This window comes from Cibotium barometz, chromosome 57, assembly GCF_041138505.1.
Source record: "Cibotium barometz isolate CiBa-2024 chromosome 57, ASM4113850v1, whole genome shotgun sequence".
NCBI lineage: Eukaryota > Viridiplantae > Streptophyta > Polypodiopsida > Cyatheales > Cibotiaceae > Cibotium > Cibotium barometz.
The window spans coordinates 21656071-21800249 of NC_141102.1; the positions used below are offsets into that span (position 1 = coordinate 21656071).

General features: G+C 42.7%; 1 protein-coding gene across 19 annotated transcripts; it reads right to left on the reverse strand.

The window, feature by feature from the left end:
• Positions 1–24407: 24407 nt before the first annotated feature.
• On the reverse strand, positions 24408–101246 carry LOC147606550 (transcription factor EMB1444-like). 19 transcript variants are annotated; one of them, XM_086792138.1, is made up of 13 exons: positions 100866–101207; positions 99976–100657; positions 99656–99844; positions 99418–99532; positions 64589–64630; positions 64405–64461; positions 43427–43634; positions 41661–43342; positions 41429–41530; positions 26172–26273; positions 25947–26072; positions 25627–25783; positions 24408–25358 (listed from the first exon to the last, which is right to left on the reverse strand). In XM_086792138.1, the coding sequence occupies exons 2-12, from the start codon at positions 100071–100073 to the stop codon at positions 25661–25663; spliced, it is 2844 nt and encodes a 947-aa protein (XP_086648264.1). In that variant the 5' UTR covers positions 100074–100657; positions 100866–101207; the 3' UTR covers positions 24408–25358; positions 25627–25660. The 19 variants fall into 19 exon arrangements, with proteins under 19 accessions (XP_086648264.1, XP_086648260.1, XP_086648261.1 ...); XM_086792134.1 differs by having other exon boundaries at positions 24408–25355; positions 99976–101231; XM_086792135.1 differs by having other exon boundaries at positions 99976–101231.
• Positions 101247–144179: the final 42933 nt, after the last annotated feature.

Sequence of the window (144179 nt, forward strand, 5' to 3'; positions counted from 1 at the left end):
GTCAATAGGGTATATGAATCCATTCGTCCAGAGGTCAATACATTTTCGCCCTTGTGATAGAAGAGTACCCAATGGGACATTGGTCACACCACTTGATTTTGTGCTGCGGCAGACGGTAGCATACTCAGCAGCCAAATCTACATGTAACCTGAACTTTGGTGCTCTGTTAGATATATCTTCAAGTGGCATTTTCTTTAGGGTTAGGCAATGCTGAAAAGAGCTTCTTGTAGAACACAATGCAAGAGTGAGGATAGGGTATTCTGAGGAGAGTGCAATGAAGTTTTGCTGTAAAAAATATTAGAAGATCATAGATCTTCTGATTAGGTAATAGGAGAAAGGACAAGGAAGATAGCAAGAGGCATAGAAAATGGTAGATTGAGGTTTTGCAACATAATACGACACACACACACAGAGAGAGAGAGAGAGAGAGAGAGAGAGAGAGAGAGAGAGAGAGAGAGAGAGAGAGAGAGAGAGAGAGAGATGTAGATTGCAGACGGAAGTAGGGGATATGTATGGTAAACAATGCAAGAATGGAAAGTGGTAAGCTCTGAAGTTATGGAGGTTGACAGAGGGATTTTTTGCACTTCAATGGGGGAAAGACATGAGAGAGAGAGAGAGAGAGAGAGAGAGAGAGAGAGAGCAGAAAATGATAAAAAGATGAGGCATGGAGGATGAGAGAGTATGAGATATCTGCATTTGGAAGTGTAGAGGTTATGGAAGCTTACTAATCTCAGAGATGCAGAGCCATGGCACACCCAAATGTGAGAAAGGGGAAGAGAAAGAGAGTGGTAGAGAGACGAGGGCATCTTAGAGAGAGAATGTAGAGAGAGAAAGTGGGGGGGACCTAAAAGTGGAGGGAAGAGAGGAGGGAAGGCTTTTCAGCCATTTTGAATTTGGGAAAACCAAAAAGTTACCCCCATTTTAGCTCAAGCAAATATATATTTGAAAAAATAGAAATTCAAATAATGATTGCATAAAGATCCCCTTGTCAGGCCTAGTCAAAGTATGCTTAGAGTCCTTAAGCAAAAGTACTTAAAAACATAATATGATAGCTTAAAGGGCCCCCATAGACCTCAACCTTCCCCTAATGGTTGTGCAGACACTATGTGTGCTGCAAGGAGGTCAATAGTTGCCATTGGGTGTATGTATGCACATTGAGATCACTTGGTTGTAACATTTGAGTGTACTACAGTACCGCTGTAGAAAATACAGCAGTTTGTATAGGACAAACCAGAGTGCTGTTTCTGGTAAATTTGTGTGTCTGGCAAGATGTCAAATAATGGCATAAACCAGATTGTTGCTGAGAAGCTTGATAAGAACAACTTCCATGCTTGGAGGTTCAGGCTGACACCTGATGGGAAAGGGCTACTGGGACTATATAGAAGGTGAGCAAGAAGAGGCACCGGAGATACTAGACATCAATCCGTCTGCTGCAGATGTGAAAGAGTTCAAGGATTGGAACCAAGGAGCCAGAAAAGTTATGTATTGGCTCTCTATCAGTATACAAGATACCACCATGATTGGGCACATACAGGATGCCAAGTCTCCCAAGGAGGTGTGGGACACCTTGGTAAAACTCTATGAAACAAATACCAAGGCACGCAAGATACAGTTGAAGAATGAACTTCATACTGTGGAGAAAAAGAGTATGTCTGTGAATGACTATGCATTGAAGATAAAGGGTATTGTGGAATCCCTTGCATCTATTGGTGTTTCAGTAGATGATGATGACAAGGTGGAAGTCTATCTACGTGGTCTCGGGCCACAATACAAGGCATTCAAGACGTCTATTCACACTCGAGAAAACATTCCTAATTTTACGGATTTGGCACGGCTATGTTAATTATAGAAGAGAAGAGCTTGGGTGAAGACCAATAGTCTTCACAAAACAAAAACAGTTCAGAGCAATAGGCCTTCTACATAAGTTCAGGAAGAGGACGAGGTAGAGGAGGCCGTGGACGCAGTCAAGGAGGTGGCCAAACAGGTAATCAGAATTATGGCCTAGCAGCAGCAACAATAATAGTCCCAGAATTCATAACAACAACAACACGCAAGTGTGGAAGAGGCCAATTCAGAGGCATGGGGAGTCAAAGAGGTCGTGAAAATTAGCAAAGGCAGTATAATGATACAATGGATGCTTTTACTGCAGTAAGCCTGGACATGTGTAGGCAGATTGTTATAAGAAGCAGGCTGACATGCAAAATTGACAAGTCATGGGGGAGTGGTTCAAGGAGATGAAAAATCTTGAAAGACCAGGTTTTGTGGAAACAGGGGATGACATTGCTCATCCAATTGCCCATGTTGGAGATGTGCCATTGTCTATGCAGGATGGCAAAGTGAAGTACCTTGCAGATGTACTTCATGTTCCGAACATAACAAAGAATCTGGTTTCAGTTGGCCAGATGATTGAGCAGGGTTTGCAGGTTCGGTTTAATCCTGATGGTTGTTATGTTGAAGACTTTAAAGACAAGTGCAAGTTGGTTGCAAAAGGCAACATAGTGGGCAGAATGTTTACGTTGAATGTAAACATGCTTGAAGTGAGTGCTACGATGTTTGCAAATGGTTTAGGAATTGTTGCATACACAGACATTTGGCATAAAAGAATTGGACATGTGAATGTACAGAGAATGAAGTCTATGCAGACGAAAGGAATTGCGACCGGGCTGCGAAAGTTTAAAGTTGAAGGTATGCAGAAAATATGTGAAGCATGCCAATTCGGAAAGCAAACAAAGCATGTATTTCCATGTAACAGATATGTGAGCAGAAATGCACTAGGTCATGTGCATTGAGATGTATGGGGTCCTATGAAGACCATGTCTATGGGAGGCTGCAGGTACTATGTGACATTTATTGATGACCACACAAGGAAAGTGTGGGTATACTTCATGAAGGAGAAGAGTGAGGTGTTCACTCACTTTCAGAATTTCAGAGTTATGGTTGAAAAGCAAACAGGGAAATATGTAAAGTGCCTAAGGTTAGATGGAGGGGGAGAGTACTTCTCCAATGAGTTCTCTGAATTTTTGAAGAAAAATGGTATTCGAAGACCGTTTACATGTAGATACACTCCACAGCAAAATGGAGTTGCTGAGCTAAAAAACAGGCACATTGCTGAGATTGCGCGAGCATTGATGGAAGAGAAGAATATGCCGCATAGCTATTGGGTTGAGGCTGTTTCTACAGCAGTTTACATCATGAACAGGACTCCAACTGCAGCCATACATGATGTAACTCCAGAGGAGAGGTTTACTGGTAGAAAACCTGATTTGTCTCATCTAAAAGTTTTTGGATGCATTGCATATGTGCATGTGCCAGATGAGCTAAGAACTAAGCTGGATCCAAAAGCTGAAAAATGTGTGTTTATTGGATATTCCATTGAGCAAAAGGGATACAGGTGTTATAACCCTACTACACGTGAATTGAGGGTAAGCAAGGATGTTGTTTTTTATGATAGATGAGCAGCTAGTATGCTGCTGAAAAAGAAGCTGTTGGGGCTGATGTGAGTGGAAATGTGGTAGCACAAAATGCAAGTCAGCAATCATAGTCTTTGAGAGTGCACCAGGAGAGTCCTCATCTAGTGATTCAGTTGATAGACCATGGAGTGGCAGGCTACGTCATAATACCAGTCCTGCAAATGTGATTAGTACATCACGTAAAGGAAAAGAGAAAGTGGTTGAGTCCCTTAGTATGCCTGACATTTCTGCAGGACATTCTCATGTTGATTGTAAAGCTTTTATAGCTTTATTAACATGATTAAGACTTAATTAACAAACATAAGACAAATGCTGATAGAAAGATTGAGATTGTTTGTATTGAGACAGGGGCCTTTCTTAAATAGAGGCCGAAAGGTTACAAGTGAAGAGACACATCCCTGGGAAGGGGTGTGGCTCTTGAGTCAACGGTTATGTCCTTTGGACTTAGGGGTGTGCCTTTTAATGAATAGACATGTCCTTTGATAGTGACCCATGTGTAAGGGTGTGACCCTTCACAGGTGTCCTTTCAGTTAATAAGGGATTAATGAATAATTAAGGAGAGATTAAGAGAGTTAGTCACAATCGTGACATTCCCTCCCACTTAAAATAAGACTCCGGCTGAGAAGAGATGGTTGTCTTTGAAAGAATTCCCGAAGAAGTTCTGGATATTCTTGTAAGTCTTCATCACTTTGCCAAGTAGAGTCAGAATCATCAAGATCTCTCCATTTAACCAAAAATTCTGTAGTGAGTTTATGTCGTTTCTTTCTGTCTGACATCAAGAATTATCTCTGGAATTAAGAGTATGTGTTCATCTTCGATTTTTGGAACATAATCCAAATGATCTAAAACTGGAGAATCACCGTCCACAAACTTCTTAAGCCAAGAAATGTGGAAAGTTGGATGAATTCTACCCCAAGAAGGTGGTAACTCCAACTTATAACTGAGAGATGAGTTCTTCTTAATAATACGAAAGGGTCCATAATATCTTGGATGAAGCTTTGGGAAAACTGATTTCACTGTCTCGTATCGATGAGGGGCAATATATAATAATACCAAGTCTCCTTCTTGAAATTCAATGTGTCGACGACGCTTATTAGCTGTGCGTTGATATTGCTCTTGGACGCTGATCATCTTATCCTTAATCTGTAATAGAATATCTTGCATTTCCTGAATGAGGTGATCTGCTAAAGCCACTTTATGTTGAAGAACAAAGTTGGCAAGAATAAGGGGAGTATGGCCATAAGCTGCTTGAAAAGGTGTCATTCCAATAGCTGAATGATAAGAATTGTTATAAGCAAATTCTACCTACGGTAAATATTCTTCCCATGAAGCTAATCGAGACTGAACATAATGTCGCAGCATTTCTTCCAGAATCTGATTAACTCGTTCCGTTTGGCCATCTGTCTGAGGATGATAAGCAGAGCTAAAGAGTAAATTTGTACCAAGAGACTTGAATATCGAAGTCCAGAAATGTTCTGTAAACTTTGGATCTCGATCTGAAACTATAGATTTTGGCAATCCGTGAAGTTTGAAGATATACTGTATAAACAATACTGCAATATCTGAAGCTTGAGCTTCTTTCTTGCACGGGATGAAATGTGCCATTTTAGAAAATCTATCAACTACCACAAGAATCTGTGTATTGCCTTTAGAAGAATGTGGCAATGAAGTGATAAAATCCATACTAACACTTTCCCAGCGTTCATTTGGAACTGGAAGTGGTTGAAGAAGACCAGCTGGAACTTGTCTGCTAGCTTTCATACGTTGGCACGAGAGACACGCTGTAACAAACTTAATAACATCTTGCTTCATTTTGAGGCCAATAATATGTAGCTGTCAAAAGACGATAAGTCTTGCTGATGCCTGGGTGTGCAGCATAAGTAACCTCGTGATGTTCTTTCACCAATACTCTTCGAACATGAGTATCATGAGGTACACAAATACGGTCCTGATAATATAATAAATCATCCACTATTGTGTATGTGCCATAAATCTTTAAGTCGGAAGGAGTTGCATTCTGAGAATTGAGAATTCGAAATGCATTTCCAAAATCACGATCTGTTGAATAACGGTCCTTGAAACTTTGAGGTATATCCATTTCAACTGTAGAAATAGCCAAGACCGAAGCTGACAGCATACGACTGAGGGCATCCGCAACCACATTGGTAAGACCAGGAACATACTCAATTGTCATATGAAAATTGGCTAAGAATTCGACCCAACGTGCTTGCCTAGCATTCATAACTGGCTGCGTGAAGATATATTTCAAAGAATGATGATCTGTTTTCACCACTGAATCTGCACCAAGGAGATAATGTTTCCATGCTCGATAGGCATGAACAATAGCTAAAAATTCCTTGTCATATACCGGGTATCTTCCTTGAATTGCAGAGTGCTTATGACTGTCAAACGCAATAGCACGTCCTTGTTGCATTAAGACGGCACCAGTGGCAATATCAGAAGCATCCGTGTAAACATCAAAGGGGAGAGTAGGGTCTGGAATAGCCATGACAGGAGTTGTTGTCAAAGCTGTCTTTAAATTTTCAAAAGCTTCTGTTGCGGCTTCAGTCCATTGGAATGCAGGGGCGGACTTTAAAAGTTCAGTGAGAGGAGCAGCTATTTCGGAAAATCGATGAACCTTTGTGTGATAGAAGTTGGCAAGTCCCAAAAAAGAACGAACATCATGGATGTTTGTGGGAGTTGGCCAATTGACAATAACCTGTATTTTCTTTGGATCCACGGAAATTCCGTTTGCTGAAACAACATGTCCAAGGTATTCCAAGGATGTCTTGAAAAATTCACTTTTGCCTGGATTAATATAAAGAGCATTGTCTCGAAGCACCTGGAAAACGATCTTAAGATGTGCCTTGTGGTCTTCCATATTGCGACTGAACACCAGGATGTCGTCAAGATAAATAATGACGAACTTGTCCAAAAAAGGACGAAAAAGATCATTCATCAGACTCATAAATGTTGCGCGGGCATTGGTTAACCCGAATGGCATGACCAGGTACTCGTAATGACCATATTTTGTGCGAAAAGCTGTCTTATATTCATCACCTTCGCGAATGCGAATTTGATGATATCCAGACTTAAGATCAACTTTGGAGAAGACCTTTGCATGGAGCAATTGATCAAACAATTCATCAATGCGTGGAAGAGGATACTTATTCTTGATAGTTAACTTATTAAGGGCACGATAGTCGATGCAAAGGCGCATAGACTTATCCTTCTTTTTCACCAAAAGCACTGGAGCTCCAAAAGGGCTTTTACTTGGTCGAATGTGTCCTTTCTCCAAAAGCTCAGTAAGTTGTCGCTGTATCTCCTGAGATTCCGTAAAAGAAACTCGATATGGAGCACGAGTAGGTGGAGCACTACCTGGAAGAATATCAATAGCATGGTCGACTGGTCGACGAGGTGGGAGGACCGCAGGAAGCTCCTGAGGAAAAAGATCCAAGTATGGAGCAAAGAAAGGTTGCCTGAGATACATCACCTTTGTATCTATATCCTTGGGAGGGTCGTTTGCTGAATAGACCATTAAAAGTGCTGAGGAACAACCACTCTTGCGGACCCACCGTTTCACTTGAAGAGCTGAAAGGGTTGGTGTAGAAGGTTGGTCTCTGATTCCTTCGAGAGCCACAAGCATATCATTTTGAGCAAATTGTATAGAATGGTTCCGGAAACTGATCAGGGGATCATATTGATACAACCATTCTTGACCAAGGATCATATCATAATGTGCCAAATTCATGACTTGGAAGTCCAATTTGTCACGATAGTGCTGAATTCGAAAGGAGAGGTGTTTGACAATGGTGTTACACGAGGTTGTAGAACCATCGGCAAGCTCTACTTCATAAACAACACTACTTAGAGAAGTCCGAATCTTCAATCTCTGAGTCAAGGTGGTTCCCACAAAATTATGAGAACACCCACTGTCAATGAGCACCTGAATAGGGTGACTGGAAATAGAACCTTGAAGAACCAAAACTTGAGTAGACCGCTGAGGCAACGGTGAAGAGGCAGGTTGTGCTGTAGCAGTAGCGGTGATTACTGAAGCATGTGCAATAGCATGGTGATTAACTGCACGCTTTCCTTTGTCAGCAACTAGTGGTTTCTCCGCAGAAATGGGGGGTTCAGCATTAGAATTCTGTCGATGAGTTGGTCTTTTGGGGCACTCAAACCAACGATGAGGTCCATTACAAATTGTGCATAATCCTGTCTTTTGTTGATCCCGTCCAGAAGGAACAGTAGAAGGACGAGGATTGCGAGATTGGTCACGTCTTTGGTCCTGTCCACGATCCGAACTGCGTGGTTGGAAGGAGTTAGGACGTCGGAACCGAAAAGAGGACGATCCTTCTGATCGGCGAGGTTGTTGAGAATTATTCCATTGAGGATTAGGTCGGGAGTTAGAAGAGCCAGATGACTCTCTGCGATTGTCTCGGCTCATACGAGATCCACTGGCTTTCTGAAAGTCATTAGTTCGACCGGAAGAGGTCGAATTTCGAGAATTGATGTCTGCAACACGCTCGGCATATCGTATGGCATCGGCAAGATCGACAGGGTTATATTTCTGGACATCGGCACGCAGTGTGGGGTTAAGCCCTTCAACAAAGGCATGAAGTTCGTCCGCTGGGGACAAAGAATCAATCTCCAGTATCAAGTTGGTGAACTGGGAGATATAAGAGGCCAAGGAACCAGTTTGGTCCAAATGGCGTAAGCGAGTACGGGCTTGGAAATCCGCATTGGCAGGTATGAACTGCTTACGGAGGACCCGCTCGAATTTTTCCCACGTTGTAACCGTTTTTCCAGAGTGTTGTCGTCATTGCCACCATAATAAAGCAGTGTCTTTGAGGAGGGATACCGCAAAAGTCACCTTTTTGGAATCAGAAAGGGTCATGGATTCAAAGTATAACTGCAGTTTGTAGAGCCATTGGTCTAAGATGCGCTTATTGCGCTGACCACCATAAGAGTCAGGGGGTTTAATTTCCAATTTCTTTGTTTTACTGGCTTGCAAAAGACGATAAAGAGTTTTAAGATCGTCACCTTCTACCTCGGAAGGAATGACGTCGTCGTCTGCTGGTACTGTTGCTGAAACATCTGCTGCTGGCACAGAACTTGTGTTGGATTGGCGATCCGTGTGAAGCTGCTGGATCTGAGAGGCCAAGGATGCCATAGACTCCTGGAGTTGCTGTTGGAACTGTTGTTGGAGATGCTGTAACGCTGACTACCATTCCGGGGGCTGGTATATCAACCGGTTCTGCCATGAGAGGAGATGTTGATGTAGAGGCTTCCAGATGATGAGGCTCAGGGGGTTTTTGTTGCTGATCACGCCGCTGGGCTCTAGTAAGAACCATCGGCTGGAGGGTGCGGCATCTGTAAATCCCGAGAAGGAAGGCTACGTACTGGTGAAGCGGCTATAGACCATCCAGTATAGTAAGGACGATCCTCTGGTACTGGGCTCTCACGTGAGTCTGCAGCTGGAGAAGAAGGTACAGGAGTAGGGACAGCTACAGGTGTCAAGGGTGTATACTCCGGTGTAGAGGGGCGCACCGTGAATGGAGATGGATAAATGTCTTCAGAATAAGTGCAATATTCATGAAAGATGATGCTACACTCGGGTAGAATCGCACCCAGATAAGGATGACGCCTGAGCATAAAACAATAGTGATCCAGATCTTGTGCAGAAGTACGAACACGTATCACCCACACGTCGAATTCTCGGAGGTGAGAAGTCGGTGTGGCTATCTGTATTCGGTAATGAGTGGGCTGGACATAAGGGGGCACACTCACTGGAACAGGGGTTGGGGCTGGTGGAGAAACACGGGTAGGAGAGGGCACTATGGACTGAGAGGGTGTATCCTGTAAATAACTGAAGTCATAGGTTTCCTCTGCCATAAGCCGTCGGAGAAGAGGGTAGTGTGTGTCCACGTGATCCCTTTTAAAAAAAAGGTATTGGCCCCGGAAGAGTGGAGAGCCCAAAAAAGAATAAATGGCAGGTTGCTGATATGTTAATACTCCACTTGAGGTGAAATATGTATACCCAAGAAGATGGAAAGATCACACCTGAAGTAGGTTGCCATAGTATTGATGGAGGAGAAGCACCAAGGTAGCCGTCACACCGCGGAGAACATCATCATAGACCGCAGGTGGATTTTTTTTTTTGAAAATGTGCTGATTGCTGGCCGTGGGGTGCTCCTTTCATTTATTTTTTTTTTTTAATAATCGCTGGCCGGCGGCTTCACGTCGGGCTCTCCCATTCGTTTTTTTTTTTGTGTGCGCTACTATTCCTTGCTGGCGGGTTTCCTTGCGTGCGCTGGCGCTGGCCGTTAGGTGCTGGCTGCCGGTTGCTTCACGTGGCTGGTGAAACCACGTGTCATAAAGCTTAATATAAGCCTTAAGTTATAAGGCTAGTGGTTTTTTTTTTATTTTTTGTGAGGTGAACCATCACGTTTTAAAAGAAAACGTGAAGAGGCAAGATCGAAGGGTGGCGACCCTGCGTGGAGAGGTATGCAGCCAGAATAAAATGCGATGAGGGCCTCCAGTAGAACACAGGCATACTACAAGCACTTTGATGTGAGTTTCTGCTTCTCTGCTTCTCTGCTTCCCATCGTTTTTTTTTTTATAGAAAATTGGGAAAATGCTTAATCAGGCAAAATTGGCAAAATTGGGTAGAATTAAATGGGGCATTCTCTCCTGCTCTTCCATTCAACACTTGCTACACCCAATTTTAGGGTTTGGGCAGTCTGATTTTAGGGTTAAGGTTTGGACTGATTTTAGGGTTAATGTTTGGGCATCTCTGATACCACTGTAAAGCTTTTATAGCTTTATTAACATGATTAAGACTTAATTAACAAACATAAGACAAATGCTGATAGAAAGATTGAGATTGTTTGTATTGAGACAGGGGCCTTTCTTAAATAGAGGCCGAAAGGTTACAAGTGAAGAGACACATCCCTGGGAAGGGGTGTGGCTCTTGAGTCAACGGTTATGTCCTTTGGACTTAGGGGTGTACCTTTTAATGAATAGACATGTCCTTTGATAGTGACCCATGTGTAAGGGTGTGACCCTTCACAGGTGTCCTTTCAGTTAATAAGAGATTAATGAATAATTAAGGAGAGATTAAGAGAGTTAGTCACAATCGTGACATTGATGGAGAGTCTAGTGGCTCAGAGATGAGCCTTGATGAGGAGCTTGGGATCCCAGTTATGAGAACACCTGGTGTAAAGAAGGCTATGGAAGCCATGAATGAAAAGCTGCGAAGATCTGGGAGAGTGAAGAACCCTATGCTGTTACAGAGGTTTACCTATGATGGTTATGTGGCACATCACTATGCATACATGGCAAAGGTTGTGCGGGTTGTAGAGCCCACATGCATTGATGAGGCTGTTGGAAATGTGTGTTGGGAGAAAGCTATGCATGAGGAGATGGATGCACTATATGGAAATGAGACTTGGGATTTAGTACAATTGCTTGAAGGCAAGAAAGCCATTGGATGCAAGTGGGTGTACAAAGTAAAACATAACAATGATGGAAGCATAAGCAGGTACAAGGCTAGATTTGTAGCCAAAGGATATACGCAGACATATGGCATTGATTATGAGGAAACTTTCAGCCCAGTTGCCAAGATGGCGACAGTGAGAGTTGTGATAGCAATGGCTGCATCAAAGAAATGGTCTTTACATCAGATGGATGTAAAGAATGCATTCTTGCATGGGGATTTGCAAGAAGAGGTGTATATGTTACAGCCACCTGGTTATGAGGATGTGAGTCACCCCGAGCATGTTTGGAGGTTGAAGAAAGCCTTATATGGCTTAAAACAAGCATCAAGAGCATGGTCTAACAAGATTTCTGAATATCTTGTCACTATTGGCTTTCATGTAGCCAATGTAGATTTCTCGCTGTATGTGAGACACAGTCATAGAGGGGTTGTGCTTGTTGTCATCTATGTAGATGACTTGATCATTACAGGGGACCATGATGCAGAGATCTTTGATGTAAAGATCTTGCTTAGACAAAAGTTTGAGATGAAGGATCTGGGGGAGCTCAGATATTTCTTGGGCATTGAGGTGATTAGGTCACCACATGGTATTGGATTACTGCAGAGACAGTATGACTTGGACATGTTGTCCAAGTATGGTATGACAGGCTGTAAGCCTATCTCAGTGCCATTGGATCAAAATGGCAAGTTGAGTGCAGATTCAAGAGAGATTTTGGAGGATCCTACGATGTATAGGCACATAGTAGGAAGCTTGATCTACATGACGATCACCAGGACAGATTTGAGCTATGCTGTTGGGTTGGTGAGTCAGTTTATGCGGGTTCCTCGGAAGCCGCACTTGGATGCATTGAGACGCATACTGAGGTATGTGAGGTCTACTTTGCATTGTGGACTGTTTTATGAAACTGGGACAGAGATATGTGTACATAGGTACAGAGATGCTGATTGGGCTAGTAGTATCTCAGATAGAAGATCTACTAGTGGCTTCATGTTTTCCTTGGGGAGTGCTACTGTGACTTGGAGCAGTAAGAAGCAGCCTACAGTTGCTCTATCCAGTACAGAGGAGCTGCTATGGTAGCATGTGAGGTAGCTTTGTTGAGAAAGCTACTTGCAGATTTGGGTCTATCAGGATAGACAAGTTGTCATTTTCTGTGACAACATTAGCAGTATACAGTTGGTCAGGAACCTGTTGTTTATGCTCGTAGTATGAAGCATATAGAGGTCCACTACCATTTTGTCAGAGAGAAGGTCTTGGCAGGAGATGTTGACCTTGTTTATGTCAGCACACAAGATCAGGTATCTGACATCTTCACCAAAGCATTGGGTACAGAGAAGCTCCGCAGATTCAGGGCTTCACTTGGTGTACATGAGATGGAGTTGAGCTCGAGGGGGAGTGTTGAGATATCGAGCTCATCTAGTGAGGTAGTGGACACTGATGACCCGCCTGGGGGATAGACCCCACACTTACACCACTGGCATGGTTGGTGAGATCATGGGTGATATGTGGCCAATGGGATGACAGGCTATGTGAGAGCCATTCTAGAGACTGGCATAGTTATAGCGCCAACTCATTTTAGTTGGGTTCACACTATAGAGAACCCTATTATGTATTTGGTTGAGTACCTTTCATATGTATGTACTCTTATCTTTGTATATGGTGTGTTGAGTGTTGAGTGAAGAAGAAGAAGATTTTCAGCCTCTCACCTTGTGTGTTCTCTATTAGGGTTTTGTGAGTGTGTGTGTGTGCTTGCAAGAGATCAAGCTCTCTTCTCCCCTGCATCTTTTCATAATAGAATGTGGTTCAATGTTAACTGTCAAAACCTCAACTAGTTTGAGCATGTTCTCTTAAGTGTGTTGTTTTCTAAGGATCTTTTTTTTATCTTGGAGTGGTGGGTCGAGTCTTAGTGCTTTGGTATGACTTTTAACTACAGTAGATGAGGTGTTAGACCCTATGTTCTCATCTAGTATTTCATGGATCACTAGCACGTTCTCATTATTCCTTCCCATGATGTGGACGAGATAGAATTTTCTTTGGATCACAAGCACGTCCTCATTATTCCTTCCCATATATTATGGGAGGGAATTTTCTTTTGAGCACTTGTAGCAACTGTTGCATACATTAAGTCCTTAGGTAACTGGGTGTGCCTCCCACTTGGGATCTCGATGGTTCTCTTATCCACACCTAAGGGGGTATAACAAAATTAGGATCAAATTAAAACTTTTTATTGAGCAATGGAATATAGCATCTAAGTTCTAAAGCCTATTCCTTATGTCAAAGATTCGTAGGAGGAGACTTGAGTTTAGATCTAGCCTTGGTCTCAAAACCCCCATGATCCGACCACTCATTGCTCCTTAGGGGATGTATTTGATATAATTCCTCTAAGCTCATTATTGAACACAAGATGACAAAAAAATTGCAAACATATTATTTCAAATCAGATTCTTCATGATGCAACTCCTGCACTTGAGGTAATCTTCTCAGTGATGTGTAGGTTTATTGGATGCCCATTCTAGATTTATCTCTTGATACCTTTATAATTGAACCTTGGTACGTCCATGGGTCTAATACCTAAATGATCCCTTAGATATTTTATTCACCTCTAATAGAATCTTCTAGAAGTCATGGGTCCTAGCCTATCTAAGTTCTACATCACAAGGCCTCATCCTAGTCACTTAGTGGTGGGGACCCAAGGAGGGGGTTGGGTCAAAAACTCTCACTTCTCATCTCTCACTCATTGAGCACTTCAGTGGTTGGGTGGCAACAGAGGATCATCATCCGGCCTACAAGGACTGGCATCCTTCCCTCGGATGGGAGGCAAACCCACCTAGAATTTCTTTCAATTTTCATACAAAAAGATAAGGAATACAAGTCCTAACCTATTATTTCATTTCCACATCTCATATTTTTATTAGTGTCTCCATCCCTAGGACAAGAATCTCCAAGTATAGTTTTAATGGGGGCTCCTTAGATCCTTACTTCCTTTTTAAATCTTATGAGATTCCTTTTTGTGATATCCCCTAGGAGAATGATTTGGATTTAGAACAGGTTATGTGCTAAGGACCTAGTGGTATTTCACATGCCTAAATCTTATTTGTTTAAGGAAATCTAGTTCACAAAGATTTTACTTAAATTTGATGAACTCAAACACCACATTAATTTTCCTTCACTAATCTCTTTAATAGATTCCCACAAATTATTAAAACACCATATTAGGGAATTTGGGAAAATCCATATATTTTGGAAATCACGAAATTGTGGACATGAAATTGGAGACATTCCACATTGTGTCTCTAGCCTTGACGTTCATCACATCCTTCTGATCGTCGCTCGCTGCAAACTCCCTTGACCTTTTGCACATACATTTGGTGGAATCTTGACCCTCTGCAAAATTTTTTGATTCCTTGTGACCCATGAAAATACTACTGAGTCCACAAGTTCCCAACGAGCAGGATCTTTCTTGTTGCACATCCAATATTTATTCCAACAATCGGTGTAAACTTTGACATCACTTGCATTTTGCCTTTTACACAATGGTGCCCAATACTGTATTAAGACTTTCTTGTAGTTCTTAGATGACTTATTCACATCAATATTGCTTTGAGCTACACCTAGCCAAATTGGAAAGATTGGCTCTGCGAGCTGGACAAGGACAAAGTCCCCCTTTTTAACATCAATCATAGGTTGAAATGCTTCCTTATGTCTCTTGCTTAGAGGACCACAGTAGTGACCATCAAATTCTTCTAGACCTAAGAAGTTCATCATCATTTTCATTGACAACAGTTATGTCCTCTCTACGTGTTTGTGGCCAGAATCTTTCATATTGACCACCATCCTGGACATTTGGTTTGCCTAGCTTCTCAATCATGTTTTTCCAGCACTCAATCATCGAATTGATATACTTACTGAAAGGTGCATCTGGTCCCTGCACTTCTGTCCACCTTTGCCAATATTTTGTGTAATTTTTGATGCCCTTTATCACTTGCAAGTGATCTTTGATGTACAAAAACATTGAAACCATGCATGGATCTCCAATTGGCAATATTGGGTTCCCCTGATTATCCTTCTTCCATAGTTCAATGCCACCTTTTTTTGGCAACCATTCAATGGATTTTGGATGTACCTTCACTGGTACTTTATCTTGCATATAGAATCTAAATTGAAGTGGCCTTGAGTGTCCCACTAATCCATCCTGGCCATCCAATAAGTATCTATCAATGTATCCTTTGAAGTCTGGAACTTGTGTCATTAGGAATGGTGTTGGAGATGAGATTTGGCATTGCTTAAAAATATTCATCAAATGTGGGAATGTGAATGTTTTGCTAGGACTCAACTTCTCAAAAAACCTACTGAACATTGCATCAATATCTTCATGTGTATGGCCGACCATTAAAAAGCCCAATTGGACCATCTTGAATACCCCTCTAGCAACCAACAATGAAAGATATGCAAACAAATACCGATTCTTGTTCTCTGATGCACAATTATCTAACTGTAACATCAAGTTTTCTGGAAACCTCCTAAAATCATTTCCTGGTTCAGCAAACCACCATTGTGATGCAGAAACCACTTCCGAATCATGTAGAGACACCACATTGATGGAGGCTTCATGGTGATCGTGCCTCACCTACGGTGCATGCATCCAATGTAGGAAATGGTAGTCTAATGCCACAATTGATGCAATTTTCTATAGAGACTAACATATTACCATCCCCCAACACCTCACCATGACATACATCGTTTACATCAACTACATGCACCCTTCCAGTAGCCACCATGTCACCATTGACAATAATCTTTACCCACTCGCCCCCCACGATAAAATTGAAGGGCCATGTCTCCTGTCAACAAACATGCAAATATATGTTAACATACTTGTGGATTGGAGTCCCTTTTCTCATTTAAATGATGATTCAAACATATGAGGCCAACATATGTCATAAAACCAATAATGCCAAAAACTTGGAGATTCTGAAATTTTGAGGGACAAACACATCACTCCTCCTTCCAAGCAACTTTACTTTTAGTTCATGACCTATACTTGTACGCGTCACTTTGTCATCATAGTAGGCACACTTTTAGTGAAGATCTCCTCTAGCCAAAGTTTAGAAATACTAGTAAGATTTGGTCACATGACCAAATCATAGAGAGGATATGGCATCAGTCTAATTCCACTAATGCTTCTAAATAACGATAAGTTTTGGTCACAAAACCAAATATCCAAGACCACATTGAAATGGTGACTTCATAAGATGTTTGCACGAGTATTTTTTACTCTCTAAGTAAACACATACACTCTATATCATCCCATATTAACCTCCTCTTTAAAGCAATGTAATCTAACCAAAATTTGGAAATACTAGTAAGATTTGGTCACATGACCAAATCATAGAGGATATGGCATCAGTCTCATTACACTAATGCTAGTAAATAACGATAAGTTTTGGTCACAAAACCAAATATCCAAGACCACAGTGAAATGGTGACTTCATAAGATGTTTGCACGAGTATTTTTTACTCTCTAAGTAAACACATACACTCTATATCATCCCCTATTAACCTCCTCTTTAAAGCAGTGTAATCTAACCAAAGTTTGGAAATATTAGTAAGATTTGGTGACATGACCAAATCATAGAGAGGATATGGCATCAGTCTCATTCCACTAATGCTTGTAAATAACAATAAGTTTTGGTCACAAAACCAAATATCCAAGACCACAGTGAAATGGTTACTTCATAAGATGTTTGCACGAGTATTTTTTACTCCCTAAGTAAACACATACAGTCTATATCATACCATATTAAGGTCTTGAGTTTTGTACTAAGGCATTATGGTGTTGGGTTCTAAAGTCCTCGATCCTAAGATAGGAGTCTTCATCTCTATGGTAATGGGTTCACTAATGGGTATCTGGTTAACTTTAGTTGGCATTAATTAATTAATGTCAAAAACTCCAATGTATGGTAAATTAACATCAATTTGGGACCGTATGACATTAATTATAACATCAATTAATTGATGTTCAATAGACTCCAATGCATGGTTAATTAACATCAATTGAGACCATTTGGCACTAATTATGACATCAATCAATGAAGATGTGTGCGCACGTGCGTGCGCGCGCGCGTGTGTGTGTGTGTGTGTGTGTGTGTGTGTGTGAGAGAGAGAGAGAGAGAGAGAGAGAGAGAGAGAGAGAGAGAGTCGAGGGAGTACAAAGTATTCACTCCAAATTGTGTGGTAGAATGACAAATGCAAAGTACTCTCTTGGAAGCACAATGATAAACTACACTATCATCACCCTTGGATGAATGAATTATTAACATCTTGTGAGAGCTAAGAAATGAAAGTTTCTTGTAAAAATAAATGTTTCATACACTAGTAGTTTCAAATAATTTTCATTGTGCTTTTTGAAGGGCATGTCAATTTATGAACTCAACAACAATTCCATTTGAAGAGAATACACAAATAAGTAGTCCAATTTACCAAGATTGTTTATAACTCTATAAACGAGAAGAAAAGGGCATTATGACTATATTGTTGATGGTTGTACATCTCTTGCACCAATCCTTGCAAAGCTCTTCTATGAAGCCACATGGAAGCGTATCTTTCTACATTATCGTCAAAGGATAGCTTAACACCTACCCACAAGGAAGAGGAGTCTATGAATCCATGAATCCACATTAATATATATTTATGTGAGGATGAGGTTATTTAGACACTAGATTGAGAGGTGGAGGGGATGCTGTTATTTGGGCCATTGGCACTATGTGTAATGGGCCAAGTAAGGATTTGGAACTAAGGTGCATAGCATGCTTGGAGTGAAATAAGGGTGCCCCCACTTTCTTCATCACTTTTTGGAGTGTATGTGAATGAGCTAAGTGCATAGCATGCTTCGAGTGAAACAAGGGTGTCCCCACTTTCTTCATCACTTTTTGGAGTGTACATAAATGAGCTCAAAAACTTCCTTCGAAAACTTATGGGAAAGTGATGTACTATATAGTCTACACTAGCTGGAGGGGAGGGATCTACACTCAAAAATGTAATAGTCTTCATATTTTAAAGTCAATAAAGGAATTGAAGAAGTGTCTTGATGCACTACAAGTATTTTGCAATAGAAAGGACTTAAATGGAATAGTCTTCATATTATAAAGTCAATAAAGGAATTGAAGAAGTGTCTTGATGCACTACAAGTATTTTGCAATAGAAAGGACTTAAAGGTTAATTTTGGTAAAACCAAGGTTATGATATTAAATACAAGGTATCCCTCATTGCAAAATTACAGAGGTACCTTTGAGCACAACATTATGTAAATGAAAGCTTATACTTACTAGGGATGGGCTTTTAAAATTTTGCTATGACACCTATAGCATTAACCTTCTTAGATTGAGGTTATGCATTAATAGCACAAGTAGATAGAAAATGCACTCAATCACACTTTGAGAAAGTGCAGACTAAATTCTTCCTCTTTGACTTACATTGATTCACTAGTGGACTAGAATCAATGTATGGGATACACTTTTCTCTCTCTCTCTCTCTCTCTCTCTCTCTCTCTCTCTCTCTCTCTCTTAATCTTGACAAGTCATCTATATCACTTTAGTCTACTATGCTTAGTATAGTCTAATGAAGAGAGACTATTCTCGTTTGTTTCTACCCCTTCAACCATCGTGGCGATACTTACCTTGCTTCCGAGCAGAGAATCTCCAATGACCTCCAAGGTCCACTACTAGTGGTAGCCAGCTCCAACCTTCCAAGCCTCCCTCTTACTGTCAATAAGAGGTTTGCTACACCTCTTTGCAAGGACACACCTCTCTGACTCTCTACACTCTCTCTCCAATCTTCCAAGCCTCCCTCTTACTGTCAATAAGAGGTTTGGTATATCTCCTTGCTAGGACACCTCTCTCTCAAAAAGCATAAAAAGGCACATGTACTAGGAGCAAGTAAGCATCTCTCTCTCTCTCTCTCTCTCTCTCTCTCTCTCTCACACACACACACACACATAAGAGAAAGAGCAAGAAGATGGCAAGAACTAACTTCGCATAAAGGGGGATTGTGTCTTTACATTAAAATCAACAAATTTGTGTCTTTATAAATTACTAGATTTGACTTGATTCATGATAGATTGATGCAACCATTAAAATTATAAATTAGCCTAAGGACCCCATTACTCTGCCAATCCCCTATAACCCTAGCATTTTAAGAATTATAAATTTACATTGTTTTATTATAATTTTAACCTTTAAAAATCAATTAAAATTTATTGAATAAAACAAGTTAAGCTCTTGGCTTGCATGCTTACAAAGTGGCAAGTACATATGACTTAAAATGAGAAAATTATTAATGATTCAAGGTCATGGTATCTTCTTGACCAAATCCATGACCAACCTTGTACAATGAATTTTTGTGCAACACAACTACTAGGTGAGATGAGCCATTCAATGTGCCAAATTAGGGGTTCTTCCCCTAAAAAGTTTGGGCAGTCATTACCTTGCAACCACCACATTCTATTTTGTGGGAATATGTGTGAGTTAATCATTTAGTAAGATCAAGGCTACAATGATGCTAAATTTTTGTAAATTTTGGGATTGTGTGTGTAAGAGAGAGAGAGAGAGAGAGAGAGAGAGAGAGAGAGGGAAAAGAAAGAAAGAAAGAAAGAAAGAAAGCTATATTAACGTCTACTAGAGGCCGAACTCGACCTATGAGACAAATCAATGTACAACTGTCAATGTCTTCTGGATGTCCAAAAAAAAAGGAGGACAAAATGAACATGAAGTAAACTATGAAAGGACTGAGCTAGTGGGGGGGTGTGATGGATGGAGCACTACTACTAGAGGCTCACCTATATGCGCAGGGTATACAAGAATGCAATGCAGATCTCTCTAACTCCAACCAGTACCATAATGGGGGTGTAATATGTGATACATAGGCGATGGCGAGGCAAAAATACCTTGGAGCATGATCTGCGGGTGTGAGTGTAAGTGAGCTAGCCGCTCCTGGATATGGTGCTGATGTCGAGCCCGTATCTCTGTGATCTCCCTCTAATGTAGTCTGGGAGTCTGGTAGCCTAGTGTTCTCGGTCTCCGTCTAGCTCAGAGGTCCGTAGCGCACTGAAGTGTACCCCCCTCCTGTGTCAGAATAGGCACTGGGATAGATCTCTGGAAGAAATCAGTGAGCTGGAGCTGGAGCTGTCGCCCACCTCTCCCTGTGGTATGAGTCCATAGCAGTGTCTCTCTGTGGCGCTATGTCTCTAGCAAGAACTGGCCAAATCTGCGTTGGTCTGCAGACTCCATGATCTGGCAGAGTGATGGATGTCCACTGAAGATGGTGGTGTATCTCTCTCTAATGACACTATATGCTCTGCATCTGCATACATAATGTTCCTCACTCTCAACCTCCTCCTGGCATAGTCTGCATATCCTCTCTGCTCTGGGGATCCGTGCTACCCTACCTGCCTCAATCTCAAGCTGGTGTGATGACACTATGAGCTGACCAATCACCACTCGAGCACTGTGAGGCATGTACACATCCATGTATCCAGGTCTCTGTATGAATCCATCCGCTGAGATACGAATAAACTGATCTCTGTAGTATAGCATCTTCGGTGGTAGAGGCTGACTAGGTGTAATCCAAGTCTCTTGAGTGTATCGCTGCCATAACTCCTGCCGAAGGACTCTGTTCCTCTCACTGTGAGAGAGCTGGATGTGTGGTGCATGTATATCATAATGGAAAGGTGGCAGGTGATCTATGTCAAGACCATGCTGAGTGAGCCACTGTATCATCTGTGAATACCATGATCTCCTATCTCCACTCTCTGCGAGCTGCCTGGACGCCTCAAAAGCTCTATGTGAGAGTCGATCTGATGGCATATCTCTGATCCTCTGTATGAAACAGATCGTCTGGAAGAGGGCCTCTACTAGCATAGGAGGTGCAGCAAACTCCGTCCGGACAATGTCATGTGGGACGGAGGGTTTGCTGCGGATCATCCATGAGAGCATGAGAATCTGAGGCCTCTCTATCTGAGACCATGTGGAGGTGGCAAGCCCAGGTGCCCATACTGCTGCAGCATACATCAAAGCAAGGGTGACTAGTGTGTCAAACAACCACCCCTTCGTGCGGGGCTCCTGGAAGTGTGCCTAGTGACACTGTCTCTCTAGCATGGCCAGATCTGCATACCCTCGTGTGGGTCTATCCCTGGCTGCCTGTGCCATAGTAAATCTTCCTGGCGAAGTCGTAAATGTAATCTCCAAGTACACATATGAGTCTACCACCTCTACCTGTCCTACTGCTAGTGTGAAGATGGCCTGTCGTCGAACCGGCCCCGAGGTGTGGAAAATCATGGCCTTGGTTTTCCCAAGGTTCACTGTAAGCCCCCTCTGTGTGCAGAAGTCATCGAGTGCATGGAGATGGTGCTGTAGTCCCATCTGCGACTCAGAGACCATAATAATATCATCTGCATATAGCATAATGTGGACTGTGGTACCTGAGATGTCTACCCTATCCCCACCACCGTGACCAATGAAGTCAACCACCTCATCGATGTATAGCCCAAATAGTGTAGGAGAGAGTGGGCATCCTTGCTTCACACCTATGGTGCTAGCAATAACATCAGATAGCCCCCCGGGGCATCGTATGCGCCCGAAGACCTCCTCATATAAAGCATAGATGCCCCAAACCATCTCTGATGGGATCCCCAACGACTGTAGGCGCTGGAAGAGTCTCTCGTGGCACCATGTCAAATGCTTTGCGGAAATCCACAAAGCCGCAGTATAATCTCTTCTCCCGCGCCCTAGCCTGGTCAATCAGACATCTCAAAGTGAATATATGGTCAATAGTGGAGAAAGCTCGTCGAAATCCAGCCTGCCCTGGTGCTCGCAGTCCCTCCTCAGCATATGAGCTCAACTCTGCCTCAAGCACTGCGCCATAAAGTTTGGCCAATGTATGACCAATCATGATAGACCTGTAGTTGCTGGGGTCTAGCATGTCTCCCGCTTTGTGGAGAGGCACGATGGTGTGCATAGTCCACTCAGCTGGTAGACCCTCCACTAGTGCCCTATTAAAGAGGTGAGCAACAAAGTGTCCCAATGTGTCAGCTGCATAAATAAGATGCTCACTCTGTATACCTGTGTGGTCAGCCGATCTCCCATGTTAACCGACGGATAGCTCTCTACAATCAAGGCGGTAAAGAAAGTAGAGGTGGTAGGGCAGGATTCCTATGGCTGTGGTATGGGCGGCTGCTGAGGGAAATGGTAGAGGCTCTTTGCATATGTGCGCCATGTGTGTGGATCCTCAATCGGGGTACGAGGGCGAGGCTCTCTCATCATGCGCCATGCAACGGCTGCATCTCTACTTATGAGAAGATGGTATATATCCCAGTAATGTGCCTCCTCATATGCATGCCTCTTACGGCGTGAGGATCCTCATCTGTCAGCTCGCCTGTCTCTGTGTAATGGTCCCTAGTGCTCTCTGGGCCCGGAGGTGTCTATATAGCTCTCTGTACTCATCATCATACCACCGATTCTAGGGCATGCTCCCAAATCTATCTGTGTGCAATGTGTGTATGATGGGGGAAGCTGCGGGTGGCGACCGTATGTAGTAGAGATGACAGCTGGGTGGTGAGTGTGTCTAGAGGTGACAGGGGATCCATCTGGAATAGCCCGTCATATACATGATGCTCATATATGTCTGCCGAGTCATGGGTGAAGTAGAAGGTTGTATGCGATGCCTGTGTGGGTTGTGTGGGTGCTGGTGTGGAGCTCGCCAGTGACAATAAGAGGTACGTGTGATCCGCACCAATAGCACAAGGGGGGATGGTGAAAGATGTCACTGCCTGTGTGGTCTCCATGGACCCCATGATGTAGTCCACTGTGCTACCCCCCTGATCGTGGAAAGCATGTCAGTGCTCCTGAATCCTACCATTGTCTCATCTCGTTATCAATACGAGATGGTGTCGCGCTCCCAGCTCAAGTAAGTGATGACCATATCAGGTGTTATCCGGCCCCATGTCCTCTGACACCCTGCAGGCTCCCGTGTCCTCCACCTCTAGTGTGTGCATCACCTCGAGGTGCTCGAAATCATAAATGTCGCACTATCGGCTCTGTGTCCGTGCATTGAAGTCCCCCATAAGGAGGACTTCCCCCAAGTTGGAGTAGTGCATGATCTCATCTGAAAGGGCTGCATATGGTGACTCTCCCAATGGCCATGTGTCCTCCTCCTCGCCTCTGCTGTCATGGCATATCTCAATCCTCTAGGAGAGAAGTAGCATAGAGCAATGTATAACACCCTGTCTGCTGAGAGCTGCAGTCTAATCCACATGTATCTAGCCTCCTGGTCACGTGCTACCACCTGTAGGCGCTCCTGTAGCTCTCGCTTGAAGAGTACCGCTATACCTCCAGATCCTCTCGATGTGCTCTGTCGTGTGGTCCCCCTTATGTAAACTCCCACTGATAGCCCTCTACTTTTGGTAGCCCCCTCTCTGGGCTCTGGTGCGTCTCTGTAAGTAGTATGATGTCCCGTCCCTCCATGACCTCCTCCATCCTCCCAGGATGTGTCCAAAGTGCTCCATTGCAGTTCCAAACTGCTATGTGTATCTGTGAATCTGGATCCTCCATAGCTGATGTCCCATAGGCCGCCTTGTTCTCCTTGATTAGTGCCTTCATTGTCGTCTCGAGGGCCTCGAGCTTCTCTTGACTCGGAGCCATTCCTCGAGCTTACTCTGCAGCACTTCCCACAGGCAAGGCAGAGAGAGAGAGAGAGAGAGAGAGAGAGAGAGAGAGAGAGAGAGTTATGTTGCTGCCTTGGGGGCCTGAGGAAGGGTGGGCGGGAAGAGGGAGGCAAAGGAACGGGCCAGCATAGCGAGCCAGCCCAGGCGAGAGAGAGGGCGGCGAACAGTGAGGCGAGCAGTGAAGCGAACAAAGGCGGGAAAGAGGGCGGCGAAACAGCGAAGCGAACAGTGAGAGAGGTGGGAGCGAGGGCGGCGAACAACGAAGCAAACAGAGACAAGAGAGGTGGGAAAGAGGGCAGCAAACAGCGAAGCGAACAGAGGCGGGAGAGGGGGCAGCGAACAGCAAAAAAATGGCCTATGAGAGCCTTCAGGGAGGAAGAGAGAGGGTGTGTGAGAGAGAGGGGGAGAGAGTGTGCGAGTGTGTTTGTGTTGGGTATGGGGGAAGAAGCCTGCACGCAGACACACACACACACACACACACACACACAACGCTGCAAGAGAGAGAAAACGTATGAAGCTCAAGAGTGTTGGAAAAGATGTACTCAATAATAATAATGAAAGAGAGAGAGAAAGAGAGAGAGAGAGAGAGAGAGAGAGAGAGAGAGCTGCATTAATGTCTTCTAGAGACCAGAATGACCTAAGAGACATTAAGACCATTAAGCTCTGAGACAAAGAAACATTGAAAAAAAAGGAAACATAGCCTACTAGTCAACTTGTGAAGCTTCATGGTCAAAAAATAAGTTAAATAATAAGGGTCTACTGGCTTATGTTTGTATAAAAAAAGGGGTCCATCTATCATGAGAAACTTCTCAACTGTCTAACTCGGGAGTTTCTGAAACTTTCACACCCTTTCACTTGTGCTCGAGCAATCTCCTATATTGTACACAACCTTGTACCCTTTTTAGTTTTTGATTGCTCGAGAATTTCAACCCTTTAGCATTTGTGTTATAAATATGAAGTACATGGCTTCAATTTTGATGATAGTCTTTATCCCAGAGTGTGGCTTCAAAAACCTTCTCCTACATTACATACGTACAGTTCTTGGAGGAGGAAATATCTATCCCTGCGTCCCAACTACGAATAAGAATCAATCGAATTCATCTTTTATATTTCACCCTTTAGATAATCCGTCTATTCAAATTTGAAGGGCCCCTTTACTCCCTCCATCTTTAATCCATTTTTTTGAGATTGAATTCTATCTTGATGTGCCCACAAATCTCTTTGCTCAAATTCTCTTGGGGGACTACAAGAGAAGAGCTAGGCAGGTGTGAACTGATGCACCATAGCGTTAAAACTTTTGTACAAGGTAAACCCCAACCAAAAAGTTGATATCCAAGGTGGTCCTAAGTATATTGATGCATCCACCAGATTTCAAGCCTTACATCTATTATGCCCTCAGCTCTGTGCAACTAGGGAAGCTGTTCAAAAGAGACGCCGGTGCAAACCCGTTGAAAAGCCTCCCAATAGACATGCAGAGTGATATCATCTAGTCTGTGGCATGGGCATCATGACAAACTCCAGCCTCCGTCACCTTTAGCTAAAGCAAGGAAGCAGAGTGCAATCTTGGCAATCCACTCACATAACCTCATACAGAACAGCAACCTCATTGAAGACATGCTCACTGCAGTATTCACATCTTTGTACAAATAAGCTCGTCTGCATCTTCTGGTTGACCTGCTATAAACAAACAGGCCAAAATTAGGCCCCTAACGCATGGACCCTGCCCATCCCTGCTGTCAAGCGATCTGAAAACTGGTGGGAAGTGGCTGCTCATGAACGGGCAATCAAGCCCATCCATAGGCCACCTGTTCGAGTTTCATGGGCTGCTGTGTAAAGGGACTTAGGCTCAGATGCCAAACAAAGACTCACTTCCAGCAAGGATGTGACCTGGACCTGTCACAATCTTTAATAGAAGATTAGGTAGAATAATATGATTGTTTAATACCACAAATTGTTTGAGAGCTGCTACTGTCAACCAATCATTGAGATCTTATTGGAGCAGACTGGCTGGCCATAGTCATTGCTGAGCTGCTGCTGTTGTTATCAAGGTGCAATCGTATCAGCGACTCCAAAACGTCAACTCGCTGAACATCCCTATTAGCCTGCATTTAAGCAACGTTGATGTTGAAAAGCAAAGAGTAGGCCCAGCAACAGGACAACACCAAGCTCTACGAACAAAGGGCAACAGGACAACACCAAGCTCTACAAACAAAGGGCATTTGTGTATAGCTACCACCTGCAAAGATGAGAACCGGAGCCACCCACCTCAACAAAAAATTTTGCCCAAATCTTGTCATTCTGAGACTCCATGACACCTTTCAGGATTGTGAGTCCTAAGTTTCGAATGATGTCTGCTATCTCTAAGAATAGGCCCCTCTCCTCGAACATTATCTGTATCCATGCTTAGCAAATCAATATTGAGCTAGTCTCAAAGCAGGATTTATGAACATCATTCCTTTACAAAAAGTTCAGAGACTTTGTTATGCTCACCTCCACAAGCATCTGACGTGGCTGATTAAGGTCCTTCACAATTATGGGGCACTCCTGACCACCTAGATCTAAAGCCCAGCTTGCACCACTTTCTAGATCCTCCTGCGGAAAACAACATTGTATCATTGTTCAATGAGCAATGATAGGCAACACAACTTAGTAGCACTGTCAAAATTATCAGCATAGTTCAAGTACTGTAACATAGCCTGCTTTCTGAATTCCCAAATAGATTTAAAGCCTCAGGCTGTGCCAGTGAGACCCTGATGACCCTAATAATTAAGAAGCTCATCAGAATCTGAATCCGAAACTCCCTTCATGGATATGACGCTCTCATTGTCAAGATTACCGCTTGCAACTTGAGCCAAAAGGCACAAGTTGGCTGCCACATACACCAAATCATTTGTTCTAGTTGTTAACAAGCGGTTCCTCTCCTTTGAGGCAACATGGCTAAAGACATTCCATAGTTGCTCAATAGGAGAGGAACTTGCATTCTGATTAAGAATGCGGATGGCAAGACGTTGAAGATTTGGAGTTGTTCCTCCATAATTCTCCCACCAAAGAGGACCTCCCACATGTGTCATGTCCGCTTGCGCATCTGCAGAACCAAACTTTCTAGCTTTGCTCCTATACAAGGAAAGCTGGCTTCTAATTCCTCTACGTACCACAACATCTGGAACCAATCTCGCAAGAATAAGATCCCAACCTTCAGAGGCTTCATTATCCCTCTCTTGTCCATTGCCCTAGAACTTCCGATCTAGCACAAATGCAGCCGCATGCATATTTTAATGATATTGATCCCACATGTCCTAACATAGTTTTCACAATTACTCTCGCTTGTGTTCATCTACTTCCAGCTCCTTGATACGCTCCACCATCTTGTCAATGCCTTTGTACACCTTGCCAATGCATGGCTTTCTGCTATCCACAATTCGGAGCATGTGGATGATAGGCTTGGTGATGTCGACAACATGCTTCACTTCACCCCATAAGCTGTCATCCATGATATGGCTGTAGCATGCTCTTCCTTGTGCTTTGTGAGAGGTTGGCAAATTGTTCCACTCATCGCTCACCACTATCTGCTTGAGAACATTGTGCACCTCGATCAACCTCTCCACCATGAGAAAATTGTAGGTGAAGCGGATTTCAGAATATTTGAGCAGGTCCTTGTTTGAAGACCTCTTGAATTCGGATAGAATGAATTGGTGCCATGTAATGAAGCTAAAAATCTCTTTACCCTGTGCTATGCACGGAGCAACCCAAGGAAGGGCATCAATGTCCTTCAAGAGATTATTCAATCCATGTGCAATGCATGAAGTGAATGTGATGTGTAAGTACCTTGTCAAAAGCTTTTCACGTGCTACTTGATTTGAGTTCTCTCCATCGCCGATGACTTGGAGGACGCCTGTAGCACCAACTTGCTCGATTGTTTCTGCCCACTCCTCCACAATGACATCTAAAGATTTGCATGTTGGAGAAGCATCATGGGAAGACAAAAAGAATGCATTGCCCCGAGAGTAGGCCATAATGCCATAGATAGAACAAGAGTGGCTATCGCTTCATCCATCACTGATGACGGAGACACCATTCTTTTGCTAACCTTCTTTGACATTTTGCATGGCAAGATCAATGGCTTCTTTCTCCTGTAGCATAAGGGTGGTCCAAAGCCACTCCGAGGAGGGGAGAGTATAGGTAGGCCCAACTCAGCAATGAGGCAAACCATTTCTTGGAAGTTGGGAGACCTTGCTACATTGAAAGTAATATGGTCATGGTAAAAAAACCTCGCAACAGCTACATCCACTGCTTACCTTTTGCGTGGATCCTAAGAGGTAGCAAGAGTGCGTTGGGTGCCTCTTGTCTACGGAAGACCCCAAGGGCCTATGAGACCAAAAGTAATACAATGGTACCATGGATATACTAAGCCATGGAAAACTAAAAGAAAAAGTAAAATGACAACATGTACATGTAATCAACAGATGATCATGTGTAGTGTGAGATATGATGTGATCAGTTAATGACGATATCAGCCTCGGCTAGAACCGATCTGATGGTGGAGTGAATGTCCAGCCTCTGTAATGGAAGCGTGTCATGTCGGCAGAGAACCTCACAAAACCGTCTCTGTGTGGTGAAGGGTCCTAATGCTTTGGGTCGGGGACGTCTGGCTCACAGAATGGATCAAGCTCTCTCACTAAGAACTCTTCTGGGACATGGAACTATTGCGTGGGTATGGGTGGGTTGGAATGTCATAGTAGAGGAACTGTTGTGGGCAGTGGATTCCAATGTGGATGTGTGTACCACAAAGAAATATGTGATGGCTCTCTGTGAGGTGTGTTGTCGGAGGCGGGGCTGCCTCTCAGCATGCTGCCTCAACACTGCATCCCTGTGTCGTCTGAGCTCCATCAAGTACATGCCCAAGCACCTCTGATCCTCAAACTGTATTGGTCTCAATCCCTCTCGAAAGAGGCAGTGGAATCTCCCCCGCATCTCATAGAAAGTCGGGCAACTGAACATATAATGGGCCTCATCCTCTACTGCTCCTGTGATGCATACTGTGCATGTCCTCTCCTCATGTGGGATATCCTCAGCTCTGCCAATCTATACTCTAAGGCGGTGGGAGGATACCCTAAGTTGGCCGATAGTGATACACACACCATGTGACATGTGTATCCTAATGTATCCCGGGATCTCAAAGAATCCATCCTTGGAGAGTCTCAAGAAGTGATCTCTGTAGTAATTGTTTGGTTTTATGCTGTGTATGCACCCAGGGGAGTGCTAGTGATCATCAGTAGGTTACTGGGACACTTTTTTACTTCAGTTAGTGGAGGTTTTTTCCCCCAGTTTTAGCTTAGTTTCACTTATAAAGGTTTATAAGTGATTTGGTCCACCTAGCACTATTTATGGCCGGACCATGTGAACACACTATTAGGTCACATCCTTTTATGTGGCTATTGTACTTCATTTTATCAACAATCAATACACGAGAGCAGTCGTGTTCCTCTCTCACACTCTCACGCCTCCTGCTGAAGTGCCTTCCAAACCCTAACCCTAACAGCTGAAACCCTACATTTGGTATCAGAGCAGGTTAGCCTAGCTGTCCGTACAAGCCATAGCCATCAGTTCGCCTGTCTTCAGTTCAGCTGCAGCCACTCAGTCAGTCGCCATCAACTGCCCGTACAGTTAGTTGCCTTCAGCTGCAGCCACGTACAGACAGTCGCCTTCAGCCGTACACTCCGTACAGGCGTTTGTCCTGTTCCGTACTCTGCTCCGTACATTGGTCGACCAGCCCTGCTCAGTTCGTCGCCTAGCCATTTGCCATCAGCTGCACGCCCAAAACCTCAAGCTCCGTACAGTACCTGCAAGCGACCTGTTCTGTTCCGTACCCTGCACTGCTCCGTACACAGTCACCCGTACAACCAGTTCGCCACAAGCGTGTCAATACTGATTCGTATTCTCTGTCCGTACTGGTTCACCAGTCGCCCAGTACCTGCAGCTCCGTACAGTACCTGCAAGCGACCAGCAGCACCTGCTGCGCATACCTGCAACAAACCTGGCGACAGCTGTTTCCCGTACAGTACCTGCTGCGTGTACTTGCAGCTCCGTACAGACGCCGTACAGTCGACATGTTTCCGTACTGCTGTTCCGTACAACCTGCAGTCGACCTGTACCTGCGCTGTCCCGTACACTTGTACTGTACAGCCTACAGCCGCCTGTACATGCAAAATCACATTTTTGGTAAGCCTTACATGTTTTGAAATTAGGGCATTTTCTCTGTGAAAATTTTCTGGCAGATACAAGGAGATTTCTTGCAAAGAAATCTCTACAGGCTTTTGCAAGGTTTTGGGTGCAGTAATTTTGGGCATTTTTTGGCATTTTGGCACTGTGTGAGCCATTTTTGTTGCTCTACGCACAGTCAGTGGTGCATTGTGTTGCACATTCAGAGGATTGAGAGTGCAAGCATATCTGGGTAAGCTGTATTCAGTGGAGTACAGTTGCTTTCAGGGTTGTTGCTTTTGGGTTTTTTGATACACAGGTACAAAATTGTGCATTGGCATAATGGCAAATCAACAGCAGAGTGATGTGTTCACGTACTTGTCTAAGGAAGACAAGTTGGATGGCATGAACTAGCTAAGAAATGTGCTCGTGGCAAAAGGTCTTTGGGATTTTGTTAGTGGTGATGAACCACGTCCAGGTCCATTGGCTCCAGAGACTCCTCCCCAAGGGGGTGCTCGTGGAAGAGAACAACAGGTACAGGCACTAGGTAGGCCACTGCCTATTCAAAGAACAAATGCTCAGAAGACATGGGATGCCAAAGATGCACAAGCCTTATCACTTATTGCATTGTCAGTACAAAGGTCTATTATACCTCATATTCGTTCAGCTGGCTCTTCACGGAATGCATGGGTGACTTTGGAGCAGATGTATGCTGCTCGTAATGAGGCACAGATCTCATTTTTGAAAAGAGAGCTGGAAAATCAGAAGATGCATGAAGGAGATGATATGTCTAGCCACTTGAACAAGCTGCAGGATTTGAGAGACCAACTCATCAATGTGGATGAGATTATTCCTGAGACACAGCTTGTGTCCACCATCTTAAACTCTTTGCCAAGATCCTACTTGGCTTTTCATACCTCTTTGAACCTTAGCATGAGGAATGCTGTTGAGCCCCTTAAGTATCAGGAACTTGTTGCTCTCTTGTTACAGGAAGAGCAAATCAGGAAGAATATGAACATGAACACAAGTGCTGAACAAGCATTTACGACAGGTCAAAAAGAGAAAGGCAAATCTCAGCCAAAGAGTTCAAATCAGAATTCAGGTGATGGTGGTTCATCTCAAGACACCAAGAAAGGTGATGGACAGCCCAAGAAGAAGGGCAAATGCCATTACTGTAAGAAGCCAGGTCACTACATCACAGAGTGTAGGAAGAGGATTGTCAAAGAGAAGGCAAAGGAATCTGGGATGTCTGTAAATGAAGCCTCTAAAGCTCCTCCAGAGACTGCTTCTTTTGCTGAAGACAGGGATTACTGTTTCTACACATGCAGTTATGATGCCTCTTGGTCTTCACAGGCACTCAGTGTGACTGAGCATGCATGTACTTGGTATTTGTCACGTGCACACCAGTCAGGTGTACAGTGACATGGCATCATTATGGCATCATTAGCATCACAGATTCATCAGGTATTTTTACCAGCATTTATCAGGCATTTTTATGCATTTTTGGGGCAGCCAACTACCATTTATGGTATTATGGTATTTTATGGGAGTTATGCATCTGGCCGACTACAGCATCTGGCCGACCAGCAGCCTTTCACCCATATAAATAGCACAGCCTCTCCATTCAGTATGGCAGCCTCATCCATTCAGTCATCAGGGGCTCAGCAGTGAAGCGCATCCTCCTCAGGAACAGTTGGCGTTTCAGCATACCAGCATCAGCCCTCATCATCAGTTAACGCATCCCATCAGCATCTTCATCAGTAACGCATCTTCATCAGCATTCATCTGCAGCAAACGCAGCCCCATTCAGTTCAGTCCAGCCCATCAGTGCTGCGTTTCATTATCAGGTTAGCATTCAGCTTCTGTTCCAAAGCCTCCCTTCAGTGTTTCCTTCCCAGGAGACAAGGGAAAGAGTGGACAGCAGTTCAGCCCGCATTCCCAGCACATAGTTACAGATCCATTTGGATCTCATTGTAACCGCATTCATTCATTTAATATAGCTGCACTGCATTGACACATAATTGTCTATCTCTTTGTATATCTGTTTGCCTCTTAAACATCATTAAGTGCAGTTAAGTGTAGACTAAGGTTGTGATTACTACGGTCTTCATCCTTCACATGTCACATTGGTATCAGAGCGTTACAGGGTAACCAACCTTAGAGCATGTTCATTCCAGCAGTCATTCAGTCAGTCATCATTTTTATCGCTTCCGCACAGTTAAACCCAGTTCTGAAAATTTTGCAAGCCACCCTTAGGGATTTTCCCTTAGGTCTGCATCAGTAACCCATCCATCTGCATTCTTGCACAGCATATAGGGTTGCACATGGCTTGCATAGTCATCATCATAGCAGTCATCTTAGCAGTCTGTCCTGCATACATGTTACCCATGAACTCTCAGGGAAGAAGGACATCCATCATCAAAGGAGCACATAAGTTTTGGCTTCAACTGGCAGCAGGGAGTTTCTCTTCCACAGAAGACGGAAGTTTGCTCCAACATCGCCTCAGGAGGTTCAGAGCTTCAGGTGCGACGGAGATGGTAGGTGAAAGGTTTCCACAGGCAGGTCAGGGGTGACTCAGGTATTTGCCATTCAGTTCCCGCAGTACATAGAGTCTTGGCTCAAGGATCTCACTCCTGCAGACGGCCTCAGTCCCAGCAGAAAACAGAAGGGGGCAGTGGTTCGGAGGAGAAGGATCGCAGAAGAGTCGAAGGTTGCCAGGTATCCACCCAGCAACAGTTTAGCAGCGGGGAATGTCACGTGCACACCAGTCAGGTGTACAGTGACATGGCATCATTATGGCATCATTAGCATCACAGATTCATCAGGTATTTTTACCAGCATTTATCAGGCATTTTTATGCATTTTTGGGGCAGCCGACTACCATTTATGGTATTATGGTATTTTATGGGAGTTATGCATCTGGCCGACTACAGCATCTGGCCGACCAGCAGCCTTTCACCCATATAAATAGCACAGCCTCTCCATTCAGTATGGCAGCCTCATCCATTCAGTCATCAGGGGCTCAGCAGTGAAGCGCATCCTCCTCAGGAACAGTTGGCGTTTCAGCATACCAGCATCAGCCCTCATCATCAGTTAACGCATCCCATCAGCATCTTCATCAGTAACGCATCTTCATCAGCATTCAGCTGCAGCAAACGCAGCCCCATTCAGTTCAGTCCAGCCCATCAGTGCTGCGTTTCATTATCAGGTTAGCATTCAGCTTCTGTTCCAAAGCCTCCCTTCAGTGTTTCCTTCCCAAGAGACAAGGGAAAGAGTGGACAGCAGTTCAGCCCGCATTCCCAGCACATAGTCAGCATATTCAGCAGTACAGATCCATTTGGATCTCATTGTAACCGCATTCATTCATTTAATATAGCTGCACTGCATTGACACATACTTGTCTATCTCTTTGTATATCTGTTTGCCTCTTAAACATCATTAAGTGCAGTTAAGTGTAGACTAAGGTTGTGATTACTACGGTCTTCATCCTTCACATGTCACAGTACTTTGATAGTGGTGCTTCAAAGCATATTACATCTCGCAGGGATCTGTTTTGTAATGTATGCCCTGCCCCTGTTGGCAAGACCGTTCAGTGTGCCAATAATGCTTCATATCCAGTTCGTGGCATTGGGGAGATTCAGCTCACAGCCATTGATGGCTCTATTCTTCGCCTTACAGATGCCTTATATGTACCAGGGATAAAGAAGAATCTATTGTCCATTTCTTCTTTAGCACAGTGTGGTATGCAAGTCAACTTTGATGATGACAAATGCATGGTCAGAGACAAAACTAATGCTTTGACCTTGATGCTTACCATAGTATAAATTTGAGATTTTCATAAAATTACCATTGGTAACATATTTCAAATTTTGAGTTACAATTTGATAATTTTCTAGATCTTAAAGTTTCCAAAGATCTCTTCATTTCTTTCCTACATGCTAGATGTTGTATGAGTTTCAAAAAATTAAAGCTATTTCTATCAGTTTATTGAGAGAACTTGGAAAAAATAGCAAGATATTATAGTGATTTCTACTTGGTGAGCCTCAAGTTATCAATTTGAGCCTTGTTAAGCATGCATCATATAGGCTTATAGAAAAACCCTAATGGTAATTTTTCTTAAAAGGTGAGTTATCATTTGGTAATTTTTTACTAGTGCAAAGTTACCAAATGGTAATCATCAATCTAAATTAGATTACAATTTGTAACTTTTTAGTCGTTTGGTTCCAAGGTGGTTACCAAATTTATACTGTGATGCTTACTGGTACATTATGTCATGGACTTTATCAGTTGGATGCATTTCAGCCAGTGGATCAGTCTGCTTATAATGCATTCACTCTTACTCCAGCTATGGTTGATGCGGAGTTATGGCATGCTCGCATGGGGCATGTAAACTTTGGTAGTCCTATGCTTATGCAACGACATAACATGTTGACAGACCTACCTCTTATGGAGAAGCCTCCAGATCACATATGTGAAGGATGTATTTTGGGAAAAATGCATCGGTTTTCCTTTCCACGTGATCAGGCTCTACGAGCAACTGCAAAGTTGCAGCTTATACACAGTGATCTTTGTGGTCCCATGCAGACGAAGTCATTAGGAGGTTGCTTCTATTTTGCTACATTTACTGATGACTTCTCTCGTATATGCTGGGTCTATCCGTTGACACAGAAATCACAGGTATATGATGCATTTTTGGCCTTTGTAGCACTTGCTGAAACAGAGTCAAGATGCAAGGTTAAGACTCTCCGTTCTGACCGAGGGGGGGAATATGTGTCACACATGTTGAATTCCTTTCTTGAGAGTAGAGGTATCAAACATCAGTATACTACTCCTTATACTCCACAGCAGAATGGGGTTGCAGAAGAATCGGTCACTCATGGAGATGGCCAGATGTATGTTAAAGGCAAAGAAGCTACCACATATCTTTTGGGTGGAAGCTGTTATGTGTGCTTGTCATATTTTGAATCGATGTCCCACAAAGGCATTGGTTTCCATTACTCCTTTTGAGGCTTGGCATGGCCGCAAGCCTTCGGTATCACATTTTCGTACTTTTGGGTCTTGCATATGCACACATACCCAAAGAGTTGAGGAGGAAGTTGGATGATAAAGCCACGAAATGTATTTTTGTTGGGTATAGCCGTGAGAGCAAGGGCTACCGGTTATATGACCCACTGTCCAAGAAGATATTCACTAGTCGGGATGTGATTTTTGATGAAAAATCAGAATTATCCATGGCTAGTTATGATGCAAATCAGGCTGAAAATGATGTGTTTGAAGGTCTACTACCTATTGAGTTTCATTCCATAGTTGGTGATCCAACCCATGAGGGTGCAGGACAGCCAGCTAATCATGAAGGTGGTGCAGAAATTCAGCAGGAAATTGAGCCAGAAGTTGAGCCAAATATGGGGCAACAGGCTCCACAACTCAGACATATACCTAGATGGTATTTGAGGACATTACAGAACAGCCATCTAGAGACTCCTCTTGTTGGCGGTACTCGTAGGGAGACACGGACCAATGAGCATGCACACATCATGGATTTAAATATGGTTATGGCAACCAGTTTACAGGATGATGATGAGCCTGATTCATTTATGGATGCACGAGACAATGTGCATTGGAACAAAGCCATGCACGATGAACTTGATTCTATTAAAAAGAATCAAACATGGGATTTGGTTGATCTGCCCAAAGGCAAGAAAGCCATTGGTACTAAGTGGGTCTATAAGTTGAAAAGACATGCAGATGGATCCATTGACAGGTACAAAGCCCGTCTAGTTGCAAAGGGCTATGAACAGAAGAAGGGCATTGATTATGAGGAGACATTTGCTCCTACATCCCGTATGTTGACACTTAGGTGTGTCATTGCATTGGCTGCACATCGTGGTTGGGTTGTTCATCAGGTGGACATCAAGACTGCTTTCCTACATGGGGACCTCGAGGAGGAAGCTTATGTACATCAGCCCATAGGTTTTGCAGAACATGGTCATGAAGGGAAAGTATGCAGGCTGAAAAAGGCCTTGTATGGTTTGAAACAAGCTCCACGAGCTTGGTATGCAAAGATAGAAGCTTTCCTGCTCACTCAAGGCTTTGTGAACAGTCCATCAGAAGCCACTTTGTATGTAAAGAAAGAAGAGAAAGATCTGCTGGTCACAGTCTTTATGTAGATGATCTTTTGCTCATGGGATCAAATGATGACAAAATTGCAGCTTTTCAAGAGATACTGCAACAGACATTTGCCATGTCTAATTTGGGGCTCGTACACTACTATTTGGGCATACAATTTGTGCAGGATAACAGAGGCATTGGGTTGTTGCAATCTCGGTATGTTGCTAAACTTCTGGAGAAGTTTGAATTTCAGGATTGCAAGCCTATTAGCACTCCTATGGAGCCTGGGATGAAACTATCACTACAGGATGACAGTATTTTATTTGATGCCACTACATATGCTCAGGATGTTGGGTGCCTTATTTACTTGTGTACTACACGGCTAGATATTCAGTATGCCGTATCTCAGTTGAGCAGATTCATGCACAGCCCGCGATTGTCACATTGGCAAGCTGTGAAGCGTGTATTTCGGTATTTGCAAGGTACCTTGTCTCTTGGATTGTCTTCTAAGTTCTCTTTGTCTCTCTACAGTAACCTACTGATGATCACTAGCACTCCCCTGGGTGCATACACAACATAAAACCCAACAAACCCCCCTGGAGTGATATGTGATCACTGTACATCATCCACCAAAATGAAACAAATTCAAAGCAGTGCGGAATGCTTCGAATTTCGGACGTGGTAATGCCTTGGTGAAGATGTCTGCCACATTCTGATCTGTAGGGAAGTAGATCAGACTGATATCACCTGCCTGGAGTCTCTCCCGAATAAAATGATAGTGAATCTCAATGTGTTTCGTGCGAGCATGAAACACAGGATTCCTCGCCACGGCAATGGCACTTTGACTATCAGTATAGATAGGTGTAGGCTCCTCCACTGAAATATCCATATCAGTCATGAGACGACGCAGCCAGACACACTCAACGGTAGTAGTGTAGGCTGCTTTGTACTCTGCCTCACAAGACGAAGTGGCCACTGTGGTCTGTTTCTTGCTTAGCCAAGAAATACATGAAAAGCCAAGAAAGAAACAATTTCAATTTTCCACTAGTGGAATGTCTGGTATCAAAATCACCAGCCCAATCTGAATCGCTGTAAGCATATAACTGCATGTCACCCTCCTCAGGAGAGAGAGAAAGAAATAAAGCTGTATTAACGCCTACTAGAGGCCGAACTCGACCTATGAGACAAATCAATGTACAACTGTCCATGTCTTCTGGATGTCCAGAAAAAAAAGGACAAAATGAACATGAAATAAACTATGAAAGTACTGAGCTAGTGGGGGGGTGTGATGGATGGAGCACTACTGCTAGAGGCTCAGTATGCAGCCTATATGCATAGGGTATACAAGAATGCAATGCAGATCCGTCTAGCTCCAACCAGTACCATAATGGGGGTGTAATATGTGATACATAGGCGATGGTGAGGCAAAAATACCTCGAAGAGAGGCTTGATAGTTGAGAGAGAGAGAGGCTTGATAGTTGAGACAAGAGAGAGAGAGAGAGAGAGAGAGAGAGAGAGAGAGATAGATATATTAAGCGTCTACTACGGATGTACCCACTCCTCCATCGATTATGCTATAGATTGATGACCTTACCATGGGTCCTGTGTTTTTTGAGTTGAAATGGGACACATTTGCACGTGCTTGTTTTACATGCAAAAAATTTGGACACATGGCCTCGGAATGCCCTCAAACCCTTCTGCAACCTCCAATTGTTGCAGCCATGCATCCTTCAAAAGTGGCTGAATTAACTCAAATGCAGTAACAGCAAAAGGCCAAACCGGTTGCTTCTGGGGATCGAATTCGCAATAAAGGAAAAGGCAAGATGCCTGCAGTCCCACAGGTTATTTCTACTCAGGCCAAAAGTGTAGAGAAAGATGATGCATAGCATGGCAAAGGCCTAAAAAGCCAATCCATGCAAAACCCTGTGTGGTCCCCACTCGTAATTGGACAGCTTCAATACCCTCTAATGGCCAATCTAGTCGCTATGCTGAAATTAGTGGTGTGGGAAGGCTATGGGCTACGGTCATTAAAGAGTTGCCAATAACATTTATGATGTAGGTAATGTTTCAATGGGCTTTGAGGTTCCTGTCCCCTCACATGGTGATGCATGGAGTCAGGCACCTACACAAATGGAATCATGAGTTTCTTCATCCTTCATCATTTCCATATGTATATACCATCGAAATGCATTAGCTTTAACATACAGGGCCTCTGCAACCCCAATAAATGGAGGCTCTTTTGGGCATATGTAAATAGTATGCAACTGCATGTACTGTGTGTGCAAGAACACAATCAACACCTGTTTGCTGGTAGAAATGGTGCTTTCTCGGGGTATCAGATTTTTTATGCTGGCAAAAGCGACTTTTTGGGTACTTTCATCATGGTTAAACACGATTTGCAGCCATGTGTCGCATACAATGATTCACATGAACGGTGGATGGTGGTGCAGTGTCTCATTGCTGGTGAGGTTTACAAGTTTGCTCGTGTATATGCTTCACAAACATCGCTTCGTAGAGCAGAACTTTGGCGCTCCATCCAGTGTTACCCATGGGTTACAAATGCGTTTCTCACAGGGGATTTCAATAACTCACCTACCCATGATGATAACTCCTCACATCATTCCCATATGTTGCAGGCTGAGCAAGCAAAATGGCATAGTATGATTGAGGGTTTGCATGCTTTGGATTTCTGGAGATGGCTCATGCCAGACACTCCTGGATTCACATTTGAGAATAATGCTCAGTCGCACTATTTTGCCCGTCTTGATCGATGGTATTTGTTAAATGCAAATCAGTATGATGCCATTAAATGCCGCATATGGATTGACCACACAATGTGTATGTCTGATCATGCCCTGTTGTGGTTAGCTCTATACTTTGGAATGGGGATTCATGACCCACCTCTGCCACAAACAATTACTTCTCATCAACAATAGTTACCTCACTCATGATGCATTTGCTGCTTTGGTACGCTCGGCTGTGCAACCCCTTTTGCTGTAGTTGAATGAGGATATTGACATTGCAAGGCGTTGTTTTGTTTCACGCATGCAAATGCTGATGATAAGGGACTATGGCAAGTGGTACATGGGTGCTTTACGAGAGAGGGTGGCAGAGGCCAAAAGGATTGTGCAGTCTTACACTAAACTTAGTCATACAAGACCACTGACTGTCGAGGAAAATGTCACACTCATGGATGCTGAATCTTGTATCAAGGACAATGATAAACGAAAGATTGCAAAGTGGCAAGTGCGTGCCCAGAAAAAATCAATGCTTGATAAGGGATGCTCTTCCTAGTCTTTTTTCAAAGGTCTCCATGCATCTAGACAAAAGCAAGGCATAGCACGTCTTATGTTGTCTGATGGCACGTGGACTTCTACTAAGCAACAGCTTGCAGAAATATGTCACTCTCATTTTAGGGATTGGTTTGATAGTTGAACTCTTTCACACATTTTGGCCAGAATTGAAGCTTCCATTGTTATGCATGATTAATCAATGTTGGCGTGACAACATGTTGCCTCATTCTTGGAAGGAAGGCTTGTTGAAATTGCTCCCAAAAAAGCAACTCTGTGAAATTAGGTGACTGGAGGCCCATCTCTCTTATGCCAGTTGTTTATAAACTGGTCACCAAAATGATAGCTAATCGCATTAAGGGCTACCTTCACTCACGATTGCACCCGGCACAATACGGCTTTGATCCCAGGCGGCAAATTATGGACAACATAGCAAATGCCTACATGGGTATTGAGTATGCAAAGTACACCGACTAGGATGTCCTGATCATGCAAGTAGATATTGCTTAGGCATTTGACATTGTCCACTGGGACTTCATAGCTAGGGTGATGGATCGGATGGGTTTTGGACCCAAAATGCGAAATGTGATTTATTGGCTATACCAGGGGGGTACTGCTCAATGCATTTTTGATTGGGAACTTTCTGCCGCTTGGACTTTGGGTAAATCGGTACGTCAGGGCTGCCCACTTAGTGAGCTGCTTTATGCCATTGCTACATACCCCTTGCTGTTATATATTGACAAGCTTACCCAGCAAGGCAACTTGCATGGTATTGCGATGCCGGATGGTTCTCACTTTGTGGCACAAGCCTATGATGATGACTCCTTCCCTAGAAATACCCCAACGGATTTGCAACGGATTATGTATGCCCTTTTGCTTTATGGGCTAGCAGCTAGGTTGCATGTCAATTTTCGAAAGTCGAAGCTGTTATCAGTCCGTCACTATCTTTGGCATTCTAATCTTTGGCCAGGTCAGATTGTTCCACCCGGTCAGTTGGTCAAGCATTTGGGATATCCGATTGGCTGGGATGTTTCTTTGAAAGATGAGATGGTATAGGTGCTGACTTGATTGGAGTGCAAAATTGATTACTAAAAGCTATCCACTTGGCCTTTGCATGTCCGCTTGCAAATTGTCCAATTGATCATCATGGCGTACATTCAATTTCACCTTCCTTTGTTACCCTGGACTAGTAAGCAGATTGATGCATTTATGTCTCATGCCATTGCCTGTCTCTGGCGTACACATTGATCGTCAGCAGCCGGGTTATGCCTCATTCCAATTCCATCTCCTCACTACTTCCAAGGCCTACCGTTTGCTTATTCCTCAGCCTTGGATAGTGGAACATGGGAATAGGCTATGGCACTTGGATAAGCCTTTGCCCTGGTGGAAATTGACTTTAAAAAAGGTGTGGAAGTCAAAGTTGCCACTTCAGCAGAGGGTCTTTTTTTGGCAATGCATTACAAGCACGCTACCGGTCGATACTCTATTGGCTCAAAGGCATATTGCTCTAGCTTTATGTCGGTGTTGCTGCCTTATATGCCCAAGACCGTACCTCATATATTGTGGAGTTGCTTGCATTCTCGCGATCTTCATCACTTGACAGCACTGCTATAGTATAGATTCCCTCGACAGCGCTTTGGACGACTTTTTTGGATTTTTGGCAGATTATCCCCGGCCTTACCAGGGTATGATGATTTCTTCGCATGGGTGCGATTCTGGGCTCTTTGGACCATCTATTCCACCAAAAATCATCTGCACTTTTCTGATGATGTTGTTCATCCCTTCCCCTATTTTCGTGCTGCTCTACTCCGGTCTCTTCGAGATTGCTATGATCTTGGCAAGCTTTCTCTCCAGCAATTTGAAGAACTTTCCCACTTTTTTTAGTTCGTTCTCATAGCTCCACCTGCTTCGGGTGACTATGACTGTACAGTTTCCTATTTAATATAAACAGTGTTTTCACAAAAAAAAAAAAACAAGGTCTACTCCGGTCTCTTCTGTGTATATATACATACATACATACATACATATGTATGTATGTATGTATGTATGTGTGTGTGTGTGTGTGAAGTGTGCACACGCACACACATATATATAACACCTATATGACCTTGATTTCATGATAGTACAAACATGCGCCTAAGCATTTCTTACCTTAAGTTCTCCATTCCTCTTTAATTGGTCGGCATGTAGAGTAACACTCTGTAGGAATAGCATATGTTTTATGGTTTTCTCCAACAAGGCATCTATACTACACTGCAAGGACACAAAAGAGCACAATTCATTACATCGAACACCACACTGCCGTAATGTACATTTTTTTATACCATTTATCCACTTAGGTATTCTATGGCAGGTTTTAGAAATCCAAAAACAGGTGGATTACCTTGGACCCGTTTGGTACAATGTCCCTCAACTCTCGAACACGATCTTGTATCTGTTGTCTATCTTTAGGTCGTGGTCTGGTACTCTCCCCAGACCTTGACCTCTTTTTACCTGCTTTGGAAAGTTCTAACTTCTTTGATTGAGAATCTGACTTCAGAATTTGCTCTTCATCTGCCCGACTATGAGGCACCACTTTTGCAGGTGAATCCTTGGACACACACAAGTTCTGGTGCCCTTGGGCATTTTTGACCACACATGTAGTGTGAACATCATTCACAGCTTCACAGTGAGGTGCAGCTTGCATATGCTTCCCAGAGAGAGACAAATTGCATGCTTCAATTTTAGACTGAAGCTCCTTGCTTAGGTTCAGTACAGGCATGCTACTTTTCTGGTTGGAGAAAACGGTTTTATCAGAAAAGCTTCCATCCACATTTGAGGAAACAGAATGATGATTATCGGAAGCATTGCCCACTACAGCATCCAGCAGAGGTTCTGATTTGCTTTCTGGACAATGTATGCCAAACACAGGTTCGTTGAGGTTGTCATTCAGAAAACATGAGCCCCATTTGTGAACCATATCATCCTGCTGGAAGTATGCTTTTCCCAGCATATTTTCCCCAATCGCCTCAATCTTCTGATGCCCATCTGAAGGTGGTACTTCTTCACGAGTATTATCAATGACCCCTTTTCTAAAAGTAGGACCTAATGCTTGAGAAAGCTCGTCTCCAATGGCAAAAGAACAATCCCGATTAACACTTTGCTCTGTAGAAAAAGAGGCTAAAAAATTGTCGAGTTCATCCAAGATACTAATATCGCTCTGGCTGCCAAAACTGCAGACATTAGGCTTTCCATCACTAACCATCCTTTCAGATCTGCCCAAGCACTCCCTGTCCCAAGCATTCAAGCACGCAATTGAACACACAGAATCCTTGATTGTTGCTGCAGATCCATCACTGGCATGAAAATTTGAAGTTGACTGTTTGGCAGGTAAACAACAAGAAGCAACCGCCGTCTGGGAAACATCATTGGAACATTCTTGGTTAGCTATCTTGTCTTTGACAGAAGATGAATTGCAATGTTTGTCTGCTATATCACGTTTTAAGAAGCTGCTGCTCGAAGATGAATGGTTAAAACTAGGAAAATCTTTCTTGAGCATATACGCAGCACAAACATTGTGTGCAGGCATATGTAAGGGTGTTTCTGTGCGCACTTGCTGCTGGTGGCCAGCTTTATAAGAGGAAGAAATACCTAAAACTCTCTCATCTTTTTTTGTATCAGACATCCTGTACATCGCAAACCTCTTACTGAGATATATGTCCTCTTGATTTGTATCTTCATCTACGTGACCCTGTAGGCATGACGACAGACCAGCATTCCCTTTAAATTCATTATGCAAACCTGTTGAGACACCCCCGGTCATCAAACCCATCAATAATGGCTCTTTACACTGTTCCCCCTCATTTTCTCTCAGTTGCTTCTCCTCCGAGTCTTTAAGATGACAGCTGCTCATTTCGTCACATGATAAGATTCTCTGATTGCAATTCAATGGCAAATCAAGGTGTGGGATCGTTGCACGTATCTGTGAACTCTGAGGACCTGGATGTGTTGACACATGTTTAGATCTTTGTGACTCTGCCAGCATCTTTACTACCTGCTGATGCTGCAATTCTTGTGGCATAGCTCCTGCAACAAATGCAGTTCCACCCATGGGCAGCAGTCCTTGAATGTTAGACAGGCCTTTGGGGCTTGCTTGCAGAACATACTTACGCCAATGGAGAACATCCTCAACATTCCTCAAAGAGCATTGACTTTGCGGCACAGTAATTGGCCTCCTCACTGCTGTCGATGTGTTTGCAGCAGACATAAAGGGCATGCTATATGCTAACCTTCCTCCTTGTCCGTCAGATCGGCATGAAGTTTGTAGGCCACCAAACACAGATTTGATATGATCAATCCATTTCAAATCCTCTGTTATCTGGAAACCAGATTTAAAAAAACGCAGTTTGAACATCCTCAAGTCACAAAAATGACAACAGTATGGTAGATTCTGATGGCAGAAAAAGGAATGTGATAAGAAACAAACACTCCATCCAGTCATGCACACATGCTTGGACGTTAAGATTTTCTTCAAAAAGCTTCCATTTTCAAATGCACAGCTATGGTTTTAAAAAAATACAGTATAGTTAGTGGCAGTTATGCACAAAAACATTGCGATCTTGGAAAAAAAAACATTAAGGAAATACAAAACACTGCAATTATGCAAAAGTAAGGACATGAAAACAGAAGAACTGCAGGCTGCATTGGAAGACATTGAAAAGCGATATGCACAATTTTAGAAAATGCATGCAGGATGCCTCTAATAACCATGCACTTAGGCAGCATATGGCTGAGGAAATTGCCAACCTTAAAACATCTACGAATGAGATCCATGAAACAAACACAAAGAATTCATGCAACTCCCACCATCGTAACATTGCCTTTCACACACAGGCCCATCAGAGTCCCAAAAGAGCACTACCAGATGTACAGGAATGCACAAAGCAGTCTATATGCACTGTATTGTACACATAAATTTTGAGGAGCTAAAGAGCCACTGTACACTGGGTTTCCATATAACCTGCAACTGTGTTTTTTTTTCAGGAAAGAGACTTCTGTTAAGTATGAAAAAAGGCATACAACAATCACGGCTATAAGCTGGAATAGAATAGAATCACCCCAATATGTAAGGTGATCTCAACCATTGAGGAGCATCATGGTGCCATGAAAGACCTGTGGGACTACAGGAAAAGAAAATGCCATGGCCCCATTCTTGCATAAATACAACGCGCTTTGCCGCGCGGAATGAGAGGACCCCTGAATACGAGCCTAAGTAGCCATGAGAGTATGGATGATATCACCCGATATAGTGCTAATGCACTAAGACTCAAAAATCTGGACACCCTCAATAGCCTCCATGCACCTAGCTCTCCAGATCTGCCATGCTGTAATACTAGCAACAATCTCCCAACTGGTGTCAATCCTCTGTCAGGGGGTGTATAATGTGCGTGAGGGACATCTTGCAACAAACCATACTGGGCAATACCTCTACGAATGAAAATAGTAATGTATGTATCACTGCCCTCGTAGAAAAGCTACAGACCAAACTGGGAAAGCAAGCATCTGCCCCCAAGTAACATACATGGCGCAACCACTCATTGCCCATAAGTTGGGCTATAGAACCCCAAATACGTTGTGCACTGCGGCATCTACATAAACAATGTTGTTCAATCTCAAAATTTGCCGCAAATCTCGGGCAGGTAGGTGCTACACTGAAAACCGATCTCCACTAATTGGTGGGGAGACCATGTAAAAATAACCAAAAAAAAAATGATAGATCTGGCTCCTTCTATATGAATGCCAAAGCCTATGCCAAAAGCGCAGCAATATCTGCGCTATATCACTGGAGACATGTCACATGTCATAACTCTCCCGATGAGGCCTGAGAGTAGGGATCCTATGCGTCTATCGAGTGATGAGAAGCTGTGATATGCAGCGGAAGTCTTTGTATTGGAAGATCCTGTCACACAAATGCTCACACCGTCTTCTATATCTTGAGTTTCGTGAGTTTAGCAATCCACTTTAATACTTCAAACTTTAAAGAAATATGAGAGAGAGATATGAGAACTATACACCAGATTGGGTCCCGAATTACCCACTGAAGGGCCCCCTATCCCGATAACGAGATAGTATTTGCTTTATTTCTTTAGCGAGAATGACAGTGGACTGTAGATAAGCCAAACGCAAGATCTCGGAGGATCGGAAGCTTGGCTGAACTGTACACGGCTGTAGAAACACCTCGATGAACTGATCTCGAGCCTATGCACTCTTCCCAAGGGCATGAGGAAGGGCTGCACACCTGAGGCTGAGAAAAGGAGATGGTGGACTGTTCTAAGCTATGTTAGAATGCTGTGAATGCTTATGAATGCTGTGTTACCTTCACTAGAGGGCTGGTGTATGACTGGATGATGCACGGAAGGCTGAATACTGATGTAAACTGCTGTAGGACTGAAAACGCATGGAAGGACTGTTGGAAATCTGCAAACGCAAGGCTGTAAAACTGTTTTCTCGCGTACGACTGATGTTGGACTGCAACGCAAGCTACAGGGGCTGCTACTGGACAGAAACGCAGATCTGCAGGGGCTGAAGATCTGTAAGCACAGGCTGCAATGGACTGAACTGCAGGTGGCTGTTCATATGCAGAAAACGCAGGTGCCTTATGCTGATTGGGGGCTGATCTGATGCGCTTATGGCTGTAGGGACTGCTGAATTGCATGCGTTGGAGAACCAAGGTTGGCTGAAGCAAACTCAAGCACTCCAAGGGCTGGGTGAGACTAGTCCAGTGCTGAAGGCAAGGGAACTCCTAGGGCTAAGGAGGAAAGCTCTTAGCACACTGAAGACTGAATGAGAAACTAAGCCCTATGCAAGCCTATTTATACTAACTAGAGGCTGGTCAAGTTGGCTGGTCATTTATTTAATAAAGTTTATATTTATAAATGACAATAAATGCTAAATAAATACCAGAAAATATGGAAAAAATACCAGATAAATCCTAGTAAATTCCCTAAGGCTTCTGGGATGTTCTAAATGATGCATAGGCATATGAATGCATATTATGCAGGATGCAGAGTGCTTTCTAATGCAAACCCTAAGGCTTCTACTGACTCTACATGCATGAATGATTCTCTCCAAGTGGGTTAAGGGACTTGACTGACTTACTGACCCGCTAAGGCAGAGGAATGACCTACGTAGCTCATGCATGACTTATCCAGGACTGAGGATGAACAATGGGGTCATGGCGTACGACAATTATCATCCTACTGGGTTCTAATAATGTACAAATGTTGCACTGCTGATGCTGAGCCAGTTTGTCACCATGCACTGAGTGCAGAGTGCATGTGACATTCCCTCCTGCTTAGCTTGGCGGCAGGTTCATGGCTTCCAAGTAGTCCGCCAACAACAAGGGGTACTCCTGGAAGAACTCCTCATCTAGCCATACGGCTTCGTGGGTGCCTCGATCTCGGAATTTCGTATAGAACTGACGTATCCGTCGACCGGATATTTTGGGTATAATGATTCAATTTTGACACCTTGGTAAGGAGAAGGGAGCTCTTCAAGGAGGCGCCTATTTCAGTTGTGTGGTGGAGTTTTAAACTAAAAAATATTGTGATATTTTTCTCTCTCCTCTCTCTCCTAGATCAAACCAAATCAAAAGGGAGCCAAACTAGGTCCAAATCTTGTCCAAATTGAGCCAAACTGAACCTGGAAAATTCTAGAAATTAGTTGGACTTGGCTAGAGGCCTCCCTCATCTATAAATAGATCCTTAGCCTTTGTAAAAAAATATGAGAACTATACCATGCCAAAATTATACTAAAATAATGATATTTTCTATTATCCTCTAAAAATCCTCTACAAATTGAAGAAATTGGAGCTTCTCTCTCTCTACACTTCTGGACCAACATATGGTTTTAGCCAAGAAACATGGAAAACATCATGCATCGTCCAACTGGTACGCAACTTTAACTTCATGGAGACATCACTTAACTTCTTAACTATTGGAAAAGGGCCAAAACTACGGAATGAAAGCTTGGGACAGCGTTTGCCCACTTGTTTCAATCTCTGTTTCATGATATGCAAAAAGACCCAATCCCCTTCCTTGAAGTGGATATCTCGTCTAGACTTATTTGCCTGTCTATTTTATGCTTCCTGAGCTTTCGTCAAGCGGTCCTTGACTGACTCAATGATCTCGGAAAATGCTTCCGTGGTTTTATTAGCCTCTAAAGATGGAGACACCATTCTCGTCAAAAGAGAAGAAAAACGGCGACCAAAGACTGCTTCATATGGAGTCCGTCCGACATTGGATGAATGAGTGTCGTTCAAGATAGCTTCTTGGACCAATGGAAGATAATGTTCCCATTTGGACGGCTGGTCATGACAGTATGACTTGAGAACATCAAAGGCCAATTGGTTATAAATTTCTGTTGGGACAAATAGGATAGGTGCAGCAAATGGGGAGGAAGAAGGCCGAATGAATCCAGCTCGGAGAAGCTCAGATAACTGCTTTTCTAACTCGCCCTCTAAAGTCTTGGAAAGACGATAGGGAAACCTGCTAGGAGGATCTGATCCAGGGACCAAATCAATGTGATGGTCCTCAGGGTGAGAGGGTGGAAGACTGGGCGGGAGATCGTCCCTAAGCATAATGTCCTGGTGTCTGGATAGAAGGTCTACTAACTGAGGGACTGAAGATGTAACGGATGCTACTAATGAGGGAGGGACTGTTTGAGCACGAACATAAAGGAGTGCTCCTTCTTCTCCCTTGCGGATAGCTCGTCTGGCCTGGAGATGCGAAATCGATGGGATGCCAAGAATGCTTCTATCCCCACGAATCATAATAGGCTCAGGAAAACCTTTACAAATAGTAAAAGTGTCCTACCCCCAATCGGGAATAGGCTCATACTGACGGAACCACTGAATTCCTAAGATCATGTCACACCCCAACAGAGGCGAGACAATGAAATCTCATTGAAATGAGGCCTTCTGAACTTCAAAGGTAAATTGCTGTGCCTTTTGAGAAATGTGGGTACGAAGACCAGGTGTAAACCCGTCCTGTGGCAACTGTGGCAGAAGGAGTTTTGGCGGCTTGTGCTGCTTGCCATTTGTGGCAATCCTTCTTACCATGACCTATAATATGACACAAAAAACATCTATTTTCTTACTGGTACTTCCTTTGCTGCTCTGGAGGAAGATAACCTCCAATAATGCCTGCTTTAGCCTTTTCATCAAGGGGTTTCTTAGATTCTTTATCTTTCTTACCCCCTGAACTGGAGCTATTACTGCTGTCCTTCTTAGCATCTTTAGAAGACGCGTTACCTTTCCCTATCTGTGCAGCTGATTGCTGCTGCTGGGGTTTGGTACTGGACTGAGATGACTGCTTGGGCTTGCCCCCGTTAAGCTTCATTTCTTCATTCTAAGCGAGAGTCAGAGCCCGATCATACGTACTTGGTTCAAAGTTACGAACTGTGAATCAAATGTTAGTCCAATCCACAAATGAATTGCTCCATCTTAGCCTACTCAGATAACCCTAACTGCTGTGCTAAAGTAATAACCTTACCGGAAAACTGAAGCACTGGGGATCCGTTCTGTCTAAGTCCAAAGAACTCGTCTTTCAGACCGGTCATGTACTGGGGCGGGAGAAATCTAGTCTTCAGGTCATGGACAAAGATGTCCCAGTCAAAGGCTGTGACACCTGTGCCCTAGTCTGTGTGAATACTAGACCAATGCTGCCACCAAGTGACTCCCTCACCAGTGAGATGGGGAGCCGCTAAGTGGACTTTGTCTTGAGGGTCTGTGATCCTAGCTAATGGAAAATGAGCATTAAACTGATGAATAAATTGATTAACTGATGAATGATCACACTTACCATCATACTTACTGAAGTTTGGTTGACTGCGAATGATGGTGGTTGATGTTGCTGCGGACTGCTGGCTGGTGACACCTATGACTGGGGAGACTGAGGAGAGCTGCTGATACCTCAAGTGTATGGCCTCCTTTTTCCGTTGGTGCTCGAGTAACATACGTTCTTGATCAAGCTCACGTTGGTCTTCCCGAGCAGCGAGTTCAGCCTGACGCCGGTCTTCGTCGATCCTGCGTTGGGCTTCCTCGTAGCCCCGTCTTTCTACTTTTTTTCTTTTCCTTCGGGCCTCATCCTCTCTCCTTTGTTGTTCCATCTGAAAGAAGAGGGAGATGTAGTCGGGTGCTACTGGAGGTGTAGAAGGACGTATTGCTGCTACCTCCAAGAGTTGGAGACGCTCCATGAGCAGCTGGTTTTGAGCTCTAAGAAGAGCTATGGTGTCTGCTGTAGGCGGAAGAACATGGTCTCCTTCAGGGGAGACGTCTTCCGGCTGATGAGTACTCTCTTCTGTAGACATGATGCTGAAGTCGGTGGTCGTGACGAAACACAATCTAACCATCCAAGGATGCCCCCACGCTAGGATATGGTATGTGTGGACAATCTGAATCTGATACCAATGTGATATGCGGCGGAAGTCTTTGTATTGGAAGATCCTGTCACACAAATGCTCACACCGTCTTCTGTATCCTGAGTTTCGTGAGTTTAGCAATCCACTTTAATACTTCAAACTTTAAAGAGATATGAGAGAGAGATATGAGAACTGTACACCAGATTGGGTCTTGAATTACCCACTGAAGGGCCCCCTATCCCGATAACGAGATAGTATTTGCTTTATTTCTTTAGAGAGAATGACTGTGGACTGTAGATAAGCCAAACGCAAGATCTCGGGAGATCGGAAGCTTGGCTGAACTGTACATGGCTGTAGAAACACCTCGATGAACTGATCTCAAGCCTATGCACTCTTCCCAAGGGCATGAGGAAGAGCTGCACACCTGAGGCTGAGAAAAGGAGATGGTGGACTGTTCTAAGCTATGTTAGAATGCTGTAAATGCTGTAAATGCTTATGAATGCTGTGTTACCTTCACCAGAGGGCTGGTGTATGACTAGATGATGCACGGAAGGCTGAATACTGATGTAAACTGCTGTAGGACTGAAAATGCATGGAAGGACTGCTGGAAATCTGCAAACGCACGGCTGTAGAACTGTTTTCTGGCGTAGGACTGATGCTGGACTGAAATGCAAGCTACAGGGGCTGCTATGGGACAGAAACGCAGATCTGTAGGGGCTGAAGATCTGTAAACGCAGGCTGCAACAAATGGACTGAACTGCAGGCGGCTGTTCATATGTAGAAAACGCAGGTGTCTTATGCTGATTTGGGGCTGATCTGATGCACTTATGGCTGTAGGGACTGCTGAATTGCATGCGTTGGAGAACCAAGGTTGGCTGAAGCAAACTCAAGCACTCCAAGGGCTGGGTGAGACTAGTCTAGTGCTGAAGGCAAGGGAACTCCTAGGGCTGAGGAGGAAAGCTCTTAGCAACAGTGAAGGCTGAATAAGAAACTAAGCCCTATGCAAGCCTATTTATACTAACTAGAGGCTGGTCAAGTTGGCTGGTCATTTATTTAATAAAGTTTATATTTATAAATGACAATAAATGCTAAATAAATACCAAAAAATATGGAAAAAATACCAGATAAATCCTGGTAAATTCCCTAAGGCTTCTGGGATGTTCTAAATGAAGCACAGGCATATGAATGCTTATTATGCAGGATGCAGAGTGCTTTCTAATGCAAACCGTAAGGCTTCTACTGACTCTCCATGCATGAATGATTCTCTCCAAGTGGGTTAAGGGACTTGACTGACTGACTGACCGACCCGCTAAGGCTGAGGAATGACCTACGTAGCTCGTGCCTAACTTATCCTGGACTGAGGATGTACAATGGGGTCACGCGGAAGACAATTATCATCCTACTGGGTTCTAATAATGTACAAATGTTGCACTGTTGATGATGAGCCAATTTGATGCACTGAGTGCAGAGTGCATGTGACAGAAGCCTAGCATTCCGGACCGTGAAACTGAAAAAGGGAAGGCTTGTCAATGGATCAGAGGCATCAATCCACTCCCACTCACCTCGATCCCACTGAAGATATCTGATAGGACTGCCACCATACAACCACAAACACCAAGAGCCATCAGTCGCTCACTATCTAAGGAGAAGGATCAATGAACCAGCGCTTCCCCGAACGACCAACAATTCTCACTGGACTAAGCTTGGAATCTGGGATGATCCCCTCCATGCTACATCTCCCCAATCTCCATGCAAACATGATAGAACAGATGATGCAATCTGTAGCCTCATACGGTATAGTTGCATCAATCTAATCAATACATATGCGAGAGCCCCTAAGATGCTAAATGGATGCAGCGCTAAGATCCACCGGAAGACTCTTCAAGGTCTTCCAAGCAAGAATTGTATATGCACAACTCTATATGCACACCTCCCCCATCCTAACCACTGCATGTAGCGAGATGCACCAAGTGGTTGACCGGCTTTATCCCTGATGAACTCATTCCACATAACAGGTTGTCAGTCAACCTCATCCAAAGACCTCGAAAGCCTCTGTCGCAAGAATGGTCTCATGCTTCTCCATCCTCTGACAATGGCTACAATAAGAGGGGAAGATGGTGCCTAATATTGCCACCGTGAACAAAAACCGTGTGCTGGGCTGGGCAGCCAATCTCTCCCAACAAGGGGTGTACAACCAGAAATCATCCTTCCAAGGTTCAGTGCTTGGTAGGAAACCTCTAGCCACAAGTTCGCAAAGCAACGCCCTCCACTGAAATAATATTCAGCCCCCCTCTTGTCTGGGTTGAATAACTATGAGACAAGCTACCCTGGCATGTGTGTCCATGGTGCCATCCAAACCCAACCAAAGAAAATTACAGATCAACCTCCGCAATTGACCAATGCACGCACAAGAGAAGCACCAACAAGAGGCAATAAACCAAGCCAAGGCAAGCAATACCTGGCTAGCCACCAATGCTCTAGAGGCTAAATCCAATCTCCTAGAGCTCCAATGAAGAAGCTTCTTCCGAATACTCATAAGTACCGGAGAAAACTGCTATGTAGGAGAAATATCAACCCCAACCTAAGTAAAACCAAGCTCTGCACCCCAAGCAACTCTTGGAGAGTCGCTAATCCAAAAACCAACAGATTTGTGCCAATTAATGAGGGCCCCTGCTGCCAAACAAAACTCTCGGAGAGTCGCTAATCCAAAAACAAACAGAATTGTGCCAATTAATGAGGGCCCCTGCTGCCAAACATAGACATATGTGTGAGGCCTCCAAGAACATGTCTGTGTCATTAACTCAGAGTCAGCCAGCTCCTCCTGCCTACGAAGAGGCAACCTCAATCCAAAAATACCAGCAGTGGATCGGACTAAGATGCTCATAGCCTCTAGGACTATGATATATAATAATGGGACTAAAGGACATCCCTGCCGTACTGAGCGAGAGATCTGAAACCACTCTCCTCTATCACTGCAAGCGAGCACACTATTGTGGGCATCACGATACATACATGAAACTCCCCTGATCCATCTCTAAGAGAATCCCATATGGCTAAGAGTACCCTCAAGGAACTCCCAATCCACTCTATCATAAGCCTTCTCAAAATCCAAAAGCAGAATGGCTAAAGGCCGATTACACGCTTTGGCCCATTCCACGACCTCCCAAAAAATTATCAAAGATTCTCCTTCCGTGTATCATGAATGACATCCTGCAAAATTGGCTACAATCTAATGCTTACTCCCTTAGAAAGAATCTTATATGTAGTCCCAAGTAAGGTGATAGGTCTCCACAGTCCAATCAAGGTCTTATCCCAACTCTTAGGAATAAGGAAGATAAGCCCCTCAGTGGGAAAAGAAGGCATAGAACATGTGTCCCACATCTCCTAGAGAGCCGATGTGATCTCTATCTAATAGAATGAGTGGAAGAAGGGAAAGTGGAAACACAGGAAAGAGAGTGAGAGAGAGAGATGGAGAGGAAACACAGGTGAGAACCTGCTCTCAATATCATCACCAAAAGGAATACACGTCCCAAGCAAGAGGGGAGAAAACCTCGTATGTGAGGGACTGCAACAAACAATGCTACGCAAGCAGTGAAGAATGAGGGAGGCAAGCCACCCACACGAAGGCAGCCGACTAGGGAAAAGATCCTCCACGACTAGGGAAAAAAGCCCAAGACTCCATAAAATGGGGAATAAAATAGGAGAAAAATATGTGAGGGGTGACCAACCCCTATAGCTAACATGGTCAGCCCTAGAGGCACCAAGTAGGAAGCCAACAACAAGGAGATGATGTCTAACACCCCCTCTCAGCACCCTGGATGCTGAGTGAACTCCAAGAGGCCAAAGACGCCGTCCTCAATCAAAGACGAAAGACTGCAAAAACAAGTACCAACAAAGCTCCACAAGAAATCTCCTCAGCAACTAACTCAGCTACAAAAGCAACAGAACAAGCCGCCAGGTACACTGCTCCTCTGGAAGAAAACAACCATGTAGGGCTGCGACGTGCTACTCCAAATAATGGTTCCAAACCCAAGTGTAAGAACACCCCCCAAAGTTGAATGTCGTGTTTCCAGCCTGGAGAAGGTATGAAAAACCTCAAAACCAACCAAGATCAAATCCTGTAGATAATCAATCCTGGGAGAAGCAAGTTGCTCCTCACTGGAACTCTCAAAAGAAATAGAGTCAATCTGCTCTAACTCTGTACCAAGTGTAGCCAAATGTTGTACAAAAGCATCCTCTGCAAAGGTTGGTATCGTAAGATGTAAAGACTCTGTAGAAAAGATGGGGTCCATCCACTCAAACTACCAGGAGTTGCCCAATGCTGTACATAAGTACACGCCACTGAGGTGGGCCGGTTAGCAACCACAGATCCAAAGCATCCCACTGGGTCCAAAAAACCATCCTCCAAAACAACAAACCTATAGAACTGGCGAGGGGCATCCTCAGAAGCATCACGAAGAGAGGTAGAGGTATACTCCTCACAATGAGGAAGGGAAGCAAGAATATAAACTGCAGTGGTAACAAAGTCCTCAAGAGCATCACTGATAGCAGAAGACTGTTCCATAAGTAGAATCAAATCCCAAGAATCAGCAAAAAACAAATGATCCATGTGAAAGGATCACACCTCCAAGGCAAAACACCCTCCTTTCTCTACAAACACTGCAAAGAACACAGGCTCGGACAAAATAAACTCAGCTCAGGATCTCTGAAAAGATCACTACTCTCCTCAAAAATCTGTAAACTCCTGTCATAGAAGAAAGTCTCCACAAAAACAAAATAGCTCCCGAAACTGATCCTCATGTGAAGTAGCTGGACATGGGGCCCCCTGAGTATAGAAAACTCCTGTGGGAAGCAAAACACTGCTATCCAGCAACAAACAGCACTCCACTGCCAACAGAAAGCAAGGAACATGAAGAAACCGGGTAACTGTGTAGGCCAAGAACAAAACACAAGTATAGATGCTCCAAAATCAGCAAAACGCTTACTGAAATCAGAAATTCAGTATCCTCCTCAAGTACCAAACTACCTCCAAAGCCACAATCCAAACAAGAAAACTCCTCTGCAAGTGATCCGTGTCCACTGGAGAAGAAAACGCAACCAAACAAGGGCTACAAACTTGAAAATTCACGCCAACCAATGTCCACACCTCCTATGAGGAAAAACGTTGAAGAGAAGGTACCTTCGGGTCCAACGGATGAAGCCTAAGTGAAGGTAGAGCTACCAGCAAGATCAGTTCAGAAAAACGCAGCGACCATGGCTGCAAATCTGAAAACGCAGAGGTATTCGGGACAGTAGAAAGGGCTGAATCTGGAAACGCAAAAGAAATAGGTACACCCAAGCCTCAAATCAGAAAATCGGCATCAGGAATCCTGTTAGAGAAAAAACGCAGCATGTAGGCTGCTGCTGTCCTGCACAGAATAGGCGGCCAGCACTACAGGGGGGGTAGATGCAGCTGAATACTGAAGACTTACTGCAAAATTGTTGTAGACAACACCTATAGAAAAATGCAGCACTCCAAGGTGTTGCTGCCCTGAAAACAGAGCAGCCAAGGGATATCAAGGGTCAAACTTGTAAAGGATGACCTCGGACTGCAATGGAGAAGCGCTTGGAAGAGGCAGGCGACCAGCAGCAATCCCGAGAAGAAAAAACACAGATCTGTCCATCTGCAGAAAAACGCAGAAATGCAGGAGGTAGAGGAGGGAGCATCCAACACTGTAGATCACCGGCGCTATGATACCATGATAGAATGTGCAACAGAAGAAGGGAAAGTGGAAACACAGGAGAGAGAGTGAGAGAGAGAGAGAGAGAGAGAGAGAGATGGAGAGGAAACATGGGTGAGAACCTGCTCTCAATATCATCACCAAAAGGAATACATGTCCCGAGCAAGAGGGGAGAAAACCTCGTATGTGAGGGACTGCAGCAAACAATGCTAAACAAGCAGTGAAGAATGAGGGAGGCAAGCCAGCTATATATATGCCCACATGAAGCCAGCCGGCTAGGGAAAAGATCCTCCACAACTAGGCAAAAAAGCCCAAGACTTCATAAAATGAGGAATAAAATAGGGAAAAAATATGTGAGGGGTGACCAGCCCCTATAGCTAACATGGTCAGCCCTAGAGGCTAAAATAGGACACCAAACAGGAAGTCAGCAACAAGGAGATGATGTCTAACAATCTCTACCCCAATCTCATCCCAAAAGGTAATGAAAAAACAGGAGAGAGATCATCCTCCCTTGGACCCTTACCATGAGGAAAGGCATGAAGAGCATGACTGAACTCCTGCATAGAAAAAGGGGCATCCAGAACGGCACACATCTCCTCAGTAATCAAATGTGGCATTACATTCCAAACCTTTCTCTGTGCCCTATGTCTCAAGTCACAATGAGGCTCAACTCTAAGAAGCTGGCAATAGAAATCAGTGGCAGTCTGTCTAACCACAAGAGAATCTGAATGAAGAGTGCCATGTGAATCCTACAGCTGCTTGACACTATCTCTAGCATGAGATGTTAAATGGACTCCTAAGGAGCAGGATGCCTTCTTGCAACTCAAGAATGCTATCATATGTGGACCCATATTGATTGTTCCCGACTTACAAAAGCCATTCACGGTGGAATGTGATGCATATGGGAATTGTATAGGGACTGTCCTAAATCAAGAAGGTCATGTAGTTGCATATGAGAGCCGTCGATTGCATGATGCCGAGCTTCATATGGATATCTCAAAATTTGAGCTGGGGAAGTGGAGTGGGACCTAACAGAGGGAGCATTCACCATAATGTCCTTTGCCCTGCGGCATACAAAACCCACCCTCATAAAATTTTGTTGCTTGGATGCAAGCACCATGAACCATACATGTTACAGTCATCACAAGATACCATGCTGCAACTCCATTCCTTTGAGGGAAATGCAGGCCAACGTGATGAAATCTTAATAACTCATCAAAGCTTGAGATATATTCTATCTCAAACAAAGCTTTTGAAGAAGCAGATGAGAATGGCAAGCTTTCTTTCCATGTTTCATTTTCAGATTATACATACTCCGGGAAAGAAAAATGTAGTGACAGATGTATTATCCAGGAGGCCCTATGTGGCTGCAATTTCAGTGGCCTCTCATGGGGACTTATCTACCATGCGAGATTTGTATCATTTGGATGCTGATTTTTGGCATATAAGGACTGATTTGATGGCTGGTCACTCACATGCCTCTTATGTGATCAAAGAGAGTTATCTTATGAAGGATAACTGCTTATGTGTGGTGAAAGCTATGCGTCCAAAGGTTATGGAGGAATGTCATGCTCCACCTTATGCTGGTCATAGAGGTATCATGCCTACTACACGCATGATTGAGAGATATTTCTTTTGGCCAAGCATGCGTAAATACATTGAGGCATATGTACATGCATGTCTTACTTGCCAAAAGGTGAAATTTGATAGACAAAAGTCTTCAGGTTTGCTTCAGCCATTGCCTATTCCCTCGCAGCCATGGGAAAGCATTACTATGGACTTCATTATGGATTTGCCTACATCCCAGCATGGGAATGATGCTATTTGGACCATTGTGGACAGGTTTAGCAAGCAAGCTCACTTCTTGCCCGTCAAAAAAACCATTAAAGTCGATCATATGGTGAAGCTTTTTCTTGCTAACATCTTCAAGCATCATGGTATGCCTAAGTCCATTGTTGGGGATAGAGATCCCAGAACTACGAGCCTCTTCTGGAGGGCTTTATTTGATAACAAGGGCACTAAACCTTGAGTTTTCATCAGCTTATCACCCCCAAACGGATGGCCAAAGTGAAGCTGCAAATTCAGACGTGTTGGATTTGTTGAAGTGTTATGTGGCATCAAAAGACTGCGTGGGAGAAGTATCTTCCACTTGTAGAGTTTGCCTACAACAACACAGTTCATGCCTCCATGGGGAAGGCCCCGTTTGAGATTATTTATGGCAGAGTGGTCTCGCCACCCATCCTTCATACAAAGGATGAGAATTTTTGTAGCTGATGAGTATGTACGTGACTTGGATGTAGCCTTTGCTCCTTTGCTCAGGTGCGGACAGCCATTGCAAGGTCACAAGACAAGCATAAAAGGACTGCTGACAAGCATAGAAGGGACATGCAAGTCAAGGAAGGTGATTGGGTATTGCTGAAATTTGAGAAAGCTAGGCTTCGGAAGAGGCCAGGACGAGAGGGATCGTATCCAAAGCTTTCTACTCGATATTATGGGCCCTTCAAAGTGATTGACAAGATCAATGAAGCGTCCTTCATGCTTGCTTTACCCAGCCATTGGAAGATTCACAATGCTTTTCATGTGAGTCTTTTGCGGAAGTATGTGGGCCAGATCCAGAGGAGCCTGTCACAGAAGATCCGCCAGAAGCTGATGAGCTTGAGGAGATCCTTCAGCCAGAGCAGATTGTATTTCACAAGGAGAGAAAGTTACCACATGGGAAGTTTTCCAAGAGATACCTTTTAAAATTTAAAAATTATTTGATGCAAAGTGGGTAGACGAGGATTATTTTGCTACCCTCAGCTTCTGCAAGCATATCTTGAGACTTTTCAGTTCAGGTCAACTGTTTAGAAGCCCGAGGGGATGTCCCCATTTGCTCCATCTCCATTTCTGGAGCCACTTCTATGGGACTGTCACTCCATAGAGCGGCCAGATTTGTGCCATGTTCACATGGGGCCAGGCCAGTGTCCCATATGAAAGGGCCAATTTTTTGGTGTCACATGGACGGGAGCCAGATTAGTGCCACCCGTGTGTGACTTGCTCTGTGCTGTATGGACGGGAGCCTGTTGGTGCCACCCGTGTATGGCCAGGATGTTGTCTTACCTATGGGACTGTCACTCCATAGGGAGACGAGGACATATCTTTTTACTTCTGTTGTGCCAGTTTTGTGCCCGACAAGAACTTCTTGTACAAGTTTCATGAAAGGGAGATTTCGTCCATTATATGTGCACATGCATTTATACCCGTGATGATGGAGGAGATATGTTGCAGTGGAAGGTGAAGGAAGTTGATCTTAAAGTTCTTAGGAAGTTGGAGCTTGGCCTTGAGCGAGAAGAGCAGATTGACATATCATTTATCTAGAGGCATACGGACAAGGACATGACCTATGATTTTCTTCGGGAGGATGAGGGACACTTTCGACGCGTCACTCGTGCACAATCAAGGGAAATTGCACGAGTATCCACTAGTGCACCCCTGAGTGCAAGGGTGGGGGAGGTGGCCATGGCCATGGCCAAGCTATGGAGACTCTTGCCACCAATGGTCATATTAGTGTTTCTTCCCAGAAGGTGGTGGCAAGGGTGGGGGAGATAGAGGACTCCTCCCATGATAGTGATTTAGATGCAAATAGTGATGGTGAGAGCTTATAGTAGCGACTCGCGAGTAGTTTAGGATTTTTGATTTTCCATGCATGATGCTAGCAACTGCCAACTACTCATTTTGAGATCTTGGGTTTTTGTATTTGACTATTGACATTGACATTTTGGTCAGTGAACTTTGAGACAATCATGTGATTTGACATCGTAGATGCACTTTTTGTCTTGAGTCTTGACTCTTACTTAAATGATGAATCTAGGCTCTTTGATTTCATGCTTCTAATAATGGCTTGAATTAAATTTTAGCTGAAGAAAGTGTTTTGAACCTGCTGCCTCTCTTTTATACTTAAGTTGATTTGGTATATGTATATATGAAGTGTTCAAGTTGATTTGGTATATATTATAAATTTAGTATATGTATATAAAAATTGTCATTTCGAAACCTTTGTGTTTCGTCCAAAACAAACGAAACGTTTCATGTTACTATACATAGATAAGGGAGGAAGAATCTGACGATGAAAATCTTACCTCTCGTTCTCAGTCCAGGGAAAACCAGGGCTGGTCCTCAAAACTGGAGAGCTACCATGACAATGCGACTGCGCAACATCATCCTCGAGGGTTTAATCATCATGTAACTGTAATGCTACATCCACCTGAGGGATCCAAATCCTGTGCCTACAGAGCCTCATCCTCCAAAGAAGAATCCACATCCTGTGAGGCAAGAGTTGGATAAGGATTGGGGTGCGGGTATAGGGGTAGGTACAGGAGTTCGAGGGCGCCTACCATCTCTAACCACAACCCAACACTATGTGGTCTACTTGGGCACAGGGGCGACTAGAGTCTAGGCAGCTACAAGAAGCATCTTCTTGGTAAGACCATGCCGCCTCCTAGCATGGCGTCTCGATCTAGGACAATCTCTAGCAATGTGGCCCCTGTAGACGACAAATCCAACACTGGTTAGGTCCACCTGCAATCTCCATCCTCTGGCGGAAATGAGTGTTGCATATGGAAGCTCTAGGAACCTTCTTTCAACCCTAAACACATCCTGGAACGTGCTGATGCAAAAACGCAAACAAAAGAGAGAGAGGAGAGAGAGATATAGCTCAGAATTCAGTATATCATATAGTATAAAAAGGTACATCAGATTTGCAACCCTTGGCTGCCTTCAATGAAAAGGTACAACACCTAGTCTAGGCCTAATCCTAAGACTCAGCCCATTGCTGGACTGAATGGTCTAAATTGTTGAGCAACTATGCCTTATATAGGCCAGAAATATAGTGATGGATTGGCCGACTGCTGGTCGGCCATGTCCAGGTCCAGACTCCATGTGATATGCAGCTGACAGGTTCCTTAGGTCTTTCTTATGCTGGCCGACAACAACACCACCTCCTCCATCATATTAATCTCCTGCCAAAACAGCAATACATGCTCCTAAACTCTGGTTCTAATTAGTCTTTATCTTGTTCCCTCTTCAGGACTAGCCTTGAGGTATGCCTGTGCATGTCTTGCACGTGACATCCCCCTCTGCTAAACTTGATGACGGGATTGAATCTTACATTCACTCCCACTTGAAAAACGCGAGATGTCCTCATCTCGCAAGTGGAGTATGATCTTTTTCATCTTCTTCTTCTTCTTCTTCAATCACTTCCAGCGTTACTGCCTTGGAAGTGGACGACCGATTTGGGAACAACTCTCGTTGACTTCCCCTATTCTGAGTTGGAGGTCTTGCATTACTTTGGGTTGAAACTGTAGGTTGGATAGAGGGTCTACCTCTAGGATTTCCCTGATTTTGGCGGATAGAACCGTGATTACTCTGGACGGAAGGGGCTGGAGTCTGGAATCTTGATCCCTGATTTTCCTGCCCTGAAAACCTTGATCCAAAAGGAGTTGGGCAATCCATACTGCGATGTCCAAATCCTTGGACAATTATAGCATTTCACTCTCTTGTTCAAGGGTGGAACTTCTGAAGTTGAAATCCAGGGAATTGAGTTTCGAGAAAAGGACATTTCTTCCATTCTGGAACTTCCCACATCCTGGGTTTGACCTTGATATCTTTTAGGCGGAGGAAGGTTAGAATCACCTTCTGGGAATAAAAACCTTTTGAATGGTGATGGTGCTGGCTTTGGCGAGACTTTGACATCAAAGGCTTTGGCGAAATCCTTCGCCATCCGAACTGCTTCGGCCAAGGAAATAGGTTTGGCATTGGATGACTGTCATCATCCCCTTCTATTCCCGGAATCCCCTCTGTCATCCTTCCTTCTCTGGCAACCTTTTCACTGAACACACGGCCCGGTCTCCAAATCCACTTAACTCTGAAGAAGATCTATGCATATGTTCCATCCAGTCCCCATTCTGTTCTTGCCCTGTCCCTGAACACTGTCTTTGGTCTTCTTTCCTGAGAAATGAATATGGCACTCTCACTTCACCCTATGGAGGATCAACCTCCCCTGGAACCGTTGCCTAAAAGCCTTTCCTGGGTACCCCAAGTGGCACCCGACTCACAGGACTTACCATTCCCTTGGGCTTTGTGGAACACCACCAACAAACCTCCTAGGAGTTCTTCTATGTCTTGTGTTCCTTGCCTTGGGCCTCGTATCGGTGCACTTTCCTATACCTTGGACCTGCGCACCTTCATCTGGGACTGAATCAGCGTTTAGCCTTGCTGAACTTGATGCTTTGATACCAATGTCACATGCGGAAGCTCTGGGAACCTCCTTTTAGCCCTAAACACATCCTGGAACATGCTGATGCAAAAACGTAAACAGAAGAGAGAGAGGAGAGAAAGAAAGAAAGAAAGAAAGATTTTATTAACGTCTTCCAAAAACGCAAACAGAAGAGAGAGAGAGAGAGAGAGAGACAGCTGAGAATTCAGTGTATCATATAGTACAAAAAGGTACATCAGATTTGCAGCCCTTAGCTGCCTTCAATGAAAAGGTATAACACCTAGTCTAGGACTAATCCTAAGACCCAGCCCGTTGCTGGACTGAATGGTCTAAATCGCTGAGCAACTATACCTTATATAGGCTGGAAATACACTCATGGACTGGCCAACTGCTGGTCGGCCAAGTCCAGGTCCAAACTCCATGTGATATGCAGCCGATAGGTTCCTTAGGTCTTTCTTATGCTGGCCGACAGCAACACCACCTCCTCCATCAGATTAATATCCTGCCAAAACAGCAATACATGCTCCTAAACTCTGGTTCTAATCAGTCTTTATCTTGTTGCCTCTTCAGGACTACCTTTGAGGTATGCCTGTGCATGTCTTGCACATGACAATGAGAGCTGTCAAGTCTTTGAAGCATCAGTAATCGATGCATCAGGAACAAGTACAAAAACCCGGGGTGCACCATCAGAAGTCGTGGTAACAACCGCGGAAGCTGAGCCGAGAGAGGCCGAAAGGGCCAGTACCTCTAAAACCTGGCCAAAGGATTTCCCTATGGAAGCTAAGAGTTTCCAATAAGACAAAGGAAGAGAAAGGAACCACAATGAGACCACGGTAAGGCGCTGATCCTCCACCACCACTGGATCAAAGCCCACCCTGGTACTGAAAGAAGAAGATCTTCCTAGGGCCAAGAGGAAAGGGGCTTCCAGCCAACACTTGAGAAGTAGCTTCCAGAGAAAGAAAGTCCACCTGGAAGAAGCCTCGACCAAGCAGACTTGTATCCTGGAAGTGCACACTCGGCTCCGAAGGGAGAGCTACTAGAAGCCATTCACATAAGGGTGGTCTGGACCTCAATGTCAATGTCGCGTTGGAGAGAGGTGAGCTCGTCGTGCGAAAATTGATGATTCGCCCAACTTGTGGGGGTGAAGATGGATCGGCTGTGGTGGAAGCCTGATACAAAGTCCAGTAAGAAAGAAGACTCTGAAACGAAAAGCCGTTACCACAGAACCGCAGACACGATAAGACAAAGACAGGCTCTACTGTTTATTCTGTTCCTGAAGAGCCGGATGGAAGTGGAGATAAGGATGAGACCCTAGGGATGACATGCACAATTCATGGGGATACGCATACAAACACAACCCTTCAAAGATGCATACATAGCTATATGTTATTTCCCCACCAGAGAATTGCCCATATTGCCAATATCTGGCCATACTCATGCTGGATTAAAGTATTAATTTAAGAACATGATTAGTAGAGAGAAAGAAAGAAAGTGATATTAATGCATACAAACATCCCCAAGGGGGTCTATGAGACCATGAGTGATACAGAGATACCAGTGATACCATGGGTCGAGAGAGAGAACACTAAGAGGAACACGCTAGGTGGAATAGATTATTCTTGAATCACACGATCAGTTACATATAAATAGAAGGTTTGGTTGTAACTATTCTTAACATTAAGATGCTCACAGGCGTGGTGCATGTAGCATGTGCTGCCATGCTCACATGCATGGTTCATGTAGCATGTGCTGCCAAATATTTCCCTCTCTTAAAGAGAGTAGGGATTTTTTTGAAATGATTAAATATGATTCCTAGAGAGTTAAGTCATCATCTGTTTTTCATGTGGTGTCGCACGTTGTGCTTGTGCATTCCTACTACTGGTATAGAGAGTATTCTCCCAATGGAGAGATAGTAGGTACTGCTATTGGTGGATTTCAATACATGCACATCATAGAGCAGACAGCATTGATACTCGTAGAGCTCCACTCAGAAGACACCTTTTACAATCAATAGATATGGGAGATGCCTAGAATTAGGGATAGCACATAGCCTTCTGGTTCTTTAAGGTATAATGAATTTGCCACATCCTTAGGTCCCACATGTCACCCACATGGAGGTGGGAAGAGTGTGATTGATTACCTCATTGGGTCACCTGCCTTCATCCTACAAGCACTCGAATTTCACATCCTCCCTGGGAGAGCTGAGCATTTTCCCATGTCGTTCAACTTACTCCTGGTCTCTACTGACACTATATGCATGTCTGTGACCATGTATAACACTTCATGCTCTAATTCACATAGTTTGCCATGCATTTTTTCCTACCTCCTCAAGAGTATGTAGTTGATTAGGTTTTTGTTTTTGCGCTACATGCCCTTTTTGGGTTACATGCCCCAATCATTTCTCATAGACCCTTGTGGTCTTCTCTGTGACGTTAATTTCAGATCTCTATCAATGGTGACATTTGTCAATAGTAGAGTTTGTCTATGGAACTGTAGCTACACCACCCACTATAGGTATAATATTTGATAAAGAATAGCAGGACCACTCCGCAGTAATTGGATGTTGAAAGCCTTTCCTGTGTTTAAGACCGATCAATTCATTCAGGAAAACATGATCAGCATGCTTATCCCTTACCACAATATAAGCACAAGTGGAAACAATGGGTGCTTTATAGAAGCTGCCCTAATCCAGCAAAGATAAAAGTATATAGAAATCAAAACATGAAAGAAAGTTAAAACATTGGCATTCTATGTACCAGATTTGTGGAACCAAGCTGCACAACACCTTGAGGGACGGCTATGACAGCAATTGTCTGTAAAAAGAAGCAGAAGCATCAATCATTTTAACACTCTGCAAGACAAGCCAATTGCACCCAAAAATGGCAATTTTCCCAGGAGAAATACCGATCTGCTAGAGTAACAAAAACTACTGATATTCACCTTGATTCCTGCTGCAAACTGATTCTGCCATCCATCTGGGTACTGTAACAGCACAAAAACACAGTCAGATGATACTCTGTTGCTTGGGTTCGCCTTTGAGGTTGGTCTCCAGCTTAAGTCCCCACTCTTCTAGCCCATTTTTTGGTTGCAACAAAAAGAAAAGAAAATTTTGAGAAGGTTTTATTCCCCACTTTACGTGTGACAGCATGAAAAGAATAAGGAAACTATGAGGTTAAATTTCAATTGTCTAAGCACAAATGTAAATTAGTCGTCATTTTCATGGCATGTGTGCGTGCCACATGTGTTAGCACATTCATCCCCGATTTCTGCCCATTTTTGGTGTCCTTTTGGTCCCATTTGTATGGCCCTTGATTGTGGGCTGGCCACCCCTTTTTTCCATATTTTTCTGGGATTCTTCCCAAAGCTCCAGTTGGCCAGCTCTCCTCACCTATAAATAGGTGGGGCTGGCCTCTTATCATTCATTCAGTCTTGTACATATTTTGCTCCCTCACTTATGAGACTTGTAGTGTCTCTTGCTTGGGACTGTTTTGCTTTAGTATATTCAGCATAGTTTTCTCCATATCTCTAGCTTTCCACATCGGCATGGTGCTAGTACAGTGGACTATGTCATGGCTCAGCCCAGTCTCATTCCCTCTTTTCAGGATTTTATGGTAGGCACTAGGCCGGTTGGAATTGCAGTCGATCATGCTATCTTGTCCTTCACTCTCACATTTCAGTTCAGCACCGCTCCATTGGGACAGGTCTCCACACACACTCGTTATACCTTTACGAGGGAGACTGACACCGTGTACACGGATGAGATATACAGACGCTTATGTGCCGAGGAGCCGGGACGGCCATTAGATGAGCTCACTCAGATATTGATAGAGACGCTTCATGCTGCAGCATCAGAGGCATATCCCCATAGTCAACCTACACGGAGACGATCTAGGAACATGCCCCAGAACAGCTGGTATGATGAGGAGTGGAGAGAGATGAGGATCAGATTACAGAGAGAGGTGCTCATGGGTGTTACCACTCACAGGCAGTCACGGATTACCTTCCGGCACCTAGTGCGACGGAAGAAGAGGGCTTATCTTGCTCAGTTAGAGAGGGATTTGTATCAGTTATTTATGAGTGTGGACTCAGGCGAGGCATGGAGACTATTCCATGAGCATTACTTATAAATATTGGCTAAGTCCTAAGGGCTATTTGAGCCTAGATTGGGTAATACTTACCACCTGTTCACATGCCACACAACCATGTCAGCAGACAGTTTCACACGCACGGTTCACGGGCGGGCGTCCCCTAGCCCGGAACTACACATAGGTCATGCAGGTATGAAAACAGCATGCAATATCATTTGCAGGCAAGCACATAAAGATGCTATGCAATGCAGCATTGGCATGAGCAATTTCCATTCATGAAACCATATAAGACCAGGCGTTTCCAGGCAAGTATATGCGATACTAGACCCAGTGGAAAGCCAATCCTCCACGCGTTTCCGGGCATGTACACAAAGGCACAAGTCCCAGCGGAAAGCCAAGTCCTCCAGATATTCCGGGCATGATAACATCAAGTCCCAGCGGAATATCATATCCAACTATAAGCATGACACGTGTCAATCACATGCATAGGCACATTCCATAAGCCATGGACACCAATCCAATATGTACATAGTGTGAAAGCAAGAGTGAACCATTCGGGTGGCCAAATGGTGACATCCCCCCCCGCTTCTAAATAATTGTCCACAACTGAAATGCATCCAAATATGTCTCAAGCACGTGCGGGCAATCTTTGAAGAACTCTTCATCTACCCATTTAGCATCAATGGGAAGATAGTTCTTAAACTTCACAAGGTAACGCCTCACAACTTTGCCTGCAGCAAGCTTGCGTTCCTTGTGATACACAATCTGCTCTGGCTGCAAGATCTCCTCAAGCTCATCCACTTTTGGTGGATCCTCAATGACCATTTCACTAGGCTCCGGCCCCACATACTTGCGAAGGAGACTCATATGAAAAGCATTGTGTATGTGCCAATGACTAGGTAATGCCAATCTGAAAGCCACTTCATTGATCTTCTCGATCACTCGAAAAGGCCCATAGTACCTGGTTGCAAGCTTAGGATATGCACCCTCTTTGCCATGCCTCTTTGCCAGGCCTCTTTGCAAGTCTTGTCTTCTATGCTTGTCGGCAGCCTTTTTATGCTTGTCTTGTGACCTTGCAATGGCTGTCCGCACCTGAGCAAAAGCAATATCTAAGTCTCTTACATACTCATCAGCTGTGCAAATATCTCATCCTTTGTGCGAAGGATGGGTGGCAAAACCACCTTACCATAAACAATCTCAAACAAGGCCTTTCCCGTAACATGTACTGTGTTGTTGTATGCAAATTCCACAAGCGGTATGTACTTCTCCCAAGAAGACTTCTGATCCGCCACATAACATTTCAAGAGATCCAACATGGCTGAATTTGCAGCCTCACTTTGCCCATCCATTTGAGGGTGATAAGCTGATGAGAAGTCCAATTTGGTGCCCATATTATCAAATAAGGCCCGCCAAAAGAGACTTGTAGTCCTGGGATCTCTATCCCCCACAATGGACTTCGGCATTCCATGATGTTTGAACACTTGTGCAAGATAACATGGGGAGATGCCCATTTATGAGTAAAAAGGGAGGATCAGGTCCTGGACATTGAGTCTTGTCCGCCTCGGGACTTCAATGAGCTTTTGGTATTTTACCAATCGGCCAGCTCCTCACCTATAAATAGGTGGGGCTGGCCTCTTATCATTCGTTCAGTCTTGTACATATTTTGCTCCCTCACTTATGAGACTTGTAGTGTCTCTTGCTTGGGACTGTTTTGCTTCAGTATATTCAGCATAGTTTTCTCCATATCTCTCTCTCTCTTGCACTCTCTGTTCAGCACATTCTAGTGCCACTCTGCTTCCGCTCTGTGCACTCTCTCAACATGGACATGGATCTTACTTGTGGCCACCTCTTTGGCACGATTAGGGGCAGAATATGGTCCAATTTGGGCAGTTTTGACAGCCTACTAGGCACCCAAGACATGGCCCAATGGTTAGGACACAAGCTGGACAAAATATGAACATGTTTTATGGTATTTTTGATGATGTTTCATGACCTGAAAGTGGATGGATGACCTGAAACATTAGGTCACTATATAAAGGAGGTCAAAGGTCATTGTATGGCATCTCTCATAGGCTCTCAGCATTAATTCAGAGGCACTGTTCTAAGGCGCATTCTTCATACATCTGGATCTAAGCATTATGGCAAGAGGTTTAGCAAAAAACTCAGACACTTTGCATTAGACTTGGGGCTCTAAATAGCCAAGGTACAATGAGTGACCCTTCAACTTCCACCTCCAAGAAACACTTCACCTTCTATAACTCCCAAGTAGCTCCATGAGTAACACCCATCTTGATATGACATTTTTTGACCTCTCTTTCACTAATAACCCCAGGCAAATCCAAGATCACCATAACCTTTGACAACCATACACATGCCCCCTTTAATCCCTAATGTCCACGACCACTACCATTACAGCAGCTGTTTCAGCAAGTGCAGATGCAAGAACAACAGGTACCCAACCCAGAGCCCTGAGGATCTCCACCACACAAAGACAGCTCCATGAGATTCTCTGACAACATGGCATGCCCTCACCATAGCCACATCTGCCACCAGAAGGCTTATAGAGTGTTTCTTTCTCCGATCCGTGTTGATGGAGGATGGCATCATTGTTGGGTAGGAGGGAAGCTAGCCTGCACACACACACACACACACACACACACACACACAACCTCAAGCACAGAGGAACGCGAGTGTTGGAAAAGATGTACTCAATAATGATATGAAATGAAAGTACAAGTGAGTACTAAAAGGCCTAGGGCAAAGTGCCCAACACACATAAGTGTGTTCACACGGGAAAAAAACTGTGTCCAGTCACAGGAAAAAGTGCCCGTGAGTAAGCTGGGTTCACACCAGAATGAGCCGGAAGTGGACATGACCAACAAACCCCCCTCAAGTGAATGGTGTGAACGGGTAGCAGCAAGGTGATAAAGTTGTGAATGCTGCCCTGCACTATGCTCCACTGTAAGAGTGAACTACAGTGCCATTGGAAAAAGCAAGCACTATATGACGGGGAAAAAGAGATTTCCTAATGTCATAGTGCTAATGCTAGAGCACAGTAGTACATAAAATGCATCACCAGAAATGCATGGCAAAGATCATGTGGACATCAACTGCATCAAATCAAGAGGCATCGCATAATACCCCCCTAAAGGCAAGTACCAAATGCCAAGCTGAACTGCATGTAATCCACATCAATGCTCTCTAACTGCACCAGTGATAAGCATAAGAAGAGGTAGCAGATATACGCATGTGTAAAGGCAACAGGATCCAGAAGTCATGCATGTGAGACATGCAGTGTAAGCTGCAGAAGTGATACTCATCAATGGAGGATCCGATGAGGAAAAAATCAGCAATGGTAGGGCTGATAAAAGTAAAATTTCAGCAATGGGAAAAGCTGAAAATGGGGAGAAAAAGTGGGGGCTCGAGGCGGGCATCAGCCAATGCTATGAAAGGATAGGTAAACTCTCAGCAATGCCATGATCAGTGGCATGTATGGCAAGTGTAAAGATGCATAATCCCACAATGAATAATATACATGTGACATGTCAAAACCATGAGAGCAAGCCAACACTGGCCAAGTGTGTAAAAGGCACTCCCAGTAAACATCACATGTGAGAAAGTGACAATGTCAACATTGTAGAAACAATCCCGCTGTAAGGGAAAACAACATAAAAGGCATCTCCAGTAGACATCACATAAGAGAAAGCGTCTAGCATAGACCAGTATAAGGGTCAACAAGCATAAGTGACCATGAGGCATCACCAACTGCATGTGGGTGTTGGGCATACAAGTCCTGCAATCTCTGCCACATTCCCCAAGCTGTCTTCTCTTCACGAATGCTGAAAAGTAATGAGTCTGACACAGACAACATGATAGTAGATCTTGCCAGCTCATCCATATCTTCCCACTCTTCAGCAGTAAGAGAAGCGGGCATCACACCCCTTTCTTTGATAGGCTTGTGCTGGTTTTTCTGGAGCAACACATTGTAGCACTGGGTTTGCCAAATATCATAATTATGCGAGCCTACAAGCTTCTTGATGTGAAGCAATGAAGAGCTCTCACCTGTGGTTGCCATAGCAATATGCAACCTGTCAATGCCTGACTCCCTGCAAAATATGTGCAAACACTGCACCAGAAGCACACAAAGTGCTCACAAATGTTCTCCCAAGCTTTATCTCCCACTGCAGAAGCAAGAATGCAACTTTTCTCCCACTTTATGTGATGAAATCACCAAAATCTGGTTGCTGCAGATTTTGGACAGCACCTTAAATGTGCTCTTTTGCCCTTCCAAAGTACTGTACAGCAGTACCAAGTGCTCATAAATGATGTACCAAACCTGTACCGGCAAATACAGCAGCTGAAATTGAACCTTTTCCTCGCTCAAATCAGTGTACAGCCATGCCAAAAACTTGCACAAAGCTGTGCCAAATCTGTACCAGTAGGTACAATAGCAATAAATGCTCTCTTGGCTGTCCAAATGAGTAAAAATCAGACTTTTACAGTCCCATACACTGCATAAAACAGTCCCGAACAGAAATTGGGCAAAAGCCCCTTGACTGCAAGCTGATTTTTGAAGATTCAAGGCATAAATGTCTTGCCTGCTGCTTTGCCAAGCTCAACAAGCATACAAACTTGAAAAAAGAAAAATTAGGGTTAGTTCATGTGGGAGACATACACAGAGAAACAACGGAGAGAGAGAGAGAGAGAGTTGTGGGGATAAGTCAACTCATAAGGCATGAGTGTGTGACTCCCCTATCACACATGTATATTGCACTAGTACACATAGTGCACTTAGTACATTAAAAGTACTAAGTGTACTATGTACCATAACTTATGGGCTTGTACACACTATAAGGGTGGGCATAACGCCTTTACCCCAACAACCTCCCACTTAAAGGCAAAGTGCCCTTAAGTAAAGGAAAAGAAAAAATCAGCATGTACATGATAATATACAAGGCCATATCAAGGCTGAAACTGGCCTCATCCAATGCCCATCAAGTGTCTGCAATGAGCAAACCGCTCCGGAGGCAAACTCTTCGTCAACAGATCAGCCGGGTTGTCATCCGTATGAATCTTAACAAGCTGAATTTGCTTGTTCTCTATCACCTCTCTGATGAAGTGATACTTCACATCCACATGCTTCGTCTTGCATGAAAGACAGGGTTCTTTGCCAACTGGATGGCACTCTGACTATCACAATGCAACAATGGAATATCCCCTGTATAGCCCAAATCAACCACTAACCGAGATAGCCATAATGCCTCCTTGCAAGCCTCTGTGGCTGCAATATACTCGGCCTCTGTAGTAGATAAGGCTGTGCACTTCTGCATCCTGGATATCCATGACACAGCACCTCCTGTGAATGTAAATACATAACCGGTAGTAGACTTCCGGTTATCTGGATGACCCGCATAATCCGAATCCGTGTAACCATGCACTAATGCATCCTGTTTGCCAAAGCAAATGCACAAATCCTGTGTGCCCTTCAGGTATCTCATGACACCTTTCACTGCTTCCCAATGCTTCTTGCCAGGGTTGGCCATGTATCTAGAAACCACTCCCACTGCAAATGCAATGTCCGGCCTAGTAGCAACCATGGCATACATGAGACTGCCACAAGCTGAAGCATACGGAATTTTGGCCATATCAGCCCTGTCTCTATCTGACTGTGGGCTGTCCATAGCACTGAGTTTCACATATGGAGGCTAAGGAGTACTAGTCTTCTTCCCCCCGTCCATATTGAACCTCTGCAAAACTTTGCCAATGTATTCCTTCTGAGACAAATACAACACATGCTGATTTCTGTCCCGAAGTATCCGCATACCCAAAATGTGATTTGCATCACCCAAATCCTTTATATCAAAGGTTTGATGTAGCCGCTGCTTCAAGGCATCCATCTCTTTACGAGATTTCCCGGCAATCAACATATCATCAACATACAAGATGAGGATCAATAGACTGCCATCCAAAGCTTTCTTGGTGTACAAGCAATGATCTATGTCACTTCTCCTGAATTTCTGAGATTTCATGAATGTATCAAATTTATGATACCATTCCCTTGGTGCCTGTTTGAGCCCATAAAGACTCTTTTTCAGCTTGCATACAAGCTTCTCCTTTCCACTTACTGCATAACCCTCTGGCTGCTGCATATATATCTCCTCATGGAGATCACCGTGAAGAAAAGCAGTCTTCACATCCATCTGAATCAAGTCCAGATCATCATGCGCAACCAAAGCTAACACAGCTCTAAGTGTGGTCATTTTGACCACTGGAGAGAAGATCTCATCAAAGTCCACACCATATTCCTGCTTGAAGCCCTTAGCCACTAACCTGGCTTTGTATCTTGGCTTTGCATCTGATGCAACTTTGAGCCTGTATACCCACTTGCATGGCAAAACCTTCTTGCCTGCAGGCAAATGCACCAACTTCCAAGTTCCATTTTTATGCAGAGAATCCATCTCTGACTTCATGGCACGCTCCCATAGAGCTTTGTCTGCCCTCTGTAAAGCCTCCTTATAACATGAGGGCTCCCCACAGTCAGTAAGCATCAAGTAGTCAACCCCTGGAACAAACCTGTCAGGGGCTCTGGAGGGTCTAGTGGACCTCCGTACCCAATGACCATCATTTGCAGGTTGCTGTCCAGCCTGCATATCACCCATTGGTGGCTCCTGTTCCATGCCATAAGGCTGAAATATCATGCCCGGTATCTCCTCTAACTGTGGTATATCCATAGGGATATCTTCTGCCATCTCTGGCTGTCCATTTGGACCATTCACCTCTGCCAAGAATCTTGCATGCATGGTTATCACCCAAATAAACCACTCCTTCATTGCCAGCAGTATACCTGACAAACAAGTCTCTGCAACCTGTGACATGAAAGGAGGCACCTGAATCAATGATCCATGAGTGCATACCATGACCACCTGTAAGAAGTGAATGGGCATCAAGTGAAGACGTAAATAGGACCTCATCCTCACTGCCACTTGCATGTGACACATTGATTTCTTCAATCTTGACTCCACTTTTGCCCTTCGGCTTTACATCTTTGGCTTCATCCTTGTCTTTGTCTTTGCCTTTTCCCTTTTCCTTTTGATCATTTTTCCATTTGTAGCATTGCTTTTTAATGTGTCCCTTCTTGCCACAATAATGGCATTCCAAATCCTTTTTAGAGCGGGACTTGCTCCTTCCCCTTTCTTGGCTTTTACCCCTTTGCTGGGATCTCCCACATGCATTCATTGCATTGGACTTTCCCACAGAGTTGTTTTTCCTGTTCATCTCTTCTTGAAGAAGAGCACCCTCAACATCTGCATATAACAGCATAGCATGCGAATTGCTAGTGGCTGTCCTGAATGTGTCCCAACTCTCTGGCAAAGTGCATAACAGAAAAGTGGCTTTGAACTCATCGTCCATTGCCAACTTTTGATTAATAACTTGGCTGACAATACCATTAAACTCATTGAGATGGGCTGTCATAGATGCCCCTTCCTTCATCTGAAGACCTATGAGTTTCTTCAACCAATACACTTTGCTTGAGGCACTTTGTTGGGCATACAAGTCCTGCAATCTCTGCCACATTCCCCAAGCTGTCTTCTCTTCACGAATGCTGAAAAGTAATGAGTCTGACACAGACAACATGATAGTAGATCTTGCCAGCTCATCCATATCTTCCCACTCTTCAGCAGTAAGAGAAGCGGGCATCACACCCCTTTCTTTGATAGGCTTGTGCTGCTTTTTCTGGAGCAACACATTGTAGCACTGGGTTTGCCAAATATCATAATTATGCGAGCCTTCAAGCTTCTTGATGTGAAGCAATGAAGAGCTCTCACCTGTGGTTGCCATAGCAATATGCAACCTGTCAATGCCTGACTCCCTGCAAAATATGTGCAAACACTGCACCAGAAGCACACAAAGTGCTCACAAATGTTCTCCCAAGCTTTATCTCCCACTGCAGAAGCAAGAATGCAACTTTTCTCCCACTTTATGTGATGAAATCACCAAAATCTGGTTGCTGCAGATTTTGGACAGCACCTTAAATGTGCTCTTTTGCCCTTCCAAAGTACTGTACAGCAGTACCAAGTGCTCATAAATGATGTACCAAACCTGTACCGGCAAATACAGCAGCTGAAATTGAACCTTTTCCTCGCTCAAATCAGTGTACAGCCATGCCAAAAACTTGCACAAAGCTGTGCCAAATCTGTACCAGTAGGTACAATAGCAATAAATGCTCTCTTGGCTGTCCAAATGAGTAAAAATCAGACTTTTACAGTCCCATACACTGCATAAAACAGTCCCGAACAGAAATTGGGCAAAAGCCCCTTGACTGCAAGCTGATTTTTGAAGATTCAAGGCATAAATGTCTTGCCTGCTGCTTTGCCAAGCTCAACAAGCATACAAACTTGAAAAGCCCCTTGATTTAAGATCAATTTCTGATCATACATGGTACATTGACGCACATGAAGGCATCCAGAGTGTTCACGATGCTTCCCCCTGGCCACATATACATCCAATACATGAAAGCCCCTTGATTTACAGGCACATTGAGTGCTTGTAAGGCATCAACACATTATCCACAGCATCAAATGCGATTGCCTGCATGCAAATCAACCAAATCGGCACAAAAGCCCCTTGATTTGCACTGCAATTTGCTGCAATTTTGCCCAAATGTGCGATTTTTCACATCATACAGCATGTATGAGTGCTTAATTGCACAATTACATCAAAAGCCCCAAATTTTGACATCCAATTTCCTGCAAATTGATCCTGATTGTGACCAATTTCCTGCAAATTGATCCTGATTGTGACCAATGTCACCCAATTTTGCCAATTTTTCTCAAAAATTGAGCAATTGGGCACCTGTACCTGCTCAATTGTTGATTGTACTTGCTCAATTGCAAATCCCAAAAAAAATTGAGGAAAATACCTTGTAATTTTCTGATTTTTCTCTGATTTGCAAGCGGGTTTGATGATTTTTGGTGCTGCTCTCCAGAAATTTGATGCTTTGGAATTGAGTAAAGAATGTATCAGCCTCTTCACCTCTTCAAGGCCTGCGTTTGCACTTCCCGGGGACTACCATCGTTTTGTGGAGCCAGGAGTGCCTGCAGACGTGACTGAAGGAACTCCGAGAGAACTGCTGCAAACCCTGCTTGTTAACAGGCGTGGAAAGTAGAACTTGCTGATACCAATTATGCGATGGCCACTAGGCGCACAGTTTGCGCCCAGCACACGAGAACTAGCCCGCTGATAACTGCCGCGTTTGCCTCACGGAAGGTGTACCAGCGCTCGATTCAGCAACGGCACGTGAGCCTGTGCAGAGGAGGCCGTGCCATGCGTCGAAGTCTACTGCAAGCCTCCACGCTGGAAGCTATTCGTGAGGAAGCCTGCTCCGCCTACGATGCGCTGAGCTACGCCATGAACTTCGACGAAGGTACCAGTTGTGTATGCTACGCTGCCTTCGTTTCGGCTCCAGTTGTGTGGCGCCGGTGACTAACACGCCTGCAGCTCGTTTTCGCTCGCCACTTATTACACCTTCGCCTTTTTGCTCACGCCCAGCAGCCAGCTTGTATGTTCGCCTTCATTGGACGCCTGGCTCTGGTTCGCAGCCTGCTTCTTCGATTGATTGGCTGCGACTGACTCCTTGTCCGCCTGGATGCTGTGACCCTGATGCAAGCTGCTCAGCGCTCTCTGCCACAGCTGTAGTATGACAGCAGCAAAGCAAGCAGCTCGTTCAGCTATCAAGGAGAAGAGGGAAGAGGGAGGGATCACTAAGCTCTGATACCAGTTGATGGGAGAAAGAAAAATTAGGGTTAGTTCATGTGGGAGACATACACAGAGAAACAAGGGAGAGAGAGAGAGAGAGTTGTGGGGATAAGTCAACTCATAAGGCATGAGTGTGTGACTCCCCTATCACACATGTATATTGCACTAGTACACATAGTGCACTTAGTACATTAAAAGTACTAAGTGTACTATGTACTATAACTTATGGGCTTGTACACACTATAAGGGTGGGCATAACGCCTTTACCCCAACAGTGGGCAAGTAGAATCCCCCCTGAAATGCATCTGCCAGACAATGCATACCATGGAGTACAGACTAAAAAGCATAGTCATCAAAAGCAATGGCATCAGAAGACATCTCTGCAAGCAATGAAGATGTAAGTGTCAAGGCTGACACGTGTGTAGCCAAATTGGCCTGATCTGCACCTGTGGAAGAAGATGCCAGCTTCTTCTTTTTTTCACTCTCAATGCGCTTCCTGCATTCCTCTATGGTGTGCCATGTTTTCCTGCAATAGTTACAACACTTTTTCTTTTCAGGCTTGTCCTCCGTCTTGGGAGGATTCGATGGGCTAGGTTTAGGCCAAGATCTATTCCCACGAAAAGGAGCAGCCATTGCTGACTCAACAGACATCATGTTGTTCCTATTGGAACGAGATTGCTCTCCACTGAGCAAGAGAGTCACAAGGTTGTCAAAAGTGACCGCACTAGGTGCATTGCCAGCCAACAACCGCAAAGTGGTGCCAAATGTCTGATAAGAGTCAGGCAAGTTGCGCAAAACTGTCTGAACAAGATAGCTATCTGTCAAAACCTCATCAATGTTAATGAGCTGCTCTCGTAGATCCTTCACATGCGTAAGGTACTGATCGATAGTCACCTTCAAGCATGCGGTCAGTCTCAAGCTTGCCCCGAAGGTAAGCTACACGAGCCTCATTGCAACCTGAATACAATGCCGCCAAGGTATCCCAAGCACCCTTTGTAGTGGTGCAAGATCGAATGTGCGGAATGATATGCCTGCGGCACGAGAGAGCAATCAATGCATGGGCCTGAGCATCCCTAGCATCCCAAGTACGGTGCTGCTGAGTAGGAGGTGGACCTACAGGAGGATGAGCGGGAATCACTTCACCTTCCACTAGAGCAGGTGCAAGAGGACGCTCCTCAGTGCCATCCACATACAACCATACATTTTTGGCAACCAAAACATGACGCATCATATAAGCCCACATAGGGTAGTTGTCCCCATTGAGCTTGTCCTCTTGAGATAGCATTCCAAAGAGGTCATTATTACTGTTGGCCATGATAGGACAGCAAATCTGTCACAAGTCACCACGAGTATGCAATGTCCAGCAAAATCGTAAGAATGCGAGAGATAAATAGCAGGATAACCAATGGACTGAAAGGAAACTCCTTCACTAGGAGAAATACATATGCATGTCCCAAATCTGCAAGTGTACTGCACGATGATGCAAATCTGTCAAAGTGTCCACAATGGCATACATATACTGCAGCAAACCACAAATGTATACATGTGCCGTGAAAAACACAATCAGCTGACACCTGTAAGAGCTGCAAGTGCTCAAATCCTAGCAAATCAAATGTCAATTGGTCGAATGCTCCAAAAATGGGCTCAATGTAGAAAAGCCCTAATTTTTAGGCAACCAATTAGACCACATCTAAACCGGATCTACACCTGTAAATCTGCTAATGCGATTGTCACCTGTACCAAGTACTGCAATGCCCAAAAATTGGGGGAAATGCCCCAATGCCAACCAGATGTGCCTATAATACCCAAAAATTTGGGGGAAATGCTCCAATGCCAACCAAATGTGCCTGTAATACCCAAAAATTTCGGGGAAATGCTCCAATGCCAACCAAATGTGCCTGGAATACCCAAAATTGCCTGCAAATAGTGCCAATTTCTGCAAAATAGTGTCAATTTTTGCAAAATAGTGCCAACTTTTGCAAAATCCCCAAATCTCTAGTGCAATTATGCACCAAATCTGCTGAAATCAATGCCAATGTGTGCGAATGTTGCAATTGCAGGCTCAATGGTGAAAAGCCCCAAATTTCAACAGGCAGAATGTGCAATTTCAAGTCAGCAATTTGCAGATCCCACTAACTTTATCTGAAGGTGAACCTTGCAGTTGAGCAGATCTGAAGGTGAAGGTGAAGTCGGCGTAGATCTGACAGGCGTCGTACAACGGCGGTACAGGGCGCAGGTACAGGGCGGCAAAGTGCAAGCGGCTGCAGATATGGGCTGGATCAGCACCGTGAAGGCAACGCCAGGCAGACGGTGGCAACAACGGCGGGCAGGCATCGGATGCGACGGCGGGCGACGACAGTGCACGATGAAAGGGCGATGGCAGATTTGACGGCAAACGACAGCGACGCACAGTGGCGGTGTGACTAAGGGTGACGGCAGTGGCGGCGCACGGCGGCTCTGGCAGGTAGCGCGCAGCTCAACTGGGCACGGGCACAACAGCAGCGCTAGCTACAGCAGGTCGTGAGCAGCGGACAACAAAAGTGCGCAAATGCAAACCTACAGCGTAGGTGACGTACGGTAGTGGGCACACCTGTACGGAGCAGAGAGTACATGTAGATCTAGAGAGAGAGTGTGTGGTGTCTAAAGTGTGCAATAGGCTGCAGCAAGGGGCAAACCCTAACCCTAAGTGCCCAACACACATAAGTGTGTTCACACGGGGAAAAAAACTATGTCCAGTCACAGGGAAAAAGTGCCCGTGAGTAAGCTGGGTTCACACCAGAACTAGCCGGGAGTGGACATGACCAACAATCATTGGCTGAGACTCATCCCATATGGTGACACATATTGTATCAGCCATCACGCTTCCCATGGCATTGTTAGCTGATTCCTTTTTTTTTTCCTGTTTTCCATGACTCGAGTAGTACTCTCATAGATTCATTGCAATACTTTTGGTCCCATGGCCCTTAGGGTCTTCTGTAGATGTTAATCTCTCTCTCTCAGCTTTAGCATTTTAGCTCTGTCATTTTCTCTCATTTTAGTACCCATGATGATGTATTCCATGGACATGATGTAATCCTTTTGGTCTCATAGGTCGTTTTGGCCTTTTGTGGCGATAACATAACCTTCTTTCTTTCCTTTTTCACAACAATGGAAATGAATATGTGTGTATTTATAATCACGCACATATACACACACCTAGCTTCAACAAGCCTGTAAGAGATGAAAAGACATAAAATTGGTTGGTTTTGAAAAAAATAATAGTCATATACCTATAAAATTTGGGATTCTAAAATGTTTTAGAGGCTAAAACATATATAATAATAGTTTATTTTATTTGAAATTTAATTTATAATTATTGGCATATATGCTATGTCGCGTGCACAAAGTGTATCTACCGTGTGCAGCACGCACACAAGACTAGCTTCGACGCTTGGGGTAGCTTGAACCTAGGCAGGCTGATTAGCGAGCTGGGCTAAGGATGGATTGACGGTCTAGCGCCCATGTGTGGACACCTGGTGACTAGCCAAGAGCCTATAAAAGGGTGTCCCGGGTCAGTCAGTTAGTCAGAGTCTCGCGAGGCTATGCAAGAGCTCTGCGGTTAGGAGCTTGGATCTAGTGCAGACGTGCACCTACTTCATGCTACCAAGGCCGGCAGCAGTCTCAAGGCTTGCAAGGGTAGCTCCGTGGTGGTATGGGATGTCATGGAGTAGAGACTGGTCGGTACGTCTAGCTAGTTAGCTCAGCTTGTGGCTCGCTGGGGACAGCCAGGTCTTGTGGGCTTTGCCCACGGCTGTCATGGTTGGGTGGTGAGTGCAGCTTGCACCCCCTTTACGGTTTATGGCTTTGTTTTGCAGGTTGTGGGTCTTGTTTCAGGATTGCTCTACGAGGGGACCCTTGGGGATTTGACAATGGTATCAGAGCGAGCCATGGAGAGCGAGCAAGTTGGTAGGTAGGAAAAGAAAGAGGTCAAAAAGAGGTATGAGTTCAGCTACACTGCTGTTTTTTAGGTTTATTGCTGTTTTTTCAGGTTTCAGCGTGTTTTCCTTGTATGCATCGTGGGAAAAAAAGAGAGAGAGAGAGAGAGAGGGAGAGAGGAGAGTGTGTTGTGGTCAAGAAGTGGGTAGTAAGGGACAGCCGAGTGGAAGAAGCTTCATTAGTTGTGCGTGAGAGAGAGAGAGAGAGAGAGAGAGAGAGAGAAACCAAGGTTTTTCTTCGTTTGCTGCTGTTTACAAGTGGCAGGCAGCCCGGGTGCAGACATGCACCTGCTTTATGTAGCCGACGCCGACAGCAGTCTCAAGGCCTGCGAGGGTAGCTCCATGGCGGTATGAGACGTCATGGAGTAGACTGGTCGGTACGTCTAACTAGTTAGCACGGCTCGTGGCTCGGTGGGGACAGCCAGGTCTTGTAGGCTTTGCCCACACACGGCTATCATGGTTGGGTGGTGAGTCAAGCCTACACCCCCTTCACGGTTTATGGCTTTGTTTTGCAAGTTTTGGGTCTTGTTTCAAGATTGCTCTACGAGGGGACCCTTGGGGATTTGACATGCTATGAGTAGTGACACGTGTGACCATGGGCTAACCAAGGGCACTTTTCTCCCTTTGGGTTTTTCCCCTTGGACATCTCATGTGAAAGGACACCACCATTATTATTGTATTTTGATATTATGGAGTCAACCCTCTAGCTTCACACAATTTCAAGAAATCCTTTTTGGGTGTGAACATTAATCACCATCTTCACTGTGTGCTTGCTCTGCTGCTATTTCTCTGTGTGTCTCTGTCTGTGGAACCCTAACCCTAACAGTGGTATAAGAGCAAGGTTGCCCCCCTTCTGCATGCGCAATTTCTATTCATGAAGTTCCGTCCGTTGGCACTATGTGCAATTCTGTCAACAGGCGTTTTCGTCCGTCGGGGTCTGCTTTTGTGCACCGCCGCCCAACCTAGCGCTCAACCTCCCTGCCACCCGTTTTAGCCTCCATTTCGGGCGGCGCTAGTGCCGAGGGCTCCACCACTGCCCAACCAGCCGCCGGCAGTCTCACCACAACAAGCGGCGTGCCAAGCTCCGCCACACTTGTGGCTTATGTGGCACTGGCCGAAAATTTGAAGATTTTTGAGTCCCTTAAGTCCGTCGGGATCGCCGCCCATTGCATTCGTCGTCGCCGTCCATCGATTTCGTCGGCGCCGCTGCCGTCTGCAGTTCATCGGCGCCGCTTCCAACCGGTCCAAATGCCGTCTATCGCCTATCTCTTGCTGCCTGCAACTCGTGCCGCCAACTTCTCTGCATTGTGGCGAGCGGCAGCTGTAGCTGTAGCTGCAGCCCGCCTTCGCCAAAGAGCCGCCATACCTACCTGTTTGTACCCACCATCGTCACTTCTCCAACATGTGAAGGTATTACAGGTTCTATTGATTTGGGTATTACCAGTGCACTGTGTTATTTGAAAGTGTAGTTCATGCAGAATTTGGGGGTTTTGTGAAATACTTGCTTCATTGCAAAAATCAGGCGCAATACAGGGCCACATTTGGGGGTTCAAAGAAATTTGGGGATTTTTCAAAAATTTGTGCTTAATTGCACAATTGCAATTACAAGACAGAGAGAAATTCGGGACACAATTAAAGCTCATTGGTACACAGATTTTTGGGGCTTTTGTGATTTATGTGCAATTGACACATAAAACAACCCATTGGTGCTTAGAAATTTGGGGTTTTTCATCATTGCAATTATCTACAGCCTTGTGTTTGGGGCAAAACATTTAAACAGGACCTTGTGGTTGCCTGGCATTGCACTCCGGTGCATTTGGGATTTTGCATGCAGGTGCTTTTTACATCATATTTGGTTGCACGTGTTTGTATATCTCTTGTTAAAGAGATTTCAACAAATGGCTGGAAATACGACCGATATATTCGGGGTTTTGTCCCAAGAGGACAAATTGGATGGCAGTAATTACTCCCTCTGGAGTTTCATGGTCCGAAATCTTCTTGTGGCCAAAGGATTATGGGGCTGTGTGTCAGGTGAAGATGTACGCCTTGTTGACATAGCACCTAACACACCTGGCCGTAGTACTCAACAACCCGCAGTACCTACTCCTCCCTCACAAGCGCAGAAGAGATGGGATACTTGCGATGCCCAAGCAATGGCTTTGATTGGTTTGTCAGTAAAGCAATCAATCATACCGCATATCCGGTCTTGCAAAACCTCACAGCGAGCTTGGGATGTACTTGAAACCATGTATCAGACAAAGAATGAGGCAAGGGTTGCATATCTCAAGAAAGAGCTTGAGAATTTGGACATGAATGATGGTGATAGTATGGCTGATCATCTTACGAAGATCCAGAATCTTCGGAAGCAGCTACTCAATATTGATGAGGTCATTTCTGAAAAGGAGCTGTCAGAAACTTACTTGACATCGCTCACTCTATCTATGCGGGGAAACCCGGAAGCAATCTTGGTTGAAGAGTTGGTTGGCTTGTTACTATAGGAGAAGCAGAATCGGAAGAACAAATCTTCCGTCACGCGTGGCAGTGATAGGGCTTTTATTGCCCAAGACAAGGGCAAGGGAAAAGCCAAAAGCAATTTTCAGCCAAAGGCTGATTCGGAACAGCCTTCACAAAAGGCTAAAAATGATGTGGGCAAGCCCAAGAAAAAGGACAAATGTCACTACTGCAAAAAGCAAGGTCACTACTTGAATGAGTGTAGAAAAAGGCTTGCAAAGGAGAAGAAAAAGGAAAGCGGCATGGCTATAGATTCTTCTTCTTCACTTGCAAGGAAAGATGATGCATCAGTAAATCTTGTGCAGGATGAGTGTACTTTCCTTACTTGCAGTTATGATGCATCATTAGAGCATGTCTCTCAGTGTCAATGAAAGACACAACACATGGTACTTTGACAGTATTGCTTCTAAACACATTACCTCAAAGAGAAAGTTGTTCAAGACACTTATGGCTTCCCCTGAAGGTAAACAGGTAACATGTGCAGACAATTCTTCTTATCCAATTCAGGGTGTTGTGAGGATCAAACACCAGATGGTGCAAACTTATGTCTTCCAAATGTACTATAGGTGCCAGGGATTAAGAAGAACTTGATGTCCGTCTCCTCTTTTGCTAAAAGAGGATATGCAGTGAACTTTGAGGATGACAGATGCACAGTGAAAGATCGTGAAGGTGACTATGCATTGGTCACTTCCGGCACATTGTACCATGGGTTACCATGATGCTCATGTAGTTACCATTCTTACACCTGCCATGCACGAGGCAGAATTGTGGCATGTCAGGTTTAGGCATGTAAATTATGGCAGCTTGATGCTATTGCATAAGCATAAAATGGTAAAGGATATGCCTCTTGTAGAATTGCCACCAAAACATGTATGTGAAGGGTGCATATTGGGTAAGATTCACAGAAATGCATTCCCAAAAGATGGATCAACAAGGGCTGTCCGAAAATTACAGCTTGTGCACAGTGATGTGTGTTGTCCTGTGCGGACACCATCTATTGGAAAGCATCTATACTTCGTAACCTTTATCGATGACTACTCCATATTTGCTTGGGTGTATCCCTTGAAAGCAAAATCTGATGTATTTGCATGTTTTCAGCATTTTGTGGCACAAGCTGAAAATCAAACAGGTCGCAAAGTGCAAACCCTGTTAGGAGTCATCTCTTGTCTATACATTTACACCAGGGCCTCTGTTGTGGGTGTGCCCGCCCAATTTTGGTGTTCCCCCATTTTTTCTCTCTCTCCGAGTATTTTTTCCCATTTTTTTGGGTGTGGGAGGGCTGTCGGCTGATTCAGTATGCTGGCCGACTGATGGTTTGCTACCCGACCTGATCTGTAGCACTGGCCGACTTTAGGTTAGCTGGCCGACCTGATTGTTTGCTGGTCGTGGGCCTTTGGTGCTGGTCGTGAGCATATGGCTGCTGTTGGCTTGTTCTGGACTGGTGGACCAACAGCCTGGGGCCATATAAAATGGCCCCTTTCCCCCCCCCACACACTCTCAATTGGGTATTGTACCGGATCTACTATATATAGTGCAAAGTTCAGACAGCCACTCTCTCTCTCTTCTGCGTTTTCTCTTCCACACACTTCAGCGTTTTTCCTGCTGGAGGTTCTCTTGCGTTTGCTCTTCTTCATGTTGGTGTCTTGCTACGTTGTGCTCTCAGCAGTTTGTCTCATATCCACTGCGTATTCCGACAAACCCTCCATACAGATCTAGGGGGGGAATACATGTCCATTGCTTTCAAAGCTTTTCAAGGCAAAAAAAAAGCATAAAGCATCAATGCCGATGCCATCTTCTCCTCAGCAAAATGGTGTTGCTGAGAGAAAGAACAAGTCTTTGATGGAAATGGCTAGATGCATGGTTAAAGGCAAAGGCTTGCCTCACAAATTCTGGATGGAGGCAATAATGTGTGCTACACACGTGTTGAATAGGTGCCCTACAAAAGCATTAAAAACCATAACGCCATATAAGGCCCGGCATGAAAGGAAACCTAAAGTTCATCACTTTAGAGTTTTTGGATGGATAGCTTATGCCATAGTCACAAGGGACGGGGGACGGCCATATGCAGGGAACGGGAACGGAGGTAGGAACGTCACTTAAAAATTACTTTGTCAGTACCACCCACTCGCCTATACGGGCAAAGCTTGCATGTCCATGGCTATGCACCACCTCCATGAGGGGATGGGGTGTGATTGACCTCATCCCACCATGTCCATCCCGTCGTCCTTCTACGGGTAGTTGGAACTTGAAGAGCCACTACCATGAGGAGGATGCCATGGATGATGGATGCCTCCTTGTCACTTGATAGCTTGAGAGAGAGAGAGAGAGAGAGAGAGAGTGAGTGAGGCTTGAGCCTTGAAAGTTGAGGGAGAACTTGGGAAGTTGAGTGTGAGGGTGGGTGGGGGGGGTGTGTGTGTGTTGAAAGAGTGCACAGAGCGGAAGCAAAGGGGCACTAGAATGTGCTGAACAGAGAGTGCAAGAGAGAGAGAGATATGGAGCAAACTATGCTGAATATACTGAAGCAAAACAATCCCAAGCAAGAGACACTACAAGTCTCATAAGTGAGGGAGCAAAGATGTACAAGATTGAATGAAAAGTGAGAGGCCAGCCCAACCTATTTATAGGTGAGGAGGGCTGGCCGACTGGAGCTCAATAAGCTGGCTGACTGGAGCAGAGGAGCTGGCCGACTGGTAAAATACCAAAAGGGCTGGGAAAAATCCTAGAAAAATATGGAAAAAAGGGGGTGGTTAGCCCACAATCAAGGGCCATGCAAAAGGGACCAAAAGGACACCAGAAATGGACAGAAACTCGGGATGAATGTGCTAACACCCCCTCTCGGCACCAGATGCTAAACATACTCCGAGAAACCAAAGAAGTCGTCCTCAATCAAAGACAAAAGAATGCAGCAACAACAGGTACCAGGAAAGCTCCACAAGCAATCTCCACAGCAACTCACCTACAAAAGCAACAAAACAAGCTACCAGGTACACCACTCTTCTAGAAGAAAACAACCATGAAGGTTGCCTCGTGCTGCTCCAAATATCGGTGCCAAACCCAAATGTAAACACAGTGTCACAGGAATTCCTAGAAGCCTGTAGCTCCAAGAAGATAATACCCTCAAAAGAAATAGAGTCCATCTGCTCCAACTCTATACCAAGAATAGCCAAATGCTGTACAATAGCACCCTCCTCGAAGGTCGGCATCGCCAGATGTAAGAACTCAACTGCCCCCTCTAAAAACTAATGTCGGGACTCCATAAGCCCAACCAAATCCAAATCCCAATCCTTCAAGCCCTGGAAGTACCACTGTGCCCCAAGCACGGTCACGGACACACCTGACCACAATCCAGAATCCTCACACAGAGTAAGGGAAATAGGAACATTCACAGTAGTGGTAACTGAAGTAGTAGTAGCCTCCTCAATAGCATCACATAGCGTAGAAGCAAGCTCCTCCATAGAAGGCAAAGGGACCAGCAACACATCTTGGTCACTGGGTGACAAAGAAAGAATCAGAGGCGAAGCAATAGGAGAAAAATCCCCCTCAGAAGCTGTGAGCAAAGATAGCCCACTGTCTTCCTCAAAAACATTACCAGATATATCATCCTGGCAAGAAGAAGTATGCACAGAAACTCAAGGCAAGGCAACAGGAGAAACAAACTCCTCAGATGCAATGAGCGAAACTGGCCCACTATCCTTCGTTGCAGGAACATCTCCAAAAGAAGTATCCACAAGATCACTGGCTGCATAGCACCCAGAAGTAGAAACCATTTGTCAATCACTGGCATCACCATACAAGTCACAAAGCAACTGCCACACATAGAAAGTAGAAGCATCATCAGGAGCATAGATGAAGTGTCGAAGAACCGAATCCTAACAATTCAAGAGGAGAAAGCCATAGATCTATCCGTCAGTCTTCCTCCACCGACACACATCCTCCGCACGAGAGAAACTCCATCAAACCATACTCCCTGAGAATAGAAGTAACCTGCAACTTCCATGACTGAAAGTTACCACCATCCTGTCATGTGCATGAAAATGCCATGGACATTCTCAGAGCTAATCCAGAAGGGGCAGCCAAGAAAAAGACCAATAGATCTAGGATTTGGAGCACAAGGTACAGTGTGGACTTGGAGGAGGGCATGGAAGGCATTGAAGGATATCCTGTCAGCTGCGTTAGATGAAAAGGAGGGACAGTCGACTGTCGACGGTACAAGATCTGTTGTCGACTGCTTACAGGCGTGGTCGGCTGAACCAGAGGACAAGGCGGGCTGCAGGTGCATCATGACACATCAAGAAGCCCAGTCGGATAGCGCTTAAAGGGATTTAATGTCCAATCAACTGCCCGACCGGCAGCCGGCTAGTTCTCCATGAAGTCAAAGAGACTATAAATAGCAAGTTTGCTCCTCATTGTATTCATTCAACTCTTTAGGAGTTGGGTCCCTAGTATAGGAATGTTTTGGTGATGTTCACCTTTTCAAGAAGGCAGCCAAGGGCTGTAGATGTAGGTACCTTTTTGTACCATCAGAAATATACTAAATTTCTAGCATCTCTCTCTCTCTCTCTCTACTGTCCCTTCTGTCTGCGTTTTGTATCAGCATGTTTCCAGTGGTGTTTAGGGCTGAAAGAAGACTCCTGGAGCTTCCGCGTGTTACATTGGTATCAGAGCATCAGGCTCAGTAAAGCTAAACACTGATTCAATCCTATATGATGGTGTACAAGTCCAAGGTACAAGAAAGTACACGGATACGAAGCCCAAGGCAAGGAACACAGAATCTGGAAGAGCTCCTAGGAGGTTTGTTGGTGGTGTTCCACAAAGCCAAAGGGGATGGCAGTCCTGTGAGCCAGATAGGTTCTCGGGCAACGGTCCCAAGGGAGGATTATCCTCCAAGGGGTGATGTGAGTGCCAGACTCATTTCTCAGGAATGAAGACCAAGACAGTGTTCAGAGTCAGGGCAGGAAGGAATTGAGGACTAGAGGGAATAGATGCATAGATTTTATTCAGAGTCATAGTGGTTTTGGAGACCGGGCCGGATTTTCAGTGAAAAGGGTTGCCAGAGTTGGATGGATGACAGAGGGACTCCTGGAAAAGAGTGGCATGATGACAGTCATCCAAGAACAGGTTGCAATCCCGTCATCAAGTTTAGCAGAGGGGGATGTCAGTGCATGAAAATGCCATGGACATTCTCAGAGCTAATCCAGAAGGGGCAACCAAGAAAAAGACCAATAGATCTAGGATTTGGAGCACGAAGTACAGTGTGGACTTGGAGGAGGGCATGAAAGGCATTGAAAGATGTCCTGTCAACTGCGTTAGATGAAAAGGAGGGATAGTCGACTGTTGGCGGTACAAGATCTGTTGTCGACTGCTTACAAGCGTGGTCGGCTGAACCAGAGGACAAAGGCGGACTGCAGGCACATCATGACACATCAAGAAGCCCAGTCGGACAGTGCTTAAAGGCATTTAATGTCCAGTCAATTGGCCGACCAGCAGTCGCCTAGTTCTCCATGAAGTCCAAGAGACTATAAATAGCAAGTTTGCTCCTCATTGTATTCATTCAACTCTTTAGGAGTTGGGTCCCTAGTATAGGAATGTTTTGGTGATATTCACCTTTTCAAGAAGGCAGCCAAGGGCTATAGATGTAGGTACCTTTTTGTACCATCAGAAATATACTGAATTTCCAGCATATCTCTCTCTCTCTCTCTACTCTCCCTGCAAGAGGGAAAGGCATCAACAAGGACAATAGCTTGGGTATCAGATGTCTGAAAAAGGAGTCGGAGACGAAGCAACAGGAGAATCCTCCTCAGAAGCCGTGACTACCACTGGTCCACTGTCCTCCACTCCAAGAATCTGAGCAAAAAGCTCAAGAATCACACAGTCTCCAAAACAATATCCAACCCGCTCAAGAATCTTGCAACCCTGCAAGGGCAAGAAAGATAACAAAGCTAATCCCACAGTAAAGTACTGCTGCAAGACCCCAAAACTTCCTCCTCCAAAAGCGAGAAAATCGGCTCGTCTTCAACAAAGTTCGGCGTCTGCCGGAATCAGGTGCTCAGGTTGCTGACTGAAAGTGAGCGCCAGTGCGCAAAGCGAATAAGACGGGAGCGTGCCCGATGCACGATGAAGTTGGGTGGGAGTGGCACTTGGTTCAACCATTTGTCCGGGGTGGGAATGCAAAACCAGAAATTAGGTTTCTGGACCCTATCAAGAAAACGCACAATCTCTGAAGAAAAACTGTCCTCCACAGGTACCAAGCGTGCCACCAGAGCCTGTAACACCAAAGACACCCTCTGCAAAGGAGCAAGCCCACTGGAGAGGAAAACGCAGCAAAGAAAGCTGCTGTCTTGAAAAAAACAGGACAGCTATGTCCCAAACTCCACGTGGAAAAGAAAACATTGGTCAACAAGTACCTGATGGCTGAGTTGATGAAGCCAAACTGAAAGGCGAAGTGACCAGCAAGTTCAGTCCAGAAAACACAGCATGAAAGGGCTGCAGATCTGTGAGAAAACGCAGAGGAGAAGCTGCTGAAAACAGTGCTGAATCTGGGGCAACAAAGAGGTTGCTAAACCGGGAGCTCTGATACCATGAAAGAGTGCATAGAGCAGAAGCAAAGGGGCACTAGAATGTGTTGAATAGAGAGTGCAAGAGAGAGAGAGATATGGAGCAAACTATGCTGAATATACTGAAGCAAAACAGTCCCAAGCAAGAGACACTACAAGTCTCGTAAGTGAGGGAGCAAATATGTACAAGACTGAATGAAAAGTGAGAGGCCAGCCCCACCTATTTATAGGTGAGGAGGGCTGGCTGACTGGAGCTCAATAAGCTGGCCGACTGGAGCAGAGGAGCTGGCCGACTGGTAAAATACCAAAAGGGCTAGGAAAAATCCCAGAAAAATATGGAAAAAGGGGGTGGCCAGCCCACAATCAAGGGCCATGCAAAAGGGACCAAAAGGACACTAGAAATGGGCAGAAATTGGGGATGAATGTGCTAACATGTGTGTGTGTGAAGCTTGAGAGAGTGTGTGTGAGGGAGAGAGAGTGTGTCTTGAGAGGCTACAGCTTGCTTGTGTGAGCTTGAAACTTGAGACCTTGGCCCTTGAGGCTTGCCGCTTGAGGGTGAGAGAGTGTGTGTGTGTGTGAAGCTAAAGCTTGAAGTGTGAGAGGGAGGTGTGTGTGTGTGTGTCTTCTTCTAGGGAGGGAGGCAAGAGAGAGGCCAAGGCCCAAAGCCTCAAAGGCTCAAGGCCTATGGGCCAAGGCTAAAGGCCCATGAAAAGCCCCTCCCAAACGGCCAAAAAAAAGGGTCAAAAGTGTGACCATTGCCCAAACAGTAACCTGCGGCATTCCCATGCACAGCCATCCCCCACAACCGTCCCCTCCTGGATCCGTCCCCGCAACGTCGTCCCTTGTGAGGAACGCCCAGCTGGGGACGTTTGTCCGTCCGTCCCCGTCCCACAGTGTTCCCGGGAAGGCGTCCCCCCGTTCCAAGGGTCCATCCCCTCCGTCCCATGTGACTATGGCTTATGCACATGTACCTAAGCAATTGCGAGGTAAGCTTGATGACAAAGCAGCTAAGTGCATAATTGTGGTTACAGCAGTGGCAGTAAAGGCTTCCATCTCTTTAATCCTTCCACACAAAGGATTTTGGACAGTAGAGATGTTGTGTTTGCTGAAAATTCAGACCAGCCATTGGCTGAATTTTTTGAACAGCCACCTTCAGGCCCACTTAACATGTTTGAAGGACTACTCCCATTGGGAATTGATGTCACAACAGATCAGCCATCAACTTTGCCTAATGGACAGCATTTGGGTGCTCAAAATCAGCCCATAAATGAGCTCAGTACACCTCAAAATGTCGAGGAAGCAGTGGAGCAAAAGCGGACAATAACGGAAGAGGCTAGAATTGTGCCTCGTTGGCTGCTCCGTACTTTACAGGAGAGCAAACTTTCAGCTCCCCTTGGTAGCAAGACACAAGCTAGTTCACGTAATGCAAGAGAACAAGTAGATGTTGCTTGCATGAGTACACTTTGTGATGCAAATGAGCCAGATTCATTTGAAGAGGCTCATGAGGATGAGCATTAGATAAAAGCCATGCAAAATGAGATGGATTCTATCCATTAAAACAACACATGGGATTTGGTAGACTTGCCTGCTGGCAAGAAGCCCATTGGCACAGAGTGGGTATACAAGTTGAAAAGAAAGTCTGATGGTACCATTGGCAGGTACAAGGCCAGGCTAGTGGCCAAAGAATATGCCCAGAAAAAGGGCATTGATTATGAGGAGACTTTCGCACCTACATCTCGTATGGCCACAGTTAGATGTGTTGTTGCATAGGCTAACCATCATGGATGGAAAGTCCACCAGTTGGACATAAAATCAGCTTTTCTCAATGGGGATTTGCAGGAAGAAGTGTATATAAATCAGCCCATTGGTTTTGTGATGCCCAGTCATGAAAACAAAGTATGCAAGCTTCGAAAAGCACTTTATGGTCTCAAACAAGCTTCCTAAGCTTGGTATGAGAAGATACATACACACAGGGTTTTCACAATAGTCCAACAGAGAGCACCCTCTATATGAAAGACGATCATGGCACTTTGATTATGCTCATTCTTTATGTGGATGACATGTTGCTAACTAGGAATGATATGGAAAAAATTTCAGCATTCAAAGCTGAATTGCAAACGTCATTTGAAATGACAGATTTAGGATTGTTGCATTATCATTTGGACATACAATTTGTGCAAACAGATGGTGGGATTTATGTACACCAATCAAAGTACATTCAAAAGTTGTTGCACAAATTTGGGTTTCAAGATTGTAAGCCCATCTCTACTCCAATGGAGCCAGGGCTGAAATTGAGCATGTATGATGTTGGAGAGCCTTTTGATATGAGTGTTTACAGCCAAGCAGTAGGCTGCCTCGTATACTTATGCAACACGCCCGGATATTTAGTTTGGGGTTTCCCAGTGTAGCAAATTTATGCACAACCCACATACAAAGCATTGGCAAGCAATGAAGCAGATCTTCCACTATCTTCAAAGCTCCCTGGATCCTGCATTGGTATATCCCCAGGGGAGTAGCTTGCTTACAGTGATCCCAACCGGGCTGGTGGCTATGATACATGGCAATCCACCAGTGGGAATTGTTTCTTTTTGGGGAATTCATGCATATCATGGTTAAGCAAAAACCAGCCCACTATTGCCACATCTACTTGTGAGGCTGAGTACAGGGCAACCTTTACAACCACAGTAGATCGTGTATGGCTGAGGAGATTGATGACTAATCTTTGTGAGTGTCAACAGACACCCACCACCATACTCACTGACCGTCAGAGTGCTATAGCCGTGGCACGAAACCCAATGTTTCATGCATATACTAAGCACATAGAGATTCATTAACATTATGTCAGGGAGAGGATTCATGCACGGGAGATCTCATTATCTTATTGCTCTACACAGAACAATGTTGCAGATCTGTTCACGAAGACGTTGCCTTGAGAGAAGTTTGAAGCTTTCCGCAAAGATTTAGGCTTACTCTCCTATAGAGAGTGATCTGCTACCGACCTTGTACATGTTCACATTGCCACTACAGCGGAGATTTATTGACATATATGCTATGAGTAGTGCCACATGTGAACATGGGCTAACCAAGGGCACTTTTCTCCCTTTGGGTTTTTCCCCTTGGACATCTTGTGTGAAAGGACACCACCATTATTATTGTATTTTGATATTATGGAGTCAATCCTCTAGCTTGGCATATATGCTTTGAGTACTACCACATGTGAACATGGGCTAACCAAGGGCACTTTTCTCCCTTTGGGGTTTTCCCCTTGGACATCTGGTGTGAAAGGACACCACCATTATTATTGTGTTTTGATATTATGGAGTCAAACCTCTAGCTCCACACAATTCCAATCAATCCTTTTTGGGTGTGAGCATCAATCACCATCTTCACTGTGTACTTGCTGTTGCTATGTCTCTGTCTCTGTCTCTGTCTGTGTGGAACCCTAACCCTAGCAATAATTGTTTATAGTTGTTTATATATAATAGCTTAGCTCTTATATTTTTATCAATAAATTATATAATTATTATACATACCTTTGCTAGAGGTTTTGATACAGATGCAAGCTTCCCTTTCTTTTCAATTATGGGATTTTTCTAACGGAACCACAAGCATGTTGCTTTTTGAGTGTATACTTTCTAGAATTGAGAAAAATTTGACTCAAACAATCCTCTCACAGCTCTTCGTTGAGCTTAGTGACTTGCTGTTTCCATTGATTCCTTCATACATTGCCTTAGTCATGTCTAGTGACAAAGTACAATCTTCACTTCATGAGAGACTACTCACAAACCATCATCCCTACTCACACTGGCAGGCCCCGCATCTATTGATGCGTTCCTATGAAAAAAAAAATCCGCACATCAACAGATTACGTATGCAAGATATCCTCTGGCCTATTTTGACTCCTAGATCTTAATCCTAGAATTATCTTTGAGCCTACCCGTTACATCTCTGGCATCAATTAGCTATAGGGCATGGATAGTACTCCATGGGTCATGCAAGGTGTAACATGGATTAGCACTTGGCTATTGGAGAGTTAGTTATTAATAAGCACATGAATGCAAGGTTATCATTAGCATTCAAGGTGTAACATGGATTAGCACTTGGCTATTGGAGTTAGTTATTAATAAGCACATGAATGCACGGTTATCAATAGCATTCAGGGCCTATGTAAGTGAGTGGTATGCAATCCGTGGCTTCGTAGTTGAGTTGGCAATCTTGAACTCTAAAGACGCACGCCGTGTGCGAGGGGGCCAGGGGGGTGGGAGGAGGAGGGGTCATGAGTTTGATTCCCATCAACTATGAAGCCAGTGGACATCCAGTCTTCATCGCCTATGGGTGTACTCCATCCTCTCCTAGCTCCCAGTAAGGTTCAGCACGGTGAGGAGCTCTATCATAGACTAATCAGCACGATTTCAACTTGGGGGACAAAAAAGTAAGTGGTATGCACATAACTAAGTGTTCGACAACAATGTGTGGGTTTGGATCTAGACTTGAAAAGATGCAGGGGAGAAGAGAGCTTGAGCTCTTGCAAGCACACACACACACACACACACACACACACAAAACCCTAAAAGAGAACACACAAGGTGAGAGGCTGAAAATCTTCTTCTTCTTCACACAACATTCAACACACCATATACAAAGATAAGAGTATACACGATATGAAAAGGTACTCAACCAAATACATACTAGGGTTCTCTATAGTGTGTACCCAACTAAATGAGCTGGCGCTATAACTATGCCAATCTCTAGAATGGCTGTCACACAGCCTGTTATCCCACTGGCCGCATATCACCCATGATCTCACCAACCATGCCAGTGGTGTAAGTGTGGAGCCTATCTCCTAAGCGGGTCATCAGTGTCCACCGCCTCACTAGATGAGCTCGATATCTCAACACTCCCCCTCAAGCTCAACTCCATCTCATGTACAACAAGCGAAGCCCTGAATCTGCGGAGCTTCTCTGTACCCAATGCTTTGGTGAAGATATCAGCGACCTGATCCTGTGTGCTGACATAAACAAGGTCAACGTCTCCTGCCAAAACTTTCTCTCTGACAAAATGGTAGTGGACCTCTATATGCTTCGTGCGAGCATGAAAAACTGGGTTCCTGGCCAACTTTATACTGCTAATGTTGTCACGGAAAATGACAACTTGTCTATCCACTGATAGCCCAAATCTGCAAGTAGCTTTCTCAACCAAGCTACCTCACATGCTGCCATAGCAGCACCTCTGTACTCAGCCTTTGTACTAGATAGAGCAACCGTAGGCTGCTTCTTGCTGCTCCAAGTCACAGCAGCACTCCCCAAAGAAAACATGAAGCCACTAGTAGATCTTCTATCTGAGATACTACCAGCCCAATCAGCATCTATGTACCCATGTACACATATCTCTGTCCCAGTTTCATAAAATAGTCCACAATGCAAAGTAGATCTCACATACCTCAGTATGCGTCTCAATGCATCCAAATGCGGCTTCCGAGGAACCTGCATAAACTAACTCACCAACCCAACAGCATAGCTCAAATCTGGCCTGGTGATCGTCATGTAGATCAAGCTTCCTACTATGCGCCTATACATAGTAGTATCCTCCAAAATCTCTCCTGAATCTGCACTCAACTTGCCATTCTGATCCAATGGCACTGAGATAAGCTTACAGCCTGTCATACCATACTTGGACAACATGTCCAAGCCATATTGTCTCTGCAGTAATCCAATACCATGTGGTGACCTAATCACCTCAATGCCCAAGAAATATTGAGCTCCCCCATATCCTTCTTCTCAAACTTTGTCTAAGCAAGATCTTTACATCAAAGATCTCTGCATCATGGTCCCCCGTAATGATCAGGTCATCTACATAGATGACAACAAGCACAACCCCTCTATCACTGTGTCTCACATACAGCGAGAAATCTGCATTGGCTAAATGAAAGCCAATAGTGACAAGATATTCAGAAATCTTGTCAGACCATGCTCTTGGTGCTTGTTGTAAGCCATACAAGGCTTTCTTCAACCTGCAAGCATGCTCGGGGTGACTCACATCCTCATAACAGGTGGCTGCAACATATACACCTCTTCCTACAAATCCCCATGCAAGAATGCATTCTTTACATCCATCTGATGTAAAGACCATTGCTTTGACACAGCCACTGCTATCACAACTCATTGTTGCCATCTTGGCAACTGGGCTGAAAGTTTCCTCATAATCAATGCTATATGTCTGCGCATATCCTTTGGCTACCAATCTAGCCTTGTACCTGCTTATGCTTCCATCACTGTTATGTTTTGCTTTGTACACCCACTTGCATCCAATGGCTTTCTTGCCTTCACGCAATTGCACTAAATCCCAAGTCTCATTTCCATATAGTGCATCCATCTCCTCATCCATAGCTTTCTCCCAACACACATTTCCAACAGCCTCATCAATGCATGTGGGCTCTACAACCTGCACAACTTTTGCAATGTATGCATAGTGATGTGCCACATAACCATCATAGGTAAACCTCTGCACAGGATTCTTCACTCTCCCAGATCTTCGCAGCTTTGCATTCATGGCTTCCATAGCCTTCTTTACACCAGGTGTTCTCATAGCTGGTATTCCAAGATCCTCATCAAGGCTCATCTCTGAGCCACTAGACTCTCCATCAACATGAGAATGCCCTGCAGAAATGTCAGGCATACTAAGGGGCTCAACCACTTTCTCTTTGCCTTTATGTGATGTACTAATCACATTTGCAGGACTGGTATTATAACGTAGCCTGCCACTCCATGGTCTATCAACTGAACCACCAGATGAGGACTCTCCTGGTCCACTCAAAGACTGCGATTGTTGACTTGTATTCTGTGCAACCACATTTCCACTCACATCAGCTCCAACAGCTTCTTTTTCAGCAACATACTAGCTGTTCATCTCATCAAAAACAACATCCCTACTTACCCTCAACTCACGTGTAGCAGGGTTATAACACATGTATCCCTTTTGCTCAAGGGAATACCCAATAAACACACATTTTTCAGCTTTTGGATCCAGCTGAGGTCTCAGCTCATCTGGCACATGCACATATGCAATGCATCCAAAGACTTTCAGATGAGACAAATCAGGTTTTCTACCTGTAAACCTCTCCTCTGGAGTTACATCATGTATGGCTGCAGTTGGAGTCATGTTCATGATGTAAACTACTGTAGAAACAGCCTCAGCCCAATAGCTATGCGGCATATTCTTCTCTCCCATTAATGCTCGCGCAATCTCAACAATGTGCCTGTTTTTCCGCTCAGTAACTCCATTTTGCTACGGAGTGTATCTGCATGTAAACTGTCTTTGAATACCATTCTTCTTCAAAAATTCAGAGAACTCATTGGAGAAGTACTCTCCCCCTCCATCTGACCTTAGGCACTTTACATGTTTCCCTATTTGCTTTTCAACCATAACTCTGAAATTCTGAAAATGAGTGAACACCTCACTCTTCTCCTTCATGAAGTATATACCCACACTTTCCTTGTGTGGTCATCAATAAATGTCACATAATACCTGCAACCTCCCATAGACATGGTCTTCGTAGGACCCCATACATCTGAATGCACAACATCTAGTGCATTTCTGCTCACATTTCTGTCACGTGGAAATACATACTTTGTTTGCTTTTCAAATTGACATGCTTCACATATTTTTTGCATACCTTCACCTTTAAACTTTGGCAGCCCTATCACAATTCCTTTAGTCTCCATAGACTTCATTCTCTGCACATTCACATGTCCAATTCTTTTATGCCAAATGTCTGTGTCTGCAACAATTCCTAAACCATTTGCAAATATTACAGCACTCACTTCAGGCATGTTTACATTCAATGTAAACATTCTGCGCACTCTGTTGCCTTTTGCAACCAACCTGCACTTATCTTTAAAGTCTTCAACATAACAACCATCAGGGTTAAACCGAACCTACAAACCCTGCTCAATCATCTGGCTAACTGAAACCAGATTCTTTGTTATGTTCGGAACATGACGTACATCTGCAAGGTACTTCACTTTGCCATCCTGCATAGACAATGGCACATCTCCAACATGGGCAATTGGATGAGCAATGTCATCTCCTGTTTCCAAAAAACCTGGTCTTTCAAGGTTTTTCATCTCCTTGAACCACTCCCCATGACTTGTCATGTGGTTCGAAGCACCTAAATCAACGTACCATACATCATCTTTATGTGCTGCTTCAAACATGGCATTAACGACATGCTGCATAACAAACAACCTTTCATTATCCTCATTATTTCCTCAATAAAAGCATCCACGTGTATCAGTATATTGCCTTTGCCAATTTCCACGACCTCTTTGACTCCCCCTGCCTCTGAATTGACCTCTTCTACCTGCGTGTTGTTGTTGTGAATTCTGGGACTGTTGTTGTTGCTGCTGCTGACCATAATTCTGATTACCTCTTCGGCCACCTCCTTGGCCGCGTCCACGGCCTCCTCTACCTCGTCCTCTTCCTGAACTTGTGTAGAAGGCCTGTTGCTCTGAACTGTTTTTGTTTTGTGAAGACTGTTGGTCTTCACCCAAGCTCTTCTCTTGTATAATCAACATAGACACCAAATCTGTGAGATTGGGAATGTTTTCTCGAGTCTGAATAGACGTCTTGAACGCCTTGTGTTGTGGTCCAAGACCACATAGACAGATTTCCACCTTATCATCATCATCTACTGAAACACCAATAGATGCAAGAGATTCCACAATACCCTTGATCTTCAATGCATAGTCATTCACAGACATACTCTTTTTCTCCACAGTCTGAAGTTCATTCTTCAACTGTATCTTTCGTGCCTTGGTATTCGTTTCATAGAGTTTTACCAAGGTGTCCCACACCTCCTTGGGGGACTTGGCATCCTGTCTGTGCCCAATCATGGTGTCATGTATACTGATAGAGAGCCAATACATAACTTTTCTGGCTCCTTGGTTCCAATCCTTGAACTCTTTCACATCTGCAGCAGTCTGATTAATCTCCGGTATCTCCGGTGCCTCTTCATGCTCACCTTCTATGTAGTCCTAGTAACCCTTTTCCATCAGAAAATTTGTCAACCTGAACCTCCAAGCATGAAAGTTGTTCTTGTCAAGCTTCTCAGCAACAATCTGGTTTATGCCATCATTTGGCATCTTGTCAGACACACAAATTTACCAGAAACAGCACTCTGGTTTGTCCTGCACAAAATGCTGTATTTTCTGCAACGGTAGTGTACTACACTCAAATGTCACAACCAGTGATCTCAATGTGCATACATACACCCAATGGCAACTGTTTGACCTCCTTGCAGCACACACAATGTCTGCACAACCAATCTGTCTTCCTACAGTTCTTAAAACAGAGTTCTGCATAGAATCCATAACTTACCCGCAGTGCTCAAAATCGCCTGCTTTCCGAGAAACGGAGGCCCTAACACGCTCGAAACGCGTTTTCGGACTGAAAATTTATTGTCCGGTCCGATAAGACAGTATAATTGCCCTATAGCTTTACTCCCGCGAAGAAAGCTCCTCAATCAGAGATCGTTTGCCAGTGCCTCCCGTAGAGCTCCCGACAAGGGTGTAGTCGCCAACACAAATAAGGAAGAGTAGATGAAGCTCTTACCCTCGTACCGCTTCCTGTACTTCTCTTGCTTGCAGCTCAGCCCTTAGCATGAACCAGGCTCTGATACCATAAAAAGATGCAGGGGAGAAGAGAGCTTGAGCTCTGGCAAGCGCGCGCACACACACATACAAAACCCTAAAAGAGAACACACAAGGTGAGAGACTGAAAATCTTCTTCTTCTTCACACAACATTCAACACACCATATACAAAGATAAGAGTGCACACAATATGAAAAGGTACTCAACCAAATACATACTAGGGTTCTCTATAGTGTGTACCCAACTAAATGAGCTGGCGCTATAACTATACCAGTCTCTAGAATGGCTGTCACACAGCCTGTCATCCCCCTGGCCGCATATCACCCATGATCTCACCAACCATGCCAGTGGTGTAAGTGTGGGGCCTATCCCCCAGGCGGGTCATCAATGTCCACCGCCTCACTAGATGAGCTCGATATCTCAACAAGACTAACCCTTGAGGCAGATAGCAAGGTTGCTGAAGGCCCTAGTGGTTACCGGGTGTGGTATAACAATGTGTGGGTTTGGATCTGGACTAACCCTTGAGGCAGATACCAAGGCTGCTGAAGGCCCTAGTGGTTACTGGCCTTCACACCCTAGTGGTTGCGGGTGTGAACCTAGTGGTTACCAGGTGTGGTATGGAATGTGCCCCACGGGCAAGATATTCTATGATCTCAAGACCCTGCACTCCTATCTTTTCACCCATCTACCTAACTTCAGGGGAGGTCCAGAGCACAAGGATTGTTGTTGACTTTTTTATGATTGGAGGGTGGAGGTAGGCTCAGAAGTCTGGGATAATGATCTAGGAATCAACAGGCTGTCACATCATCACTACGAATTTTGCAGGGTAATATGAAACTCTCTCATGTAGGCAATCGGGCTCAACTTGCATCCAGAGCACCACAAACACAGGCACACAAATGCATAGAGAACACAAAGAAGGCAGCTGACAGACATACCAGCCAAGCTATAGGCCCAAGTGGAATTCCTGAAACTCCTCATTGACTTCCCATATTTGTAACAGCCCTAGGAAGCGTGGCTGAACAAAGGGTGTTATCCCAACTTGGATTAACAGGGTGCCACCCAGAATATCACAAGGCCATACAACTATGGAACGTTTCCTTTTTAAACACAAAGGCTTCTTAAACATGCCTGCCAAAGCTTTTTCAACTTAATGAGGCACAAAGGCAAAAGACATCATGTTGAATGCTCTAGAAAGTATAAGTTTTATTCATATTACAACAAGCATTTGCAGCTACCTTCACATGCACAGACTGGTTATTCAGAATGCCTCCAGGTGCAGCTTCCATATGATTCTCTCCATCATGAAAAACCCACTGATGTTTGCCAGTAAAGGCCACTCTTCCAATGATGCTAGATCCAGATAGAAAATGAATTTTAGAAATGGCAACTTGGTGATAAACCATACAAAGCTGCAGGCCATATAGATGAAGCAGTAGCAAGTGACCCATTGAGAATTTAAAAGACGGAGCTCACCCTTCACCCATGGAATACACGTAATACGACATTCTAGCAACAGCAAGACTGATTTGCCCCTCCAGATCTCCAGACCCTCCTTGATCAAGAGGGTTTCCTCCAGTTTCAAAGGAGCCATTACCATGACTGTTGCAAGCATCAGCCAAAGATTTCGGATAATCATAATAACCATCTTCCCATGTCAGCATCCTGTGTATCATTCGAAATGTCAGTCAACTTCTAGCCCAAAGACTGCAAAGAAAGAACACACAAGGCAGAAAACGTAGCAAAGTACAAGTCTGGTGCCTGATTAACTTGAACAGAGAAGATGTAGAGCTTACATTCGGCTCCTGCGCTTCAATTTCCAGAAAACAGCATAGCACCAGCCTGTCTTCAGACAAAGGCTCTTCAAAGTCTGCCTCAAACGCATCGTTGCCATTATGGCAATTCAATTACGTACAATTCTTTTTAAAAGTCCACCTGCTTAAAAACTGTATCCTTCTTCACCTGCACCACTAACTGCCACAGCATGTATCCCTTCCAGCAAGCCTGCAATCTAAACCTGTTCTTCTTTCCCAAGTAAGCAAGGAAAGAGGGCATCCCATGCTCAGTCGTGCTGACATTCCTCACCATAGACTCATCAAAACTCTATCACGTATATGTATTAAACTCTGGCCATAATGGTACCCCAACTTGAGTGTGATGAAACCCTGGAGTGAATGAATTCCTAGCCGGTGTAAAACCCTGGCTTGAGTGTCATGAAAACTAGCCTAATGAGAGTGATGAAACCCTGGAGTGAATGAATTCCTGACCTGTGTAAAACCCTGGCTTGAGTGTCATGAAAACTAGCCTAATGAGAGTATGATGAAAACTTGCCTGAATGAAACCTTGGCCTGAGTGTAATAAGACCCTGGTTGAAACTATAGCCTGTGTATACTGAAACCCTGGTTGAAACCCTAGCCGGGGTGTGATAAAAACCCTAGCCATAAGGAAACCCTGGCCTGATTGTTTTGAAATTCTGACCTGAAAGCAACCATGAATTGAGTGAAATTTTGAAAACCCTAGCTTGATGAGCCTTTGCCTGAGTGAAAACGGTACACTGTACCCTAGCTCGCATGAAACCCTGGCCTGATTGAATTCCTAGCTCCAATGAAACCTAGCTTGAGAGAAACCTTGAAACGGCATCTATGAGGCCGTAGGACTTTGAATAAAACCCTAGAATGAGCATCACCTGTCTGTGTAGCAAAGCTTGCGAGAAGAACGGCCTAGCTGAATGAAGCCCTACGAAAGCCATCACCTGTTCCATCAGCAGCAGGAAAAGGCACTTCCAGAGCAGAGGAAAGGAAGGGTAAATGACACCTTAGAAGAGCAAATCGTCTGTGCGTGATTCTGCCATGGTGATGGCAGCTTCGATAGGGTCAAAAACGAATGGAGAGATGTCAGAGGATGTACACAGTGTAAAGATCAGCACACAGCACAGTATCTGCAAAGCCCTACACACACATACACACACACACAGATCAGCCGAGCACATAGCGCTGTCCCTTGTTGAGCTTACGTCCAAAGGTAACTCGGTTTGATAAGCTTTTCCTAGATTCGTGTTTTTATGTGCTTTTGTTGTTTTTATGTGCTCTTGTTCACTTTAGCCTTAGCTTTAAGTCAACGCTACTGTCCCCATAACATTTTGAAGGAAATGCAAGGCTTTTCGGTCAAGGTAATTGCCTTCAAATCATCACTTTACCATGCCAAGCACAAAAAAGTCTACCCTCCGACCCCAAGCGTGTTCACATATTCACCCTCACTCGACCCTGATACGCCCATCTCGATTGTGACCTGAGATCAAGTTGAAAGGCCGCACACATCCTTATTCTTGTTGCAAAACATGGACAAGCAATCTTACTCGTCCAACACGTAACCTTAGTAATGTCTCTCACCACTTTCATACATCAAGGAAGGATTGCCTGCATTTGATAGCCATCGAATCCTTTATTACAACAAGCCCATTAGAGACCTGGGATCGAGTCACTTATAGGTCTCGCGCTAAGGGCTTGTGGCAAGATTTAAATAAGCAATCTCACTCATCAAACACAACATAACCTTAATAATGTATGTGATCACTTTCATACATCACTAGGCCAGGCATTACATAGCCACCAGATCCTTTGTTGTAACAAGCCTATGTATATGAAAACATTGCTTATGCACAACAATTATTGAATCTTCTTCTCTTTTCACAACTGATTCCTTATAAACCTATCACCAACATGGTGCACTTCAAGTTGTTAAGCCCAGAATCATGCATGCCCAAGATAGTTCTCGGCAAAGGCATCCAAATTGCACTCAACAATGTAACAACCTCAATGCTTTCTCATATAATTTATTGTGCACAATTGCCTAGTGTGTGTAGACAAAGTTGTAAATGCCTTTGCATAATGTCTAGACATTCCGCCCATCTAACCTTAAGCTACTTGCTAACATATTAATCTTTATCTTTAATTAACAAAACAAGTGAGCATCAAAGCACTGGAATTCTTCACAAGTTGATGCAAAGAAAGATGAAGAATGCTAGTATCATGGGCAATCTTGGCACTTAATTTCCTTTTTTGAATATGTGGATAGACTTTCAAGGGGGGCTATATAGTTAACACCTCCCTTATCTCTTAGTATCAAATGGTTTGTTATTCCATATATAGTAAAGAAGATAAAAAAGTTACACAATTAATTTGAATGTGCATGGAGAGGGAAGGGCTACCAGATTGTCAATAATCACCTTTTGTAGTATCAAAAGGTTTTATGTCCATATGGTAAAGAAAATATAAAAGTTACACAATTAATTTGAATGTGCATGGAGAGGCAAGGGCTACCAAATTGTCAATAGTCACCCACTAATCACCTCCCTCAATCTATGTGAGGGGCTTGGTTAGCTAGCTATTATACTTCAAAAAAGAGCTTGGGTAGCTACCTAGGATGTAGCTTCAAGAAAGCATCTACAAATGGAACCCTTCTATGTCTCTTGGTAAGTATGATCATCCATTCATTTTAGTCCTAGTTGCTTAACTATACATGCTATAGTTCACACAATTACACTCATTGCTTATATGGAAATCAAGTGCTATTTTTTCCATACACTTTATTTCATTACGACTACAATATCATCCCTTAGTTTATGTTCATTAGAAAATAGTTTCTATTTCAACTTTTCTCACTTTGATTTAACCAGCATCATTAAACTTTTATGTGACCTCTCAAGTTATAAAGTTCAAAGACTCTTACCATGTGCATATAGATGTAATATCCATGCACATACTACTCGCTACCTAAAAGGCATTCCTACTGTATTCACACCCAATGTGAACTATTCTTTACATGATAATTGACTACTTAACAAGATTTGATTAATGGCCTAAGACTTGTCAAAGACTAAGAGCCAATATGACAATCTTCTTTACATGGACAACTAACCATGATGTCATTCCACATCCACTACCAACCATAGTATAAATAATTTGAGGCAAGAAAAGTTTACGCTTCTAGTTCGGTGATTATTTCTTAAGTATAAGTGTAAAGATTGGTGACTATAACAAATCTTGACAAGGAGATTGCTACAACATGGATCATGTTAATATATTGCCAATAGTGTAATCCCATATGTTGCTTGACTATGATCGGTGTAGAGATTAGTGACTATATCAAATCTTAACATGGAGATTGCTAAAGCATGGATGATGTAAATATATTTCCAATAATTTCATCCCATACGTCACTCGATTTCATCTATATATTTCCAATAATTTCATCCCATACGTCACTCGATTTCATCTATATATTTTCAATAATTCCATCCCACATGTCGCTTGACTGTGATTGTTCATTATGATCTTTCTCAAAAGCGACAAAGCATCCAATCCACCACCATGTCCCCTCGAAAGGTAATGACATTATAATAGGCCACCTTCTATATGTATAAATGTAAATGTTTTTAAAGATCCCTCTTTCCTTTTGTCACATAGTAAGGCAATAACCTCTTTGAATAACCTAAAGGGGCAACTCAAATTTGGTAAAGAAAACGCATAAAGAAGGTTGATTATGAGGTAGCCTTTCATTCGATATACAATGTTGCATTATTTAACTATAAGGAAAATAATAATGCAAAATCAAACAACTTAATTAAGTTTTCAAATCAAAATCATGAAATGGCTATTTGTGCTTGGTTAAATAAGGCACTATATTTTTATTATAAGCTTTGAAGAGGTAAAAGAGGTTATGGAAGCTCTTAATTACTATATATCTTATTTTACCAATGGTCTATAATGGTAAACTTTGAAAATATTTATTTAGTTTCGCCCAATGGCCCTCTACTTAGTTAGTTATTTTAACTTGTAAACACTTTCAACTCCTCACTAATTTGTGTAGTAATGGCCTTTCAAGTTTACTAAAATGTTCAACAAAAAGTGTAATGTGATTGAAATATAGATAAAAGGTAGGCTTAATTAATCTTGCCATTCCATAGCACGTGTAGCAATCTTAAACAAGTTTTTTGGTGGCCTTTAATTGTATAAAGCATGTGTGATTTTTGGTGAGCTTCCTTGGCAAGATTCTAAGTAGAAATGGTGATCTTTTCTATCTTTTATTTACTTAAAACCTTTAAGTGTTCTTATTTTACTATTTTGTATAAGAATTACAAAATTTAAACATTGGCATTTGCTACTCATGCAAACAACGTAAAAAACATACACCATAGATCTCAAGGACAAACAACAAGTGTCTCTATCTTTCACTTTTATTTGAGTATGCTTACAACCTCACCATAAAATCTCACTATTATTAGCTAGAATTTTAAGCATTTTGATTACACTATTATAAAAGTAATGTCAAGAGATATACACAAGAATTTTGAACATTTCGATTACACTATTATAAAAGTAATGTAAAGATATAAAAGCACAAATATCAAGCTTTTATATCTTTCACTTTTGTTGAAGTATGCTTGCAAGCTCACCAATTTTTTTTCTAAATTTAGCTAGAGCTTTAAATATTTAAAAATTTTAATTATGTACTCATAAAAGCATTATTGGGTCACTTAATGTCAAATAGGGAAAGTTTAAGGACTTCATGTACATACTTACTTAAGACTAGTAATAATGGGTGGTCCATTTTTAAGTTTGGTTGGCCTAGTGTGAAAGCTAGTCACTTATATATGTCATTTTTAACACTAAGCAATACACATTCATTCCCTTGTAAAGAATACTTGTGAGCTCTTCTATATTCTTTCTTGCATGTATGCTATTGGATTTTTGCATGCTAAATGGTTTCTCCCTCTCTAGATGTATGCAAAGAATACTTATGATCTTTTATCTTCTCTATTCTTTCTTGCATGGGGATTTTTGTATGCTAGATGGTTGCTCCCTCTCATTCGCTTCTTTTCCCCCCACCTTTTGTGAGAGAGAATTACCATGAATAACATTCTCTTTTTGTCTCCATGTAGCATTGAGAGCTCTACCTTCACCCCCATTAGCAAAGGATCATGCTAGGTGTGACAACGGAGTGAGGACATGATGGACGACCTAGCACACCCACATCGGAGTTGCAGTGCAGCTCAAAGGCAAGACCCAACAACACATGATTTGTTAAGGCTAAGATAAGCATTTTAAAAACATATTTATCATCGTTGATGGTCTAGGGATTGGCTTCATTCCTCAACTATTAGGATTACCCAATACTAATTAGTGTTGATTAGGAGGTGTTAACCTTATTTTAAGCTTAACGAAGGTCCTCCCTACTATAAATGGGAGTAGCCAAATGAGTGTCATGTAAACAACACTATAAACTTTGTATATTTTATGAGAAAAGCTAGAAAGTGACCAAGCTTAATAGAGTAGGGATAAGTTTGGGTGCTCAAGTGTGATTAAGGGCCAATTGTATATAAGTGACTTTCTCATAAATGAAAAAACACAATGCCCCTTTGTGCCAATTGAGTCTTGTTTGTCTACTTTCTCTTATCTTGTTTGAGAGAGAGAGAGAGAGAGAGAGAGAGAGAGAGAGAGAGTTGATAATAGAGTGCATGTGCCTGTTGCTCATTGTGTGAGATTGAGTGAGAGTGAGAGAGACAAGTGTAGGAAGGTGAAGCAACTTCTTGGTGGTGAACAACAAGAAGGAGAATTAGGAGCTTAAATCTTGTAACCACAAGTAATGCTTAGAGGTCAAGGATCTGGAGCCGAAAACGAGGTACCCCATGATGGTTATTGCTAATGAGCTATATCATTTTTGGCGTCATTGTTGGGAAGCCAACCTTGCTTCTTCTAACTCCTTTGAGTCATTTTCTCCTTCCTTGCATGTTTAATAACCCGTATTTTTAGTCGTAGAGTTAAGGGACAATGTCAACGAGACAAGACTTGATTGTTATTGGTGGATGGTGTCGATAGTGGCCGATCGACCGGCTTTGGTGAGGCATGGGGTGGGGGAATAGGGGAGTCGGTAGGTGAGATGAGGAGGGGGCATGAGGGGAAGGGTAGTCGAGGGTGAGGGTGTGTGGATGATTTCCTCTTGTTGGGGACACAAGAGGACAGTGGCGTTTTTGTCGTTGATTTCCATGGTGGCCGTTTCTTCACGCTGATTGATTTGGCAATGAGTGGCATCAATCCACTCTTTTCTAATAATAATTCGGCCTTGGAGCACCTCTGCATCAATGACATGAAATCTACACTCCAAATGGTTATTTCCGATAAATATTTTAGGAATGAAATACCCAACACTCATTAGACGCATTTCATGTGAGATTTGAATGTAAGTGTGGGTTGTCCAAGAGCTTTCCACGCTTCCAAAAATATGAGATTGTTGTGCGGACCATAGGATATATTGGGCTTGCCACCATTGTAGACCATTCGCACAGTCGGGAGTCCAATACATATTCTTGGTGGGTTGAGTTATGGTGGTAGTTTAGGGGCAGTGGAAGACTTACTAGTTATGGTGGTAGTTTAGGGGCAGTGGAAGACTTACCAGTTATTGTGGGGGGTGTGAGAATACCCTTTGTGGAAGTCGGTGGGGGTAGAGGATTAGATTTGAGGCACTCCCCGTCCTAGAGGATCATTGTTACCTTGCCCTAGGGAAGCTTGAGGGTAGCTGTGTTGTCAGCTGAGTTAATTGTACTTGTAGCATTCTGGACCCAGCTTCCACTAGGATGAGTGCTTCTTTTGTTTCACCTGTGGGAACCACATAAAACTTACACGCCAATGGGTTAGCTACAGTATGTACAATTTGTGTAAAGGACCCAAGGCTTTGTATGTGTTGTCTACTAGGCTATTGAACTTTGGCATGGACAGTTTTAAGAGATGGTTTTCCCTGAGAGACCCATGTTTCCCATGGCAAAAGATTGTGGCTAGCTATGGGTGACAACAAGGCACGTTTTTATTATATATTTCTACCAAAGGAAAAATCTATCCAGGCCCTAAGGGTGGTTGTTTCAGGTTGTGGATCTACACTTACACTCAGGGTGTTAAGCGAGGCAATGGCTTTGTAGGGTTCATAAATGGTATGGCTGTTGGGGAGCACGAATTGTGTGCTGAGTTTGTGATGGGGGATGGTATCAATTGCAGCAAGAAGTTTCAGGCAGTCATGGTTAACTTCGCCACTATTGACAAAAGCAACCGTGCACGGCACCCTCGCGTCATCGAGGGCTTGATGACAAGCATCGCAAACCAAGAGATCATTGCTCCTAGTGGTGGTCACAGATTCTTTAGCAAAGGGAGCTTTGGCCATGTATATAAACTGACCTTAAGCGTTTGAGACCCTTTGCAGAGGTAGACATGATGCATGTCCTAATCATGGATTAGTCGGGTTTGTCTCATGAAGGGTCTACCCAAGATGGCATCATAGGTGGCATTACGAAAGTCGATGACTACAAATGTGAGGTGGAATGTCATGTCATGACCTTGAGGTCATGCACTAGGCCTAGGGGTTTTGCAGAATTTCTGTCTGCAAGCTTGATCACCAATGTGGTGGGATCGGCCCTCGTTTTCCCAACATGTTTATGTTAGGATTCTTACACCAACACCTCCATCGAGGATGCCTTTCACCACATGTCCATTATAGGAAATGGGCAATGTTGCGTTTGTGTCATCACCCTCAAAGTATTGTCCCAGTGCATTGACGCGAATTGTTGGTGTTGTGCCTTTGGGTTGTGGGTGGTGGTGATGGAGTAAGTCTGGATGATGGGGCTCATATTCGTTCGAGAAACCTGAGGGAGCTTCCTCCCCCACAAAAGCCTATAGCTTGTGTTTCATCCAATCCCGAAGGTCGTTCCATAAATTTCGACTACCTTTTAACGAGGTTCCTATGGGCATTTGGATTTGGTAGGAAAGGAAGGCAGAGAGGCCGGCCAGGTTGCATTGATGTGAGTAGGAGCTTCTGGAGGGGCGGGGCCTCGATCATCATAGGGTGGACTAATAATAATATATGGAAGTTCGATTTGGTCCATATTTGACAGGTGTGGAGATCAAGAGTTGGTTTTTTTGGGGTTTGGTATGGCTGTATGCTTACAAGCGTACGCCCGTGGCTTTAGTATGGAATGGCCGTGGTGTGTGGAACGGTCGTGGGCAAGTGTGGAATGGTCGTGGTAATTTTTTTCTTCGAAAAAAAGGTTTTTTTTTTTGGGTTTGGTACGGCTGTACACTTACAAGTGTACGCTCGTGGCTTTAGTATGGAACGGTTATGGCAATTTTTTTAAATGAAAAAAAGTTTTTTTTGGGTTTGGTACGGTCATACGTTTACAAGCGTACGCCTATGGCTTTAGTATGGAACAGCGGGGGCAAGTGTGGAAACACCATGCAAATTTTTTAGCTTACAGGTGTACACTCATGGCTTTAGTATGGAACGGCCGTGGCAAATTTTTTTTATTTTTATTTTTGAAAATGTTTTTTGGGGGTTTGGTATGGTTGTATGCTTACAAGCGTACGCCCGTGGCTTTAGTATATGGAACGGCCGTGGTAAGTGTGGAACGGCTATGGCAAGTTGCGATTTGAATTTGAATTTGAATTTCAAATTGGAGGGACGTGAGTGCGAAACAACTAAGACTCTCTCATTAATGCAAGTATGTGGAAAAGGGCTAAAGTTAGAGGTTACCTCTAAATTAGTGTATTTCAACTAATTTAGAGGCACTCTAACTTAACAATGGTTAATTTTCTTAATCCCACTATTAATCACTCCTTAACCCTCTTCTTTGCCCTCTAATTACTCCTAATTAGTGAGGAGTTTAAGCATAGGGATTGGATAGGTGGATTAGCAATGTTTATGCTAATCCAAATATGTTATTATCCCTAAATAATTTTACTAATTATGTCTCTAATTAATCCACTCAAACGAGAAAAAATTAGACAAAAGAGACCAAATTAGTACTAATTCTTGTTAATGAAGGCCTAATTGGAGTGAACTAAACATAGATTTGGGTCAAGGCAAGTGTTTAGAACACTAATGCCACTCCAATTAGGCTAACTACAAGCAATTAGGCTTGAATTTTTGGTTTTTTGCTCTCTTTAAGTGCACTAATCAACATACTAGTAGATTAGTGTGATAATTAGGCTTGAATTTTTGGTTTTTTGCTCTCTTTAAGTTCACTAATCAACATACTAGTAGATTAGTGTGATAATTAGTAAAAATTAAGAGATAATTTATGGTTTTTTTTTTTGTGTTTTTTGAGAGATTAAGATTCTAACTATGCTAATCTACCAATGCAAAGGAATTAAGCAAAAAAATAATATTAAGCTAAAAATTAACAAAAAGAGTCTAGGTTTAAGCTAAAAATTAACAAAAAGAGTCTAGGTTTAAGCTAAAAATTAACAAAAAGAGTCTAGATTTAAGCAAAAACCTCTTCATTAGGTTCTCTAATAACCCAAATCTCAAGTTTTTTCACTTAAACACAAAGCTATACATGAATCACAATAAAAACATCAGCAAAAACCATGCAATGCCAAAGAGCTTACCACAGGCACCGGGCTATGGAGGCTCCGTCAGATTCGAATCAAAGATGGCATAGACAAGTAGCGGATTGGTTCTCCTCGGCAGCGGTGCCAAAGATGTTAAGGAAACCATACCCTAACGTATCATGGGAAGTTGCCTATCTGCCAAGCTCGAGCATGGCTCAAGAGCTCCATCGTAGTCTCTAGTCACCGTCGTCCTCCCGCACTCGTCACCACCGAGGCAGTTGCTCTAATCCAACATATTGGATCTCCGCATAAGAGGATTGCGTTGGTAGCCCTAATCACTCAAGAAAGAGAGAGAGAGAGAGAGGAAGCAAGAGGGAACAAGTGATTAGCACTCCCAAACCCTAACCATAAGCACACCACACATGCTAGATTAGTGTTGTAAGAAAGAGGGAGAGATAGAACACTCCACTTGTATTTCACAAATGGGAGAATGAGTTACAAACAAGAGAAATTAGCTTTTATAGTTCCAAGCCTTTTCCCACTAGGCCGCCTACACTAAGTGACCCGAGGCACCCAAAACATAGTTACAAGGCTTTTCTCTATGGTTTGGCCAACTAACCAAGATCCTCTTGTCTTTCCTTTGAAGCTCTATACTTGGGAGCATCTTTAGGGTGTTTCCCTCATCAAATGACGGGATTTACAATATAGCATGGGCGCCCATTACATAAGTGTGCAGACACAGTTGTCATAAGAATGTGTTAACCAATATGTGGTTAACAAAAGTGTAGAATGTGTGGTATATTATAAATTTTATTTTGTTTTTGGTGAAAGGAGTGGTCTAGTGAGCACTTTGGGAAACTTAGAGAAAGGTAGACTAATCACTTTTAATTTAATTTTTTGATTTTTCAACATACTGCTTTTTCATGTGAAAAACAGTGTGAGTTTTTTTTTAAATCATTGGAAAAAATATTGTTATTTGAGTCATTCTGATAAATTGGTTGCCTTAGCCATTGTTAGAATGCTCAAACTACACTCTTTGAGCAGGAAAAATTAAGAATTGGACCATCAAAATCAAAATCAAAATCAAAATCTTAGTCAATTTCTGGTTTTTCATGTCTATGAGTTTGTAGTCCCATTCGTGGACTTAGGAGACCCTATCTCTATTATAGTAAAGGGTACACAGGCAAAAGTCTCCTATATATGAATTTCTTGACAAATTTACGTCAACATATTTTAATCAATTGAGGATATTGAGATGTCCACATGAACTACATTGATCCTCTTAGTTCACCACAAGTGACTTTGATATAAAAGGATCAAAAGATTTTGGCACGAAAAACCAGTCTGGTTTTTCACGATCATAAATTTCTTGAGAAATTAAGACCAAAACTATCTCATTTATTTGGACTTTTAAGGTGACCAATTATTTATTTAGAGTTTTGGTTTTTCTAACGATCACGAAATTCAAGCCAAAACTATTTCGTGAGAAAGTCACATCAAAACTATATGAGATCATTGTAAATGGGACTTTATTAGTGGTGATTTTGCATCCAAATTTTGAAAAAAGTTGGTGCTAATTAGAAGAGTAACCTTGAGGTTGAGGGATAAGGGAAAAAGTTGGAAGTGAAAAGGTTGAATTATTCATGTCATGAATCACTCAACCGTTGGTTAACCAATAACCAAAGGTTCACAAACAGAAACTTCGGTCTAGAGATTAATACTTGGCTTGGAAACACCGTTTTGTGCACGTGAGATCTTCCTACCTAAAGAGTATTGGACCCAGTCCATTGGCTAGCACATATTAAAGTGTGTTTTTCTGGAGAGGTCTATGTTTAAGAGAGACTAGTAGTGGAAGATGCAGGGATGGTTGATAAGCGAGTGGAGGAAAGAGTTTTGAACTTCTCCAAACTATTCAGTGGCTTGTAGAGCTATTTGGGATGCAATGGGATGTGGAATAAGAGGCTGACTTTGTCAACGAGGGTCATCCAATGAGCAACATTTCAAGCTTTCTAATAGGAAGAGGAGGGATGCAATGGGATGTGGAATAAGAGGCTGACTTTGTCAACGAGGGTCATCCAATGAGCAACATTTCAAGCTTTCTAATAGGAAGAGGAGTGGCCTAAACAACACCTCCCATATAGGTTTTCGTGCCGAGGGAAACTTTTACCCATTCCCAAGAGCTAATCTCTTATTCTCTTAGGATAAAGAGGGATGCCAAAAGTATTTCGAGAATGGGAGGAACCTTTTTCCCTACGAGTAAGGAGATGGAAATAGAAATGAAATTCTGGGAGTCCCAAAAACACATTGGAAAACGATAGACTAGAGGCAGTGGCACAAGCCCAAGCCCTAACATAAGCATTGGTAGAGGAGATGCTCCCTCTAGAGTTAATCCAAGAGGAGCCAAAGGTTGAGTGGGTGATGGGAACCCATCTCAAAAAAACGGAACAACTATACACCAAAGAGGATATAAACCAAATAATAACAACTCCTCTTTTAGAAAAAGGAACAACATTACACCAAAGAGGACATTAACCAAAGAATAACAACTCTTGATTTCCTTGCTTACATGCAAGCAATGTTGCTTACAAGGACATGACAGATTTTCCCAAGGGGGAGAAGCACAGAATGCCAAAATACCACCCTTTCCCATGACATCGAGTAGGGAGGAGCATCATAGGGAGACCCATCTAGGGAGAAGAAGTGGAAATACACATTTCAGAGAACTAGCCTATGATCAAGCCTTAGTCTTAACTACAGCTACCCCAACTGATTTGTTATTAAGAATAGTAATTGAAATCGATAGGGGAGTGGCATGGGAGTTAGGGACAAGCTGATGCCCCAAGGCAAAATCCTATAAATCCATATCATATAATGCAAAGCTTCAATGGAGATGGCGACCCCATCTAACATATAGAAATCTTTGAGTCCATTTGTGAAACATGTGGATACATCGACGAGCTCAACAAGATCCATTCCTTTTCCCTAAAATTAGGTGGGAAGGCACATGAGTGGTATAGGATGCTTGAGCCAGAATATAAAGTCAATTTCACTCGGCTTAAGAATGTCTTTGTGCGCGAAGCTTTGCTACTAGAAGTGGGTGACAAGTCTACAACATTAAGCAATAAGAGCGTGAGTCGATAAGCCCAATGGCACAACTCTATAACATCAAACAGTAAGAGCATGAGTCGATGAGGGATTATGTCTCTCGTCTCTTAAGAATTTGGACTCTCGATAGTGCAAGCTTCAGTAGAGGCTCACTGATGATCACTTATTGCCATGCTTCCGAAAGGGATTATGAGACATTGAACCAGCCACACTGGATGCGTGCTATAAATTGGCCATTGAACTTGAGATTTGAGGATAACATGTTAGAATTACCCCAGCCTGAGGAAAACTAGACTCCATCTTTGGTTGTATCATTTAGAGTGTTAAGTTGTCACTCACGACTCAGCAAACATAGTAGGGAAAGATAAGTAATGAACATGACTATTAATGAGTTAACCATGGCCATCCTTGAAAAGGTCAAGCTAAATGAGGTAAAAGGAAACTCCCAAACAATGCACACCTTTACCTAAGGAGGAGAGAGTTAGCCTAGTGTTCAATGTGTAGACAAAATCATACAAGTAGTGAATGCTTGCATCTGTGACCTAGACCATTGCTCTATTACACACACTATAGATGCTTGGGAAATCATGAGACATACATGTGCATATATGGTGTTCAATCCACTAACATAAATCCCAGGAGAGCTAGACTAGCCCTAGCTTTATCACAGTGGCACCCACCCCCCATAATGGTAATACTGAACTTAAGTCAAGGTTATGCATGGGGAATATGGTGGCTAATGTGCCTTTATCACCACCTATCATGCCACTACATCCACCTCCACCAAAGGAGATTACTCTGATCAATCAAGTTTTTGTCAAAAGAACCACTAGAAGAAAGTTAATATCCACATGAGTTTGAACATAATCATGGATAATATGAGGAGCCACATGATATTTTGCTCGATTTCTATGTTATGCAAGGAGTGAGGGATATGAATGCAACAACTTAGAGGCCCTTGATATACAATGTCACCATTGACAAGGATCTCATCAAGTAGCAAAATGCCCACATAAACTGGTTGTTTCTACTTAGCAATAGCAAACTCCACAATAAGCACTATAATGACTCCCACATTCATATGTACAAAGTGTGGAGTGTACCATCTAATAAAGGACTTGTCCATACAAATCAAGCAAGGAAGCGACAAGTTCCACCAATCCTACAAGCCTCTGCTTGATAAATATACAGCTAGGATGTATTGTAACATCATTAAATGTGCTAACTCGTGTCCAAGCCCACAGATGAACAAAGACAAGGTGGATGTTCACTGGTTTCTACCTCTAAAAATGGTAGGAGGATACAACCAAAAAAGGGTAGGCAAGGATGAGTGAATGGTCATGATCCAAGATGGTTATGACTAAGGGACAATATAAATAGGGTCAATAGGGTTGAGTCAAGAGAGTGTCCCTAAACAAACGACCCTAGAAAGGGAAGCAACATTGAAAGGCATGGGAGAATATCCTAACGCAGAAAAAGAAATTAGAAAACTAGAAACGAGCAAGGGATTGATTTGAGAAGCCCAAGAAAAAATGAACAAATCTAAAAAGCAGTAAAACCCTTGAGATACCCCGAGAAGACATCATATGGAAAGAGAATCAGAGCCAATTCAAGAATAAAGGGAGGAGCAAGAGCTTAGCTCCATCAACCTCATGAATAGAATGTACAATGAATGAGATATATCCTTCTAGATTCGAAAATGGGATTAAATGTCAGGTTGGGGATAGTGAGGTACATAGTTGTGAGGTATGATACCGTATGAGAAAATATGGTATGATATAATTTTTTTTCTTATCGTACGATAAGAAAAAAAATTGTGAGGTATGATACCGTATGAGAAAATATGGTATGATATAATTTTTTTTCTTATCGTACGATAAAATACGGTGTTTCAAAAAAATATTTATAAACTTAGGTATTTCCAATTTTGAGATATGGAGTATTTTAAAAAGGAGGAAAGGATCATAATACAAAGGAAGCTCAAATAGCCATAGACAAGCAAAAACAAGACCATTACTCCCAAAAAAGGTTTTTTTTAATGGAAAAAACTTTATTTTTTCCCAAAAAATTCGTATGGTATCGTACGGATACAGTATTCTATATGATATGATGTCATACACCGTACGGAAATAACTATGGTGAGGTAGCATATGGACCATGGGATGTAGCTAGCATGATGGCATTCTTGTCATATTAAAGGTGCACATGCCTATTGGGGACCCTTGCTTCATAGCAAATACTACCCTATGGAGGGACGTAAAAGAATGGGTTAAGGGAATTTCGGAACCACATAAATCCTACCCTATGACGGGACATAAAAGAATGGGTTGAGGGAATTTCAGAACCACAGGTTAAACCAGAATGTGAGATAGAGGTTGAGACCTTTGGTTCACAACAATTAAGAGAGGGTAATATGCTCCTAATTGTTATTGAGACCTCACAAGAATTAAGAGGAGAGGATAATATGCTCCTAAATTCATACAAATCCTAGTCAACTAGTTGGGCCAATATTACAAAAATGATGACACACACGTAGCCAATTCCTATCTACCATAATGGGTATCATGCAGCTTACAATCCTAGATGGTAGAGTCAAAGTGAGAATTACCACAAAGAAATGTTGAGAAAAATGGGAAAAATGACCTTAGAACAACGGGATCTTATCGTAAAAACCGACCTTAGAACAAATGGACCTTATCGGTAAAAATGGACTATGGAACATCTACAAGGCCCATGAGAGTCTCGTAATGAAAACCTTTTTGTTTCATTATCATCACACATTTGTGGTGATGAATTTCTTATGCCAACTAGATTTAAATGATGAATTGCTAGTTAGTGCATGATTGTGCTACATGATTGGGCTTTAGAACAAATCTATTTGCGAAAAGATGCCCAAGTTCTAAAGGTGGAGTTACAAACTTGGAAGACTCACCCTATGTAGGGTAACCCCTTTGGAAATGAGTCTATCCACCACGAGTAATCGCACTACATCAGTGTAGGTATATGAACCAAAAATTGTCCTAACCAAGGTCGAGGAGGAGGACATGATGTATGCCTCACTCTCACCTCTAGATTTTAGTGAAAACTAGATGTATGTGTTGTCAACAATCGATGCATTCCCTAGTTGAGGAACCAAGTACTTGGATTTGGATGCAATGATGCACAGACTTTCAACTTTGATCTTAATGATAAGAATCACAATTGTTGTCGATGTGTCAAAAACAAAGCTATCAACAAGCTTTGTCAAAGAGAATCATCACCAAGAGGAAAGTGTATTAGAACATGGTTAAGGAAAAATTGCCATTAGGCTAGACATAACATGTTACAAAGTCAATAGATATATATACAGTGGTGGCTAAGATACAGTCAAGGCTACAAAAGCACACAAGGGGTTTTCTAAGTGGAAAGAACTAGAAAAGATTACTACCTTTGGTAAAGCATGAAAGGAACCCTAGATCCTAGAAAAAGTTGAATCATGACATTCTAGATTAAGAGACAAAGCCTTGGTAGAAACAGAGTGAGAAGCTAAGAGGATATTGGCCTAAACAAAGGCTAAGGAAGAAGATGCAATGGACCTAAGGCCACTTCATGAGCATTATAAGACATATACAGTGGGTGGGCAAACAAATGTCTAGCTTAGAGTCCACGCTCTAAGGAAGGACAAGAAGGAATCTCATATGACGGACCCATTGAAGTCACATAGGTGGACTTAGCTCAACCTGGGGAGGAGCCTAAACCAGTGTTCATTACTAAGGACCTAACTTCTAATGAGGAAACGAAATTGGTTGAGTTGTTAAAGGAATTCAAGGTTTGCTTTACCTAGAAGTACATGGATATGAAGGAAGTGCCACCACGAGGTGGTACAATATATGATGCCTATCATACAGGGATCGAGACCAACTAGGCAAAGACCTTATTCGATGAACTCTAAATACTTTACGATTGTGCAAGAAAAGTTTGAAAAACTTATTGCTGCATGAATCATTTATGAAATCGAGCTCCTGATTGGGTAGCTTCTAAAGAGGAAAAGGAATTGGTTGAGTTGTTAAAGGAATTCAAGGACTGATTTACCTAGAAGTACATGGATATGAAGGAAGTACCACCAAGAGAGGTGGTACAATACATGGATATAAAGGAAGTACCACCAAGAGGTGGTACATAGAGGGATCAAGACCAACCAAGCAAAGACCTTATCAAACGAACCCTACCATTGTGTAAGAATAAATTTCTATAGGATTTATCTATAAATTTGAGCTCTCGACTTGATAGCACCCATTGTCATTATGCCAAAGAAAAATGGAAAACTATGAGTGTATATGGATTTAAATAAAGTCAATGTGGCCAGATGAAAATATTACTACCTCTATATTGAACACATTTTAGAAAGAGTAGCCTATGGAGAAGCCTATAGCTTCTTAGATGTGGTTTCTCTAGCTATAACCATGCTCTAACCATGTGTCCATTACACTTGAGGGGATCAGCACAAAAACCACATTCACGATGATGTAGGGGCATTGCCTATCGGTAATGTCCCTACAACATTTTAATGACTAATGTGCATAGCTTTTAAAGACTATCTACATAAGTGGTTGGAAGTTTTCATTGATGATTTTTGTGCTAGACCACCTAGCATGCTTAAGAAAGGTATGTTGATTATATCAAATATCCTTGGCTCCATTGAGATGTCAGTTTTGGGTAAAGCATGGTGTTATATCTTGAGACTCATTGTGTTTAAAAATTGTATCTTCATGGATGAAATCAAAGTTAAGTTGACTTTGGAGCTACCTCCACCCATACATTTCAAGGGAGTACAAAGGTTTATGGGACATGTCGATGAGTACTACAAGAGGTTCATTGTATTCTATGAAGAGATTGCTAAAGGCCATTATATAGAGTACTTGTAGCCTTTGAATGGACCGAGGAATGTCAGAAAGTGTATGATGGGCTTAAGAAAGCCTTAGCAGGGCACCTAAGACCCCCTATTAGGGACATAATCTTCCATGTGCATATTGAGGTATTAAAATTTTCCATTGGGTGTGTACCAACACAACCAAGAGAGCACAAATCGGACTACTCTATTTGCTTTACCAGTAGGTAGCTTAATGATGTGGAAGTGAATTACACCACCATAGAGAGAGAAGGGTTGGCCACCACCAACACGTTTGCATTGTTTGTGGATCACTAGGCCTTGTCATATCTCATTAATAAGCCTTACACTAGAAGGATTATAAAATGGTTTCTCTTGCCTTAGAGTTTGACTTCATAGTCAATGTAAGAAAAGAAACACATGTTCTATCTAATCATATGTCACATAATCCTAATGGCAATCCTACCCATGGGAATCGACCTCGAATTGACAATGATTTCCTTGATGCATGCTTATTTAAGATCGACATTGTACTTGGAGTGGAATGATGAAACCTCTTAATACCTCACTTATGGTTTTTTGCAAGATTGACCTACTCAATAAAGATAAGATGCAGTGGCTTATCAAGCAAGTAGCACCATATTGTGTGACAACTATACAAGGTGGGTAAGGATGATGTTTTATGGAGATGTGTGTAAGAAGATGAATTTGTGTTAAGTATTGGAGGAAGGCTAGGACGATTGCTTCTCGCCCTATTGTTGTGGGCATCGATTGTTGTTGTTGGCTATTGGTGCTTCTCTACTCATTGAAGATGCCCGAAAAGAAGAGATGCTTCTTTCTTCTCTTCTCAAACACTCGCTCTCATGCAGACTGTGCCATGCAACGCTCTCTCTAGCCGCCCTGCTGCTATCTTCTCTATGTTGTTAAAATGCAAGCAAAGTGATGAGCTATGGTGGACAAATGCAAAAATCAACATCATTAACAAGTGATTAGATGGTGATTAAGACGAAGAGAATGTGTAGGATTTTGACAATATCACTCACAACTATGAATACTAATCTTGCTCTCTACACTTGAATCTTCAATTCTACACTGATCTTTAAAGAGATCTTCACTGTCACTACAATAGAATGAGGGTGTAGCAGCGAAAATAGCAGCATTTTTATAACTAGAAGGATAGGCGGATGTTGGGCTATTTTCGCTGCTAGAAATGTTACTATTTTTGTTGAACTGGGTTCGTTACTTAGCAGCAAAATTTCATTGCCGAGCAGTGATATTTTATTGTTATTTGTGTTGCTTAGCACCAGCGAACGCACTACGCAATAAAAAAAGAGCTGGGACAGACTGGGAGTTTGCATAGGGCTGCCCAGTCTGCCCTAGCTCTCTTTTTAAAATTAAAACAAAGTCACAGTTTTAGTTTTATGACATAAACTTAAACATAAGAAACACATAGATTGTGAAGAATGCAATTGAGCCCAAAATTTGTTTTATTTCACGAAGTGTCGAGTCTTTGGTGGCCATATATACAAAAAATGTCTACAGTGAAGAGGTGGCTAATTTTGGAATCCTTATTGGATTTTGAATGATTATCATCATCATCTTCGTCGTTCTCTTCACTTCCTTCCATTGCTTCATGCTCATAATCAGATCCTCCTCTTCCTCTTCTCCTTCATCTTACATACATGCCATCAACAAGCACAAGGTAAGCAAGGGCAATAAAATACAATTAGATGTAGAAAAGAGAATGGTTTAGGCTCACTTACCTCATCTACTTGAGTCCCCAAAATGGACTCATCCAAGTGTGCGCCTCGCGTATGCATCCACACCCATAATTGTAGACGGGGGGCTCTATATCCATAGTCGTACTCCTCCTTTTTGCAAGGTCACACCCAACAACCTCTCTCTATAAAAAAATTTAAGATTATATACAATTAGTTAAAGAAAACAATATAGTACAAAGCAAAATGAAAGAGGAGAAGAAATGATTACTAAAAATGGTACTTACAAAACAAGCAATGAAGGAGGACTAGATAAAAGCATGGAATACTGTCGGGCTATTGAATCCAATTCCATGTTTACTTTCTTTAGATGTAGGAGACACCTGAAATGAATTTGCCTTGTTACAAATTTATAAGTTACATGCACTAACTGTTGTATCATAGAAATGTAGAAGTTTATTACCTTACATCTTGTATTCTTTTCTTGACTCCTCCACCACTTGGATTAATTTGCTCTATGTTCCTAAGATTTATTTTTCTTGCTCTTATGCTAATGCTTGTTGCTTTTACACTCGCACCCTGTAATTTCTTGTCAAGCTCATGTATTATTTTAGATTGAGACTCTATTTTGCACAAGATCTATGAACTTCTTTCTTGAAGAGAGGTGTACATTTGTTGTAAATGACTATACCCCAACTATACTGCACAATTCAAGTCTTTTAGAACTCTATTCGATTGGCTTAATGCATAGCAATAGCTAGGCAGTCCTTGGTGACCATCACCTTTGTGAATGAGGGTGTGCTTGAGGTTAGAGGATTATTTGGATACATAGATCCATCACACCATAGGTCTATATGCCTTGAGCTTGAAGCTCTCATCTCTTCCATTGATTGAAAGCTAGGGCTGATTTCTTTTCTTCCAAGGTGCATATTCTTCTTCAAGATCAATATGCATATGATATGGCTTCCTCTTCTCTCCCATATCAACGTGATGCAACTAAGTCACAATGTGGCACAATGATGAGCTCGCAATAGCCTAAGTTTATGAGAAATGCACTTAAATATCTAAAATGGGAGGGAAAAGTCACTAGAAGGGAAATCCTTCGCCAAAGAGGAAATAAACACGCTCAAAAAAAGCATTAATGAGAGCTCGTTTACCTATAGATACATATTGTGCCTTTATTCCTTTGATATTTATTATATGCACCCATAGGACAACCGTACATTCTCTTTGTTCTTGAGCATTTAAGAAGGTTTGGACCACGCTATTGATTATCTCTCTCTATAAAAATACATATAAAGGGTCAAAATCCTTCCTTTTTTTAATTTTTAGGCCACAAAAAATAGGGTGACATGGATTATCTTACAGGGTCCCAAAATGAGTCTCGATTTTTCCTAATAAAACCCTAGATTGCCAAAATTTTGAGTTCTTGAAAGAATACTACAAGAAAAAGGTTTATGTACTGTAAGATTCCTCCCTAGCCTCTCAAGATGTCCAGCATCTTCCCCTGTAATCAAATCCCTCTTCAGAAATATAAAAGATCTTGTTTCTACCAGTTTTGGCCTAGAGAGAGAAAATATTATAGAGAGATAATATTTAGATTTTTAAATATTTTTGGATAGAAAAATATCTCATCTTATTAAAATAAGTTCCCCTGAAACAGAAGTTTAAAAAGATTTTCAGAAGGTGCACTAGAAATTAAGTATAATCTGTTCAAGAGGCATTATCCTTGGGGTCAAATTTTTTTCGAAATTTTAAATTAAGGTTCCTATGGACCAATAAGAATTATCCAAATGTAGGGAGGAGATAAATAGAAGAATAAAAAAAAAATCTCCCAAAAATGAGTAAATACTCACATAAGATGAAGAGTTGACTAAGGACAAGATTAATAGTTAAAAAAGAGAGATACTTAGAAGAAATGATGCATTTTTGATGCCTCAGTATGGGGGAATTCCCCTCATGAAGGAGGCACCTATTTCACATGTGTGCGAGAGTTTTAAACTCCCAAATAATGAGATATTTTTATCTCTCCTCTCTCGTGTTTCAACTAAAAAGTGGACTAAACTGATCCAAAAATGGTCAAAAATTGACCAAATTGATATGGAAAATTCTAGAATTAGTTGGCTTGGTTAGAAACTCACTTTTTCCTATAAATAGAAGCCTCCCCCTTTGTTGAAGCTCAATAGTGTTTTTGCACTGTTACCCTCCTCCCAAGAGCCAAAAAACTATGAATTTACTCATAATTCATTAGTTTTTTGTCCTTCCCTCTTCTAAATATTGGTGGCCACTCTTGTTTCCGAACAAGAGTAGAACCCTCAAACCATCAAGCCAAAGGAAAGCTCTCAAATTCCTTCGTAAGTTGGAGATTCTTCTCTTTTCTATTCATAAAAGTGTTACTTTTATCATTATTGATTTTTATGCTACGAGGATGCATAAAAGAAATTTATTTTTATCATAAAAGTGTTACTTTTATCATTATTGATTTTTATGCATAAGAGGATGCATAAAAGAAATTTACTTTTATCATAAAAGTGTTACTTTTATCATTATTGATTTTTATGCTAAGAGGATGCATAAAAGGAATTTCTTTTTATTATAAAAGTGTTACTTTTATCATTATTGATTTTGATGCTAAGAGGATGCATAAAAGAAATTCATTTTTATTATAAAATTGTTACTTTTATCATTATTGATTTTTATGCATAAGAGGATGCATAAAAGAAATTTATTTTTATTATAAAAGTGTGATTTTCACCATAATGATTTTTATGCATAAAAGATATTTTTTTAAAATTTAAAAGTGTGATTTTCATCATAAATGATTTTTATGCATAAATGGGTGCATAAAAGATATTTTTATATTAAAAGTGTGATTTTCATAAATGATTTTTATGCATAAATGGGTGCATAAAAGATATTTTTTTATATTAAAAGTGTGATTTTCATCATAAATGATTTTTATGCATAAACATATGCATAAAAGATATTTTTTTATCTTAAAAGTGTGATTTTCATCATAAAGGATTTTTATGCATAAATGGGTGCATAAAAGATATTTCTTTTATATTAAAAGAGTGATTTTCATCATAAATGATTTGTATGCATAAAAGAAATTCCTTGATGTTAAAAGAGTGATTTTCATCTCATAAATGATTTTTATGATGATAAAAGTGTGACTTTCATCAGAATTGGATTTTATGCATAATTAGATACATATAGAATCTTTATAATTAAATAAGGGTTCTCCTTAATCCTCTGTTAATTTTCGTAAAAATTAGAAAAATGAATAAGCAGATAATATGTGAGGAAATTCTATCGTTTCATATTCACTAAGATCGGACTAAGAAAATTCAAATAAACTATCGAAGTCAAAGATCGAGATAAATGATTATTTTATTCCTCCCAGGAATTCATGATTAGTTTAGAAATTTGTAAGTAAATATTCAATGAACGAAATTTAGAAAAAGAGAAATTAAAATATTACCTTTCAAGAAAGATAGTTTAGGAAGAACCTTTCCAGACCCAAAACTCTGATTCAGACTATTGACCATGACTTAATTCCTTTGTCAGTTTCAATCAACGACAATGTGCCCAGTTTAGGAAAAATGCATTCAAATCACCCACCGAATCCGAAACTAAGTTAAGACTTTTGATTTTGACCTGAGGATCAAGTTAACAGAATTCAAGGAATTCTGTTTGGAATTCAGACTGGATCTAGAAGTATTGGGATACGGATTTAAGATTTATTCATGGTATTCAAACAAAATCTAAACTGGAAACTTGCATAGAAACCCTGTTTTCTTAAAGGACTGTGGCCAGAATGCTGGGGAGGGAGCATTTGGCATATGTGTTTAACTAAGGGAAGTTCGGTTGCAACAGCTAGCGGGGAGTATTCGAGGGACAGCTCATGCGGCAAAAACCTGCCCAGGTCTTGACCAGCCTGGGTACGGTGAAAAATGGTGTTCTTTCGGTACGATGGGCGAGGGCCGACGAAGCGGTCCCTGAGTGAAGTGCCAGGACACCTAAGGAGGATCTTGGAGGGTTCTGACCAGGCGATGCACGGGCTCACGGTGCTTAGGACACCCATTCGTATGTCGTGGAAGATATATATATGTATGTTGACGAAATGATTATTGTAATCTATTTTTACTGGATCTCGTTGGCTGACCAGCTGGTCCCAACGGAGAGTCCAGAGTGATACTGTTTTTGTGAAACAAGGGATTGAATGAAAATTTTGAATTATGAAATCTGTGACCATATCTCTTTTGTCAATGGATTATTTTTATATTAAAGTTTTAAAGAGGAGAGTGTGTGTATCTGTTTTCTAAAGCTAAAGAAAGGCATTTCAATTATGGGTGGGTGAGTAGTTGTTTGGTTCTACCGATTCTAGTGGTAGGGTGGTGGCTAACCCATGGGCCGGATGGACTGGAATCAGTGGAGTTTTAATAATCAAATTGAAAAATCTTAGGATTACGTTAGGATTCGAGTAGCTAGTTAATTCCCTGATGAATTTCTCAATTGAGTGGATCAACGGCTGTGCCTGATCTTGATTAGGAAAAAAGCGTTGAAATTACTCAGATAATCAAATTATATCAGTGATAATTTCTTTCTATCTAGTTTATTCAGGTGAAGGATAGTTTAGAATTGATCTCGTTAGAAAAATTCGTTAAGAAAATTCAAAAAGGTGGAATTGTCCCCGCTTTTTGGGCATGGAAAATTTTTCCGGTTTCGGTTTTCGAAGTGACCACCAGCCTAGTCTCGTGCCCGGACATTCATGGGCGAGGCCCCGAGTGAGAAACCCTGCCCCACGCATGAGGGGGTTGCTTCCACTCGGGGGTCCGGGCAAGAGCCATTTTGCTCCACTCACTGTAGCCTGTGATGTCAAAATATTCTTCCATGGCTTCTACCCATTTCTCCGCAGCCTCGCCCAGGTTCTCCCCTTCTCCTTTGAAGGGACCTGGCTGAGTCCTATGAAGAGCCTTGCGAACATCAGGGTCAAGCTCGTCATCTTCAGAGAGAGGGTCTGGCTCTGATGGCCACAGTTTCCTCGTCTCATGATTCTGCAAAAAATTTATATATTATTAAATTTTTATTTTGATATCATCCACGAGATCTTAAGACTTAAGAGGTTCGAAAAACAATTTCTTAAACAAGACAATGATCTTATTGGAGATCTATGACATGTCCGATAACAAATTTTTCTTTATCAGATCGTCCCCGTAAACAATCACTTATACAACAGGGAATTTTTTTCCAGAAAACATTTCTATATTTATGTAAAAGTTACAATATGTACATAGAGCAGCTCGGCTCCAGAATTCAAAATCTCCTCGGGAGTTACATAAGATGACGGTACTGGGCCATAGCCATGCCCTGATACAAACGTTCACTTACTGACAAGGGAGCTATTATTTTCTCCTTAGGAATAAAACAACTAAGGAATCTGTAGACTTGGCATGAAAGTCTGAAATTTCGAGACGTCGAATGATATAAAATGATGCCACGTACCATTTTCAGCTTTAACAGAATCATTGCCAATGAGAGGTTCCACCACAGCATTGCACGACAATCGCAAGAGGCGTGGACATACTACCCTACAAACCACTTATGCTGTAGCCTCTCCACTGGGTTAGGAAAATATAAATCCTCGAAATGGCGTGCGAGTCTTGCTCGGCTTTTTTAAGTTGAAGTGGAAGAAATGAGATGCTCGAAGGCAAAGGCAGTCATATCTTGAGACTGGGTGAGGTTGGGAATACCAGATAAATAGGGAACTTCCACCTATAAAAAATAATTTCTTTGATTAAAAATTCTTCATTAAAGAAGCTTACGAAATGAAAATACATTATGAAAATGATTTTTTGAGTTTTTATTATCAATTTCTGATAAGAATTTATTTATCTTTATTAGCTTTCAACAAGGCTCTGATACCAACTGTGAGATCCCTCTGCCCCCTCCGCGCGCTGAGAAGAAGAAGTATAAGAAAGTACAACAAACATTTATAGAACAGTTTACAAAGAAAAGCTAGGTGTCAGCTCTTGATATACAAAAATGGCTTAATGATGTTGGGATAGGGGGAAAGGGGTATTCCAAGATTTTCAAGCTAATACACTCAAAATACAAAGAAAACGGAATTCGGGCTACACTTCTTCCGAAACCATATCATGTTAGGAGAGAACGTGTGGTGCTCAATGATCAAATTAGAACTTGGCTTGGTCAGCCTTTTCACATCGAAGACATCTACCTTAATAATGATGAAGAAATAAGATATGATAAGACCAACAATATTTTCTTTGATTTGAAAATATTACAAAAGGCAATAGTTCAATTTTTTGGAATGACCTTGGTTAAGACTAGAGGAGTCCTTAAGTTTGTTATCAAGCTTGATGAATGTGAAGTTGTGAAGCAAAGAAAAACAGAGAGAATAACAATCACATTAATGAACAGGGCATTGGATAACACAATACAAAAAAACGATCCCAGATATTTTAGTGTGCAATCAGAGAACAATATTTGGTGGCTTGGGTCATTTGAGGTATGAATTTTATTTTTGGTTTCATGAACTCTTTCATTCAAGAAATCTCACTTTCAATTTTATCATGTAGGTTGTGACGGAGGACCATGATACCCTCCATTGGGTGTTCCATAATACAGACATACCTAACATAATTAGGAGGCAAAATGAAGGAGAAATGCTTCATGTAGAAGATATATGAATTTTCATTGTGGAATGGCATGTGGCACGTATGGAGAATGACACAGAAAGCATTCCCAAATAGTTCTTCTAAACAGGAAACATTTAATAACAATTCTTTTGCTTTTATATTTCAGGAGACTTGAAAACACTCAAGTGCATGTACAATATTTTAAAGGCTGGAAATGTAAAGTGCCTCTGCCTATATTGCATGGAGCATGCAAGTATGATGGACAAAAGAAACGAGTCATGGGCCCCTAACAGGCATGAGAAAGATCCAAACTTTCAACATGTGCTAAATATTCCTCTTGCAAGAGTACATATCTGCACATTGCATGCACTGTGCAGGACAATTGAGAAACTTGTATTCCTATACCTTGGATTTGCTTGGAAGCTCTTGCCTATATGCAAAAGCAAAAGGGCTATCAGAGCCTTGGAAAAAGTTCTATCTAACATTGACTTGCATGGGTGCAACATCAATATAACAGCCGCCGCCGCAAGAAAAGAGGTCAACAAAGAGCATCCAAGTACCATCAAAGCCATCAATTAGTGGAGTGAAAGCAAGGTGTTGTCTTTCCAACAATAGACATAATGTAGAAACAAGGAGGAGGAGCACTACAGTGTCATATGAGGAATGGAAGGCGTTGCATAATGCTATAAAGGATCATGGGGATGATGTCAGTGCAAGAACAAAGAAGGTAGATGTGTGAAAATCCATACACAAAATCTTCCATTTTTGTGAGAAGAAACGTTGGGACAAGAATGAAATTAACATCTTTGAAGCCACTATCAAGAAATTTCAAAAATCGATGAAAAATGCATGGAGCGAATCAAACATAACACATTATATGGTTGACTTAATTTCACTCATTCAGCAAGGACTCATTTCATTCATCATGCATTATAAGGTAAGAACTCATTTGATTCATAATTATCTTTCTGCAGCACATAATATACAACCATCTACCATGGTTTTTGAAAGAGTATGGAACTCCATCAATATGGTCAACACAAGGAATGGAGAAGTCTCACTATCAAGCAAGAAACGCATACTTTCGCCGCACTAGAAATGCAAGAGGGAAAGTGAGAGAAAACACTCTACATGAAGTATTCCAATGGCTCTACTAGAGGATTCTACAAAAATTACGAATATAAGAAGCGAATTGGAGCGCATGAGGCCTTACAGAGCACATTGAGCAGCACAAAAAGAAAAAAGGTAACAAACATATAGAGGGTCAAATGCTGCACAAAAACACTCAGAGGCGATCACAAAAAGTGTGCATCAATCACAACGCTGTGTAGACCGCAGATAATGAAGCTTCTCTTTTGATTTTTTTTTTGTACGTTAAAATAGTAAGAGGAAGTATGTATAAGCCTTTTTGTATCTGGACGGAGATAATACCAAGGAAGTTCATCATCATCTTTTTCCTTGTCTTTAACCCGATTCTATTAACAAGACATGTTTACAAAAGACCATAACAACGTGACAGGGGGTAATCCTATGTTGAAAGAGAACCCGTATTGCGTTGTTGTGGTCGCTCACAAAAATTGTGTTTAGTGAATAATGATACAAAAATTGTGTTTAGTGAATAATGATACAAAAAAATCATGTTTAGAACCTCATGTTTGCATCACTTTTACAACTTAGGAATTTGATCATCATTTTGTCCTTGTCTAATAAGATGGTGCTGTTAAAAAGACATGTTTATTACAAAAGACCACAACGATGCGACAAAGGGTAATCTTGTCTTGAAACATAAGATCTTGCATTCAAACATCTTCATTTACCAAAACATAGAATTTTGCATTCAAACATCTTCATTCAAACGAAACATACCTTCACACCTAAAATGACCACAACAACGCAATATGGGATATACTTGCCAGTAGGATGACCTAGCATCACGTTGTGGTGGTAGTTTTGGGGGACTTCTTGTCTTGCATTTCTCTTTGCTACAAAAACAACCACAACAACGTGATATGACACATACTTGCTACTAGTAGAATGCCCTCCCCTCGTGTTATTGTGGTAGTTTTCGTAGCAAAGAGAAATATTTTCCTACCAAGAGAGAGAGATAGTCTAAGGCAAAGATCTGAGAGAATTGGACATTTGATTAAAGTATTTTCCCACCAACTGAAATTTTGTTGTGTCTACTTCTTTTACCTGAGATAGAGAGTGATACTCAGGTAAAGAGATAGAGAGTGATACTCAGGTAAAGAGCTAAGAAATAAGGGCATTTTCCCACCAATTTTGATTTTGTCTGAGAGAGAGAGAGAGAGAGAGAGAGAGAGAGAGAGAGAGAGGCTCAGGCAAAGAGCTAAGGGAGTTTTAACAAGATCATTTTTTTGTATACATTAGAGTGAGAACATAAGGGCACTGATTTATATTATCATCATGCAAAGGGAGAGATATTATAAAATGGTTTTTTTAAAAGAAACCTAACTTAAAAAGATATTACAAAATGACTATTCCTTAAAAAGAGTCTTTTAGGGCTACAACTTTCCTAAGTTGAGCAGATATTTCAGCATCTTTTTCGAAGCAGCCACTGTACTCAAGTCCCTCCTTTCTATATATTCTATGATACACCAGTTTTGCATCCCTGACCTCGTTCTTTAGCCACTCTTCAGCTTGGGCTATCCTCTAGTGTCACACTCAGATTTTGCCTCATCAATTTTTTGCAGGGCTTGCTTGTTGGCTTCTACAACCTCTCTTTTCTCCTACAAAGAGAAAGCACTGAGTTAGTCTTACCTATGGAACCACTGAGTTAAGCACTTAGTTAGGCTTTCCTATGGAACCACTAAGTTAACGCCTGAGTTATGCAGTAAGGAGAAAAGGGAAGGAGAAAGGTTTACCTCCAGAAGGGCTAGCTCCAAACCTTGCATAATTTTAGGCACTTTTATTATGTCCAGTCTCTTTCCCAATGATTGAGGGGGCATGAGGTGTTGGAGAGGCTCAAAAAGCTCCATAAGGTCTAATACCTCCTTCGTGCATAGGAAAGGTGATTTTTCCACAGTTTTTACTAGGTTAAGAAACGATGGTGTGTTGATAAAGCGGCTGTGTTGACAAAGGAGTGTGTGTAATCTTAACTAGGGCTCAAGCGTGTGTGCCCGTGTAATGTGTAAATTCATCTTTTAACCACTGGCTCAAGCGTGTGTGCCCGTGTGAATTTATGATGAATACAACGAGGGGATGATTGTAAGTACTATTTGCTGATGTCATCATGATGATTGTTATTTGCTGATATCATCATGTTAATGTTATCATGATGATTACTACTTCTGATGTCATCATGATGATTACTATTTGTTGCTGATGTCATCATGATGATTGAGAGAGAGAGAGAGAGAGACTCTCTCTCTCTCTCTCTCTCTCTCTCTAGTAATATTGTGAGTGAGATGAAGGTGATCTTTTTCTTTGTCTATAACACGATTCTATTAACAAGACACATTTATTACAAAAGACCATAACAATGCAATAGGGGTTAGTCCTGTGTTGAAAGAGAACTCATATCGCGTTGTTGTGGTTGCTCACAAAATTGTGTTAGCATTCACTTTTACAACGCAGGAAGTTGATCATTATTTTTTCCTTGTCTATAACACAGTGCTATTAACAAGAGATGTTTATTACAAAAAGACCAGAACAATATGACTTAGGGTAGTCCTGTCTTGAAAGATGACCCGTACAAGGAATATATATTTCCTTGATAAATTTCTTATAGAGGTAAAAATTACAAAGCCCCTATGATGTTTGGGGTGGTGGAAGATCAAAAGAACTGTTAGGGGATGAATCCACACGACCGAGAGGAGGCTGATTGGGACTATCGAGGTGGATAGTTCCCTCAACATCGTGTCGAGGAGAGGGGTGCACCATCGTGGGGTCAGTGGCATGAAAGGATAGGGGGCATCCTAGGGCCTAATACTAACTTGGTTGATTATCTGTTCGATAAGCTCACTCCAAAAAATGTCATAGTCCTCCTCCTCCTCGTAAGCATTCAGTGGGGGGTTCTGCAAAAAACAAAAAGAAAGATCAAGGATGAATAACATACATTAAACAAAATACTATTATAGAAAGGTATTTAGAATGTATTGTACAAAACTGTACCTCTGATGGTATTTCAAGCAGAGTGTGCATTAGCAAAAAGGCATGGAACAGGACACGTCAACCACAGGAGCTGCCATCTAGTTGATGTGGAACCCTACATTTAATATATCTTGTACAGCTTACAAAATAATCCTAGGTGACACACTCTAGCGCTGTAATGAATTTCCTCAAGGATCTGCATCCCAAACAAAATAATAATATAAATACAATGTCCTTATGATAACCAAAAAATTGAATTGTCTTTATTGCATGTACTTACAACATGTACTCACAACATAATGTTAGCATGAGTGTCATCGGTGGAGTTGACCAAGTAACATTTCCTGGTCGTGGTACATCACCAAACTCCAACAGGCATTACTAGCAGCAAAAAGTTGAATTGAGAATTATGTATAAGAATTGTCTTTATTGCATGTACTTACAACATAATGTTAGCATGAGTGTCACATCGGTGGAGTTGACCAAGTAACATTTCCTGGTCGTGGTACATCACCAAACTCCAACGGGCATCAAAAAGTTGAATTGAGAATTATGTATAAGAAAAACGAACCCAAGGGCCAAATCATGAACAATAGAAATGAAAGGAATTAAGCAACTTACTCCTCGTGGTATGAAAAGAACACGATTTGCATTAGATCGATGATGTAGGTGTAGAACCAGTGTCGCAAATATCAATCATGCTAGTGACCTCGGATGTAAGGACCACTTAGGCCAAAGAATTCACCATATACACCGAGACGACTGGTGATTTTCTCGTAGTCTTGAAATGACGAGGCTACAAACACAAGCCGAACATGAAATTGGAGAAAATTACAATGGACCACACAAGCAAAAAGATAAATTAGAATGCCACCAACATGAGAATGAGGGACATCAAATCGTCGTTGACCTCCCTAGAAGAGTAAGATAGAATATTCACTTCGTGAACGCCGACAATTAAAAAGTAGTTGACATTACGAATCGAGACCCGAACTTCGAAGTACAGCCTTAGATATTCGAGGGCCTATGAGTTTTTGAGCTTTAGATCTCCTCTCATCCTCCAACTGTCACAAAGTCTCTTCTACCTGCTCTTGCACCTACTCAGCCGCATTCTCTTCATCTCCTCCTTCCTGCGCATTCTCAGCATCTGGTCGTCCAAGGGTTTCAACCCTCCTCTTCGAGCGAGTGTCTCAATTATGGGTGATTGGCACCTCCTCGACCTTGACCCTTTACCTCATGGGAGGGACCTCCAAGATCTCCCATTCTCCGATCAGGAATAATGACAGGCTCAAGAGTCTTGTCGTACTTGAAATGGAGATGCCGAAGAGAAGCCATGTCCCTGGGCATGATGGGTGGTAACACGATGATTGTGACCCACAAGGACATAGATATCCTGAAAGAACTCCACAAGGAAGTCTTCCACATGGACTCTTGGAAGCATCCTAGGGTAGAAGCTTGCCAGTGTGTCCATTGCCATACAAAGACTTCCCTTCCCAGAGGTTGGTCAGGGGTATCTATTGAGATGTCAAGCTCAGCATGAGCTGACACTCATGAGGCACTTGCATGACCGTTCGACATTTATATCATTGGCGGGTTTGGTAGCTGGCACTGACATATCTTCGCCAGAGATTTGACAGCTGGACTACACCTACTAGTCCACATCTATCTACTCCTCTTAGCGTGTTCACATTATGGACCGCTTGTATATACTCTATTATGTGTGTTAGTCACTTTATCTTCTTTGTAGACCTCTTTTATTGTGTGAAGAAGAAGAAGAATTTTCAGCCTCTCACCTTGTGTGTTCTCTTCTAGGGTTTGTGTGAGTGTGTGTGTGCTTGCAAGAGCTCAAGCTCTCTTCTCCCCTGCATCTTTTCATGGTATCAGAGCCTGGTTCATGCTAAGCGCTGAGCGACAAGCAAGAGAAGCACATGAAGTGGTACAAGGGTAAGAGCTTCATCTACTCTTGCCCCTTTATGTTGGTTACTATACCCTTGTCGGGAGCTCTTCGAGAGCCTGGTTCATGCTAAGCACTGAGCGACAAGCAAGAGAAGCACATGAAGTGGTACAAGGGTAAGAGCTTCATCTACTCTTGCCCCTTTATGTTGGTTACTATACCCTTGTCGGGAGCTCTTCGAGAGGCATCGACAAACAAACTTCAATTAAGGAGCTTTCTTCATGGGACGAGAGCTACAAGGAAACTATTAAGTCCATGACTTCGTTGGACACCCACAAAGTCTAAACCCCAAATTTAAAACGGCTATTCCAAAATTACTAGTGCATTTGATTCTTCTCGTGGACTATGGTGAACCTTTGGGATTTATCATCATAGTGTTTTTAACAAACTTATTTGCATCTCCAAAGAGTTCGGCCTAGAGAACCTTGCAGCCAATCATGTCCCTAGAAAAGTATCCTTCACCTATGCAAGAATGGACTTGCTCAAGAACGGTGATAAAGCCATCTTCATGAATACATTTCGTCATGATTCCACCTTAACCTTCTTGTAAATCATTCACGCTATCAATTGATAGAGCACTGCCTTTGTTAAGTGCTATCGAAGACTTCTATGACACCGCGGTCAGCCACCACATATTTTGACATTCATTGGCCTAGGCATTAGAGGATTCATATTTCTCTTGTAATGGATTATTTTACATGTGCGATCACTGCTTGTATATGAAAGGCATGCCATGGGATAATAAGGTTAGAGTTACAGCTAGGACAAGGTGTTTACACTAGTGTAGGTAGTCTTGGATGCACTAGGACCTCATTTTTAACATTAGCCAGCCAAGTATGAACACTATGAGCCAAGTATAAAGGTCAAATTGTAACTCTAAATCCTCATCCTTGCATGCACTCTTGTATGCCCTCAAGTGAAGATAGTGCTCGATTATTCTCTCAAATATTTGAGCTTTAATTTGATATATGTGGCAAAGGGGTTTGTTGCATAGAATTTTTTGGTTTTCTACAAAAAAGAGAGCCAAAACTAACCTTTAGCTCTCAAACTATCAAAACTGGAAAAAACAAGCATTGCCATCATGTCCGAAGCATGTTAATTAGTCTAATTGGCTATAGATGCGCACGATCTGGCAAGATTTGTGCTTGATTTGGAGCTTGGTTTGAAGAGGGTTATGCATAATTGAAATTTTTGGTTTTTGATATTAAAAGACTACTTCGATCGCTCAATTGAGCACAACATCATGGGATTTTGATGAAACAAACACCGCCAACAATGAGTCCGAGGCATGCCAATTAGTCTAATTGGATGGGTATGCCAATTAGTCTAATTGGATTGGTATGAGTATATTTGGGCAAGATTTGAGCACCTTGATGACCTATGAATCGAATGGGGCTTTTTTGCTTCTTAAAATCTAGTTTTTTCATTAGTGCTAAAAATTTGGCCAACTACCGCTCTTCTGCCACCAAGGGCAAGATTTGTGCTTGATTTAGAGAGAGAGAGAGAGAGAGAGAGAGAGAGAGAGAGAGAGAGAGAGAGAGAGAAGCACAAAATCATAAAAACTTCAACGAAAGATTTCTTTCTCTATGTGTCATGTGATTCCTTTTTGCATTTATGCAGGATCCATAGGTGATCATTATCCAATGGCCTAATCAAGCCAACTTGATGCACTATTCGAGTGTTTCTCTCCATTGTTGCCTCTATTCATGAGCATGGCTTGAGCTCAACCCAGGCATGCCTTCTCCTAGTTGGTATCCACTATCGAGTGATTAGCAATTCTTATATCTTTCTTGCTCTTTACAAGAAGTGATGGTTTTTCCCATCATGTAGTTTTTAATGGGGTATAGCTGCTCTCAACAAAGGCTAGCAGTTCAACCCTCCCAAGCCAACCCCATAGCTCCCACATCACCAACACAAACTCAACCAAAGACTAGCTCTTCAACCATGTCCTCCAAAGCTAGCCCAACTTCTAGAGGATCCTTAAGCACCTGGACAAATGGATTGCTCAAGGCCCATGACTGGTAATACAACATTGAGAAACAAGTCCTTATGGATTTGGCTACCCTACAACTATATAGTATTAATTAGCAAGAAATCTTATTGTTTATTGTTGGTGTATTCAAAAAAAGTGATGAGAACTTGCCAAAGGTTGCCAATTACCTCATGAGCATAGTACAAAGTGAGCGACAATGATTGACATGCCTTATGCCTGCTCAAGAAACTACACCAACCAACTCTACCCTATCCCTAGTGGATCGGACACCCCAACTAGCTGAACCAAGAAAATCCCATTAGACTTTACAAATCAAGAGTCTAAGAACACCTAGTCTACACAACCCTCAAAAGTAACACTTGAAAAACAAATGCATGCTATAGTGTCAAAATCTATATTGAATATAAAACCTCAAGAGGCACACAATTACCAAATAGAGCCATTGGTCCCCCTTACTCAAGCAATTCCAATACAACTTACCTCAAAGGCTCCAAAGTACTCGACAAATGTTGCTCCATCTTCTAGAGGATATTTAGGCACATGGACGAATGGGGTACTCAAAAGTGTAGATTGGGAATACAACATTGAGACCCAACTACTCAAGGACTTATCCACGCACCAAATCTATGAAGTCTTTGGCAAGAAATTGTGCAAACCTACTTCTTGTAAGATTTGATGTTAGTGGAGAGGGGTCAATGGTTGGACAAACTATTGGAACTTCTTGGGAAGTCTGCTCCCTAGTAGATTCATATGTGGACTCTATGGCACGTTTTGGTTTTCATTTATGAGCTCCTTGATTCTTATTTTTTGGAGTAGTCAAAAGATAAGTTGAGGTTGAATAATCTTCCATTAACAATGGTGTAGAGGGGTTTGAGCAACTAGCTTCAAATCCATTTGATGGCAAAGAGCCTTCCTTGTGATCATCCTTGAGAGCTAGTCACTTCACTGAAGAGATTGAATAAAAACTAGAGTTTTGCTATTAAGATGTTCTACCACACGTTCAATCTCTTTTGCAGAGTCACTTTTACCTTTTGCGCTTGTCAACCAATTGTAACCAAGGGTGATCAGCCCTTTGAAGCTACCTTTAGGCAAGACTAGGAAGTCACTAATAAGGTCCTGATTATCACAATAGGTGTCAACTTTTAACAAAACAAACACTTTCATATTTTTCTTCTTGCTATCCTTCACTCTAACTTCACTTGGTTGCTCGGGTTTTCCTAGTTGGCACCAAGCGACAAAAGAGATCCAGTTGTGCATCTCTTCCCCATCAATAAAAGCACTAAATAGCACTTTCCCATAGGGACTAGCTAGTTCAATGCATTTTCTTTTTGGTTCCAGAACTGTTGTAGCTGAAATCACAGGTGCTTCAACACATGAAGTAGCAGCTTTTGAAATAATCTCACTCATGTGATTAGAGTTCCAAGATGTGGCAAGTTTACACTAGTTTTCCAAAGTTGTAGTCATGACCATAGTTTCACTAGGTAGAGGAACATATGGATCACTAGCTAGGATTTCATCTAGGGTGGCTCCATTCATGCTTGTGTTAGATGGTTTTAGAATTTTTCTTGCTTTTGTGCATCAGTTGATCGTTTTGTTAAAAATCCCAAGAATGTCATGCTAGATGCAATTTGTGAATTGGCTAATGGATTGTCCCCTTACTTAGAGGCTTGAGCCACTATAGGTGCATCTTCCTTTGACAGTTCTTGAGATTTCTTGGCATGAGTAACAATGTTTTTCTCTTTTCTCATTTATTCCACAGAGTGATCTAGTCCCATCATCATCTCATACTCAGTTTGATTCCAACGTCCTCGATGGCTACTTGCATAAGTGCTTGCCAATCCAAAAGATAGCATTTCTCAGTGACAAGATCCGTAAGCATGTTTGTTGCAATGTTATACTCCCAATCTTGTCCTTTTAGAATTCCTTTCATCCATGTGCTCAAGGGTCTTTGAGATGTCTCCTCAGGGTTCATTTCTATAGTACCAATGGCCTCTTTTTGAATAACCCTAGAGCTTGAAGTAGGTGATTGAGGAGATTTTGGGTTATCTTTAGGGGAAGTTGTTGTTATGTCCGCTAAAGAGTCCAAAGAGCTAATAGAACCAGCATTTGAACACTTAGCACTAGCAATATGTCCTCCTTGTGGATCCATGGTGAAGTTCTTAATGAGCTAGGCATATTATTCATTTCCATAGCTTGTGAGCTTGAACTAGGAAACTCACTCTCCTTGGCTGCCATAGCTACGTTGATAGTCAGCCTTTTGTTGCCATCCCCCTCACATGGAGTCGTATTTGGAGCTTGTTTTTCTGGAAAGCCTGGTGGTGTCTTGATAGAAGTAGCACATGATGGGCTTTGAGGTGATGTTCCCACCAGTTCTGGCACCCCAGTTTCTACCTTATTTCCTTGAGCTTGCGGCTTGGGCACATTTGTAGGTAGGGTGGCTACAAGCATCGTTCATTCTGAACTACCTCAGTAATGCAATTGGTAACATCTTGAAGATGCTCAACTCGTTTCATGGTACCAGCAAATGGAGAAGAGCAAGGCTACAAACTACTCCTCGTTGGATCCAAAAGGATATTCTATAAGCACAAGGATCTTATAAAGGAAATTCTTGGATTTGGGTCCCTAAGCAAAAACAAACTACCATCTTACCCCAAACCAAGTACATCGAGGTTTCTTCATCAATGACCATGACCAATGTGCCCCAATGTCCAAATCACACTTGGACAAGGAAACCTATCTGAGCAGAGACTATGACAACTCCATCACACCAGCAGTAGCAATTGCTTCACTAAGAGTAGACAAAGGCAAGGCACTTATAGATGTGTCTACAACATCCCAACCTCTCCAAACTTGTCTACCTAAAAGAATTTGAGGGTACAACATAGCTCAAGAAGGGGGGAGTCAAACCATGCTTCAACATCAACAATCCATAGACCTACTTGCCAAGAGGTTACTTCACCCATCAAAGCATCAACTCATGCTATTGAACTCCAACTCTTCAGAGTGCAACACCCCCTCAAGAGGAAAGAGACATGCTATTGAACTCCAACTCTTCAGTGCAACACCCCCTCATTAAGAGTACCTAAGTTAAATTCACTGTCTTGAAAGCACATTGCCACCTCTTCAATAGGATGTAAGAGCTTCTCAATCACTCCTCAAGCACTCACATGTGTACCATCACCTAAGTCTTCTCAGCATAGCATTTGGAAATAATAGTTTCATCAACATTACACCAAAGTGAGTAAAGGAAAAACTTGAGGTTTTGACCCAAGGAGATAGTCTCATCTTCCTTAAAACCCTCTACAACACCTTACTACCAAAAATTTCACCACGTTCACATCGAGAGGGAGCTTGTTGGAAAATTAATACCATAAAAATTGCTATTGACCCAACATGTATAGCATTAATACTTTGTACATAGCTTAAACATTATTTATTTCTTTCATAATCATAAAAAATACCCAAAAAAAGTTTTCTTTTTTTTTGTAAGAGAAGAGAGCACTAATCAATGACAACCAGGCATGTACTTCATAGTCTTGGCTATGTGTAGAGCTTTTCTTGAGGATTTTTTAAAAGTTTATCATGATGCAACAATGAAGTCTTCAACAATAGTAGACACCTACACAAAATCCTTCATTTTTAGTAAGTAGCTACAAAGTTTTCACCAAGATCAAAAGCAAAAGGATAAGAAATTACTTCACGAGCTTCAAATTAAACAAGTGAGTTTGAAAGTAGCTCTTCATACATCACTCTTTTGCAATTATGTTCCCTTGAAGAGCGTAATTGCATTGCACCTGACTGGTTTATTTTTCTCTTAGTAGCTTCCAAGATGAATATTAATGTTAGCATCTTTTCTTTTAAATCTTCCTAGTCTTACGATTCTGTATCTAAAGATAAAGTATGCCAAGCCTCAATTTTACATTTATTAAACCATATTGGGGAATTCTTAGAAGCTTTTTTGACAATTTTATGAGCTTTTATTGCTCTCAAGAAATAATCTATTATTACAAGACAAATGGAAGCTAATATATCATGTTTGCAACTAATACAACAACAATGAAAGACTCTCAAAGGTAGAATTTATCAAAAAGAGAAACCTTTTAGATTTTCTAACATGAATAAGGCCATCGAGTTGAGACATAGATTAAGTCCCTTTTGCATTTAACTTATCAAAAGGAGTATCTAACATCATCATGTCTTTGCTTAAGTGTGCAAAAATGATACTCTATAAGGGAACCTAACTTCCTTGGAGTTGCGATCAGGAAATAGTAGCCAGCACTTCTTTCACATATGTACATGACAATCATCAAAATGTAGACAATTGTTTCCAAAAAGTAGAGTCTTTTATAGCATACCTATCTTTGTATCCCACCCTCAAGGATGGTTCCTTCTTGAGCTCAGAACTCTTGCAAGATCTCTGCTAGAAGTGTTTGCTTGATGCACAAACATATGTTGATTCTCATCAACATATGTTGATTCTCATCAACATATGTTGATTCTCATCAAGGCCCAAGACAACTAGGAATATAAAATAGATGTGCTTGCAAGCTAGATATGACTTATTCCATGTTTCTCTCTTTTGAAAATCAGGGCACATGCAAGAAGGCTGGTCTTTGACATACACATCATATTGCAAACCATCCATGTCAGAGCTTGTTGATGTTATATGAAAGATACTCTTCTTCAATGGCACTATAACTGTCTCTCAGTTTAAGCCAAATGGTCCTAACCGAGCTTTGGCAATTCTCTTACTTGCATCCCTAGATATTGCAGATCTCCATCTAGACCTTCATTTCCCTATGGAGGAATCTCTTGGTTCTTCTTGCATAGTTGTACCTTCTCTTGTTGTGTAGCTTGTTTCATATCCGCATGGTCTTTTTTGCATTATTTTTTTTTATCATGGATGGCTCTTAAGGTAGCCTTGGTGTAAATAATGTTTAAGCTATGTACAAAGTATTAATGCTATACATGTTAGGCCAATACCAATTTTTATGGTATTAATTTTCCAACAAGATCTCTCTCAATGTGAACATGGTGAAATGTCTGGCAGTAAGGTGTTGTAGAGGGTTTTAAGGAGAATGAGACTATCTCCTTGGGTCACCACCTCAACTTTTTCCTTTACTCACTTTGGTGTAAGCTTAATGAAACCATCCTTTCCAAATGCTATGTTGAGAATCCCTAGGTGATGGTACCCATGTGAGTGCTTGAGGAGTGATTGAGAAGTGCTTACATCCAACTGAAGAGGTGGCAATGTGCTTTCAAGAGAGTGAATTTAAGTTAGGTACTCTTCATGATGTATTGGCATGTCTCTTTCCTCTTGAGGGGGTGTTGCATGGGGATGGTCACCGAGAGAGCTTGGCCTAAGTCTTGTAATTATAAAAAAAATACCTTAAGAATCCAATCGATCACAAAATATTTTTGATTCTGCCCGAAAATCCTCAAATCCAATTAAAATCTATAATTTAAATGGAATTTCTAATTTTTTGGAAAAAAATACATTTTAATAGAAAATCGAATGGTCACTGGCTGGCGGAGGGAGATTTTCTTGACTGCCCTCTCTCTCTACTTGAACAATCTCTCTCTAAATATTGCCACCACCATCTACGCTCGCCACTGCCCAGCCCCAGCCCAACCCACACCACCCTCTTCCCTCCTCCACTCTCTCTGTTCCCTCCCTCACTCTCTCTAGGAGATCATCTCCTCTCCTTCTCCCACCCACCCTCTCTCTCTCTCTCCCTTTCATTCTCCCACCCTCCCTCTCTCTCCACTCTCTCCCTCCCTCTCACTCTCCCACCCTCCCTCTCTCTCCTTCTCCCACCCTCCCCCTCTCTCTTTCCTCCCTTTCCCTCTCCCACCCTCCCTCTCTCACTCACTCTATCCTTGTCTCTCTTTGCTAACACTCTCTATCTCTCTCTTCTATTACCACCATCCATTTCTCTTCCTCCCTTTCACCCTCCCACCCTCCCTCTCTATCCTTCTCTTACCTCCTATCCTCCTTCACTCTCTATATCCTCCTCTCCCTCTCTATCTTTCTCTTACCTCTTATGCCCCTTCCCTCTCTTGCTCTCTATATCCCCCCCCCCCTCTCTCTCTCTCTCTCTCTCTCTCTCTCTCTCCATCTCTCTCTATCCTTCTCTTTACTCTCGCTCTCTCTATCGTCCCCCCCCCTCTCTCTCTCTCTCTCTCTATCCATCTCTTTGCTCACTCTCTCTATCCTTCTCTTTACTCTCTCTCTCTCTCTCTCTCTCTCTCTCTCTCTCTCTCTATCCTCTCCTCTCTCTATCCTTCTCTTGGCTCTCTCTCTCTCTCTCTCTCTCTCTCTCTCTCTCTCTCTCTCTCTCTCTCTATCCTTCTCTTTACTAACTCTCTCTATCCTTCTCTCTTATGTATCTCTCTCTCTCTCTCCCCCCCTCTCTATCCTTCTCTTACCTCCTATCCTCCTTCCCTCTTTCGCTCTCTCTATCCTCATCTCTCTCTCTATCCATCTTGTTTCTCACTCTCTCTATCCTTTTCTTTACTCTCTCTCTCTCTCTATCTTCCCCCTCTCTCTAACCTTCTTTTGACTCTTGCTCTCTCTCTCTCTCTCTCTCTCTCTCTCTCTCTCTCTCTCTCTCTCTCTCTATCTTTCCTCTCTCTCTAACCTTCTTTTGACTCTTGCTCTCTCTCTATCCTTCTCTTTGCTAACTCTCACTCCATCCTTCTTTTGGCTAACTCTCACTCCATCCTTCTTTTGGCTCTCCTTCTCTCTCTCTATCCTTCTCTTTGCTAACTCTCACTCCATCCTTCTTTTGACTCTTGCTCTCTCTCTATCCTTCTCTTTGCTAACTCTCACTCCATCCTTCTTTTGGCTCTCCTTCTCTCTCTCTATCCCTCTCTATCCTTCTCCTTGCTAACTCTTCAATCCTTCTCTTTGCTCACTCTCGCCTCCTCTCTCTCCTCTCTCTCTCTCTCTCTCTCTCTCTCTCTACCCTTCTCTTTACTCTCTCTACCCTTCTCTTTGCTAACTCTTCAGTCCTTCTCTTTGCTCACTCTCGCCTCCTCTCTCTCCCTCTCTCTCTCTCTCTCTCTCTCTCTCTCTACCCTTCTCTTTACTCTCTCTATCTGAGTCTCTCACTCTTTTAGTCCTTCTCTTTGCTCACTCTCGCCTCCCCCCCCTCTCTCTCTACCCTTCTCTCTCTCTCTCTCTCTACCCTTCTCTCTCTCTCTCTCTCTCTCTCTCTCTCTCTCTCTCTCTCTCTCTCTCTCACATTTTCTCGAACTCCTCATTTTGTTCTTGCTTGCTCAAGAACCTCCTCAGAAGACAAGATCTCTCTTTCCTCTCTACCCTTATCTCTCACTCTTGCAGTCCCTTTCTTTGCTCACTCTCTTTATCCTCCCTCTCTCTCTTTCCTTCTCTTTTCTCTCTCTCTCTCTCTTCCCTTCTCTCTCTCTCTCTCTCTCTCTCTCTCTCTCTCTCTATATATATATATATATATATATATATATATATATCTTTTTTTTTCCTTCTTTCTCATTTTCCAACAAAGCTTACTTAACTCATGTTTTGTGTACAGATCCTTGAGTCTACAAATGCTTCACTACCTTATTCATCCACAAAATACAAAAAATGTTGATTCTTTATTGGTTTGTATGTATATAAACATGGTTGCAAAACCCCAACATGCATTTCTCTTGCCCTCTTTCTCTCGACACAGTCATAAACAATTATTACAAATAAGATCATAACCTAGTCACTTGAATATTTACAAATAAATATGTTTACTGTACTACAATGAAATCTTCATCAAGACACTCTCCACTACATCCTCATCGAAGTCAATACAAACAATGTTCATGCCTAATTTTTTGCGACCATAGCACAATCTCCACATCCAACATAAAGCTCTACACTAACACTTGCCCTTTCTTTACATGATGGCTCAACAAGCTATCCTAAAGTCATATCCACACTGAGATCCACCTGCAAAGAAAACATCTCTCTTAATTCTCCCAAAAAATATAAGGCTCTTATTTAGGAGCACATGAAGAGTTAACTCCATACCTCGCTATGCTATCCTATCTAGGCGTTTGCCCCAATGCATTAAGTTGCAAGGATCAATGATATAATCAGGTGAGAAAGGTTGTGTATGGTTTTATCTAACTATGCTCATGAAGGTAGCAGCACGATGACGAGGATATATATCTGCACAAGAGTATGAGCTGATTTTTTGTAGCAAAAGTGATGCTCAATGGAAACCTCTATGGTTAGTGTTGCTTACCTCTTGTCCAAAGGCCCTTCCAATCTGCGTTGTACATCGCACATTCACCGAGGTGTCTAAGGAGAAGCCAGAATACTTGGCATGAGCTATAATGGTTGCCACTTGATACACAGTACCGATGATAATAATAGAGCCATTGTCATCTAAGATAGTCTCACAAATCTGAAGCAATGTATGCTCCTCTCTATCTACATGGCATTAATTAGAATGACATACACACATGCAACATATGCACAACAACACACAATGTCTTAATGAAGGGTAAATAATCTCATCACTCACATGTGCAGAGATTCCATGGTGGGACAATGTCATTGGGGAAACCATAAACAGAACCTCCTGTGGTGGTGGGCAACCTCACTACAATACAATCACACGAGAATCACACACTGTGTTTGTATTGACACCTTTAACAGTAAAGGTCCTGCCTCTCACATTGGCCTTTAGCAACATATATCAAAGACATGTTCTAGCTCCGATGAACACTGCTGGTTCAAAAGTGCATGGCCTATCTTCAAAGGATCCCCAACACATGCCATCATCTTTGTAGAATGATGTGTTGCCACACCTTGTTGAGTAGAGTTTCACATCAATTGTTATTACATGATATAAAAGACACACCTTTACAATCATTTCACATGATATAAAAGACACACCTTTACAATCATTTCACATGTGGTCACAATTGATTATTACACCTATTAACGTCGAGGCTTCTATAACGGTAGAGGAACTAGCACTTTGATGTTCGCTGGGAGCACCGAAGACTACTGTCATAGTATTTTGAAAAACTCCTACAAAGTGTACATTTTGTAAGTGTATGCATCACACAAATACTTTACATTATCATTACTAATGAGTAAAATCATACCTTGCAAATTCATCTTTCATAAGATCTTTACCTTTGCCTTAAACATGTGATTTGTCATGTAGATTTCTAGGCTTCATAATAGAATTCACCATTCAAAAAGATATAAGTAAAAATATTTAAATTAAAGTGAAATATCTAATTGTATAGTTCATACCATGGTGGTTGATTGCTTTGCTTTACAAGCCTGAGTATACATCTCCTCCTCACTCTTGGGAAATTTGCCACTTTTGGAAAGTCAAGGAACACTGGGCATCTCTTGTATAACTCTGCATCCCAAAGGTCTAGAATTTGTTGCTGTGTATATATAGTGCTTTCATGTTTTGGATTATGCCATTCTTTTAAGATTGGAAGCACATCTTCAATAGATCTCTCTGCATGGCACTTACAAATCCATCTGCACATTATTACATCCATTCAGTTTACAAATATAAGAGTACAACCAAGTAGTAAGTACGCTTTATGAAATGTTACACACCTGAACACAGCACACTTAGTAGCCTTCATGACAGCAAGGTTCGAAGCTACCACACCTTGTTTCTTTAGGGATCCCACCATTTCCTCGAACAGCTTCCCAAAATACATTCTCTTAAGATCGACGAGGTCATCAAGGAATGTATATGGAAAAATTACCTTGTACTTTTTTGATATTTCTACAAGGATGGTTACACCCTGTGCTCCAATCTCATGCCATATGACTTCTCTTCAAATCCAATCCCTGAATAAACTTGCGTTTGCTGCATTGCCATTAAAATTGTTATTCAAACAAAATAGAGTACTTTGTAAATATCAAGAAGATAGGAAATGTAATTATTACATAGTTTTAGGGATTTGTGAATCCTTCAACCTCTACAAATTGCAATTAATCAAAATATCCAAAATCTGTGCTTTGTGGTCATTTGGCAACAAGCTAGCTGCCAAGTTGTATAACCTATCCTATAATAAACAATTTGATTTCTTGTCCCAATTAACTTGCACTAGACGTCTGCAACACAACACCATAATTAAACTGCAACATTAAAACCATAAAATGTTGTTGCCTACGAAATAGACAGAGGAAATAGTGTAGAATTTCTTACTCAAAGAAACCTTC

What these genes read in the sequence shown, in the direction of transcription:
- LOC147606550 (XM_086792120.1), bottom strand. Translation starts at nt 100,073, where the DNA reads ATGGCAACGATGCGTTTGAGGCAGACTTTGAAGAGCCTTTGTCTGAAG. An exon ending in ACCAGTCTGTGCATGTGAAG is followed by an intron (nt 64,715 to 99,417) that starts GTAGCTGCAAAT and finishes ATGGGCTAGAAG; the next exon opens with AGTGGGGACTTAAGCTGGAG. An exon ending in AGAGGAATGGAGAACTTAAG is followed by an intron (nt 26,274 to 41,428) that starts GTAAGAAATGCT and finishes TGTTTTCCGCAG; the next exon opens with GAGGATCTAGAAAGTGGTGC.